A 122,315-nucleotide genomic window follows, 5' to 3' on the forward strand; every position below is an offset into this window, starting at 1 on the left:
AGCATAGAAAGAGAGGCTGCCAACTTCAAAATAGATGGGAACAGATTCATTGCTAAGTTGATCTTGGAGAAAAATGGGTATGAAGTTGACTATTGTGATGATAACTTGGTATTGAAACAATTTCCTTTGTGGAGAAGAATGATAGGCTTTCAGATTTTACATAGCCATTTTCAGGGAGTGCATGCCAATCCTTATGTAGCCAAAATGGCACCACCCAGGCACAAGAAGGAAGTATCAACATGCTTGTGGGAACTGCAAGGTTTGGAAAAGTAGGAGGCGGGGGGGGGGAACCAAAATAGCCCAATGAGAACTCAGCATGTGCAGCGGCTACAGAATGTAGTGTGTCTAGGGGGTTGCTACGAGTAGAAAAGGTGAATGGGATGGAACATCCTTGAAAAGGGCATCTCTGGCTGGCTGGCTGGCTGGGAACCCTGAAGAAGAACGCTTCATGCTGCAAAATTTTGTTGCAGGTTTGACTTGTTGTATGTAATGCCCAAGACTTTAGACTCTGAGTGTGCTTGTGGGGGAGGGGAGATGCTTTAGAGTAACAGCGGCATTCCAGGCAGTTAAGAGAGCAACCCTGTGGTCCCTAGACAGTGTCCCAGGGGAAACATGTCAGGCAATCTCAAGAACCAAACCCGTGTTTAAAAAAACAGTGAACTCCTTTATTACAACATAATCCTAACAGGAGTCAGAGACAGGGGCCATAGCTAGACCTAAGGTTTATTCCTGGATCGTCCAGGGGTCAAACCTGTTCACCTAGGTGACACACAGGGGAACCAGTGCTCAGGCAGGGGTGAACCCTGGATGATCCCAGGATAAATCTTAGGTCTAGCTGTGGCCAGGGACTTAAAGTCCAGCAGTATCATCCAAAGCAGGGTCCCAAAGCACAGGATTCAAGGCGTGCAATAAATCACGGTTCAAGGGTAGTCCAAGCAAAGAAATGTCCAGGTAAAGAAATATTGGTGGCGTTGCCTAGGAGGCAATCTTCGGCATTCCCTTTGCTGGTCGCTTATCAAAGAATGTTCCTCGAGTTGGGATGACTTGGGCAGTTTTGTCATGGCTAACTCTAGCTGTAGTTGAGAAGCTGCAATTACCTCTCCCTCGCTACAATCTACTATGGCCTTAGCTAGACATAAGGTTTATCCCAGGATCGTCCCGAGGTCGTCCCTGCCTGCTCCCGGGATCCCCTGTGTGTCATTTACATGAACAGGTATGACAGCAGGATGATTCTGGGATAAACCTTAGGTCTAGCTAAGGCCTATGAAACAAGGTAGAAATGGATTCCCAGTGCTCTGACAAACCATATCTTAGCTAGGCCCTAAATCAGATCCTTCTATCTTGGAATGAAACTCTTCCTCTGAGACCGCAGCATCAGGGGAAGGCATGGCACCATATGAGTATTCAGAAAAAACCCTCTGAAGTCTTAGACTGGCCTCTAACCTTTCTGTTGTCAGAAATCCCCTCTTGGCTCCTCCCAGCTACCACAGAAGTTTCTGCACTGACTCCCTCTGCTTGGTTGGAGTCCAACCTTGTAGAGGGGAGGAAATAGGCATGTTGTGGGGAGAGTAGCAGAGGAAGAAAGGGATACTAAGCCCTCCCAGCCCCCAGATACCCCCACCAGCATAGAAGGAAAGTTAGATGAGCTCCGAGGTTCATCTAACTGATTTCCCTTTTTTGATGGAACAAGAGGCAAAGTACGCCTCTAACATTCCTTCTGTCCTGCCAGCAGGAGCCCAGCAGGGCTTAAAATTATTTATTTATTTATTTAAAATATTTATATCCCACCCTATATCACTAAGATCTCAGGGTGGCGTACAGATAAAAACATACAGTATAAAACAATAAATATACACAGTTAAAAACAAATTAAACCATGATCCAAGTTAAAACAATATATAATTTAAAAGCAATAGATACAGTTTAAAAAGTTATAACAGTTAAAAAATGCATAGAGCTACCAAGATTGGAGCATTCCATCATTTTGGCTCCCTGCCTGGGGGATGGTTCTCTGAGGAATTCAGTTTGGGGAGAGTCATGGAAGGCAGAAAGGGAGCAAGCTGGAGAAGTTAAATGGAGTGAGTGAAGAGGTTTAGGGCATAGCTAGACGGGGCGATATCCCGGGGATCACCCTGGGATCGTCCCTGTGCATCCACATGATCATAGAATCATAGAATAGCGGAGTTGGAAGGGGCCTACAAGGCCATTGAGTCCAACCCCCTGCTCAATGCAGGAATCCACCCTAAAGCATCCCTAACAGATGGTTGTCCAGCTGCCTCTTGAAGGCCTCTAGTGTGGGAGAGGGGAGAGTGTGGGAGAGTGTGCACAGGGGACCCGGGATCAGGGAGAGATGATCCCTCCCTTTCCCCAGGATATCACCCTAACTTCTAGCCTGCTTTTTCTGTGGTCTCGGGATGATCCCAAGACTGCGGAACGTGTGGGCAGGCGTCGTGGTTTGTCCCAGCTTCTCGCAAATAACCGCGAGGACCTGGGACCCATCGTGGGTGGAATGGGGGAGGGGGGCTGTTGTTTTTGTTTAAAAAAAACCTTACATTTTTCAGACAAATGCTCCTGCACTCATTTTCCTTTCAAAATCCAAACACAAAATGGCGGCCACAATGTCGTCCACCGTGTGTAGACAAGGGCAACGATCTCGTGATCATAAAATCGTGGGATGGTCACCCTCCTAACCCCTCATCTAGCTGAGAGCATAGATTCCAGGAGGGAGGATGCTAGTCAGTGTAGGAAGGAATAAGAATTCCATCAGATAATATTTGTTGATGTTTATTTTTTTCCAATAGTAATTCATTCCATTCCTTGAACATGGCTATCTATGGCCTTAGCTAGACCAGGCTATATCCCTTGCCCTGGGATACAGCTCTACCCTTTGGCCCTGCTTTTTCCGCGGTCTCAGGCTGAGCCTGGGACCGTGGATCGTGTGGCCCATTTCTGCGGGTATACCCGGCTCTGCGCGATTACTCGTGTAGAGCCGGGAGCTGCGCCCATCGGGGATAGGGTGGGGGAGCGGGAAAAGTAGGTGGTTTTTTTTTTAAAAAAAACATACCTTACTTTTGCACACAAGCGTTCATGCACTCCATCCCCTTTAAGAAAAGAATGGTGGGCGCAACGCCTCTCTTCCTGAGGTCATCACGCCTTACCTGTAAACAAGGGCGAAATCTTGTGTTAATCTCAACGTGAGGTCTCCCCTCCTCTCCCCCAGAACAAAAGGTAGGTCTTGCTAAGGCCTCTACCTCTTCTATGCATGAGAAGTAAATCTCTGCCAATGCTTTTGCCTGTACAGGAGCATGAAAACTACTTCAGATGGAATAATTTAGTTACATCTCAGAAATGTACAGTGCAAGAGCACTTGCAGATATATAAAGGTTCTTGCCATTTAAACTAGGTGGATATTACTACATTTTAAACCATCCTTCCTGCAGCAAACTCTGGGCAACATACATGGCTCTTCCCTTCTTTTATCCTCTCAGTACCCCATAAGGTAGTTAGTTTAGGCTGAGATAAAGCGAGTGGTCCAACATTACCCAGTGAGCTCTTTTTGGTAGGAGGTACTGAGCTGGGATTTGAACCTGTGTCCGCTTAATCATTGTCCCAGCGCTCTAGCCACTACACCATACTAAGTAGGTTTTCACTACATGAAAAGTATGTAGGAAACAGTGAATCAGAATTAAACAAAGAAAAAAAAGATAACCATGCTAGTCCATGAGGGGAAAAAAAATCAAAATCCACAGTTATGCAGTATTTTGATTAGTTTCAACCAAAATGCCACAAAAATATGTACAAGCTTTCGAGTTCTCCAGAACTCTTCATCAGGCTAGATAAGAGAAAAAGCAGGGGTGGGGTGGGAGAACAAAGAACTGCAAAGATGTGGATAGTTGTTGTGACCATGAGGTCTGTGAAGCTTCAAGACGGACTGCACAGAATTTCCACCAGTAGTCAAGGGAAGGACTACTTGTTGTTACAAACCTTGATCCAATCAGAGAGGCGGGTAAGAAATTTATTGTTGTTGTTGTTGTTGTTGTTGTTGTTGTTGTTGACTTCAGCACCCTGGATAGCTCTCACTCTGTAAAATTACTATTTTATTATGTATAATATGGCCTTTTTACAGAATGGTATAACTATTTTTTTAAAAAATATGGTCTTTGTCCCAAAGAGAGTACAATCTAAGAGGGAAGTAAGAGATGCACAGTTGGTAGCAGCACAGAGTAAAGCAACTGCATGTATTGAGTCCTCGTCCCCAAGCAAAGCAAAGCCTAAAGCGTAAGAAGAGTCGTGCTGGATCAGACCAAAGGCCTATCCAGTCTAGCATTACGTTCACACAGTGGCCAACCAGCTGCCTATGGGAAATTCACAAGCAGGACATGAGTGCAACGGCATCCTTCCGCTCGTGGGCCTAAACTACAACGAGCAGGATATTGCACAATGAAAGCGGTATAGAAAAGGCAGGAGCCACACTACTGCTTTATAGTGGTATTGAAGTGCACTGACAACTGTTGGGGCCCATTGACACATACCATATACCACTTTCATAGTGCTGTATCCTGCATGGTGTGGCTCCTGCCTTTTAAATACCACTTTCATACCACTTTCATAGTGCAATATCCTGCTTGGTGTAGATTAGGCCATGGTCTCCAGCCACCATTATTGAGAGACATTCTGCCTCTGATAGCAGAGATAGCATATAATCATGACTGATAGTCATAGATAGCATTTTTATATGCCTTGTTTCCCAGGAGAAGTGCTGGGATTTTAGCAGTGACAATGACCGGTGGTACCTAGGGAGGTTGTGGGCTCTCCCACACTAGAGGCCTTCAAGATGCAGCTGGACAACCATCTGTCAGGGTTGCTTTAGGGTGGATTCCTGCAATGAGCAGGGGGTTGGACTCGATGGCCTTGTAGGCCCCTTCCAACTCTGCTATTCTATGATTCTATGGGAGGGCTGTGTAATGTAGCCCCCCCATCCCCCAGAAGTTTCACACCTCAAACTTAATTCAAGTTTCCCATTGATGCTACTTCACATTTTTCCTAAACTATGATGCAATTCGGACCATCAAGGCAGCAATCCTATACACGCTCATGTGGCAGTAAGGTCCCTTGAACTCAATGGGACTTACTTCTGAGCAGACATGTCCAGGATTGCACTGTATACCACGTTAATTTACAATTGACAGTGCAGTCCTATATCTGTCTACATGGAAGAAAGCCCCATTGTGAAGAAAAGTGCTATTTATACTATACAGGAAGAAATGCTGTGTTTAAAAATGCTGACAACTTCATTTCTACTCATTTAGAACATTATCCAAACAATGGATAATTTTGCTGATTAACTGTATCAAACCGTTGAAGTTCATTAGGAATACTAATCACGCAAGAAAAAAAAATGTAAATTGCAGATAGAGAATACTATATTTTATTAAAACGTAAATGCTAGAAATGAAACTTAATTCAGGTAACTCTTAGTATTTACTTAGTAAATACTTAGTATTTACATTTAAAAAGAAAAGAAAAAAGAATCAAATTTAATTTTTTTAAATTCACTTTAAATATATATATATATATATATATATATATATATATATATATATTCCATCCCATATGCAATTAATACCATGCAAACAGTGCCACTGTCTTCAGTAGGAGGTACATCTGCAAAAGTACATCCCCACACTCCCTGAATCCCATGTTCTGTTGTGCTGTTGTGTGCACTAACAATTAAACAAGATAGGGTAGCTTGCCATGTTAGCATAATGAGTCATGATCCACACAAACTGGAGCACTTTTAATTCCTGTTGGTTCTAATGAGCTGAGTTCGTCCTTCATGCCTTCTTGCTGAAATCAAAAGGATGTAACTTTGGCAGGGTCATGGCTTTTCGAAATGCAATCATCTGTGATTTGCCCTGCGGTGCAGATTAATGGACTCCAGGCAATTGGCAGCTAAGGCCTTAGCTAGACCCAAGGATTATCCCAGGCAAATAGAGGGGTCGTCCCTGCCTGCTCCCGGGATCCCCTGTGTGTCATTTGGATGCACAGGGATGATCCCGGGATGATCCTGGGATATAGGCCTGGGCTAGCCATGGCCTAAGAGTACTGTAGTGTTTCTGGGGGAGTCCTTGCTCTTCCTTTCATGAAAGATGGCTCTGTCAATGACTACATAGAAAGATACAAATTCTGTTGATTTTGGTTTCTCTCCATTATTTGTCTTCCTAATCCTGAACTTTTGGTTTGTTTGTTTTTAAGTCCGCATTACAATTTGTATGCATTTTTATGCACATTTCTCCTAATCCATGCATTTTGTAGGCCATTTTGCCAAATATGTACATTTCGTGCAAGCAATTTTCCTCATGTAATGCATCATTGAGCATTAATTTCACGAATAAATGGATTTTGGTGTGCACTTTTATCTAACAAACTCACTTAGTACGCATTATTTGATTGGAGAGCTCTGTGGCAAAATTTGGAGAAGTCCAGATTGAGAAGGATAACTGAATTTCAGTTTGCTTATTGGTTCAAGTGTGCAAAAATGCAAACAGAACAAATTGCTCCCCCATCACTATGGCTACATGAACCCTCCAAGACCAGAGGCAGTAGATAATACAGCACCATGTACATTGATGGTGCTATATAAATAAATAAATAATAATAACAGTAATTGCTGGGAAGCTGATGCTTTCATCTCCTGTCTGTGAGCTTCCCAAATACTTGTGAAATATCAAGTATTGAGAAGCAGGATGCTAGATTAGATGGACGTTTGAACATAAGAACTTGAGAAGAGCCCTGCTGGATCAAACCTAGGGTCCATCTAGTCCAGCACTCTGTTCACACAGTGGCCAACCAGCTGCAGGACATGAATGCAACAGCACCCTCCTGCCCATGTTCCCTAACAACTGGTGTACATAGGCATGCCGCCTCTGATACTGGAGATAGGACACAACCATCAGAGCTAGTAGCCATGGATGGCCTTCTCTTCCATGAATTTGTCTAATTCCCTTTTAAAGCCGTCCAAATTGGTGGCCATCACTATGTCTTCTGCTAGCGAATTGTGTAGTTTGACGATGTGATGTGTGGAAGTCTGATCTAAAAGGGATCGTCTTGTGTTCATATGGCCACAAATACCTTGCCTCATTCTGCTACCTGGAAAGTACAATTTGATTATGATGATGATGATTTTCCTTTACGAAGAAAGTTTCTTTCCTCCAGCTTCAGTCCTCCTGGTAGATTTGCCAACGTGGCAAATTTGAAATGGCCCCAGAAGTGTCCAGTGCCAGCAAGGTGTTAGGCCCCTCTAGTGGAAAGTGCGGATTCCCAGGTGACTTGCTGCCCTGAACACCTGAGTGTTCTTTAAAAAGCACCTGCAGAATTGATAATGAGCAGGAAGGCAGCAGAGCCGGGTGCCAAGAGACCCAATTAGTTTCCAAAGCAGCTGAAGAAAGGGAAAGGACAAGAGGTAACCTTGGGAGGGAAAAAATGTGAAAGCAGTGGTCTGACACTTTAAAAATATATCTCTGTTACAGTTCCATGGTGAACTTTAATCCCTCTTAGTCTGTACCAAGAAATTTGCTAATATGCCATCCACAAAGCTTCTAGAATGTAGGGTACTGTGGACAACCCTGTAGTTGGGTTAAGATGTGGATATTTCTGTCTAGTTTTGAATAAGATCGCTTCTTTACAAAAGTAATGAAAGCTGATGGAGGACCTGATATCAGTGGAGGCTGGTGGCTCCTATGTCAGTGTGGAGGTTAATCCCCTCCAGGTTTCAGTCAAAACTAAAGCAGTGGTCTTCAACTGGTAGGTCATGCCTCCATTCGCAGGGGCACACAAGCTTCTTCTGAGGCTTGGCTTGGCCTGGCAAATGCTCAGCAGCTGCCCACCTGCATGCCGAAATCATGCACTTCGCCCTTCCTGCGTCAATGGTGGCTGCCACTGACACAACAAGGGACGTGCACATTTTCAGGAACCTTTGTAAATGGTGCATTCGCCCTGCACATCAATGGTGGTCGTAAAGGCCCCATTGACAGAAGGGTAAAGGTGTGAATACTCCGATGGCTGCTATTGACACAGGAAGGGGGAAGTGCACAATTTGGGGGGCAGGGGGGCTGTTGAGCACTTGCTGGGGCCTTGAGGGCACTAGAGAGGCAGCCATGGTCATGCCAGGAGTGCCTGACTGGGTCTGGGGGCAGGATGAAGTGGGGGGGGGGTCTGTTGTATTCCCATTTCCAGTCCGGCGTTCATGACAACCCTAAGTGTATGATCCATGACCTGTTGTCCCACTATATTCTAGCTTAGGAGTGGGCATATGAGCAATTTTTGTGATCACCAGACTTCTCTGAATGTCACCTTGCCATTCTTCTCATGCCTGATCCCTGTTCGCATTTGCAATCATTGTTCACTCCATGCAAAACGGAGAAATTGCACAAATCGAACAGCGATTGAACATGAAATTCAAACCATTACCCCCAAATTTGCAGAAATTTCTTCCAATGACTGAAGGGGGGCTGATTCAGTCTATGGAGGAAATGTGTGCATTTTAGGAAATTTGCACAAGTTGAACAGGGGAATTTGCGTTAATCGAATATCAGCGCATGTTCAGCAATTTACTAACATTTTCAGCAGACATGTGATTGCACTCATAATCATGTTTGGAATTGTGAACAGGGCATGCTGACATATTTTGGAAGCAAAATGAAATTCTCATACATCCCTATTCTAGATCTCCAAGTCCTTCTATGTTTCCACCAGTGACAGCAAAAGCAACACATAATTAAGAGCTGGCTGGGGGGGAGGTGGGGGTGGGTAGCTTTCCCACCAGGATTTCAGAATCAGTTGTTAACATTTCACACTGGATTCTGTATAGTTGACTTTATTCTGCCCTGTTGAATAAAGCAAGGCCATTTCTGCTGTTTAAAAGCAAAAGCGGCTGTTTACTCCTGTTTTTGTATGATGGTAGACAATGCCTGGGCACTACAAAATGTAATCAATACTCCTGTTTTTGTATGATGGTAGACAATGCCTGGGCACTACAAAATGTAATCACAGTTGCAGCACAACTGGGAGCATTAAACAGCAGCAAAAAGCTTCTGGTGGGGTGGGTGAGATTCTCAACCTTGTGCGGATATTTTGGGAAAGCTAAAACAAACAAAAATTAGGAAAATCAAAATGGTCTAAGCTGATTAGGAAAAGAGAACATGTGTAAGCTATGGTAATATTATAATGCAGAGAAGTTATTAAAAGTGCCAGTTTCATGCAATGTGAGTGTGTGTTCTGGTTTTCCTCCTGTTATTTGTTCTCTCTGTGTGTGTTTTTAAAAAATAAGCAGGAGGATTAAGCAGTTAAAACAGAGCTGTGTTACTGAAGATAGAACATTGATTTGTTAAAATGATGACGCTTTAGGATAATGATTCTTAAGCTGTACAGAGATGGAATGTGCACAGGATGGGGAGGGGGGAACTCTGCAGATGGCAATGTGAGAATATTATGTACTAGCAACAACAGCTGGAGGAAATGATGCCTTACCTGCTATAGTTTAAAGCTCCCCTCTGTTTTGAAGAAAGCAAAGGGCAGCAGAGTGGATGGTTAAGATCCTTTAAACTAAGGTGACCATATGAAAAGGAGGACAGGGCTCCTGTATCTTTAACAGTAATGTAGAAAAAGGAATTTCAGCAGGTGTCAATTGAAGAGGGTGAAATTCCCTCTTCATCACAACAGTTAAAGCTACACTAGCTATAGTAGAGTGGCCAGATAAAAAGAGGGCAGGGCTTCTGCAGCTTTAACTGTTGTGATGAAAAGGGATTTTCACCCTCTTCAATTGACACCTGCTGAAATTCCCTTTTCTACATTACTGTTAAAGATACAGGAGCCCTGTCCTCCTTTTCATATGGTAACCCTATTTAAACCCGCTTTCTTCATTCACTAGAGTTAAGGGAAATCTGTCACAGAGTTTAACATGTGGCATTGGGCTCCCGTCCCCTCCTCTGACATTCTCAGCTCCGAGAAATGCAAAGAACACAACCTTTGCTGGATCAGGGTCAATGCAAGGCCATTTAGTGTTGGCAGCAGGGTTGTTGTTGTTGTTGGTGGTAGCCAAGTTCCTCTGGAAACTCACAAGTAGAGCATGAAGGTGCCACCCATTGGCTGTTTGTTCCCAGCATCTTGAATGCATAGGCATACGTGGAGTTTCAGATTTGGCTACCTGTTTCAGGCAAAGCAGTAAGGCTGATTCTTCACAAAGGTGCCATTTAACAGTAACATGCAAGCTTCAACCCAGGAGGGAATGAAATATACCTCCATCTTAGCTTATACCTGTATTCAGCTTCACTGAACTCCATGGGACTTTCTTCTGAGTAAACTCACATAGATTGCATGCATCAGCAAATTGTGGGTAGTATGCTACTACTGTTGTAGATCAGTGGTGTCAGGATGCCATGTGCTCTATAGATAGGGTGACCATATGAAAAGGAGGACAACAGGGCTCCTGAATCTTTAACAGTTGTATTGAAAAGGAAATTTCAGCAGGTGTCCTTTGTATAGATGGAGAACCTGGTGAAATTTCCTCTTCATCACAACAGTTAAAGCTGCAGGTGCCCTGCCCTCTTTTAAATCTGGTCACTCTAGTAAAGCTCCTGCACCTTTAACTGTTGTGATGAAGCCGGAATTTCATTAGGTTCCCCATATATACAAGTGACACCTGCTGAAATTCCCTTTTCTATGCAACTGTTAAAGATACAGGAGCCCTGTCCTCCTTTTCATATGGTCGCCCTATCTATAGAACTCAGAATGGATGCCACCTTTGCCTGGAAGGCTTATATGGGGGAAGACAGACATACAAAGACAGCTCAGTGAGTTCTTCAGATGCCATGAAAACCCATCTTCTTTCTGACTTTGCAATTGAAATGATAGATGTGCATACAAGACATGGATCCACCATTCCCCTCCCCCAAGCTTTAGGTGGACTGTTCCCTTTTTAAAAAATAAAATAAAATAAAAAGTCACTTTGATGTGCATATATTTATCCATTTATCTCCTTATTGATTTTTTAAAAATGAATTCTTAAAGGTACAAAACTGCTCTGAGGATTGGTGGGGGAGGTTTCTTAGTGACATCACACGGGAAGCCAATCAGTACTGTGCAAAGCTGATTTCTGCTTCAAACTGGGGATAAGACATTTTTCTCCCAGAAGTTGACCCTGGAGAGGAAAGATAAACACACCAGCTGGGTTAGGGAGTAACACTAAATGCTAAGCACAATGCTCGCAAGCCTCAGATTCCTGTGACCACCCCGCTCTTCCATAGCTACGAGGAAGAGATCAGAATTTCTCACTTCTGTTTTCAACTAACTGTGGTTTGTTGTTATCTGTGAACTTAACTGTGGTTTATGGAAACAAGCAGTATTTGAGATCCTAGTGATATAGGGCGGGATACAAATGTTTTAAATAAATGAATAGTTTGAAATTATTCCCCCTAAATCATAGTTAACACTAACCATGGTTTGTCGTTATATCTGAACCAGACAAACCACAGTTTATTGAAGACACAAGCAAAAGCGTCTGATCTCCTCACAGCCGCATCAGAGAGGGAGTGGAGCTCACTAGCCAGAGACTCATTCATATAAAACTACAACTGTAGTTCAGTGTTTTGTCTGAACACAGTCATTAATGAACCTTCTAATACAGCCTCAGTGTTCTAAAATTCTTACATTTATCTCTTAGTTAAATAGACAGGTGAAGACAGAAACAAGCTTGATAAAGAAGCAATGAAGGAGGATTAGGAGAACCAGTAGGGTAAAATGCAGGAACCATGAAGTTATGTTGATTTAATGAATGCTTTGTAGGAAGAACATGATTTGTGGAGGGATTTAGATGTGGTTTAATGCATAAGTAATTTAACGGCTGCATGTGTAACAATATGAAAGAATCACTGGATTCAGCCAGAGTGAGTTGTGCTTCCTAGGAGGAACCAAATCATAGTTAAGGGAAACACCCACTGGTTTTGGCCTGAGGAGAGAGAGACCTCAGTACCTCTTCTTAGAATCATGGAATAGTAGAATTGGAAGGGGCCTATAAGGCCATTGAGTCCAACTCCCTGCTCAATGCAGTAATCCACCCTAAAGCATACCTGACAGATGGTTGTCCAGTTGCCTGTTGAATGCCTCTAGCGTAGAAGAGCCCACCACCTCCCTAGGTAACTGGTTCCATTGTCATACTGCTCTAACAGTCAGGAAGTTTTTCCTGATGTCCATCCAGAATCTGGTTTCCTGTAACTTGAGCCTATTATTCTGTGCCCTGCACTCTGGGATGATCGAAAAGAGATCCTGGCCCTCCTCTGTATGACAATCTTTCAAGTATTTGAAAGGTCTTGCTTGAAGATCATCTGGTGAGACCTTTGTCTGGGTTGCCTGGCCTGTTGAGGTCAGTCAGGTTGTTACTAGAGACTGGGCCTTTTGCAATGATGCCCTCCCTAGCTCTGTATACCATGTTGCTACACTTCACAACTATTCTGCACACAGTATGATTTTTTTGCTTAACCACTGCTCTTAGGATTTTCCTTTGTTTTAGTCTTTGTGTAACTTATATTATATTTTTACCTTTAACTTGAAAGTTGCCTTGAAAAGGGGTTAGGGGAGGTTACAGAGAAAAGAGGCAGGGTAGACATTTATTAAATAAATTAGATATGGAATGTCTGCCCGAGGCATTGGTAACTACTGTGACAATTATTAGGTTTATTCCAGTCCTACAATTCTATGTTTGATTGCTGTGGTGGAATAGTACAGATGGGTGAATCAGTAAGTTTGACTTTCTACCACATTTGATTTTTTTTTCAACCTCAATTTCTTTCTCTCCCGAATATGAAGAACTTTGCGAATTTTGGTGAATTCTTCTCAAAAACGAACTGAAACAAAATTCTCACCTTTCTTCACTGGCCAAATTCAATAGGTACAACTATTCCCAGCATGGGGAGGACCATCATATAGCGGCCTGTCATATTGCTGTTAAAGATGAGCCTGAGAGAAGAAAGAGGTGGCAAACCTAATTCAGTACCACAAACGCAGGAATTCAAACCTAGCTTTTTAAGGTCAAAGCATGCAAAGCCCTCTGCCTTGGTGGATGGATCTGTCAATTCTGATTTCTCCCACATTTAGTTTTTTTAAAATCTCAAATTCATTTCATATGGGGAACTTTGTGAATTTTGGCCCATGAGCTTCCAGCTCCCAATCCCTAGTCTATAGTATGTCATACGTTTAAAACTTCTGAAAGTTTTCTTCCTATTGTCAAAATTTAACGTTCTATTACAGACACCAACATTATGTTAAATTATGTGCCATTTCTAGTACAATAAAGATCAATAGCATCATTGTTCTTTCCTCCAGCCCAAATAAAACCAAAACCTGCTTTGCTAATAATGTTTGCTACTGTGGTTGTTTTCCCCTCAAGTCTATCAGAGCTGAGGTAATTCAGTATCCGGAAAGGCCTTAACGCCTGGGTAAACCATATAAACTGCAGGTTAAGAACAGATTAACACAGACTGTCACACAGAATGTGCTGTCCACAAATAGAACATTAGATTTGGTTCTTAGGATTTAGATCCTGGACAGACTAAAGAAGCAAAGCATAATTGCCTCTCCAGACATGCTAGATTTAGATTTAAAGAGTTACATAAGGTGAATTCTAGACTATAAGGTGTAGGTCTTATTTTTGTGTTTACAACACACAGGCCTAATCTACACCAAGCAGGATATTTCACTATGAAAGCGGTATATAAGAGGCAGGAGACACACTCCTGCTTTATAGTGGTATTTAAGTGCACTGACAACTGTTGGGGCCCATTGACACATTCATACCACTATATCCTGCTTGGTGTGGCTCCTGCCTTTTATATACCGCTTTCATAGTGCAATATCCTGCTTGGTGTAGATGAGCCCATTTCCTTCTCCTTCTTCACCCTCTCCCTCTTCTCCCTTTTTCCCTCTCTTTACACACACACACACACACACACACACACACGAATGTGAATTAGATCAGATTTGCACAAAGAATGAAGAATCTATTATTACTAACATTTCCTTTACATGTTACAGAAAGGAAGGGCGAGAATGTGGTACAAGGATGCCATTTTTAGTGGCAGCCCTGTGTCTCCCATAAAATGCAATGACATCCTTGAACCAGTTTCATAGACATTCCCTTTCTTGAGGAAATCTTGGGAACTATAGTTTTATGAGGAAGGGTAATTATTTGTAACAGAGAATCCTTAGTACGTTTCTTAAACTACAACAACCAGAATTCTTTGGTGAAGCCATAACTGTTAAACTGGCATAAAAAAAACTGCTATAAGGTTATAAACCGTACATATATCTTCTTTGCTTCACAGTATTTTCTTCCTCATTGCTTGGAAGCAAAGTTAATTGTGTATCACCATGTATTTCCCCAAGATTGCTTTATCTGCTTGCTTTTGTTTTCTGGGTTTTTCTCTTTGTTTTCTCAGTATTTGTGGTCCCACAAACCTCAATGCTGTGATGCCAAAGCCTTTGCGGTAGGTCATCATCTTGAGCAAACTAAAGGTAACAAGGTGTAAAGTTTTGTGCAAAAAACTTTCCCTGGCTCCAGTCATCTGACCATGCCGTACTAGAGGGAGATGCCATCAACTCAGCATAGCAGAGATTCCCTGCCTTCTCCTAATCATTCAAAAAATCCTTTAACTCCCTGTGGCCCTACTGTTTTTCACTGCTCTTACAACCAGCTTGGAGAATTCTGGCGAAGATGAGCAATGAGAAAAGAAATCAGCTTTGAATGCTCCTTTCCACAGACGACGTCCCCCTGGTAACCATCCTTTCAAGATAAACGTATTTCTGATGTGGGAAACTCTGAAGCAAGGCAAAGCAGGAAAGTAGACAGGGGCGGGGGGCAAACATGCCAGTAAAACTCTATCACTGAATACAAGTGAGTTGTTTAAATTCCAGTTTGTTTTCATTGGATGGATGGCTCTGGTGCGCCTCTCACATTGCAAGACATTCCCAGCAGTATCACAGCGGTATGGAGCTTATCTCTTTTGCTGGGCAAAGCTGTCTAAGAATGACATCTACTGTTTGAAAGGCAGACACCTACTGGTCTCTGAATTCCTACAGCTGCTCTGTTTGCATAAAATAGCCCCATGTCACGACATGCACTGCTGAACTGACACCCCGGACATGATGCGTTACTGTTTGGATGTTTCCATAATTCCATGCCCTATTCAAGAGGTTCGTGGATCCTTTGTTTTCAACTACAAGCAACAACAAAAAAGGCAATGTGGACTTTGATAGAGGGGTGGCAAGATAAGAAACAATTATGCTGATTTGCCTCTGGTCAAGTTTGAAAACCACAGATTCTTGTCATTTTGGACCACATTCTCACAACGGACTGAAGGTGTGGAGGTAATGGGAACATTGGCAAATCAACGTCGACATGGCCCACGTGGCTGGGCAACACTTACAACCAGCACCCCACATGGATTCATGAACGCCATACTAAGTTTAATAAGGTCGCCATGTAGGAAGTGGTGGTTTGCAGCCCCCCAAAGAAACTTAGGATAATGCAGAGTGAGACCCATTGAGCTCAGTGGGATGTAATTAGATATAGGATTGTGCTGTTTGTCTGTGGTGCTAAGCATTTAAACAGCCTGAACCAGTGTGTATTTTTCTTGGAAGTAAGTCCTATTGCATTCAGTGTACTTACTATTTAAGGTTGATGGAATGAAGAAATAAACAAAAATTGATTCCTTATCTTGGAAAATATAAAACTCAGCTGTTACCCAGATTCATCTCCATCCTTAGGTGAAACACACAGGTTCCTAGGTAGGCAAAAACAAAGCTGGAGATAATTTTAGTTGGTGTATTAGGTTAAAAGAAAAAGTTGGTAGAAGCTAAATTGGGCAGTTTTACCAGGTAGTTGTTTTATTAATAGTCATTTATGGCTATCTTGCTTATGACGTAGCATCAGTTTTTAAGCAAATCTCCTTTTGAAATTGCTTAGGAGTCCTTTAGGAGTCCCAGATGAGCTTTCAGATAAGATTTTACTGTGCCCTACTTTCAAGTCTCATCTAAGAAGATACTGAAATCAGTGTCATTATAAATATTCTTGGAGCAGTTCAGGTCCTGCAAGTTGATTCTACTGAAGGAAAGTGAGTGCATACATTGAACAAGCAATGCAAGCACACAGACATATGTTGCATTGGTATCCTGTGACAATCCTCCTTGCACCATGCCCTGCTTGTGGTTCCCTAGTTGACAGCTGGTCGGCCACGGTGTGAACAGAGTGCTGGACTAGATGGACCCTTGGTGTGATCCAGCATGGATGGCCCTTCTTATGTTCTCCTTTCAGTACAGCTGTTGCACTTGCCCATATGGAATTGTCTATGCCAGCTTTACCTAAGTTGGCACTTGCCAAATGTGTTATACTATAACTCCCATCATCCCCACCCATACTAGCCCATCATATTTGGAACTGTAGAGCAAGTGGAACACATCTAGAACTGTAGAGCAAGTGGAACACATATTTGGAACACATCTGGAGAGCTCCAGCTAGGACAGCCTTTCTCAACCTGGGGCGCTCCAGATGTGTTGGACTACAACTCCCAGAATGCCCCAGCCAGCTCTGCTGGCTGGGGCATTCTGGGAGATGCAGTCCAACACATCTGGAGTGCCCCAGGTTGAGAACCACTGAGCTAGGAGGAGGCTCTCTTAGGCCCTGTATCAATGTAAACTCCTTTTGATGTATAGCAGCTCCCTGTAGTGCAAGTCAGATATGTGCATGGGAATGTACTTCTATTCCTGTGGCAATCTTGCTCCTTTCCTGCCTTGTATCTTAATGAATCTCTTCTTCCTAGCTGTTGTCTCTGGCCAAAGAGATTCATAGTCAGCTGAAGCAAGACAAAGTATATAAAATTAATGAAAATATGCAAATCTGTTTAATTTGCATGATTTGAACAGGTGACAGGATTAATTTTTTTCTTCAGGCAGAATTTGTCTTGTCTTGGCACAAATGTTTTAAAAGACGTTGACATAGGAGATACTCAGGTTTATGAATGTGAATCAGAGCAATAGTTGTGCAGAATTCCCATAATTCTAGCCTCTGAAACTGTATTTCAGTAGTTTTTGTTGATCTGTAACCCATCAGCATGACCTCCTCGGGCAAATGGAACTGGTGCTTTGCTGAGAACCTCAACCAGTGTTAAGGCAAAGAAAAAGAAGAGCAACTACCAATAAACAATTGGAAATCAGCAACGGTTTCATTAGGCACGTATCAAGACACTCTTCTGTTATTGGTAAAATGAGAACGTCAAAGAGCTGTTCTGCAGCACTTTCAGGCTGGTAAGAACACAATCTTGAAAAGAACATTCTGTGATGCACAAGAAAATGAGAACAAGCACCAAAACAGCCTCAAATAAATTCCTTTATATCAGGCAGGATTAGTAACTGGCTCTGGAAAGGAACAATTTATTTTTATGATATTTTTTATGTGTGGATCTTTGAAGTACTAGCCTTGCTAGGAATAACTTAACGCATCAGTTTTCAAAAGTGTGTTCCAAGGAACCCTGGAGTTCCTTGGAGGATTACCACGGGTGCATCAGCGAGAGGATTAGTAATGGTGGACAAGCCATTTCCATAAGAAATACATAAAATATAACATAAGTGCCAGTATTAAAAATTGTAAAATAATAGATACATTAAAATGTGACAGAAACAGTCAAACAGAGCGGCACAATTATACTTCAGAGACCGCCTGAATAAGATGCCACATCTTCAAGTGGCATCTAACGTTTTCCACAGTTTCCGCCTGTTGGACCACACATGGAAGACCATTCGAAAGTGTGAGTGCCAAGGCCCCCTTGCAACTTAGAATCATAGAATCATAGAACAGTAGAATTGGAAGGGACCACTAAGGCCATCAAGTCCAACCCACTGCTCAACGGGAAAGAGGCATAGAAATGGTTCAAACCAACTGTCCCAACCCACCGCTCCAGCTCAAGCACTGAGCAGACACTTATGACATAACTTCAAAGATGATAACAGCCTTATGAAAGCTGAATGAGCACTTGCATTGGAAAAATGTTATGTGGCTTATTCTTGCATTCTGCAAAATTATAAGGAAAAAAGAAACAATTACAGGCTTCTCTAAATGAGTGGTTTATTGCATGCCCATGGTTCATGGGTATTTGTGGGTCGATTTCATGACATCATCAATAGCCAAAACTTCTCCCGCGGTTCCCCCCAGTAATCCTGTGTTTGTATTATACAGAGGTAATCCAGCATCTATTTGACAGGATTTATTCCGCGTTGTTTCATTGCAGCTAATTCTTTTCAACGGCATTCCTTTTTCAATTCAAAATCATTTGGTCACTGTTGGTTGCTCTCTGAAGGAGCCCATTTTGAACAAGAAAAGATCTGAGACCTGGTAAGGATACAGGTGTTTTTTTTTTCTTATCTAGGTAACTTCTACAACAGAAATGGTTCTGTTGGAGGCCTCACAGTTGTTGATATGAAGAACAGAAAGGGATGGAGTTACAATGCATGCCCAGATTCTAATGAGCAGCTTGTGGAAAGCACCATCAATGCTGAGACTGAGAATATTTCTATGTGACACCTGTTGATTGAGAACCTCTAACAACAGTATGGGCAATGTTTGGAAGAGGCAGAAAATGGCTTTACTCATAATGTGACCTACCAGTGGCAATTGTGTCAACAAGAGACACAAGTGAGGAAGCTATAGAGAAAACCCCAAATTAGTAATTATGGGAGTTTCAAAGGATGCCAACAGGGATTGTCCCAGAAGACATTCCCAAATACATGAGGATAAAATATGAGGGTAGCAGGGAGAGGTGGACACCTCACTTCACCAGCATGGCCACCACTTCAAGCCACCACAAGGGGTGGCTTGAACCCAATTGGCTAGGTTCTGAAACAAAAGAGGATGAAATTCACATCCTTCTGCTCAACTGTTTGCACCAATCAACTGAATAACATGGGGTGGGGGACGTTTAAGCCTCATCTCTCCATGATCTACCCCCCACCCCCACTGCTGAACTGATTGGTAGGAAACAACTGCACTGTGGAGAAAAGACAACCAAGGAAGGGAAAGCCCCAGACTCTGGCTCAAAACTGCAAGCCCTTACGGAGGAGCGCCTTTCCCAACCTGAACCTACCCAGATACTATGATCAACATCAGAGGCCTTCCTCTGAGTGACAGAGGCTCAGAAGGTGGGAACAAGGAAGAGGGCATTCTCAGTGTCCCGTCCCCCTCCCCCCTCCCCGATTACAGAATGCTCTCCCCACTGAGGTCCTGGCGACAACACTGTCATCTTTTTGGACCAGCTTAACACTGTCCCCTACTCACAGGCATTTAACGACATTTGACGGCATACAACAGGCCATTTATATCCATTGTTTTTACCAGGCCCAGTATCTTCTTGTAACTGCTTTAGCTGTTTTAAATTTTGTATGTTGGAGTTTTTATATAATGTTTTTTATGATCTTGTATTGTGTTGCATATTTATGTGAGCCTTCTAGAGAACTTTAGCTGTTGGGCAGTATAGAAAAGATGATGGTGATGATGATGATGATAATAATACCAGCAATGCAAAATATACCTCAATGTTTATTGACTATGATGGTCGAGAGGGACTGAAATGGGATTATGTCAGAAGTGGCTGTAAGTCGCCCCCAAACCAATTTTGCCAGCCACACTGCTACACCACCAAATTTGTCACTGAAATTTGGTGGTGTGGTGTGATAACCGGGGGAGGGGGGAGATGTCAATTTCCCTTTAAACAAGGGATGTGGGGAATAAGCACCTTATTTTAAAGGAAGAATTTGCTCCCGGAAGTGTTTTACATGGAAATTCACACACACACACACACACACACACACACACTGCCATGCCACTGAATTTCAGCGGCAATCTCAGTGGCACAGCAGCAGTGGTGCGGTGTGCCACCCAGTGGTTTCCAAGTGGTATTGGCCCCTAGACCCCCCAGATGTGGCACACCCCTGGATTATATATTCCAATGTCCACAAGATTGTCCCGAACTATCAGATTCTGCTGTCTGGAACAGAATGGAAATAACTCATTTTGGGTGAAGAATGTGGGTTCCTTGAATGCAAAACTCAGAATATATGTGCAGGATTTTCAAAAACATGTTAGCAAGTTCAAACATGATATCTGTGACTATACAATCACAAAGTAAAAAACAAAAACAAAAAACCCTAGCCGTGCTGGATTATTGTGAAACGGCAGTGTTTCGTTAAGCAGAAACAGTGCTTGTTTCTTTTATTAGTTCCTGCTTGTGGGGTGGATAATTTTGGTGGGAGGTTATTGGTGAAGAGCATTTGTTTGTACCCTGCTGAGTCATTAGAAAAGATTGTGTTTTGTTATCGCTCTGCCAATTGTAGACGGAGCCTTGTTATACTTCTTTCGTGGCTCGAGGAAAGCTAATTCTGTTTCAAGGGTAAGGTTAGGAGGCCCTATTTGTACCCTGGCTTAAAACGTATGCAGCCAGCCTTAATGTGTCTGCTACTTGCCTTTGGGCAAAATGTTGGGACTCCAACTCATTAGTTAGCCAGTTTTGTTTCCTAACAAGGAAGAAAATTGTTATTGCCCACATAAAGTACTTCAGCTACAACCACCCGCTCTCCCTTGACCAAAATTGATTTTGATGGATGAGAACAATGTCTTCGGAACAAACTTGCTCTTGCAGAAAGGCTCACAACCAGAGTGTGTGGGACACAGCTACCAGGATGCATTAATAGCGAATGTTTTTGATGTTCCACGAGTGCTTGAAGAGAAGATGGTCTGACAATGACTGCCATTCAGCTAAACCTCCTACACTATAGATGATTATGCCGTGGACTCTAGAGAAGAGTTTTTTATTTTATTTTTCTCTTAACTACATACGACAAGTCATTGCCGGATTTGTCATCCTGGCTGTAGGCTCCCATAATTAGAGCTATGGTTCGTCGGAAGGATTTTCCATGTACTGTAATCCAATTTGGAAATAGAAGCAGTATCGCTTACATTCCAAGAAAGCAAAGCTCTAAAGGAGCTCTCTGGCAGGTTTAATTGCTGATATAACAGGGAGCAGGAGATAAATGTAGTCAGGAATAAAAGGCACTTCCGATATTATGCGTGTAGAGTGGAAAACTATATTTCTATTACATGGATTTCTACCCAATCTCTTCCATTCATTCAGGGGTTCTTAGTATGTATCCTATACATACTTAGGCAGTAAGCCTCATTGTAGATAGTGGGACTGACTCCCATGTAAACACGCATACAATTGTGTTGTTAATATCCTAGAACAGCCTTCCCCAACCTGGTGCCCCCCAATTATTTTAGACTAGCTCCTGGCAGTCCTGCCATTGGCCAGGCTGGCCGGGGCTGATGAGGCTTGAAGTCCAAAACATCTGGAGGGCACCGAGTTGGGACAGGCTGTCCTAGGCTATTGGGCTGACCCAATAGTTACCTCCATGAATACACATCATTAGTAATTGATGTGACTGTTGTGTTTCCCAAGAACTCCCGCCTTATTGGGAGACAAGAGGTCTGCCAAGTAATCCACAAAGCTTTATTCAAGCAATAAACATCTCTTCCCACCTGAAGCGAGTCTAATCTCTAGGAACATTCCTCTAGGCAAAACTATGCAGACTCAGAGCTCCATCCGACATGTGTTTTATTGCACTCTCATTACTGGGCACTCACAGATTTCTCAGAGGTCCCTCACATGACGTCGTCTGCCTCTCGCATGCCTTCCACCCCTTCTGACCTTCCTTGCGCCACAAGAAAAACCAGAAAAAGTTTGGTTGCTGTTCTTCCCTGCTGTGTGTGGGAGAAGCAGCATGACAATGCCCGACTGAATGGGCCACGTGTTCCTTGTTTACTTCCTGTTTTCAAACAGGAAGTAACTGAGCGATGATGGAGAAGCGATGGTAGGCAGCATTTCTTCCTAGGTGTGATGGAGCTCTAAGTCAGACAATTGCCCTTTCAAGAAGAAGAACGGAAAGCCTTTTCCCAGAATGCTTTAACTTCAGGGAGACTGTTTCTGATGCAGCTTCTGGCAAGATGGTAGCCAGGTTGACTTTCTCTCACCTTCCTTTAGCTCCTCCCATTTTAGTCTGTGGCGTACTCTAGGATCGGCTAGCCTCTCCGTGCCCTCGCCCTCGGAAGAATACTGATTTCCCAGTGACTGTGTGTTTAGCCTTGAGGAGATAAGCTCTGGAGAAGGTTCATTCCCAGCTGGTGAAGAGCCTGTGAGAGCTGCTTCCCCCACTGGTATAGCCTAGCATGTTTCTGGTGCCACCTCCTCTGCTTCAGAGTCTGATTCTGATTGATCGCCTGAAACTCCTTCCCCCAACCTAAGGGGAGCAGGGCTAGACATGACAGTGACTGAGCACCTCTTCCTCCCAGGACGTCACGTGTGGACTGAGGGGGAGGATCTCGCAATCACCATATCGTGAGATCCTCTCCTTCCCCTCCCTAGGGCTACACATACCCACAGTGGCCAACCAGCTGTCGACCAAGGATCAACAAAGCAGGACATGGTGCAACAGCACCCTCTGACCCATGTTCCCGAGCAACTAGTCCACACACAGGCTTACTGCCTCAGATACTGGATCTTGTCAGTGGGCCCCTGTTAGAGTGTGGGCCCTTAGCAAGTGGTGCAAGGCAGGCTTTTCATCAATAAAATAGTTTACAGCATACAATCATAGAATAGCAGAGTTGGAAGGGCCCTACAAGGCCATTGAGTCCTGAAGCTATTCTCTCCCTTTGTGTTCCCCTTAGAAGGTGCCCAACCAATCCTAGCAATAACTTCAACTCTGGCCGAGCTCATAATGAAAAACAAAAGAATGATTGTTGAAACTGCAGCTTTTATGGCACTTGGAAAAGTTGTGGAAATGGCAGCAAATCAATAACGAAAAGTGGTGGGGGAGGCCCAGTTTAAAGAGATGATTTTGCCAGTCTCCCCCACCCCCCCTAAAGTCCCAAATTTTGAATTCAGAGAAAATATATCTCAGCACCATTGTATGTAAAGTAAGCGGGAAAATAAATCTATTACAGCTGAGAGAGGATTCATAGAATCATAGAATAGTAGAGTTGGAAGGGGCCTATAAAGCCATTGAGTCCAACCCCCTGCTCAATGCAGGAATCCACTCTAAAGCATCCCTGACAGATGGTTGTGTAGCTGCCTCTTGAATGCCTCTAGTGTGGGAGAGCCCACGACCTCCCTAGGAAACTGATTCCATTGTCGTACTGCTCTAACAGTCAGGAAGTTTTTCCTGATGTCCAGCCGGAATCTGGCTTCCGGTAACTTGAGCCCAATTATTCCGTGTCCTGCACTCTGGGAGGATTGAGAAGAGATCCTGGCCCTCCTCTTTCAAGTACTTGAAGAATGCTATCATGTCTCCCCTCAATCTTCTCTTCTCCAGGCGAAACATGCACAGTTCTTTCAGAGCTTCATCCTACATACCTGTTTCCCTTGAATTTCCCCATAGCATAAAGCTGTGGTTGTTGTTGTTAGCTAAATGACATCCCAGGCGTTGTCGTTCTTAATTGCATACCAGGAAAAGGGTTTCAGGGGGGAAATGTAAAAAATCATTAAAAAAATCAACGGATGACCCAATCCAATTCAAATTTGGTGTCCTGAAAGCCCTCCTTAATATCTATTACTGTGCCAATTTTGATGTCTTTGTCTTTAAAACTTACGCAGTTGTAAGTATTTGTTTAATTTGCAGTTTAAAAATATCAAATCATCCTCGTGCGCCCCCAGTGGCCGCTCGGAGAACAACAAAAGATTTGTTTTTAAAGGAGTCCAAAATACTCTGGTCCTTTTGGCTAAGAAGCACAATTAAAGCAGGATACATGGGAGTGCTTCACAGTAAAAGCAGATTATAAGCTGGAAAACTTCTGAGTCCTTTGCGCACAATTCGCATTGATTACACAGTATAATGCTGGTGTGATGAAGCTATCAATCTCTCCTCATAGGGCTTTGTTTCCAGATCCCTGATCATCCCTGTTGCCCTCTTCTGAACATGCTCCATCTTGTCTCCCTGCTGTCTGAGGGGAGCTTACCCTTTTCCAGATTATGAAGTGTTTCCTATAAAGCAGATTGAAAGAGCCTAGTTGCCCTTATAATCATCCAGTCACTCAGAATGATGAGTGTGTGTGTGCTGGAAGGTAGGCTGCTTTCAGAGAAGGTTCTGCAATTTTAACAAAGGCACTGAGAATTGCCAACTTGCTCACCATAGATACGTGACTGAAGAAAAAAAAAATCCTTTCAGAGTGTGTGTGTGTGGTGTATTAAGGGGTGGGGTGGGGGAATTGGTTGTCATAAGGTATTCAGCTTTCTCTGTCAGCTTAAGGTGTAACATAGCTACAGAACCTTGAACACTATTTCTCGCTAATGCGAGTGTTTAGGTTACATGTAAGCTAAATTGGTTTTTGCAGTATTAAGTGGTTTACTTATCTTTCTGGATTACTGTCCTGGGTGTTTGTACGGAATTTAATTTTAACTTGTGGTTTTTTAAAAAATGACCAAAAAACCCAAAAGTTATATCTCTATTTAATGGACACTTTTTAAAAAAAAAACAACAACTAGGAGGAGAGCCTACTGCTGGTTGCAGAAGACCATATTTAATATCACTTACCACCAATTCTTACTATATGTAAAGCCCAGCTCCTTTGTTCAGTGCAAAGTTTGTCATCAGACATGTAGAGGAATACTCTGCAAAAACCCAGGGCCCAAATCTGCAAAATGCCACCACCTGGTCAGGGCAAAAGTCAGAAACTCTAGGAGGTCAGGATTGTTACCTAAAAGCAGGCTCTCTGGACCAGTTCCTACATTGAGTGATGGAGAGACGAGGCAATAGCTGTACAAGGAAATCAATCCCTTGTATTTGCATTGTATAGTAGAAGTAAACAGAAGTTATTAATCATTACTATCATTAAGTGCCTAATAGCTAGTTGCTGTAGAAAGATAAGATTAACAAGACTTTGCCCACAGGTTTATGATAAAATATTAATTGGGTGCCAATATCCTAAGACAATGCAATCCTAAGGCAATGACAACCTTGCCTAAGGGCATGGCATCCTAACGTCTAGGGATCATAGGACTGCCCTCTTCGAGGGTAATCCTCCTATGGATTGCTCTGGCAATAGACTTGAGCTACACAGGCCTCTGAGCCTGTCTAGTTGGCCTACCTTGGTGGAGGAAGGGATGGTGATGGAGAGACCATAGGACCCTGAGGATCCTGGCCTCTCCCCTCCTGAACAACCAGAGCACTTCTTTTGTGACCGCTACAAGGTCATCCAAGGTCACTGTTGGAAAGCAGCCTCCATGGTGCCTTCCATGGAGGTTCTGGGTGGGGGGAGATCTTGGATTCCTCTTCCTGAGGTCGTAGGAGTGTTGACAGCCTCAGGAGAGGGAATCTGACATATCCTGTATTCAAACCATTGGATTGCTTTCTTAGGAAGCCTTATCCAAAGAAAGAAATTAGAGCATCCTATTACTTATTAATAACCACCATGACCTGCCTCTTGGCATTTTTTAAAGAGATGAGGAATATTAAATATGTAATAGTAAGGGAGCATTAGGAACAGACTGGTGTTGAAAGGGGGGAAAAAACTGGCAAAAGTTAATAGAAAGATGTATTTGATAAGAGATCACATTAGCAAAATGAATGTGACTGTTAATTTCCACTTAAAATTAATTAAATTGATTTAACCCTTTGAAAATGTGAGCGTCTTGCTTTAATGGTGTCCCACGAAGAAGCAACATTCCAACAGTTGTAAAAGCACATAGCCAGCTGTATGAGTAGGCGGGAGAAAAGAGGGGAGAGGCCACCATAAGAAATATCCTATGGCCTCTTCAATCCCCCACCCCCATTGAAAGGTAAGTAAGCTAAACAGGCTGAGAGATCATTATCATCATCATCATCATCATCATCATCATCCCCATAGCCGAGGCTCTCTGGGCGGTTTATGATGATTAAAACATTTTTTTAAAGTATACAAAGTTTAAAGCTCATTTACATAAAACACAAACAAACAGTATACATGGAGACAACATATGTCTAAAAACAACTTTGAACAATCAGCCATGACCAAATTCAGGAGTGATTAAAAACTTAACATTTGCTGTCAAAGGCCCGAGAGAGAAATAGGTCTTAACCTGGTTACAAAAAGATAGTAATCTTGGTGCCAGGTGGGCCTCTTCAATGAGATCATTGAAGAATTGGGGGCTGCCACTGAGAAGGCCCTCTCCCTTGTTGCTGCCTTCAAAGCCTCCCTAGGAGAAGGCTCCCAAAGGAGGACCTTAAATGCTAAGTGTAGAGTATGGGTAGGTTCATGTTAGAAGAGGCATTCCATCAGGTAGCGGTCCTGAGCTGTGTAAGGCTGTATAGGTTAAAAGCAGCACCTTGAATCGGAAACATACAGGCAGCCAATGCAAGTGGGCAAGAGTTGCTCTTATATGTTCAGACCTTCTAGTCCCTATTATCAATCTGTTTGCTGCATTTTGCATAAGCTGCAGCTTCTGAACCATCACCAAAAGTAGCCCAATGTGGAGCGCATTGCAATAATGTAATGGGAAGTTACCAGAGCATAGACAAGTGAAGCCGGGTTATCCCTGCCCAGATAGGGGCATAGGTGGGCCACCAACTGAAGTTGGGAGAAGGCACTCCATGCAGCTGAGGCAACCAGAGCCTCAGTGACAAAGGTGGCTGCAGAAGAACCCCCAAGCTACGAACCTGCTCCTTCAGGGGAGTGCAACCTCATCCAGAACAAGTTGAGAACTCTCCATTCAATCAGAAGAACCACCCTCTAACAGCATCTGTCTTGTCTGGATTGAGCTTCAGTTTATTAGCCCTCATGCAGTTCCATTGTCGCAGCCAGGCACTGGTTCAGCACATCCAGAGCCTCACCTAATGAAGATGAACAGGAGAAGTAAAGTTCCATGTCATCAGCATACTGATAGCAGTGCACTCCAAAACTCCAGATGACCCCACTCAATGGTTTCACGTAGATGTTCCCCAAGTGCCACTTTCTGGAGTTGACCCTCTAAGTAGGAGCGAAACCACTGCAGTGCGATCCCTCCTGCTCCCAGCCCAGTCATCCCAGAAGGATACCATAGTTTATGGTATCGAAAGCCACCGAGAAATCAAGGAGAATCAACAAGGTCACACTGTATTTCATTTTAAACCAAGGAATGGAGGTGAAATCATCTCCGTCTTCCTCTCGTCCCACCTGGCTCTTTGCTGGCAAGGCACAAGATAGGCTGAGGACTCCGAACACCAAGCCCTCTGTCTATTGGGAGGGCATCCCATAGGATTGCACCCTTCATTTTGTTATTATTATATTAACTGTAAGCTGCCTTGAGAAAAATCTTTGTTTTGAAAGGCAACAAATACATTCCTAAATATATATTTAAACCTTCCGAGTAGGAATTCCTTCCAGGAATGGCAAGTAAAGCATTTCCCATTGTAATAATAAAAGAAACAATTTAGAACCTCAGGAATTGGGAGAGGGGGACTTCTGAAGAACTCAGTGTTCACTTCAGCTCCCTAGAAAAGAACATTGAGCCCAGAAGGTCAGAGTATAGCAAGAGTCTGTGGATTGTGCAAGTTTTTCTAATGGGAAATCCAGGGAGGGGAGAATCCAGTATTAGAATAAGAGAAAGAGAGAGAGATGACTAGATCACAGGATGGAGAGAAGAGGTGGTTGTATGAAGTAGGGCTGTTCAAGCCTTGAGCCTCGGATTTGGAAGTCCAAATCACAGAGGCCCTTTTAAGACGGATCCGCCATTTCCTTCCACAGTCCTAGGCCCCCATACAGTAGTGCCTGGGAGGGCTGTACTTACCAAGATCCAGGAGGAGGCTATACATGTCCTCACCGCCGCCACTGCCCAGCACGATAGCCTCCTCCTTGGCGCAAATGACACCTTCCCACCGCCATCGCCAGCTTCTCTGCTGCCGTTGCCAGCTTCTACGCTGGCATTACTGGCATCCCCGTGAGATCGCTACTGCAATCTCGTGGGGCTGGCAGCATAGAAGCTGGCAATGGTGGCGGGGAAGCCAGGGATGATGGAGGGAAGGTGGCGATCGTGCTGAGGAGGAGGAAGCAATAGCGCCGAGGAGCAGGCGATGGCAGCAAGAGTCCCGTCAAATCAGCGATTTCCCCACCTGCACTCTGATCAGGTCTACTGATTCAGCAAGCGCAACAAGCAAGGAATCCCATTTTTTAAAAAAAGTTTATAGCTCCTTTAGAGTTCTGACTGGTTCTGACTGAAACCCAGAGTGGATTAACCACCCCACTGACATCAGAACCAGCACCCTACACTGGTCTGATCCAGCATGTTCTTAAACCCCTGAGCATGCCCAGAGAACCTCTGCCCAGCCACTGAGGCGAAGCTTCTCTCTCCTTTCATTGGGCAGAACGTCCTTGTGGTCTGCCGAAAGAGCCAATCGGGGTTGAGAATCCCCGAGCAGTGGGGCACTAGGGGCATCTTCAAGTGCTCCCAGCAACCCCTTCCAGGATCAGCTTCAACGGGACCTTGGTTTCTCTGCCCTTAATTGAAAAGGGCAGGCGGGATTGTGCAGGCCGTGCTCTGCGGGGACCCGAAGCCCTGGGAGAGAGGGATGTACTCTCCTGGGCTGCCGGTGAATGAAGTGAAAATGCCGGGCAGATTCTCTTTGCTTTGTTAGCCACAACAGCAGCAGCCTCAGCAGGGACTCCGCTGTGGAATCAGCCGCCAGAAAATCATTCCCCCTTTTCAAACGTCGTAATAATGATAAATAAGTGCAAGCGAGTGGAGTTGGTCGGGGTCCTCCCTCTTGGCAGGGGATCCTTAGGCGTTGCCTAGTGATTAGGAATCGTTGCAGTAATTCAGTCAAAAACAGGCATAGCAATACTGACAAAGTGCATTTGGGGTTATGCTAGCAGAAAAAGAGGCTCGTTGTGGGGGGGGGAACCCCACCTCCCCGATATTAAACTATTAAGAGGTTAGGTTGATGTTATTCATGCATTCCCAAGGTTGGATCTAGGAGAGACTGAAAGAACTGGGCATGTTTAGCCTGGAGAAGAGGAGATTGAGGGGAGACGTGATAGCACTCTTGAAATACTTGAAAGGTTGTCACACAGAGGAGGGCCAGGATCTCTTCTCGACCCTCCCAGAGTGCAGGACACGGAATAATGGGCTCGAGTTACAGGAAGCCAGATTCCAGCTGGACATCAGGAAAAACTTCCTGACTGTTAGAGCAGTACGACAATGGAACCAGTTACCTAGGGATGTCATGGGCTCTCCCACATTAGAGACATTCAAGAGGCATCTGTCAGGTATGCTTTTCCTGCATTGAGTAGGGGGTTCGATGGCCTTCTAGGACCCTTCCAACTCTACTATTCTATGATTCTATGTTTTATACTGGATCATCTGCACTGTCAGAAGTGGACTTCCTTGCCCCCCTCCTTCCCATTGCAGTTCCTCCAGCCTCCTGAAACTGCTACACAGACAGTCAGGAGAACCTTCTGAAAGGTAAAAAATGTAATAAATAAATAAAAGGGGTGAGCTCAGGGCCAGATTAAGTCACACCGAGGCTATAAGCCATGTCAAGATTCAGAGGCCCCGTACCATAAAAAAATAAAGAAGGGGAAAGTATATTACATTAAAACAGAAAGGCTAATGAAAGCACTAGGGGTGCCTGTAATTAAACAGGTAATTACAAGTGTTAGGTAGCCTTCTCCGAAGATGTGTATAAAAGCACTAATAAAGGAAGTTGATGTTAACACCTTTTAAACTGGGGTCTAGTCTGCGCTTATTGCCTCCATACTAAATGCTTTGTTGCCACACTTTCTCTATATAAGACAACTCTGCTCAAAGTCACACCAGACTTCCCAACATATTTAAGCCAAAGCGGTTCAAAATATAATTCAACTTAGATATTTCGAATATATTTAGAGCCCTAAGCCAGGGCTTACTTGACTTGTTCCTAAATTCAGCACTAGCTGAGTTGTTATGTGGGGGGGGGGCTGCAAAAACCAGGCAAAGGGGCCTTTAACAACTTGAGCCCTTCCTCTTGATGATGGTAGATCCTGGATCTGACCCCTTACTTTTGCGGTAGGGGAGTTTCAAGTCTTAGAGTGGGGCATCCAGTCCAAAAAGACATAGTATTTTAAAAACATAGTCATGTAATATAATACATGAATAAAAATAATACACAGTAATAATCTCTAGTAATGAATATTTCTTGACTATGTCCTGAAATTTCCAAATAATAGGCATTCAAGTGGCAAACACGCTTTCACAATTGTTAACTATTTGGAGGTGGGGAGTTTTGCCATGAATACTCATTTGCCTTCTGAGTAACTAAATTCAAGATCTGCCTTGCCATCTTCTGTCTGCACAATTCTCTGGGTCTGTCAAATGAACTAGCAAGAATAACAGCAGAAATCAACACAGTTGCCATGTAACAACTGGTGTATTGATCAATTCGGTCCCTACTCTATCTCTTCTGTTATCTTTGCATCCCGGCTGTATTCTACAAAGCATAAATTCAAGAATTACCTCTGCAGTTTTCAAGCTTTGTTATTTTATTTATTACATTTCTATACTACCCAATACATGAAGCTCTGTGGGTGGTTAACAACAATTGAAACTATAAAAAAGAGCACACTAAAGCATTATATAAAACATTGAGAAGCTTAAAACTACAACATAAAACCCCCGGTGATTCCATTCTAAAAAAAAAAAAACTGGATATTCCGATTCTTCTGAAAAATCATGGGATTTGTACAGCCAAAGTTGTGCTACAAAGCTCCCACTAGAGGGCACTGTTCTGTTCAAGGCTGGAGGTGGAGAAGTTTTCAATTATAGACCACGTGGTCACCCCTCTCCACCCGTGTAATGCAGCCCATTACAATTGCTCAAGAGCAACAAGAAGCAAAGCCCTGGTAAGGCAATGCAATTTCCCCTTAATCTAAAAAAGCCCTATGAGAAGATCCGTAATAATACACAAGTGCCCATGAGAGACCGTTTGGCCACCAGAAAAGACCCAACACTTCCTTGCAGCAGTTGTCTTGTTTATTCATTTGTTTGTTATATATTTCATCTTCCCAATAACAAGCATTCTCTGGGCCGCTTACAAACAGTTAAAAGAATAAAATACAATGCAAATATTTAAAAGAAAAAGATAAATACATATGACAAACTGCACAAAATGACAAAATGACCCATAAAAAAACCCTACATCTTAGAGCTTCGGCTATTGGACGGTATAAAAATGTAATAAATAAATAAACTGCCTGGCAGGAAAGGGATTCCCTGAAAGTGGAATATTTGAATCCACTATTCTTCCCTCTTTGCACTGAGTTTTCAACAGTTTCCCAATGTATAAAGAAAGAAACAGCTTCCAATGCCAGAAAACCCATTAAAGCAGGAGAGGCAAATATGTCTGAGAACCCAGAGAATCCTGATAAAAGACAAAAGCATTAAAAAACCCCTCCCCCAAAACAAGTCAAGAGTATGAAATTTCTCAGTTTGAAACTTGTGCTGTATTAAGTAGCCCTAAAGATTAAAGGCATTCTGAGATCAAAGAAAGGGAACCTGATACAGATCTGACTTTTTTTTTTTTAAATGACAGACCGACATTGATTTGTTGACTACCAGGGTCTCACAGCTAATAAAGAGTTTTTCTTCTATTCATTATAACTCTCAGGAACTGGTATCAATTTAAGCCTATCTGGTAGAGTTTCAGTATCATGTTGTTGCCTGTATCTTAGCAGTTAAAAGGACACAATACATTATTGAATAAGCTTAAAGGAGTGGAAGCCAAGTTCCTTTTTAAATGTTAATGTGATCCATACCAATGCATTTGTGAAGGTTATTTTTTAAAAATGGATGCATGTGGGGTTTAATGTTGGATGTATTTCTCATGTTTTTTGTGAACCGCCCAGAGAACTCCGGCTATTGGGCGGTATAGAAATGTAATAAATAAATAAATAAATAAATAAATGTTGCTATTCTGGGAGTTCAGTTTTAACGGGATTGCTTCGTTTTGTTTTGTTTCTCCAAATTCTAGCTATTCGTTATTTGGACTACATACACACCAGTAACAATCCAGACAGTAGGGGAATATGGATATTTCATTTCACTTTCCTTAATTGTTTCATTAAAAAAAAATTAAGGGTGCAATTCTATGCATGGTTAGAGAAAATGAAAAGTCTACAACTCCCAGCATGTGCCAGCCAGTATATGGCAGGAGAGAAGGTAGAGCATGTCTGTCTGGCGCATGCTGGGAATTGTAGGACTTCTTTTCTGTCTAAACATACATAGGAACAGGAGCCCTAATTGACTGATTGTCAGATATCCAGAACAAAAATAAAATAACATGGAATAAAAAAATATTTTATCCTTTGTAGCTTTACTAACAGCCTTTCAGATTTCCTTTTTTTAAAAAAACCAACAACAAAAGTTTCCTAGAGGAGGGGTTGCCCAAGCTTATGCACATTACTGAATTTGTGTAACAGCACCATTAAAGGGCAGATGTATTTGGATAATTAGGAGTACAATGCTATGCAGATAATTGGAGGCCTCCAAACTTAGAGGCTGCGGAGAATGTAATGCAAGATGGTTGTAGCACAGAGGCGATCTTTGTCTCTGCTCTCCAGTCACCCTGAAATTTTCTAGATGGGTGATTTCACCCATCTAGCAGCAATTTTGCCCATCTAGCAGTGGTGCTTTGGAGCAGGAGGGAAGGAGGCTGGGGCGGCCATAGGAAAAGTCATATGGCTGATGTCCCACTCTCCTCCTCTGCCTGTTGGGGGAGCTCCCCCTTTCCCCTGTCTCTGCTCTTCGTTTATCAAGCATGGAGAAGTGGCCAGCATAGTTCTCTCCATGCCAACTACGAGAGGGAGTGGGAGAGGTGGGGAGCATAGTTTCCTGTCTCCATTGGAGCCAGGAAAGCATACAAACCTATGGCCTCCCAGACACTGCCTAGGGGCCATAGGATTGCTCTCTAAGTCTTTGTTAGTAAGTATACCTTGTGAAATAAATATTGCCAAAATCTGTTTCTCACTTAAAGGCAGCTGCCAATGCAAATTGACTAAATGTGCTAGGTCAGTGGTTCTCTCAGTGTGAAGATCTAGAATGGTGGACAAGCTTTCCTGAAAGACAGCGTGCCCACCTGGTACCAATCGTACCTTGCAATGGGCAGCCACAGGAAAGAGATGGGTGTGTTGTAACGGCAACAGCAAGGTCAAGCAAGAAGTGTGTAATTTGAGCTTTGTTTTCTACCTCCTCATTGGAGGGTTGAATGCTGGACTTGATGTCCCAGCAACATTCTTAGCTGGGTCTGCATGTCATGGTGACCCAATAAACCAAATGCAGCCCACGGAGTCCCAAGACCATAATAACCCTCCTGTTCTCTGCTGCCTGCCTTTGGTTGTAAACACAAGGGTAGGGTGTCTACTAGGGATGAGGGGAGAGATGCACTCAGTTTGTACCTTAATGCAAACTGACTTAATTTCGAACTATCAAAGCAATACATAAACTGAAAATCCTTTAAAATTAGCATTGCTCTGAATTTTTCAATGGGGTTCTTCAATAAAATAACATGTACAAAAATGCATATATTAAGGGAAAGGGCACACAAAATGTGCATATTAGTGAAAGAAATATTAAAATGTGTTACATTACGGAAAATGCTTGCCAACAATGTGTACATTAGGAAAAATCCAACAGAAAAATGCACATAGTAGCAGAATTGGGCACAAAATACATAGGAATGTTCATATAAATTTATGAACACTTTCATATTCAAAGTTTGGGATTCACTGAATTTTAGACTGGAAATGATTTCTCAAAGTTCTGAATGAAGCAATTGAAAGATTGGAAAAATGAGAAACTGAAAGAAACCAACACTGACAGATTTTCCCTTGCCTAGTGTTAACCGCTTGGGCAAGTCACACCTGCATTGGCTTGTAAGGTCAATTGCTGTGCAGATCCCCTTAAACAAAGTATCTTCCTTACGGCCACAGCTAGACCTAAGGTTTATCCTGGGATCATCCAGGGTTCGCCCCTGCCTGAGCACTGGATCCCCTGTGTGTCACCTAGATGAACAGGTTTGACCCCTGGAAGATCTAGGGATAAACCTTAGGTCTAGCTATGGCCTATGTCTCTCAGGATTCTTTCCAGTCCAGGAGCAACAAGCTTTGAGAGGTTTGAGATGCTTCCTCTAATGACATCCCTTCCTAAGAAGGAAAGGTCCATAGGCCATTCACTGTTTTCCATATAAAGTGATTTAGCTGCCCAACCTGGTTCCTTTTCCATGTGGCTCAGTCCAAGGTTAACCTATGAGCGGCTCACATTCCACCAATATTAGGTCAATTCAAAAGCAAATGCCAGTTTGACCATGTTCACATTCCTCTCGGGGTTGCTTCCTGTTGACATTGAAAGAACTCAAGACTGAATTGCATGAATATTCATGGAAATGGAAAGCTTTAAAGTCAAATACTTGAATATTCATGTTCACCAAAAGCAAATTTGGAATCACAGGATGGATGACAGGATATTCGTCCCACCAAGTTCTTGAATAGAAATGACACCTGCAGAGCTTATGAAGGCTAAATGTTGAAGTTAACTTGTGACGTATTTGGAACTAAATGATTTGCAGTTAAACTCTTTTAAAAAAAAAACTACAGATGAAATTACTTCAACTAAATCAAAGGTTTTTGTTATATTCTCCTGAACTTGTCAAGGGCAGTAAAGATGATAGAACATGGATTTAAGTTTGAAGGATCAGAACTGTGAGGCCATCCCAGGAAGCTGTCTCAGTTGGGGAAAAACATTTGTTACCATTGTAAATAGGAGAGATTTTGGCATTGATCCACGCTGCATACCTGCTCCAGTGTTTATGCTGAGCTATAGTGTGGCTGGGATTCCCTGTTAGCTTCAAAGTCAGAGAATGATTGATGCATGAATTGGAAATGAGTGCACACAAATGCCAGTGATGTCAAAAGTAAAAGGCAAGTCCTTGCTCACCTTGGAACTCCATGTATGCATCTAAGTAAGCCACATGTCCAAGCTACTTGCCTCCTCAGCCACAGCAGGGTACAGAACGTTCTGCTAGAACCCAGGGTCATCCCAAGAAGCTGATAGGAGATTCGGGACAGATTTTTAAAAAAGGACTTCTTCACACAGCACATAGTGGAATTTGCTACCACAAGATGCAGTGGTATCCACCAATTTGGATGACTTTAAAAGGGGGTTAGACAAATTTCTGGAAGATGAGGCTATCAATGGCTACTAGTCACAATGGCTATATAACACCGCCAGTATCAGAGGCAGTATGCCTAGGTACACCAGTTGCTGGGAAACATGTGTGGGAGGGTGCTGCTGCACTCATATCCTGCTTGTGGGTTTTCCATGGGTAGCTGGTTGGCCACTGTGTGAACAGAATGCTGAACAAGATGGACCCTGGGTCTACTCCAATATTGTTGTTCTTATGTTATATTCTTAGGGGACCTGATGCTATAAGAAGGCAAAGAGAACAAAGCGAGTAAGATAGGCTAGTGCACAGCAGCAGCATGCTAGGTCCTGTGGGCAAGGTTCCCTGAGGACTAGAGAGGTGCCATAGCTCAGGGGTAGAAGGTGAACTTTGCACGCCAGGTTCAATTCCTGACATCTCCACTTAAAGAATCCCAGATACCAAGGCTGGGGAAGTCCCGTGCCTGAGGCCTCATGGAGCTACTGTCATTCTGTGAAAAAGCAAGACTAGGCTTAACAGGCCAATGGTCTGACATGAGACAGTGCAGCTTCACATTTTCAAATCTGAAGGGGAGCAGGATGAGTTCTCTTGTCGAACAGTTGGAATTGGGAGGTGCGAAGGCGGCTTCTCCAAGGAGTCTCAAGCCACAGGTCCCTTTGATTTGTGGAATCCAGAGTGGAGTGAGGGGCAGGGACCAGAAGCAAACATCCTCCGTTCTTCTAAGACAGGCTTTCCTGTCCTGGTGCCTTCCTGGTGTATTGGACTACAGCTCACCACATGTTGTTGGGAAGGCTGCCATAAGAGCATGGAATAGCAGTATTGTGGTTGGGACAGCAGGCACCATAGACGCAGAAATCTAAGGTGGAGGGAGGGAAGGAGTAAGATGTTTTGAATGTTTTACAAGCTTGCGGAAATGTTTGTGTCCTTTGAGGCAGTTGGGCTCAATGGTCTCGAAAACATGTGAAAGCAAGCAAGCTCAGGTGCTTGAGTGCTCAATGAGGGATTCCAATTTTATGGTCTGTGATTGAAGTTTGCATGGAATGAATTCCTTTTGCTTGGCAAGGAGAGCTCTCGCATTGTCTCGAAACTTCCTATTAATATTCAGTTGCAGTAGCTTAATTAAATTCTCATTAAGTAGTACTATATTTCTTGCAAGTACTGACTTGGGCTGAATTTAATTGCGAGCTGTTATATAGAAACAACAGCTGCTAGAAATATGGTGTGTCCTTCCCCTGCCGCCAGTCGAATCTGGCAGGGATGGTTTAGATCACGGGCAAGAAGACAGTAGATAGCCATCCAGTGTTCAGCCACTACCCAAATGCTGGTGATCCACCTAGTGTTTGCTAGGTTCTGGGATTCTTGTGAAGAATGCTGGACCATAAACAGAACAAGAAAGGCACAAGTTATTTTCTTAATTGAGAAAATGCAATCTTGGGAGTGCTAAACGCAGATTAGTTGCATTCTTGCTGTAACTGCTAAGAAATCTTAAGTATGCGCTCTTGCTTTATAAATTTAAAATACATTTGTGGGCTATAAAGATCCTAGTAAAAATAAAATGGAACAAAATAAAATAGACTGTGTAAGAATGAAATCGAAACCACTTGTAGGTTACATGGTTTGTGAATCTCTCTGAAACGCTTATTAGGAAGAAAAGAGGCTTCTAATAATGGCAATATCCTCGTTTCAGTCTTGAAAATCTAGTCTTTCTGTTTTCAATCAGTTAAATACAAAGATTTTTTAAAAAAAAAGAAGGGAAAAGATGGAAGAAGCAGTTTGTGGGTTCGTTTTTATGTGGCCACTGTGCAGAGACCCAGGTTAGCAGGTCACAACGATTGCTCCAGAAAGGCATCCCAACATCCCTGTAGTGTTGATCGGGATATTAAGCAACATTTGTGAACACTGTAGCAAGTGGTTTAATATGTGAACCGCCCAGAGAGCTTCGGCTATGGGGCAGTATATAAATGCAAATAATAATAATAATAATAATAATAATAATAATAATAATAATAATAATAATAATAATAGAATTCATTGTCCTTCTGTTGAGCTTTTAGTTAAAATGTAACTTCTGAATAAGCCCATACTCCCAATATTCTGGTTTTGGAGCTATGTATCAGACAGCAACGATTTTTAAAGCATTCTTTATCTTAGTACCAGATTGCACATCATTTTAGTTCAAAGCAGTTAACCCTAAAGTCACTTGCATAACATAAAACGTACCATTAGAATGCATCTACTTGTAAATCCAGCAGTTGGTATGCCGTGATGTTTCTAAAGTTTTTCCGGCATTACAATTTAGTCACAGGAATGACCTTCTTGGTGCACTCCAGTGAATGAAAACTGGAACATAAGAAATGGCTCTCGGTGTGAAAACGTATTCTCTGAAAGCAGAGTTTACCTTTGCCCTACCTCAGTGAAAAAGAAACCTTGCCCAATTTTCTTTATGCATTACTTTGCGTGAACTGCATGTTGATTTTAAGATTTGCATATTGCAGATCAAATTTGTATTTCTCATACACTGGGTCTCATACACTGGGTTCTCCAAGGTGCCGCATTTATGAAAAAAGAAAATAATAATTTCCCTTGCTTCTCCAAGCAGTGACGAGCTATTCATTATGGGAAACTGGCAAGTGTAAAATTAGCCTTTCCAGAAGGAAACACATCCTTCTCAAGTGTTAAGCTGCTAGAACAGGTAATAGGAAGCTAAACTTCAGATACACATTTAACACTGGAGGCATCCAGAGCAAAGAATAAACATAGTCAACACCATTCTCCCATGACTATTGATATGGTAATCATTGTCTTAAATCCAACATAAACCCAGCTTAGAATAGAGCCGTTGAAATGAATGGAATTTGTTAGTCATGACTAACTTAAGTCCCATTCATTTCAATTGGTCTATTCGAAGTAGGGCTTATGTTGGATTTTGTCCCATTAGTTTTTAACAACATCATAAATCCCCCTGTGCAGTTTATCAATTGTCTTACATTTTCAAAACACTGGTAGACTCACTAATCCTTTATCTTTAGTACTCATGTTAGAAAGACTGACATAACAACTAAACCACTAGTGAAGAAACTCAGGCCTGCGGTCTTAATCCACTGTGAATCCCAAGACGGACATGCCCTCTTTCCCTTTTCCCCAAACAATCATTGTTTCGTGGTTTCCCAGTTTTTGTGCAGTTTTCCCCCATTCTTAAAGGATGTCTCTCCTAAGGCTTAGTTACTGGCAGTAAGAGCATTAAGCTAAAATATGCTGGTATTTGCGGGGGGGGGGGGGATTTTTGCCCCATCCCTTTTGCCTTTGCCCTTACTTCTGTTTGCCTTCGGCCCCACCTACCACTGGAATGCGGACTCCCAAAGCTCCTCTGAAATAGAAATTGAATCCTCAGGCTCAAATACCTTCTGCATCCCTTAGCTAAACCCTGGTTTACATGCTCCTTCCTTCCTCTCACACTCTGATTTCCCATAATTTTTGGGTTGAGCAAACCATAGGTTGCCATTACCATCTAAATTTGGTCAGCCCATCCCTGATGTTTTGACCTCAGCTTCTGCTGCTGCCTCTGAACACAGAACTTTTCTCTTGCCATGGCTGATAGCCATTGATAGGACATGTCTTCTGTGAAATTGTCTTATTACATTCTCTGGTCTAGTGGCCATCTCTTGTGAATTCCCTAACAGCACAATTCTATGCAGGTTTAGACGGGGTGTGTGTGGGGGGACTCCAACTCCAACAAAACCCCAGCCACCAAAGCTGGCTTGGGAATGCTGGTAGTTGTAGGACTTTTATCTGTCTAAATATGCATAGGATTGCGCCCTGTGATAATTATGCAAACAAATGCTTCCTTTTGTCTATCCTGCACCTACTGCCAACCAATTTTGTTGGGTCACAGTGGGCCTGTTCAGACAACAAGCTAAGTCATGGTTAGTCCACTTTTTCAAGAAATTGTTAGTGAGTGTGTTTAAACCATGCTTATATAGCCACCATGGTTAGGAATGTGTCACACAACACACTAAGTCATGATGTTTAGCTCAAAATGCTTAACCACCGTGGCTTAGCATGTCATCTGAACAGGGTCTGTGAGTTCTAGTATTATGAAAAAGGAAGAAGGATTTCTCTCTATTAACTTACTCTATTATTTTTGCTGCCATTTTTTTTTTAAACCTCTATCACGGTGTTCCCTTTGACATCTTTTTGCTAAAATAAGCCTTTGGGAAGGTGCTTCAACTCTTGTTGGCTAACCTCCATACCTTTTCTAGCACTGTGACATAGTTCCTCTTCTAAGCAGGTATTAGTCCAATTACTGATCCAGGGAAAAAGCGAAGAAGCACCATTATTAAAGCAAGAATTATTAAACATATGGCAGAATAGGCCCTGAGAGAGCAACTCATTTGAAATTTATCTTGCGTTAGCCTGATTTATAGGACTGATTCGGTCAGCTTTTCTGTTCTAGCTACTTTGTCCTACAACCCCTTCAAATTCAGATCTGCTCTGAATGATACAGAGGAACATGTGGGCAAAGTTGTAGGTTGCCATTGTGGCAAAGGTAGGGCAATTCAGATCCAAGTATCTGAATCTAAGGAACACTTCACGTCCTAAAGTTAAGGGACAACGAGCACCTAAATTATGGTAAATTAAAGGCACAATCCTATGCATGTTTAGATTAAAAAAAAGGCTTACAATTCCCAGCAGGGATGGCTGGGGCATGCTCAGAGTTGTAGGGCTTTTTTTTTTTTTTGGTCTAAACATGCATTGTGTAAATATCGTCTTGGGTTTCCGAATTAAAATTTATTGGCACAAATGTTGAGTGGTTTTGGATTCTTTCTGATCAAAGCTGTTGGACACAGATTAACAGACAGTGGTTCTTGTATGTCGGGTGTGTCATACAGCCTGTTAATGTTTTGACACCACTGCACAATGTTTGGAGATTCCAACAAAGACAACCACAAGCTCTGTAATGTACTAGATGGGTGACAGTTGCATGGAATTCTCTTCACCCTATAAAGATTGGTGGACCTGTGCTTGCTAGTAACAGCACCTTTCAAGTAAGTTGCTCATAAAAGGGAAAGCAAAGGGTTAAGGAAGTCACTAATACTTCCTGTCAGATCCTCAAATTCCACTTATGGCTGAATTAGGGTGACCATATTTGGGAAACCAAAAAAGAGGACACCGTGTGTGTGTGTGTGGAAGCAGCTTTCTGAGTCCTGCAGAAAGTACGTTATTCCCCCGCCACCTTAAAGAACCTGATTGGAGTGGAGGAGGGGAAAGGATTTCATTCTGCACCACCACCATCCACTCCAATTGGGGCCTTTTCTATAATGTCCACGAATGACCCACTTTCCCCTTTAAGACCTCAATGGGAGTTCGGGGTGGGGGAATGATGTGCCTCAAGAAAGCATGTCATTCCCTCCTGCCATGCTAATGGCAGCCTTAAAGGGGAAGGTGTGTCATTCCAGGACATTATTGAAAATTATAGAAAATCCCCCCTGACACCATAGAAAGAACAAAAACCAGGACAAATCCGGGGAAATCCTGACAGTTGGTCACCCTAGGCTGAATTGTGGAGATGTGTTTGCAAGTTGTTTAAGCCCATTCTTACCCCCTCTCCCCCTTACCCTGATGCTTCTGCACACTGCTGGGAACCTGTCTGAATTGTTGGGGTGTGTTGCACAAAAGCTCTCATGCAGTTTGGAGGGTCCCACAATTCTCCATCACTAGGAGTGAATTGGATGCAGCAACTAAAGAGTGGACTTGCAGCCATTTTTACCTTTCTAGAGAGACTACTGGAGCTACAAACAAAGACAGGATGGAGTTTTACTACAGCTTTGTGTTGCAGTATGGCCTCTTCTCCAACCCCTCCAGAGTAAACCTTCTTGGTGATTTATGGATCACTACTTGAGATGCACTGTTATGAGTTTCAGTTTTCCAAACTTGGTTTGTCCTGAATGTTTTTGCGCACATTTTTTTCTTAGTGCATGCATTTTGTATGCAATTTTCCTAATGTAAAGTATTTTAAAATTATTTTCACTAACATATGCATTTCTGAATACACTTTCCCCAAATCTACTCATTTTTGTACACATTGTTTCATTGGAGAACTCCGTTGCAAAATTCAGAGAAGTTTGAGTTCTGAAAGATAACTGGGTTTCAGTTTGCATATTCAGAGGTGAAAAAGTAGGTGTAAAATGAAAAGCTATCTCCTCAATCCCTGACTGCTACAACTTATCTCCCAGCCTGCCTTTGTAAAACTAAAGCAAATCCATCCTGCAGTAGCAATTATTGGAGATTTGTATCTTATGCTTGAGAAAGCAATGGAGTTTTGTGGTGTCATGATCACAACCATCCAATGGATGTATTATTTGAGAACTTGATATCAAGCACTAATGCAAGTATCATGACTCTTTTCAGGCAATAGGTGAGACCTTGAAGAAAAAGTGGCTCTGGCTTCAAAAATGTGAGCTGATCTTTGCCTTGGTGGGTTTTTTTCCTCCCGTGCAAGAAGTTTTAAAAGCACACTGCATGCTTCCCAATGCATCCTTTCTAGCTGACAGAATGTGCTTCATTCCAACATTCAGCACAAAAGGACCTTTGCCAAAGCCGCATGCTGTTTAATGCTAGCGCAACGGTTGCCCCACAAATCACGTCGGACGATGTTGCCACAGATGTATTGGCCGAATCATAAATGGAATAAGTGCATAGATGGCCGGAGATCTTTTGTTATGCTTAGCAACCAGAATGTGCTTCTCATCTGATAGAACACCACATCCTAATTGTAATACTGTTCACTACAATGCATTTTGCAGTTCTTCAGATCTCAAAGGGGTGTAAAAGGACCAGCATGCTTACGTTTGATGACACTTGGGACAAGCATGCACTGTAGCGTGACTGCAGGACACTGAACGAATCTATCGAAATGTTGCTTTCATTGCTAATGTTTAATTTTTTTAATAAAAAAAAGATAGTTCTGTGGATGCATTTTATGTATTTTATGCATTTTATGTATGAGAAATGAAATGCCATATTCGTGTCAACAGACTCATCTTGCTCTCACTGGAGTGAAAGAAGAATGCATTATACACTTGATATGTAGGCGTCTGCATGAAAGTTTCAGGAGCTGCAGGCTAACGTCTAGCCACACTGTTGAGTCTGTTTCTTTTTTTCCAGTTCGGATTAAATCATTTATTTTCTTATGCCATAACGACAAGGGGCGTAAATCTATTAAGAAGATACTTTCCTATTGAAATAATTGAAAATAGTGCCTAAACTCTGCTCATGTGAAGTCAGAACCTGCAGGTGTTATGTATATATAACTACAATGCCCGTAGGGGAACCTTCAACTCTTTCACAGCACAGTAGAAGCACAGTATGTGAATACATGTTTTACCCCATGAGGGAGAGCTGCCTTGCCCCATCATGCAATCCCCGCATGAGCAGGATCTAATCTGAGATTCCAATTTTGGGGGTTCTTGGTTGTCACCGCCTGTCTGCACCCACAATCTTGCAACAAGGTTCCCTGCATTTCGGGAGCATCAGTCAGTTGTAATATTCTCGTATTCATGGTGTCCCTTTTGCCAGACCACTCTTTTGCCCACTAAGAAACGCTGCTGTGCAGTCAAGTTGAATTCCAGTTCTGATGTATCATTTGATGTTCTGTCCCAAAAGAAAATGGTAGCCTGAGCAGTGTGTGGTTTTGCTGCTTTCCGTATATGTATGTATATATAGCTCATACTTTGCTATTGTGTCTGATCAGGAAAGTTGTTTTGATACTTTCTGTGCCTACAGTCCTTAAGGTGAAGACAAATGCAATATTTTAAATGTGGCAGTTATGGTTTGAAGTTGCATAACACAGTTCACACCATGGTTTAGGAACCTGTTGTGACTGCTATTAAGAGTGTTCAATCTGCCTTAATTCTAAGATCACATGAGCAGGATTTGATGGAACTTTGAATCATTGGGTGATAGCCCAGAATACCTTGAGCTGGAACACATGTACCACAATGCAATGGATGGCTCAAGAGTTGTAGGCTGTTGGAAGACACCATTTGGTTCATGAATCATTTGCCCCAGAGGACAAGGTTAATGCAGAACCATTGATCAGGAATACATTGATCAGGAAAACACCAAATTGCATCACAAGGGGAGCAATCCTATCACACACACACCCCCCAAACGATGGCTGGAGGATATAGGATTGTTCAGTTTCTGGGCTCCAAGCTCAGAAAGAGGGCTGACCTTGGAGCCCAGAAATGATGCTCCCACCCCCTCCTACTCATAGCCAGGGCAGTTCTGGCTACATCTCTGCACTCAGAAACAGAGTGTGGAGATGGGAAAAGGGAGCATTCCCAAGGTGGGGAGGAGAGGAGGCTGGAGCAATGGCCATATGAAGTTTCCTATGGCTGCTCCAGCCTCCTTCCCTTCCCCTCTGAAGTGCCAGTGCTAGATGGTCGAAATTGCTCATCTAGCAGAAATGCAGGGCAGCTGGAGAGTGGAGGTGAAGATCATCTCTGTGATTCAGCCACCCTGCATTGGATATTTGCTAGCCTCCAAATTTGGAAACTGCTGGCTATCTTCACAGGATTGCACCTTAAATTATTTTGAAGGCGCTACATCACCAAATGATTTTGGAGGCACATATGCAAAAACTTGCACTTGATGAGTGCTATAGATATACATTTGAAGATATACACACCAAAAAGACAAAACTCCCTACAATGTTACATCAGAACTGACTCAGAATTGACAATACTGGTCTATTTATATGTTTCAGATACTTCTCTGTGTATGTGTGTTTAGCAGAATGACAGAGTTTAAACTATGCTGTGTTTAGATCAATAAATTTTCCATATCCCTTTTGGGCCTTTTAAAGAAAAATTATACAGTCTTTAAAAAAAATTGCTTTAACCCCCCCCCCCCACTATATTCTTGCTGTGTTTGGGGCTGGTTCTCATGAGCATTGGGATGTTAAATCCAGTGAGAGTTTAAGAATATGGGATCCAGTCTTCCCAAAGCAATGCTACAGCTCGTGCCATCCCTAAGTTTAGAATTCTATATAATTGCTTTTTTCTTTGGAGACAGTGCATACTGTTACTGTGTCTTACTTATTTGTCTAAGGAAGAACTCATTAACTTCTCCAAAGAGAAGAGGCTTCTTCGCAAACAAATATAATTTTATTTCACTTGGTTCTCAGCAAAAGATATTTTTCTTTAAATTCTATTTTGTCGCTCTTACTTTTTCATAAAAAATCTTGCTTCCTTTTAATAATTCAGGTTCAGAGGAAATGTTTGAAGCATGGCAGAGTCCCAATGGACTGCTTCTGCCTCAGTGGGAAATTAGCAGCGCAATTCTATACTGTCTACTTAGAAGTAAGCCCTATTGAGTTCAGGATGGCTTACTCCCAGGTAAATGGGTAAAGGCTTGCAGCCTAAGGAATTTTTTAGCTCCCCATGACATTCACTTGGTGGTTTCAATTATCACGTAATAGCCTGGCTGTTTGACGCTTTCCTTGTGAGAATGACGTTTTGTCTCCCACAAACATGGGACAATGAGAATAAAGCAGCTATCTGATGAGATTATGGCCAGATCTACACCAAGCAGTATATAACACTATGAAAGTGGTTTGAAAATGGTATAAGGAATATGTCATGGGCCCCAACAGTTGTCAGTGCACTTCAATACCGTTATAAAGCAGTAGTGTAGATCCTGCCTATGTTAAAGTGTTATTACAGACTGTCTGAATTTACACTAGGACTGTAGTTTGCCATGATGTCTTTTGCAAACCAAAGCTAAAAAAAACCGGTTTATGCCAGTTGCTTTAACTTCTATTGTAATTAATATCACATGTGGTGCCCAATCCTACAGCTTTAGCTTCAATGTAAAGTCTTGTCATATTCGATTTATAATACAACTTTGCATTTATGCAGTGTTTCAGCATGCTCAAAGAATTTCAAAAATGTTATATTGTATTCCTTACAACAACCTTGAAAGGTAGGTCAGTATTAGGGTGACCATATGAAAAGGAGGATCGGGCTCCTGTATCTTTAACAGTTGTATTGAAAAGGAAATTTCAGCAGGTGTCCTTTGTATATATGGAGAACCTGGTGAAATTTCCTCTTCATCATAACAGTTAAAGCTGCAGGTGCCCTGCCCTCTTTTAAATCTGGTCACTCTAGTATAGCTCCTACACCTTTAATGTTTGTGATGAAGAGGGAATTTCACCAGGTTCTCCATATATACAAATGACACCTACTGAAATTCCCTTTTCTATGCAACTATTAAAGATACAGTAGCCCTGTCCTCCTTTTCATATGGTCACCCTAGTCAGTATTATCAATAGCGTTGTGCCGAAAATGTCCATTTTTCTATTTTGGACATTTCGTCAGGGGTGGGCGGAAATGGAAAATCTGGCGGAAGAGGCTAGAAGAGGTGAGAATTTTATCCTTGGGGAGGAAGACAGGTTTAAGTATAGGCAGTTGTTGAGGGGGTCTTCTTCCTAACTTTTTTTTTAAAAAAACAACCCCTGGCACTTGCAGGAGCCTAGGAGTTCTTTCCTGAATGCTTATTGGAGAGGGAGAGGTCACGCGGTCTCCAACAGGCATTTAGGAAGAGCTGCCAGACTCCTCCAAGTGCAGGGTGTTGTTCTTTTTAAAAAAAAAAATAGAAAGAAGCTCCCTCAACCAGCAGCCACATTTAAAAAATGTTCCTGAAAACAGGGAGCAGGATTAGGCATGGCACCAATTATCACCATCTTGCAGAAGGGGTAGAGGTTTAAAGAGAGTGGCCTGCCATACCTAAGACCAATAGGAGAGTCCATGGCTCAGGCAAAATACAAACCAGGAACTTCCTGATTTGTAATTTTGTTTGCTAGCCATTGCCTGCACTGGGTAGTCCAACAACTAATCCTGAGAAACAGAGCATTGTGCAATTCTAAAATTGTAGCCTACTACAATGCATTCTATGTAAATAAATCTGTCAGAACCCACAAATCCCTCAGGAAAGCAAAACTGTGTGACTAGTGATATGATCTTGAACGGCCATCATGAAGTAAGGGCGTAGTATTGGGCATCATATATATATATTCACTTTCAGTCTTATTAACAACTGTTGATATGTGTTTGTTGCCAGGGGAGGCGGGATTTGAAATTACAAAATTTGTGGCTTTTGTTTTCAGCGGCAAAAATGGACTACCTCCACAACAGTTTATTTTTTAATTTCTGGACTGTTTTTGGTGGGGGAGGGAGAGTGGGATTGATGATAAGAATAATAAGAAAACTAATAATAAGCTACTTCTATATCTGTCGCAGGTATGCTAAGTTTCCTCCTGACACAAGTCATTGTTGATTTCACTGTTATAGGGGAAAGGCTCTAGGGCGGCAGATAAGGCTGTCGCCATGGTGATGAAGGAGATACCGAGGGAGGAGTCGGCTGAGGAAAAACCCCTCCTTACTATCAAATCACAGGTGGGCAGAATGGTAGGATTCGAAGGAGGAAGCTGACATATGTCGAATTCCATGGAGGCCCACAATTAGCATAGAATGGTTTCCATTCATGGACTCAAATGTTTAGTAAGATATTTTTTGTCTATAACATTGTCCCCCTCCCTTAAAGAGGGCAGGGAAACACTATTTTAAGTATGGCCACTCTTCATCCCAAATTCTATTGGGAGTGTATTGACAATATATATATATATTCAACACTACCACAGCTGTTGCATTTCTAGCTTTAGCAACTGTCTTCAACTTGGTCCCTTAGAAATTATTTATTAAAATATATCCCCTCCCTCATGCAAAAAAAAAGTATATGTATGTATTTGTTAACGAATTTATATGCCACTTTCAGGGGCATAACCCAGACAATGTGGTTTACAACATTTTACTAATAATATATAAAATACATTACAACAAAAGAATCCAAACAACTTTAGAATGCAGAAAAAGTATCATTTGTATTTTGTTATCTCACGTCTCACACATTAGTTTGGGAAGCAAAACAAACCAACAAACCAATAATGATAGATGTTCTAAGTAAAATGATTTACGGAACTACGGTGTACATATGTCAGTTACCAGCAGAGTATCAAAAACTGATTGAAACTGTCAACTGTGATTCATGCTGTCCATGCAGTATATATAAATGCACATTCATTTAAAAGGTTGTGTTGATAAACCGTACGTAATAGACCCTTGGTGGAAGAGTGCGTCATGTAATGCCTTTAAAATACTTGAGCTCTCGCATTTTGTTTCAGTCCCTTGCTCTTGTAGCCAGAGTGGTATCTCATCTGCTGCCTGGTGACATGATACCATGTGGCCGTGGTCTGTCTTTGAATGACACATCCACATAGGTGGGGCAGATGCCTACCAATCAGCACTCAGCTGGGGTGACCACCCCATGCTCCAAATGATACAACTGTGGAATTTCTCATCTTTTTGACTTGGTTAATGTCAAGTTACGTAGCCCTAGTTTGAAATATAGGCAAAACATAGACAGATATGGATGTTTTTTGTGGTTTTAATTTTTGTGAACCGCCCAGAGAGCTTCGGCTATTGGGCGGTATAAAAATGTAATAAATAAATAAATAAAATAAATAAAATAAAGATAAAAAAGCAGATAATCCAAATTCAGATTATGTTCCTTTGTCCTATCGGTGGCTGATTCATGAGGTTTCAGCGTCATTCAGACATAACACCAAATTGGTTTAGCATTACATGGATGAGCGTCAGACTAATCTTTTTTTTGGGGGGGGGTCCTTTTCTGCTGTAGCCACAAGAGATCGGAGGCTAACTAACTGCATTTTAGGGCTACATCTAAATCCAGAAAACAGTAGTTAGTTTTAACTTTGGTTTAGTGAAACAAGGCAACTTGGTTATGAAGACGTGGCAAATGGAGTTGGCTTGTTTCAATAAACCTTAGTTAAGATCAACTACAGTTTGGGGTTTAGACATAATGCTAAACTGCGGTTAACTGGAAATGGAAGCTAGTGGATCCTTAAACAAATGATTTCCTCCCAGCTGTGCCAGAGAAGGAGAAGAGAGGCCCATACAAGCTAGACTAAGCCATAGTTTAGCATTATGTCCAAACCAGCCCTGTAGAAGTGATACACCATGAATAGTGTAAATTACACTATTAAACATTACTTTGATAAAGCTGCAATCCTATGCATGTTTAGACAGAAAGAAAGTCCTACAATTCCAAGTATGGCTGACTGGAGGGATGCTGGGATTTGTTGGACATTTTTCCTGTCTAAACACGTATAGGATTGTGCCTTAAGACAGTTCCCAAGCACAGAGAAGGAGCCATTGTGGAGAGAACCATTCTGGCTATGAGGTGGCAGGGAGAGGAGGGGGCAACCAGTTTCTGGGAACTGAGGTCAGAGCACTGGTTCGGACCTCAGTTCCCAGAATCCTTTGGCCATCGAGACAGTGTCTGGTGGCCACAGGATTGCTCCCTCTGTATATTAGTCACATTGGGCAGTATCCAATGGTGCCCATGACCTATTGGGACCTACCCCTAGTGCAATGAAAAGCTAGTGGATCTTTAAGCAAATGGAAATGAGGAGAAATACTCATTTCTGGAAAGAGGCGGGACTGCAGAGCTTACAGAAGAGAGTTCTGCTGACCAGTCCCATTCTGGAAAATAGTGTTTCTGCTTGTTTCTGCAGTTGCTTTAGGAATTTCTGGCTTCCTGTAGTGCTAGCGGTGGGTCCAAAAAAAAACCAATGGAGGTGTAGTGGCTGTATATGATACTGCCCCTAGTGGTCAGGATGACTGATGCCCTTTGTTTATCAACTGTTTAAAAATCTGCCTTTGTTAAAATTCCAAACCAATTTCCTTCTTATTTTCACAGTTCTCACTGTTCTGTAAAGATTGATTGATTTCAGATCAGTCAATGAGAATCACAAAAGGCCAGCTCAAACTTTCCCATGAGTTAAAATCTTTAATAACTGCTGATGTTAAGCTACACCTTGAAAGTACTTCCTTTAAATTACTCTGTACAGGTTTGCAATGCTGCATTATATATACAAAACATCAAAATGTCCTGTGTTTTGGTAGCGTCACACATGACGGTTTTCCTACATGGGTTAGGATGAAAAGTGTATATTTGTATGCATCATCATGTGTGAAGATCCTGATCATGTCTGGATTTTGTGGGGGTGGGGGGAGTATACATGCTTTGGGAATCCATTGCAAAATGCAACTCCTCAATGCATATATATCTGACAAAGCAGACACAGTTGTGGTCTTCTTACATGAAGTTATGCACAGATGTATCCATGTAGGAAAAACAGCACTATACTGAGATATGATTGGATGGTGGAATAGGATGCTTTCCTTTGGTACATCCTATTTGGATTTTACATAGACCAAATTATGAATCGCACATGTTGTGAACCTGATTCATAATGTGCTTTGTGCCCCATTCATATTGGTTGTCTGTGACAATTCACCAGTAATCATTTGTGAAACTGCTTTACAAAGTAAAATGTTGTGTGTATGTCAGTACATGTACACTTTTTTCTCACTGTGTATGAGTTGGCTTCATTCTTGTTATGCACCAGTTGGCTACACAAAGCCAAGAGGAGACAAAAGCAATTGGATGAGTGAGTATTTTTGATAATCGTCTCTCATTGTGTGCGCCTGTTTTGCAGTATCTGATCAAGCTATCTTTCTCACTTGCATACCTGTTGTATAAATGTCTTCCTGTTTTATGATGCCTTTGTCTGTCTGCACTTTCCATTGAGAACATTTGTCTGGCATAATGTAAGACCACAGGGAAAACTGAAACAGCTGGGCCAAATTTATGCATTTCCTCTGCTACATGGAAGCCACCCAAAAATGCTCTCCTGTGTCGGGCTCCCATATTGCATCGGTAATGTGCACAAGCATTGATCGTGGGGCTACTTCTTGTGCCAGCATGCTTTTCTTTGGAGTTGTTGCTGACATTGGAAATAACTAAGCAATCTGGCATGGCCTGCATCTTTCAGTGTTTACCTTGCTACAGAGTTATTGACTTGGTTTGCACAAGCACCACAGCCCAACATGGTTTATTTAAATCACTGTGGTTTGTGGCGCTCACAGGCTCCAGGTTATCAATTCACACCCCCACCCCCACCACGGCTTCTCATGTCATCTGAACCCAGTGCAGGTTGCTTGTTGGTTTGGTTAACAAACCACCCCCAAACCCTACAAAAGCCATAGGTTCTGGGGTGGTTTGTTCACCACCACAATAAGCCACACTCACTGGGTTCGCATGTCATAACAACCCATACCAAGCAAGGGTTATTAGGGAAATAAGCCAACGTGCAATCGGCACACAACTGGCATACATGGGAGTGGTAAACAAGGCTTGTTAACCACCTTTGTGTTGTGTGAATCTGGGCATTGTTAAATTGAGCCTTAGAATGATAGAAATGGGAGGGATATTGTTTAGTACAATTCTATACTCAAGCCAAGATAATCTGCCAAGTAGTTTAGTGTGTTGATGATTGTGATTTGTGCACAGGATAACACTGGTAAACACTTGTGTGACTAGATGACAGAACCTGAAAAGCAAGCAAATACTGAGAACATAGTAAGCAATAGAATTTCAAATGGATATTTCCACCAGTTGCATTTCCACTATTCCTGACAAATTTTATAAGTCAGATCAGATCACAAATATTTGGCTAGATCCAGACTTTAGTCATACTTAGAGTAGACCCACTGAAATCATGTACCTACTTATTTTAAATGATTTTAGTCCACCTTTAAGGGTAGAACCCTCTCAACGTGGCAATCAAGATAAAAACAATACAGAATTATAATAACCTTGACTAACTTAAGCCCCACTGAGTTAAATAGATCTACTCTAAGTATGACTAAGTCTGGATCAGGCCCATTTGTAGTAGTGTGTGCCCAGTTGCTTGGGGGGTGGGGGTGAGTGAAGTACCATATGATCAAGAATTTCCTTGTTTTGGAGACATTGGGTTGGATTCAGATTTAGGCATGTAAAACTGGGCTGGCCCCTCCCCCTCTTCATGGCAGCCCAACCAGGCCCTGAAAGTGTGATGCAGAAGGTTGGGGTGCTCTGCTGAATGAAGTGAGCTGTGACGTGCGGAGAGGATCAATCCCTAAAATTCAGGCGGTGGCACTTTCTGTGAGCAAAGGCCATCCTGGATCAAACCCTTTGTAATAGTTACAAGTGCCACTTGTGTTATATTGTTGTGAACCACACTGCTAGTTTCAGCTATTGGGCAGAGTAGAAATGTAATTAATTAATTAATTAATTAATTAATTAATGTGTGTTACAGCAGCTGTTTATATTGGACAAAAACAAGGTACTATTAGGAAGTGATAACCTCGGTGAGCTAAGCTGGGTTTAGTTTGTAAATTTATGTTGATAACTCATTTTAATTATTTATTTATTTATTTATTTAAGACGTGTCTATCCTACTCTTCAGGTAAGACCTATCAGGCTGTAATGTTATACACACGTATCTGAGAGTAAGTCCCATTGAACACAGTGGGGCTTACTTCTGAGTAGACATGCATAGAATTGCACTTTAGCTGCCATAATAAAGACTAAAACACTTAATCTTTTGCAAACCTCCCAGAGAGCTTTGGCTATTGGGCAGTCGAGAATTGTAAATTAGCATCAGCATCAACCAATGTATGTCCAGACATAATAAAAGAAAGATGAGCCAGACTAAAATATTATCAAACAAATATTGTATAATAATTTTGGTATAATTTTGGGTTGTCGTATCAATTGGTCCTCCCTCTTTAAATGGTATTGTGTATTACTTCACTCATTTTGTGACGTAGGGGATGACTAGATGAAGGGGGTGGAGGGGGATGATCTCGCGATATGATGGTCGTGAGATTGTCCCCGTCATCTACACATGGTGCACGATGTCCCAGGAGGAAGAGGATGTCATGCCTGCCATTTTTTTTTAAAGAAACAGGAGCTGGAGCACACCAGCGCAAAGGTAAGTCTTTTTTTAAAAAAAAAAAGCCCCGACCCTGCTCCCCATCCCACCCCCGATGGGCACAGAGTGCTTGCAGAACTCCATGACCCATGCCCAGTTCCTCGCGTTTACTCGCAAGGAGCCAGGATGAAAACGGGATACCAGGCCACATGTCCCACAGTCTCGGGATCAGCCCGGGACCGCGGGGAAAGTCAGGATAGACGGGTAGGGTGATATCCCAGGGAAAGGGAGGGATCATCCTTCCCTGCTCCCGGGATCGCCTGTGCGTCATGTGGACGCACAGGAATGATCCTTGGGCAATCCTCGGGATATTGAACCATCTAGCCATGCCCGTAGTAATAAACCAACACTGCTGGGTTTGAGGGGTTTTTTCCCCCTTCCTGCTGAATGGGTTTCTGGACATCTGCTAGGGACGTGCATGCAAGCAAAACCCCGGCTCATTAGAGTTCTCCAAATTCCACTTTGAAGTTCATTCTGTCTTGTGCCCATATCAGGTTGCCATTTTCTTTTCACATGAAAATTTGTGCTCGTATTTTCATGCATATTTCCCCCCAAATGTACCGATCAGTTGTGTGTATCTTTGAAATATATGCATTCTTCTCCCATTAGTAGCAGTGCTTTTGTGCATATTTTCCAAAAGTGTGCATTTTCATGTAGATTTTTCAAACGCATGCATGCTATCGAATGCATTCTTTTGGGTCCATGAATCACACTGCAAGATCAGGACTGTAGGGACTTCAAACGCAGGTTGCCTTTGGGTCTGTGTTCAGTTTGGTCTGTGCGAATCGGATAAATCCCAATTAAAAAATAAGCTGCAACGAATTCGTCCTATACTTCTAGGGTGACCATATGAAAAGGAGGACAGGGCTTCTGTATCTTTAAAGTTGTATAGAAAAGGGAATTTCAGCAAGTGTCATTTGAATGCATATAGCACCTGGTGAAATTTTGTCTTCATCATAACAGTTAAAGCTGCAGGAGTCCTGCCCTCTTAAATTGAGGAGGGCACCTGCAGCTTTAACTATTGCAATGAAGAGGGAATTTCACCAGAAGCTGTATGCTTACAAATGACACCGGCTGAAATTCCCTTTTCTCTACAACTGTTAAAGATACAGGAGCCCTGACCTCCTTTTCATATGGTCACCCTATATACCTCTAACATCTGCCCCAAAGTCCTATCCTGATGGCACGATTAATCCTTGCTACATTCTTTGTACACCTAAGCAACCTAGATCCATAAATAGCTCGCAAATTCATTTATGAGCAACTGCCAGTAGACATTTATTAGTCTGTGAGAACGATTAAACCATAACTGTTATTAGATAATCAGAGACAATTTGTATGTAAAGTATTGTTAAATCTTTTACTTATTTTTAGCAGGATGCATATAATTTCAGCCAGAGGATCCCCACGAGAATGGGCTATTTTTAATTGCCTTGAAGAAACAGACCTAAAAAAATTGGCCGCTTGCCTAAAAGTTTAACTGTCTTCCCTTGATATAAGTGAAACAGAATTTTCTACTGAGTAACTGATTTTATCATGTTACTGTGAAAATAATGAGTTTTATATCTTTTTTTTTAAGTGTGAGTCTTGGTAAATTTAAATGTAGGCTTATGCTGCATTTTAAAATTATCGTTATCATGTGAGATACAAATATTTTAGCATTTCCACAAACAACCCAAAACACAGCTAAAATACGTATATAAAACACAATTAGAGCTAAAATATAAAACAAATCAAGTAAAATCATGTGATGATAAGATGAACTAACAGCTAATTGGGGGCCAAACAACCCCTGCCATTAAATAGATCTTTGCATTTAACATACAGGTTTTTAAAAATGCAAGTAGCATCGGTTGGAGTTGCTGATATTTATCAGCACTAGGTGCAGCCAAGGAGTGGGACTTTAACCCTTTCCTCCCCTGCTGCAGTGCTGATAAAAATCCCCCCTCTGAAGGCAGTATTTGTATTGGGTGGTGATCCCTGATTGATGCCCATGGGCAATTTCCTTCTGAAAGCAAAGCCAGCAGACATAACCTCAAATTCTCTGGATTTTGTAGCAAATGCTGGCTTTTGCATTAAGGTCATAGCTGTGGTTGACATATCTCTAGACTCACTGTACACAATCTACTGGGAGATTCTCTAGCACAAGCCCCATTGAAATGAATGGGTGGTGGTGAATAAAGCACCACTGAGTACTATGGGTAGTCAAGGGTAGGCATGGTTAGGCACCGGGTCAAGGGCCCACAGCCTAGCAGGAGCTCAATGATAGTCAACAGTCGGGTTCGGATGACACTTTAGGCAATGGAGGGGGGAATAGACAACTCACAGTACATTATGCTGCCGGTACTCCTCAGAGGACATGTTGCCCCACCCCCTGTTGAGCAGCTGAATCTCCCATCGTCCTTTCAGCTGGCCGTTGCTCCTCCCTCCCTCCTCCCAGGGCTATCCCATCCGCCATTGCAACTTCTGCCAGCTGTAAAGGAGTAGCCGGGAGACTTCCGACTGCTCCTGCCAGAGGACTCTTTGAGCCTCTGAAATAGCGCACTCAACGCATGAAATGAAGCAACGGAGCCCGCCGCACGACACAATAGGCAACAGGTCTGCGGATAAGCAATAGAGCAGCCCGTTGTTTTTCTCCATTGCTTAATTTGAGAAAATCGTGTACCGTCAGTTGTCCGCTTCCCGCCAGATGACACAATAAGCAACACAATGGACAATTGCCTAATTAATCAACCATTGCGTATCGTGTCATCCGATTCCAGCCACCTTTAACAACCTTGAGTTGCTTCTCCTCTTCACCACTGGAACCTGCTTGATCACCAGGCCCAGACAATGGTGACAATGAGAAGGAAGATCAGGAAATGCTCCTGCTGACTTGTTCACTGTCTCCCTGCCTGTCAAGCAAGTGATGATGATGAGAGAGAGAGAGAGAGAGAGAGAGAGAGAGAGAGAGAGCAGTAGCAGCTGATGACAATGTTGGTGAGATGATAGAATTACTGACAGTGAGAGCCTGAGGGCTCTCAAAGCCCTGGAGCCAGTGCTGACTATGGTACTCTTGCAAATCTTCCTTTCATTCCCATGGGACTTGCAAGGAACATCTTCCCAGTTGGATTGTATCAATCAACTGCATGTATCTGCTATAAAGCCTGAAAAGAACAAACATAATGCTGTTGTTGTTTTTAGAAAGAGAATGAAATATAGAGCCAAACACTTAAAAGCTCATTAAGGAATTAGGACCATAATAGGTGCCCAAGATTGCTTTCAGATGTGATGTAGATCTAATTTTGGGAAGAGCAAATAAGATATCAGTAACGCTGGACTAGAAGCCAGTTATGTGGATTCAGCACCTGTTTTCATCACCAGCTTCTTGACTGCTGCTAAGAAACTAATATGAATCCTCATGGGCTGTAGTTCAAATAAGGTGTTGCGTGTGTTTTTCTTTTCAGAATCCATCTATCCCAAAGTTGCCAAACAGGCTCTAATCTCAATATAAGAACCTTTTAGTAACATGTTTTCCTTCTGTGTGTTTTTCTTGCCCAGTGGGCTTTTAAGTGGCTTTTATAAAAGTACACCTGCTAAAGAACTGCACTTCTGGTGACATAAATGCTAAGCAGACCTCAATTGTCTTTATGCATAAATACGATTCTGGCCTTTACAACTCTTTTAAGGCTTGGGGAAAGACAGAACTGCCTTTGCCACCAGGTATGTGAGAAGATTCGATTATCAAAGCAAAAGGCAAAGGCAGTGTAAGTAGAAATGGATTTACAAGAATGGAACGGAGCACCTTCCAGCTGAATGGGCACTCTGATCCTGCAAGCTGCAGGATTGCTTTTCATTGCAAGTGAATATTCCCCCAAGGATGGAGAGGAAAGAGAGTACACTTGGGGACCAACCAGAGCCTACTCTCAGTTTTATGGGACTCTTGGCAAAATGCCCTCTTTATGCCCCCTTCTATATCAATTGGCCCTTCAGTTGGAAGCTTACCTGGTGGCAGGGGGCAGCTGGCTATCAGCCTCCATTTCCAATTATGGTCAAACTACACATTACATTAATTGTGTAGCATGAAACTGAGCCTGTTTTGTTTTTGACTTGGAAGTAAGTGTGACCCCTATTCGGTTCAAAACCAGTGTGCACCAGGAGGGGAGGATTAAACTCCCCAACTATTCCTGAAATTCTGTGCCCTCTTCTGCATGGGGATTTTTAAATTCTTTTTAACCCCCATATTAGGCAGGTGGAAGTAAATACGTCGGGGGTGGAGGAGTTTAATCCACTCCTCCCTGTACACACTGGTCACATTCTCAAGTTAAAAAGTAAAAAAGAATAGGCTCAGCCACATGCTATGTAATTAATGTAATGCGCACGTTGATTCTTACTCATAATAATGACCTGGAGCATCTGAAATAGCATCACACCAGGGCATTGTGGGAAATTTTAAATGGCAGCTCACAGTTGGCTGCCATACAGCACAGGAGAGCCAGAAGGATGGAGTCCCCAGCAGCTCTCTGATGGTGCTGGGTACTGGCACTAGGCCTAGGACAGATAATTTGTTTGTTTTTCAAAGAGCTGGATAGAGTCCCATGTTGTGCACGCTTATCCAATTTTGTTTCAGGTCAAACAGCTTTGCATGTTTTTGCAGTGGTTTAAAAACTGGAGAGACACCAGTGGGGTGAAAGAAATCAGGCTGCGTATGTCATTGGCAACAAGGCCTTTTTCTGTACCACCACTTCTAAAAACCTGAAAAGCCTGCTGCCTGTCTTCAAGACAGGATTCTGATGGGAAGTAAGGAGAAGCTGGGAACAAGAAAAAATAGATTTCAAAAACAGGGAGTTTGCGGAGGGCACAATTCACATGAACTTTGTCCCTTTTATTCTCCTCCCAGACAGCACCTCATTTGTGGTGAGTAGAGTAGCCACTTACGCAATGTCCAAAAAAGAGGGTGCAAATTTGCATGACATTTGCATATGGTAATTTAAATATATAGAAGCACATTTAGAAATAACTATAATTTAAATAGAAATACAGAACATCTCACCTTAGGCCCTTTCTACACCTATGGATTATCCCAGGAAAATGGAGGGATCGTCCCTGCCTGTGTGTCATTTGGATGCACTGGGATGATCCTGGGATGATCCCTGGAAAAAAGGCAGGTGTAGAAATGGCTTTAGTGGGGAGGACTAATTAGGTGACTTCTGTGCATGCTCAGTACTAAGTGTTGATGGGCTGTTCTCCCTTCTTATCTTTAAAGCAGACATGGACTGGGCAATCTTTCAGATACAGAATACCTTCAAATAGAGAACTGTCCTCTATAAAGAACACATAGCAATCTGAATTGTTTATCAGAAACAAACTAAAATTTCACCCAACAAACTAGGAAAGAGATTGGAATGCCGGTCTCATAATAATAAGCTCAAGACTCTAAGACAGGGGGGCAGTTTGGAGGGTCCAGGGGCCAATTTCCACCCCAGGGACCTTCTGGGCAACGCACCCCCCCCCCCCCCGCTTTTAAAATGTCACCAGCAATTCAACATGTTTCTCCCTCTCTCATAATGTTAGAACCCGGGTCATCCAATGAAGCAGATTGGTGGGAGATTCAGGACACATAAAAAGAAGTACTTCTTCACACAGCACATAGTTAAACAATGGAATTTGCTACCGCAAGATGTAGTCATGGCCACCAATTTGGATGGCTTTAAAGGGGGGTTGGGCAAATTCCTGGAGGAGAAGGCTATCAATGGCTACTAGTCCTGAAGGCTCTATGCTACCTCCAGGATCAGAGGCAGTATGCCTATGTACCCTAATTTCTGGGGAGCATGGGCAGGAGGTTGCTGTTACACTCATGTCCTGCTTGTGTGTTTCCCGTGGGCGGCTAGTTGGCCACTGTGTGAACAGTATGCCGGATTAGATGGGCCCTTGATCTGATCCCACATGGCCCTTCTTCTTATGTTCTTAATTCAGCAGTGAGAAGTGGGGGAAGAGGTGTGATGTGTGAGGAGCACACGCCTTGTTTTAATGCAAAACCAATCCAGATTCTCGCTGGACATCAGGAAAAACAACCTGACTATTAGAGCAGTATGACAATGGAACCAGTGTCCCAGGTTGGTCGTGGGTTCTCCCACACTAGAGGCCTTCAAGAGGCAGCTGGACAACCATCTGTCAGGTATGCTTTGAGGTGGATGCCTGCATTGAGCGGGGGGTTGGACTCGATGGCCTTGTAGGTCCCTTCCAACTCTACTATTCTATGATTCTGGAAGTCCCAGAGTGCATGATATTGTATTAAAACATTGTTTTCAATCAAAAATGCAGCTTTTTTGTTGACATTGCTGTGTCCCACCCAAATTCGTTGGCAATTCAGCACCATGGTTGTAGCCATTTGAGCGTGGCAGAGGCAGGGGGGAAAGGACGAGGTGCATGCAGCTCTCGTGTTGTCCACCCCTGCACAATGACATTCCATCTTAGAAAAGGACACAGTGTATGTAGGCTTCTCCATTGCCTCATTGCATGCTTATTGCGCACACTTGGCTGGGCACAGGGCTGCCCCTGCATGAAAGGGAATGGGGGAAGCCCCTTCGGATGCAAGTGCGCCCTGCATCGTGTGTATTCACAGATGCTCTGGATCTGGGTGATAATGTTCAAGCCCTCCTGAGTTGCCCTCGAGCAACTGAGGGTGACGGATTCCCAGCAGCTGCATCCACTTGGACCTGATCCATTCTTTACTCATGCATGGTGTGTTTGTTTCTGCTCTGCTGATATTTGAAGAGCAGGATGGGGAGATCTCATAGGAACTTCTTTCCAGTGTCACAGCATTTCTCCTCTCTGAAGCTTATTAGTATTAGTATTTATTGCATTTATATACCACCCCATAGCCGAAGCTCTCTGGGTGGTTCACATAAGATAAAACATTTAAAAACAATATATAAAAATTAAAAACTACAAAAGCATGCAAAATTTCACATACTTTTTAAACCACTATATCGACTTCATAAACGATGAGCCAAAAAACCAGACCCAGGCTCATTACATATTGCTAAATGGCTGGGCGAAGAGAAAAGTCTTGACCTGGCGCTGAAAAGATGACAATGTCGATGCCAGGCGGGCCTCGTCAGGGAGATTGTTTCACAGTTGTGGGGGCACCACAGAGAAGGCCCTCTCTCTTCAATATCGGAAGAAATACAGACTTGCCTATGCAAGTTCCTACTTCTTGATGCCTATTCAATAGGAGAGGGAAGGCAGAGGAGAGGGGAGCAGGTGGGGCTGCCTTGAGCTCCACAATGACCTCTTAACCACAGTGTTGCTTGGGCCGATGTAGAGGCTGCCCGTGCAAGTGCTGAACAACCATTGCAGGATGGTTGTAGCTTCCCCCTAGCTAGATCCCACATCATTCCAGTAGGGTCTGGATAATGTCTAAATGCCAGAAGCTTAGCTGTATTAGTCTGCTGTAACAAAAACAATAAATGTAATCTCAGGTCTTAGCTAGACCGGGCGAAATCCCGGGGCGAACCCTGGGATTGTCCCTGTGTGTCCACATGACGCACAGGGGATCCTGGGATCCCTTGCCCCGGGATCTCGCCCTCCCCTTTGGGCCTGCTTTTTCCGTGGTCCTGGGCTGAGCCTGAGACCGCAGAACGTGTGGCCTATTGCCGCGGCTTGACCCGGCTCTGCGCGATTCCTCACGCGGAGCTGGGAGCCGCGCATGGAGTGCAGCGCTCCTCAGGAGCGCTGCGCCCATTGGGGGTAGGGTGGGGGGAGCGGGGAAATTAAATTATTTTTTTAAAAAAGCACCTACCTTTGCGCATGACCGTTCGTGTGCTCCTCTTTCTTTAAAAATAAAAAATGGCGGGCGCGATACCTCTCTTCCTGAGGTCGTCGCGCCTTACGTGTAAACGGAGGAGGGACCTCGCGTTAATCACAACGTGAGATCTTCCCGCCTCCGTTGCGGACTATGAGGTAGGTCAAGCTAAGGCCTCAGTCTACTTAATGATGTCTGCCTCACTGATGTGGAAGACTGAGGATATGGAAAGAGTTACGAATCTGGGGGGCGGGGACGGAAACACCCTTCCATATTTTGATCAGAACCTGCATTACGGGTTGGTCATTTTGAGAACCGCAGGCCAGAGAATTTTGAGAACTCCTCCAGCTTTTCCCCTGCTGTTTGTACTTGTTTAAATGCCGTTGGGGCTTGGAAACAGAGAGGATGCAATGAATTGGCCTGTCTGATGGCATGTTTGGAGGTAGGAGTGGGCTTGCACCACCATGGCTTAGGTCAGCGAAATACATTGCAGATTTTCTACCAAAAGCCACCAACAAACTGCTACTGAATGCTACAATGGCTGAAATTGTTGTCACACCATTAGCATGATCAATTAATTCATTAATTGCAGGTTTGTTTTTTAAAGGTGCATTTAAAAAATAACAAGGAGCTGCCCCATGATTACATACAGGTCAGCAAATGTGTTAAATGTGGTCTTGCCAAACAATACATTATCTGGCTCTATTATTTCATTAAAAGAAACAGTTATCTTAATTATACAGTCTCAACAGCCATTCATTGATTTTGGTCAGTTAATGGGTTGAATAATAAATTGAAAATGAAGTCAACAAATCAATGAAAACATTTAAATAGGCTGAGAGGCCTCATTAAACCTTGCGACCACGTTAGGAAGCCTGATAGAGGGATGTCGCTTCATGCGCATACAGGGCTGCAATGTTCATTTCAGTGTAATTGCAGACATAACCATCATTACATGTGCAGAGCATTTCCTGATACTAAAGTGAAAGATGCAGCCACTGCTTGTATGGAGCATTGCATGCATCCAGACTTTTCCACATGCTGTTCGTTCAGCACAAAGGTGTACAATCCAGCCCTTGAGAACAATCACTACCCTATTCTTCAAAAGTAGACCCTTGAACTGATCCAGCAAACTTTCCCTACTCATTCTTGAAGCTTCCCTTCTCCCAGAACTTGGCTTCTCTGGTTGGTGACCCATCTAAGTGACAGACATGTCCTCTACCCAAGCACCCTCGCTCCTCTGTCCAAGGAAGTGTGTGTCCAAGAAGTAAAAGTTTGATTTTGAAAGACTGGCTGAAGACGCTTGCCTTCCTCCGCTTCCACCAGCAAAGATCAACCAAAAAAGAAGCACTACGTTTCAGTGGCTTCAAACATTTTGGAAATGTTATGTTGTTGCACTTGTATGTTTGTGCTTGCATTGGCATTCCAGGCTCTCTCCTGAAGAGCCGTTCATCATCTTAAACTGTGCTCTATATTAAGGCTGGACAGAAGGTAACCTGATTGGAATCTACACTGGTGTTATTCTAACGTTTTGAATGGGTTACTGTGACGCATAGCATCACGTGACCCTGGGTCTCCAACGTTGTAAATGAGTCGTACTTACAGGTTCTGTTTCTTAGTTCCAGCGTGGCTACAGAGTCATGTTCTACCGGTAATTTTCCTCTCCCAACCCAGAGCTGCTGGGTTTGCTCCGCCCACTTCCTGTTCTCCTTCCTTCGCCCCGTTTGCTATCTTATCTGCTACAGCAGATAAATCACACCAGCCTTATACTGTGCAATCACTGACAATTGCATGCAAAGGACTCAGAAATTTTCCACCTTAGAATCTGCTTTTATTGTGAAGTACTCCCATGCATCCTGCCTTAAAATTTGAATCAAATTGGGTCATCGGTTGATTTTTTATGTGTGTTTTTTTAACATTTCCCCCCTCTTTGCAAAGGAGCTGAGGAGCGCTCAAAGGATCACTGTAGCTCCATGCAGGAAAATTAACAAGGGTCCAAAGTCCAAAACTCATGAGCAGCGGGGCTTAAATGTGGATGCTGCTAAAAAATTTCAATTTGGTCTCCCATCCCATCCCAACCCAACCCTGACCAGACCCAACCCTGCTTAGCTTCAGCAAAGTGGCAGGCTCCTATGCGTTCAGGCAATTCCCTGGGACTTGCGTTAAAATGTTTCGGGAGTGAGTGAGTTTGTGTGTGCTTATGACTATTGCCCTGCACTGCTGGCTAGGAATGAGGCAGGCAGTGGGCGGAGCAAACCCAGCAGCTCTCAGAGAAGAGGGAGGGAGAACAACGAAAGGATTTAACAGTGTGCCCTGCAGTAACGTTACAGCTACAGAGAACCGATACAGAGAACCACGTTAGAAAGGGACACTAGCAACGTTATAAGACTAATGTAGATCCGGCCCTGTTGGTTGTTTTATTATGGTTTTAATTTTTGTGAACCGCCCAGAGAGCTTTGGCTATTGGGCGATATAAAAATGTAATAAATAAATAAGGTATATCAGGATTAATTAGTAGATCTCTGGGTGATTTGCAGCGGATCTGCAGGAGCCTCTGAGTCCCAGTTGTTCAGCAACAACAGCAGCAAAACCAGTCTTTCCTCCCTGCACTAAATTAGGCAGATGAAATGAAGAAAGCTGGGCAGAGGTGGGCGAGTGGAACCAGAAGTGGGTTTGGGTGTGAAAGGGCTGTGAGTTCAGTTCTGATACCAAAATCAAATTCTTGATCTGAGCCACGTGCTCAGAGATGCCCTAATCCATATTTGCCATGATCTATACTTGCCACACAGTTTTTCTGTCTGTGTCTGATAGACCATTTCTGCACTATGAACATGTATGGTCTTATGCCAGATTGAACTGTTGTGGCTTTTCCCAAAGGATCTTGGTAACTGTAGTTTGGCGAGGGCGCTGAGAATTCTCTAATAGACATCTGTAGCCATCCTCACAGATCTACAGTTCCCAGAATTCCTTCTGAAGGAGCATGAACGATTCTTCAACCTGTTTCATACTGTGGCATAGATACAGAACACTCTTCTATTGGATCAAATATATCTTTCCCACAACTTGAATACTGTCTTTGTTTAAAAAGCCAAAAGCTGTAAATAAATTTACATAAATTTAAGAAGATCGTCCAGGTGTATATTTCTAGTGAACTGGTTACATCTATTTGTGGATCACCTTTTCAAGATGGATGGATAGACATGACATGTTTTTATATATTTATTAGATTATGCAATCATTTAAGGGCTCAGTACATACAGTAGATGGGGGAGAGAAGGGAAGAGAAAAATAGGATGAAAGAAAAGCGATAGCAAGAAAAAGCTGAAAAAGGAGCATTTTGCAATGGAACCATGCAGTTGCCAGCTGGATATAGGATGTAAAAGGCCTCAGGCCAGGGGGAACTCCACCATTACCCTCAGAACCTTTACTGTTAATGACAGCATGTGTGCATAATTCCTGTGCAAGAAACTGTGCAAGTCTTACACATGCTGTCCATAACCTTGGGAAATGATTTCTGAAAACTGGTCCTCAATAGGTTGGGGGGAGGGGGATAAGGATATCTGGAATCAGCCTCCGCCTACCAAATTGAGCAACCTTTCCCAGTCTTGAGTCCATAGATGTTTGGGGCCCAAAGCTCCCATTATCCCTGACCATTAGCCAAGCTGGCTGGGTATGATGGGAGTTGTCATCCAATAATATTTAGGGACCCAAGATGGGGAACGGCTGAAGCAGAAGATGGGCTGTCAACTGTCAAAGCTGACAGCAAAGATCATCTGTTTGTCAGGGTACGCATGTTGTTGTTGTTTTCCTATGCAGGATTATTGGGTGCATGTGGATTGCGTCCAGAGCCTTTTGCTGGGTTGTTGTGTTAAGGTTTGCTTCCTTGTCCATGGGGGTTGGTTTGCCCTCCACGGTCCCTCCAGCTATTAGTCAGATTAGTCTCTACCCATCTGCATTGCTGGCTCATTGCCCATTCATTGATCTCTTGGACTTTTCCAAATGTTCTCAAGATCCAAATTGGATTGCTTCAATTTAGGCATTTGTACAGCCAAATTGTACCAGTATGAGGAAACACCGCAGGAATATCTCTTGCCCAGTATCTCCTCTTGCCTTTTTCAAATTCATGGAGAATTTGCTGAAGCTTCTCTCTCCGTCTCTAGACTAGCCTTCCCCAACAGGGTGCTGTCCAGATGTTGGACTGCAAATCCCATCATATCTGGAAGTGACAGGCACTGCAGTCCAACATATCTGGAGGGCACCAAGTTAGGGAATCATAGAATCATAGAAGAGTAGAGGTGGAAGGGGCCTATGAGGCCATTGTGTCCCACCCCCTGCTCAATGCAGTAATCCACCTTAAAGCATCCCTGACAGGTGGTTGTCCAGCTGCCTCTTGAATGCTTGTAGTGCAATGGAACAATTGGTTCCATTGTTGAACTGCTCTAACAATCAGGAAGTTTTTCCTGATGTCCAGCCAGAATCTAGGAAGGCCCATCTGGCTCCATGGGCATGTTACAACCCTGACTGAACAGTCACCAGGCAGGAAACAGTGACCATATGCGAAGAGGCAAAGGTATCAGCTAGCTTCCAAAACATTGCACTAAACATGGATTCATTCAATCCCCAACTCATGTTAGGCATGCCTTTTAAAATCTGAATCTAATTTTATCCCAAAGGAGGAAAATATTGTGCAACTCTGAAATCTAAAGCCGAGCATAGATATTGCTTTATAGCATCTTATTTTTATTTGCTATTTCCATTTTGTTCTCTGTTTTTAAAAATGTTCCAATGCATATTTAAGCCATTTGACTCACACACATGCACACACATTTCGTTTTGCTTTTCTGTCACTAGCTGGTGAATGAGCAACAAGAAAGCAGACCTCTCCTGAGTCCCTCTATCGACGACTTCCTTTGTGAAACCAAATCAGAAGCTATTGTGCGACCTGTGACATCAAATACAGCAGGTAATGGGATCTTCTGCTGCTTTCATCTCCCTGCAAAATCATCTTTGAATGTTGTCCATCGTTCCGCTGTTTCCCTGACCCGCCGTCCTTCAGGAGGCCCCGTGGGGTAGTATCCCATGCTGCCCACGCTAGTGGGACCCACTTAGCTTCATCTGATGAGCGTGTTAATGCACGCTCGTTATTGGGCACTAACGAAATACTTACATGACATCGTCCGCCTGTCGCATGTCTTGCGCCCCTTCTGGCGGAAGACGCGCTGCAAAAAGAACCAGTAAAAGTCCGGTTAGAGCTCTCCCCAACCTGACTCTATGGTGCTAATTACTTCCTGTTTTCAGGAAGCGATGTTGCAGCAGCAACAGAAGAAACGACGGGAGCCACTCGTTGACACTCGTCGGATGAAGCTAACTGCCAGCACAACAGAAACTAGCGCTTCCTACAGCCAACCTGGAAATGAACAGAAATAATTGGAAAGCAGAGTCACCGAAGGGAGTTCTGCTGACCCATCCCATTCTGTAAATAAGCATTTCTGCTCATTTCTAGGGTTGCTGTAGGAAGCACTACTTTCAGTTGTACTTGAGGTGGATCCCATGGGTGCAATGAAACGAAGAAAAGGCACAGCACAGCAGTATTGAATATTTTATTTGTTTGTATTATTTATTCTTTTATATCCTGCCTATCTACAACATACTCTAGGCACCATACAGAGTTAAAAACAATTTAAGCAAGATAAATCAATCGATAAAATAATATGACATAAAGCAATATATAACAGTCAGCAATTGGATTCTAAAAAGGGAAGAGTCTTTTATGCTTAAAGACATTCAAAAAGTTCAGCAGGCGCATTTCATCCAGCACGGGGAGCAAAAGAAAAGGTCCACTGGCATGTGGCTGCCAATCTCACTTTAGGCAGCTGCAGTAGATGACTCTTAGGCCCTTTCTACACCTAAGGGCCTTCAGGGAGGGAGGGGGGTGATCCCAGACTTACCTGCTTCCGGGATCATCCCTGGGCATCTAAACGGAAGCGCAATGGCCCAGAAGGGAAGAGGGATGTTGCACCCATCACGCACACCTTCCAAAAAAAGAAAAGAAAAAGACAGCCCCCCCCCAAAAAAAGTAAGTTAAAAAAAAAAACCCAAGCCCCAACCCTGCTCCCTGCCCTTGATGTCCCTGGACTCCCTCTGGCCCGGCTCCATCCCTCTGCTGACCCCTGCTACTTGCGGGGAGGAGGGAAGAATCCGGAATGGGCACCCACGCTGCCCGCGGTCCTCGGGATCATCCCAGGAACACAGGTAAAACTGGGATAACGAAGGTCTCGGTAATCACGGGGAAATGGAGGGCTCGTCCCTGCCTGCTCCCGGGATCCCCTGTGCATCACAGGGACTATCCAGGGATGATCCCAGGAAAAACGCAGGTGTAGAAAGGGCCTCAGAGGACCTTAAGTGGCAGGCAGGAACATAGGGGAGAAGGCGCTCCCTAAGACACTTTGGACCTAGATCATGTTGCCCTTGCTATATAGTTATGACTATTCAGTAAAATCCTAATAAAAAGGAATGCAGTTGTTGTTTTTATAGGAAAACATAGGAATGTGGTGTCATGGCTTAACTGCTCATTAAACTGCCTCTGCAGAGAGGAAAAGGTACAAATGTATTCTTTGGACCTCTTTTGAGCTCCCTTTCTTCTCTGCCTTTATCCTGGCTTCCAACCTTCCTCCGTTGTTCCCTTTCACCTGTGTCTTCCTCACTTCCCGTGTGTGTGTGTTGATCTAATCTTTTCATTTATTTGCTATGTCTGCGGTGGCCCAACATCTTGTTCTGCCAGCTTCCTAACCCCAATGGCCCATCTTTCCAAAGCCACCGATCAGCTGCCATCTCTCCCTCCAGTGTCATAATGTCTCTGCAATAAAAAAATGTTGTGTGATTTCCAGAGATTCTGAAAACCCACTCGCATGCAATTCAACTGGCCTAACAAAAGGAAAAAGGACTGGAGATAAATGTGCAATAGATAGGAATTTCAATGGCTTTTAGCTAAGTGGTTGAGGCTTGTCAATTGAGGGGGCGAGTTATCGTCCTTAAGATGCCTTTAAGTATTAGAAATGTATGCCATGGAACGTTTCCAGCTCCTGGAAGAGCTTTTATTGGGGACTCTTCGAGCCAGGATTCTGGGCTGAATGCATCATCCATCCAACGTAGGAAGGCAGTTCTTATGCTAAGTTTATGAAACAACGCTGCTGCTTTCAAGAATTCAAAGTAGCCACTGGGGAAGGATGATATTTGAGCAGCACAACCTTGAGGACTGCACCATCAGCACACTGACATAGGGTTGCTTGGCTCAGTCTCCCATAAAGTAAGTCGGACCCAGGCTGGGGAAGGCTACTTTAATCTTGGCCAGCACAGTCACTTCAAGAAGAGGGCAGGACAGGGCTGCCCAAGACATTTTGTTTTCTGAAGCCAAGAACAATTCCATATACAATGTACATTGATGGTGCTATATAAATAAATAATAATAATAATAATAATAATAATAATAATAATAATAATAATACAAAAGCTGACTGGACTGGCAGATGAATCTGGAAGACAGATTCATCTGCTAGCCCAGTCAGCTTTTGTACATGGAACGGGACAGCATCCTTCTGAAGGTAGCAGGCTAAGAGGGAGTCACAGGGCGATCTGCATGCCACACAGGTCTTTCCTCCAACACCTTGCCATCACCTCCCAGCTTCTGATGCCTGTGGTGACTGCCTCACTCTGCCTAATTTATTTATTTATTTAATTAAAATATTTATATCCCGCCCTATATCACTAAGATCTCAGGGCGGTGTACAGATAAAAACATACAGTATAAAACAATAAATATACACAGTTAAAAACAAATTAAACCGTGATCCAAGTTAAAACAATCTATAATTTAGAAGCAATAGATACAGTGGTAGGGCTGGTCCCGGGAAAGGGCTGCAGCTTTGTTGCAGAGTGCTTGCCTTGTATGCAGAAAAACCTAGGTTCAATTTATGTATTTAGATTGGCACCCCACATTTCTACCATGAAAAATGGCACTCAAGGGAGTTAATCACACTCAAAGCCATCACTCAGGCCATAGCTAGACGGGGCGAAATCCCGGGGCGATCCCCAGGATCATCCCTGTGCGTTCACATGATGCGCAGAGGATCCCGGGATCAGGGGGATGATCTCTCACTTGCCCCGGGATCTCGCCCTACCCTTTGAGACCAGTTTTTCCATGGTCCCGGGCTGATCCCAAGACAGTGGAACATGTGGCTGGGCATCATGGTTTGTCCCAGCTCCTTGCGATTACTTGCGAGGAGCCGAGACCCGCACATGGGCCACAGAGCTCCTCAAGAGCTCTGCGCCCATCGGGGGGGGGGGATTTTATTTTATTTCTTTTAAAAAAACTACCTGTGAGTGCACAAGCACTTGTGTGCATCTTGTTTTCTTTTTTAAAAATGGCGGGCGCGACATCCTCTCCCTCCGAGGTCATAGCGCACCACGTGTAAACAGAGGGGGAGATCTCGTGATAAAAATATCGTGAGATCTTCACCCCTCTGTTGTGCTAGACTCGTAGGTCTGGCTGAGGCCTCAGTTTCCCTATCCAATTCCCAGCATTTCCATGTAAGGATGGGAAAGACTCCTGCTTGAAACCCTGGAGAACCATTGTTAGTCACTGGGCCTCCTCAGACAACATGGTTAAGCCATGATTACGCCGCTAACCCTTCTGCAGGAAATGGTTAGTGGGCATGTTTAAACTGTGGTCATGTAGCCACCACAGTTAGGAATGATTCACACGATACACTAAAGCCATAATGTTTAGCTCAAAATGCTTAACCATCATGACTTAGTGTGTCATCTGAACAGACATAGTAAACAATACTCACTAGTGTCGTGTTTCTCAGAACCTCCCGCCTTCTTGGGAGACAATAACAAGGCCTGCTAAGTAATCCACAAAGCTTTATTCAAGCAATAAACATCTGTTCCCACCTGAAGAGAGTCTAATCTCTAGGAACTTTTCCCTAGGCAAAACTATGCAAACTAAGCGAGACAATTGTCCTTTCAAGACGAATGGAAAGCCCTTTCTCGAGACACATTAACTTCAGAGAGACTAGTTGAGATGCAGCTTCTGACAGGACACCAGCCAGGCCAACTTTCTCTCACCTTCCTTTAGCTCTGCCCATTTTAGTCTGCGGCGTACTCTAGGATAAACTAACCTCTCCATGCTCTTCCCTTCGGAAGAATATTGGCTTCCCACTGACTGTGTATTGTTTGTCCTTGAGGGGATAAGCTCTGGAGAGGGTTCACTCCCAGCTGGTGAAGAGCTCGTGAGATCTTTCTCCCCCACTGGTACCGGCTGGCCTGTTTCTGGCGCCGACTCCTCTACTTCAGAGTCTGATTCTGATTGATCACCTGGAACACCTTCTTCCAACCTAGGGGGAGCAGGGCTAGACATGACACCTAGATGGACCAACTGTCTGACTTGGTTTAAGGCAAGCTTCCCATGTTCCTAAGACAGACCCCAGCAAATCGTTTAATTCTCATTTAGTTCAGTCTAGTAGAAACTTTTATAAGCAGGCCGCCTCATCAAAAGCCAGACTGTTCATTCATTGAGCCAAGTAATTGTCTGCTCTGTCTGGCAGTGTCCCTCCCCTCCCCCTAGTCTTCCTGGCAGAGGTCTTTTATGTCACCCAGAACTACAGATGCCAGGGACTGAACCTGGGACCTTCTGCATGCAAACCAGGTGCGCTGAGCTATGGCCCCCTCCCCCTTTGATCAGGTGAGACTGAGGTGTATAAAATGACACATTGTGTGGAGAAAGTGGATAGTACTAGAGCCCAGTGTGGTCAGCCTTTGCAGCTGAATGGTGGGAGATACCGGACAGATAAAAGGAAGGGCCATCACACAGCACATACAGTAGTTCAACTATGGAATTGGCTACCACAAGATGTAACAATGGCCACCCACTTGGATAGCTTCAAAAAGGAATTAGTCAAATTCATAGAGGATAAGGCTATCAATGGCTACTAGTCGTCATGGTTATATATTACCTCCAGTATCGAGGCAGTATGCCTCTGTATGCCAGTTACTGGAAACATGAGTGGGAGGTGCTGCTTGTGGGGGGTCATGTCCCACTTGTGGGCTTTCCATGGGTGTCCAATTGGCCATTGTGTGAACAGAATGCTGGACTAGAGAGACCTTTGCTCTCTCTCTAGTCCAACATGGCTCTTCTTCTGGTCTTAGCTATTTATTCAATTGAACAAATACGGATGTTTTGGCAGCATCAGTAATAGAAGCATGTTTGCATGTTGTTAGGGCATGGCTAATTAACATGCCCTCATGGCAATCACTAGAGAAAGAGACACTTGTATTTTTGATACATAGCCAATATAAAAATTACCATGAAATCTAGGATTCCCTTTGTCACAGCTTTAGCTGCCGCACCACTGACTCATCCATCCCTGTATGTAGTTTTTGACAAAAAGAAAGGAAATGCCATAAAGCTTGATAGCTTCCTCCATCCTCTGTCAGTCACTCCCAGTTTTGTTTTTTGTTTTTTTTTCTGGCAGGACCAGAGGTTTTGGGACGTCTTGGAGACGACCTTTATATCCTCTTTTCTACTTAATAATTGTCAGTGCCTTTCATGAGCTTGTCGAAATCTTCTTGTGAGCCATGTATATGCCAAGTTGGCTAAGCCACACTGACACAGATGTTTCAAACGCTTTAAAGTTGAGTGGGATGGAAATAAACTTGTAGCATCAGCAAAGCCGTTAGGGCAGCAGTCTCCAAATGTCACCCTAAAGAATACCATGCCACCTCATTTATCTGAATGAGACTGGGGGCCAAGGAGCGGTGAAATCACATGAATGTGTTTTATCAACACAGATCTTAAATCCTGTGTCATTGTCACTACTAGAGTGCAATCTGAAGCATGTCTACTCGGAAGTTAACATGCATTGGAACCACTGAGAGATTTTATTATATTCAGCAGTATATAAATGTTACAAATAAATAAATAGGCTTAGTCTCCAGTAATTGTGCATGGGACTGAGCCCCCACAGGAAGGAGAACCCACTGAGGATGCTTTGCCCTGGGTTCCAGAAATTCTCAGGCCAACACTGTTGATAATCTCAATTCCTGGGTGATGTAATTTATAATATAAATCCCTGGAGAGAAGGCTATTGATGGCTACTAGTCCTGATGGCTACAAGCTGCCTCCAGTATCAGAGGGAATAATCCTATATACACCAGTTGCTAGGGAACATGGGCGGGAGGGTGCTGTTGCACTCATGTCCAGCTTGTGGGTTCCTGGTTGACAGCTGGTTGGCCACTGTGTGAACAGAATGCTGGACTAGATGGACCCTTGGCTAATCTGCCATGGTCCTTCTTATGTTCTTATGAAGAACTGATATTGATGGTGGCTGCACATGTACCCCGTCCACCATCACAGACCCTGATTCTTCTGCCTATTATCCAGATAATAAGCATATGGTAGAGTCTGCATGGATTGTACCTCTTTAGACTGCAAATAGGTGATTACATGTTTGAATGTTTCTGCCATGTAAACAACAACTCCTCTCCCTGCAACCCCTTCCCACTGCACTGGGACAGTCTCAGGATGTCTATACCACATGGTCCCCCCTTTCTGTTTTTAGCTAAAACCACCCAGATTTGGATCAATGGATGAGAGAGGTCATTTAACAACCTGTTGATTCCCTGATGCAAATCATCCCCCTGGAGCTGCTATTAGCTGTGGAGGGAAAATATAAACACAGCCGTATTGTGATTGCATGTTTTCTCCTCTGTAATGAATATAAGCTATTTCAGGTGGGGGTGCAATTTGGATCAGGGCCTCAGTTTGGAGGAAAGGGTTAAACTGTTTTCCCTCACACACCACATCCCCAGTACAAATATTACCAAAGTTGGAGATTATTTATTTGGGTTTTTTGTTTATTATGGTCTTTTTAAAAAGCACTTAACATCAAGACATATCAGAGCAGTGTACAATAAATTAAAACACAAACTACAAAAAAGTTTCACAAACCATGCCTCTCTCACCGCCCTGTGTCACCTCTAGTTGGGCTCTCATTTTGACAAAGTTTGAGACTTTGATTTGCACTCAAGTGCAAGTGGAATTCCACCAGTTTCTTCTTAAAACATTGGAAGTGCTGCAGAACAATGTCAAAAGTTATGTGAGTTATTAAAACGTGTTTGTTGTTGTTGTAGTTTTATCATGTTGGGTCTGTGATAGTTTTGTCAACAGGGTTGGATCTCTTGGACCTGAGTGAACCTGTTTCCCAAACCCAAAGCAAAGTGAAAAAGCAGGAGAACTCCTCAAGAGGAGAAGGCTTAAAGGCTTCGATCCACAGAAAGAAGGCTGACAATCCGGACCTTATCAGTGTGGACGCTGAACAGAAAATCCAGCCCATCAGAGGACCTGAGAAGTCACCACTGGATTTAGGTATTTACTGTCTCTGATCGCTGACTAAAAACCAACAAGCAATCTCGCTCGCTTTGCTCTTCTGACTCCCTTATTTTTTATCAGGACTTGGAGGTCTTGCTTGACTACCAGGCCTTGAACCAGGGGTTGAGCCTGGGGAGTGCCTGAATATTGAGGATGCTTACACCTTGGAACACAACAATAGGTGTTTTCTAACACCTATTATCATGCCAAGAGCCATGGTTAATGTATTTTCCTTCTAACACTAATGTGGAGACATGGGAGGGGGGTGGCATTTAAGATCGTCTGAGGAAGTCCTACTCCAGGTTCCATTTCCTGTGGATTAGTCATGCAGAGCCTTTTCTACAGTAGCCCCTGAAATCTGGAAGTCTCTCCTGAGAGAGGCTTGTTCAGCCTCCTCCCTTCATGCCAATGCATGGCTGATTCTCCAATGCTGACCCTGGGGTCAGCTGTAACACCGCACTATAACAACAATGCTGCACAGTTTGCACCGGTTGAGGGTTATATCTAAACACTACAAGTGTTTCCTGCCCACCTTCGCTTGGTTCTAGAGGGAAAGGAATATATTTCTGAGCTGCAGTTTCCTTGCAAAGTCTCATTTTCCTCTCCTCCTTCTCAGTCAATATTCAGGGCCAGCTAGAGAAATGGGATGAAGTGAAGTTTCGTGGAGACAGAACCAGCAAAGGCTTTCCGGCACCAGAGAGGAAACCGTCATCTTCTAGAGCTCCATCAAAAGAATTTTTATGGTAAAGCATATAGTGCTACTCAAGTTGTGCTAGTGGAAGTCCAGCAAATCTTTCTGTCATGCAAGTGGTTGTGCATGCAACCGGTTGTGCAAGTAGTTGTGCAAGCCACGTAAGCAAAATGCACAACAGGCTACGCAACTGTTTGCACAAGAGTTATGTGCAATGGGTTGCACAATCGGTTGCACAAGCATAATATACAACTGCATGAGCAACTGAACTTGTGCAAATGTAACTTTGGTTGGATTCTCCTCTTCCACATAGTTCGGAACCTACTTTCCACTAACGGAATGACACAGTTGGACACCGCCCCAAGTTCCCTCCCCCTGCAATAGGGTAAGGTGGGATTAGGGTAACTGTGTGCAGCTTTCATACTTTATAACATCCTTCCCCAACCTGGTGCTCTCCTGATGTGCTGAACTGCAGCTCCCATAATTCCCAGTCAGCAAAACCAATGGCCAAGCTGGGTAGGGGGTAGAGTCCAACACGTCAGAAGGGCACCAGGTTGGGGAAGGCTATTTTACAGCCCGCCCCCAACCCACCCCCGGAAAGAGGTGTAAGTCAAGAGATCCCCAGGAAAACCATCTCAGAGGCCAACTCTGTGATAGGAGTAATGTCAAAGACTAAAATTTCTTTATACTTCTACACTATAAAGTAAGGATGTAAACACTTCCCTTGCATGTGTTTGGAGGCTTGCTATTTCAGGAGTGATACAGAAGAAATATCATGTATGAAATGAATCGGCAGAAGTCCTATGAACAGATAGATTTGTGCTTCCACTTACCACGACCTCTTGGAGGATATGGTGGGTGGACTTGGCACCTTCCGTATGGGGTGAAGCATGAACTCCACAGATACCTGGAGCCCACATATCCGGTCTCAGGAGATGCACGAGCTCACCTTTTGTACATCGCCTTTTGTAGCAGTGGAAATCAGAGGTGTCGGGACAGGCATGCATCTGCTATCCGCCACTTCCTGGAACACGCAAAGCAGTTCTGTGTGGATGTGTGTAGGATCAGGATGCAAGCGCCTTTGGATGTGGATGAGACTCCAGGTGCTTATACCATGATGAGCATTTGTTTCACTGCCTTCTGCTGTGCTGCATTCTCCATAGGTCTTCGGAGAACAGGTCCCCGTCAGAGGTGGGCGGCGTCAAAACTGCATTGGAATCCAATTCAGCTTCAGATTTGGAATTAGCCCCTGCACCAAAGGTAAGAGATCACAGTCTTTTGTGTGTTAAAGGCAACTAAGAATTGTTTCCATACTGTTCAGCCAAAAAATAGAAATGTATCATTTAAAGAGCGTAAGAAAAAATCCACGCAGGGTTCCCTAATTCTCCTAATATACCAAAAGAAGGCTGGTGGGAGATAGCCCTCGTCTATACAACAGTGGGATTGCTCCTCATTAAATATAAACCCGATTTTTCATTGATCTGAATGTAGGTAAAGAGCGTCACACTGTAGCAGCAACAGCAATTTATCTCCTGTATTTTTTTTGTAGTGCAGTTATAAATGCGCACGTGCGCATTGACGCATTATACGTTGGGGTAAACAAGCCATATAGACAAGCCCATATTGTCTTTACAGGCAGCATCCTGGTGGGAGGAGGGGGCCCTGAACTCATCTACATTCCCATTGCACCACTGCCCTTTCCTAGTCCCCAGTGTGGTTGGGATGCAACCATGCCATAGTGGTGACCATCCCACTCAGGTCACCAAAAGAACCAGCCCTGAAACCAACTAGAGAAAGCCCAGTGCAATGTTACTGGAGGTTCTTCCACCACCAGCCCTTGCCGTTTTCTGGTCATGCGGTTCACATGTCTTTCCTTGGGTCAGGAGTTAGAGGAAGGAGAGCTTGGAGCAATCCCCTGCCAAATGGATCTGGGAAATGACCAGAATTTGCCAGGCTCCTGTCACTTTCATGATTTGTGTGCTTCTGGAAGATTGTTCAGGGAAATCGCTAGCCTGTCAAGGGGAAAATAAACAAACAAAAAAACCAGTGGCTGTTGGGAAAAAACACAAGATATTTCAACACTTTCTTGCCATAAATACTGTTCCGGACATTATTAAATCAGAGCAAGTCTTACTAAGCGTTTGCAGACATTGCCAGGAGATCAATAAAGGCAATAAAAAGTGTGGTGCTAAAAAAAACACCCACCAACACAGACAGATATCCCAAGCTATATTTTTTTTAACTTGTGGTATTCTTAAATAAATCATCAGTGACTCCATGGGAGTTGGTTGCTATGAATAGCTTTAAATTCAACCAGCTTAGCTCTCATGTGTCTAGGAAGCTTTCATTGGTCACAGCATAGCATGACAAACAACAGTGCAGAGAAATATGGGTGGACACTGTCAGCTGGCCAGTTGCGTCCTCACGTAGTATGACCACCCCATGACATCAGCATAAGAGTTACTGCAAGGGGATTGGAAAGAGTCTTCCCCTGTCATACATGACAGCTCTGAGCAGACCAGTTCTAGAAACATTTCTATGTAATGTATGTTAAAGTTAACTTTGCTGTAATATCGACCTCTCTTTCCTTTCCAGCCATACACCTCAGTGGTAGAACACATGCTTTGCATCAATGGGGACTGGTGGCTCCGATTTCAGTGGGGCTGTGAATCTATTCTAGGCTTCCAATTATAACCAGCCAGAACTCTAAAGGAGCTTTTCAAGATGCTGAATCCAAAATTGGAGCCACCAGCCTCTGCTGCTTTGCATGCTTAAGATCTCGATCCTTAGCATCTCCAATTAAAAGGAGCAGAAGACCTCTGCCAGATACTCTGAACTGCTGCTACCACCCAAAGTAGGCAGTACTAGGGTAGATGGACAAATAGTCTGACTGTGTATAAGGCACTTCTTAGGAACATAAGAAGAGCCCTATCGGTGAACCTTTGGAGGTGGGACCCATAGATCAGTGCTAGATCAATTGCTTGGCCTGCAGAAGGTCCCAGGATCAACCCCTGACATCTCCAGTTAAAAGGGGCTGGTAGCTGGTGATGGGAAAGAATTCTGCCAGTGGCCCTGGAGTGTTGCTGCCAACCAGAATAGGCAATACTGGGATTAGATGGACATTCTGGCCTGGTCGAAGGCAATTTCCTATGGTTCTATCTAACACGTCCTTGTTTTGAGATCCTCAGAAGACCCATGTTTTGAAACTTTGTTGATATATTAAAAAGTACTTTAATCTAAATAAATGATGGATTAAAAGCCTATGATCTAAACATTGTTTATTAGTTGGCAGCCCTAATTGTGACTCATTAAGGCTAAAATCCTCTACGTGAATATTTGGAAGTAAGCTCTAATTAGGGTGACCATATTGAAAGGAGGACAGGGCTCCTGCATCTTTAACACTTGTATTGAAAAGGGAAATTCAGCAGGTGTCATTTGTATGCCTGTAGCACCTGGTGAAATTCCCTCTTCATCACAACCGTTCAAGCTGCAGGAGCTATACAAAAGAGGGCAGGGCTCCTGCAGCTTTAACAGTTGGGATGAAGAGGGAATTTCATCAGGTGCTGCATGCATAACAATGACACCTGCTGAATTTCCTTTTTCTATGCAACTGCTAAAGATACAGGAGCCCTGTCCTCCTTTCCATATGGTCACCCTAGCTTTATTGAACTCACAGGAACTTACTTCTAAGGATAAATATATAGGATCACACTATATGGCTGCAATCCTGCACACTTCTTTGGGAGCAACTCCAATGAACTGGCATTCATTGCGGAGTAAACACTTATAGGATCATGTTGTTAGGCTGTAATTATGTGCATATTGAGACTGGTTAAATACCATTGATCCCAGTGAGATTAAGCTACAGAACTGTGCACAGGAAAGTAGTCTTTGGTTTGGAGTAAGACAGGATCTACTACTTCTGAAATGCACAATACAATGTTGCTGGGCATTGGGGAATTGTTGCATTTTTCTTACACCATTGAGCTGAGTTCTGATCTCTTTAATTACTTACAAGGTTTATATAGCACTCTACATCCAATAAAATATCCAAACAGCAAACAATTAAAAGGAAATCATCATCATCATTATCAAATGCAGAATTAAAACCTTTTAAATAGAAAGAAGACCCCTTAACAACTTTTACACTTAAACTTTTAAAAGGCGTGTAGAAATGCTGTTCCCCCTCCCTGTGAAAGTGGCCAAAACAAAAATGCCTCTTTCGCAGTGAGAGGAAAGGTTCTCAAAAATAGTGGGCAGGATTCAGCACAGCACTAGAATTAGAATTAGAGGGATATATAAAATCCCTCTAATTCTAAGCAACAGAGAACTGTGAGAGAGCGTGGAAAGTATTCTGTTGGCTGGGATTTATCATTTTCCTTTCCAAAGAGAAGACATGATCTGACATCCCACATTCATGGCATTACATGGCTATTATATGTTGTGGGTGGACAGTGACCCTCTCTCATAGGTAATCACAACATTTGTATCGTGCTTTTAAGTGTTAAAAGGAGCTGGGAGTTGCAATTCCACTCATCTGCACTGAGCCTTATAGGCCCCTTCATGATTCTGTGAGGACACCAGTTTGAGGAACGCTGACCTAGTGAGTGTATGGCAGAATCAAGACCCAAGCTGGGGACCTTCTCATTCAGAGCCAGATCTTCAAGACCATGTATGCAGGCTACCCAAACTCAAAAGTAGCTTTTTGAGCCTGGGACTAACAAGTAGTCATATTTAGATAGCCTTGCCCCACCTAAAGGCAACAACCTATATACTTAGTTATGCTTCTGCCACAAAACCATCTCATATGTACAATTCAACATTGGAAGTTAGTTGGTCATTCCTTTTTGGACTGCCTTCCTGTTGACCGATCCGCATGAAACATACTACATTGGGAAGCTCTTGACATGCAGACAAATAACCATGGCTTCCACTATAATTCAAAGTCGGGAGTTTATTTTATGCCCACAAAGCTTTTTTTCTTTTAAGAATTGGTCTATCTTCTATAACAATGTACTATAAGGTTTTGCTTTTAATATCAAAAATGTCAACTATAATTAAACAAACACATTGGACCAAAATGAAATATGAACACAAAAGAGTCTCTGTAAACTATTATAAACACAGGTGCAGGCCAAAGTACAATGATATGCTAGTAACATATGGCATGTAAACAAATCATGAAGGGATTAAGAGATACCTACAGTTAAAAGTAACCCAGTCAATGTTTAGTTATTGCTCAGAAAGGAAGTCTCCAGCTGTTAAATTTAACAAAATAACATTTAAAAGTCTCAGTAACACTTTTAGTTAAGTTAAATCTTTTATTAGATTTGATTTTTCTCTGTAAAATGTGTTCAAGGGGAGTCAACTGGTTTTACTCAGAATGTCTCCTGGTCTAGTCCTGTTTGGTTCAATGGAGCTGCAGTGTAAATGCAGCCTTCTCATTCCCTGACCACTTCCCCTTCCACCAATGCTCAACACAAGATCAGTCAATATCACACACCACAACCAGAAGCAACAGAAGTCATATCTAGCATGAAGATGGCTCATTATAAGTGAATAACCCCAAGGATAATAATAATCAGAAATGTAATAGTGTAAGTAGATGCGGCTGCCACCCGCCGTTGGGCAGACATCTGGCTAATGAGTTTAACCTCAGACAAGTGTGAGGTCAAGAGCTTAGCAGAAGCAGAAGCAATGTTTTTTGGTCACTGTGCTGCTTTTCCTTGCATTGAAAGGGGACATCTCTTTTCACTGTGTTTGGTGCTTACAAACTTGAATCCTACTTCCTCATGGGGAGAATACCAGGAAGGGGGCTGGACAAAGGAAGGAGCTGAAAATAGCAGAGAATTACTGATAGGCTGTTACCAATTAGGATGAACCTCCTGACACATCTTAGTCCTGGGGTCCCTTACATGGCGCCCATGGTCCCCAATGTGCCTTCAGTCAGTCTCTCTGCCCCTCCTGGTTTTTATTTTATTTCTTAAGTTTTTTAAACATTAAACAGCGCTTTTTAACTGGGAGGCTGGCATTCTGCAAAGTGAGGGGCTGCCCTCCGGCACCATCTTTACTTGGGTTTGTAAGAGTGGTCTTGTGTTTCAGAGTTCAGCCCCCACCTCTGCCTTGTCCTTCGATTTTTACACGAATGACTTTTCTTGTAGTCTCACTAGTTTGCCTTCTGGGGAATGAGTGTTTTGTGACTGGCCGCACCCACCATGGCAGCCATTTTATGAATGGGCAACCCTCCCCCATGTGTTTAGGGGACATGCTGGCTGGGGAATGCTGGGAGTTGTAGGGTTTATTTCTGTCTAAACTTCCCTACAATTGCACCCTAACTCTGTATTTTGATTCTTTCTTTTCCCTTCCTTTTGGTTGTTCTCCACTCGGGAATTTTATTGCATGAAGTGTGGTATATAAATCATACAAATTAATAAACAAACAAACAATAATTCAGTAATGTGTTTTTCAAGTCAACACAGTTCTTGTTGAAAGCACTTGATTAACCTATGCATTTTGTAATGTTGTTAATCCTATGAAATCTATCTTCATTAATGACAATGATCAGTTTGGTGTGTGTGTGTATTCTGGTCATTGGATTTTTGTTGCATTTTGTTTGGTTTATTTATATTATTTATTAAAAACACACACACATTTATTAAAAACACACACAAAAAAACCCTCTCTTTTTTGCAAGGAATCTCATGTTACTCAAGCAATACCAAACAGGAAGAGGAAATCCTCTTATACTCTTTCCTGTCCAGGGCTATCCAGTGGCTTGCCTGGGTGGGCAGAATCAGTCTTACTTCACTAAGTCCATATAAGGCCATTGAGTCCAACCCCCTGCTCATTGCAGGAATCCACCTTAAAGCATACCTGACAGATGGCTTTCCAGTTGTCTCTTTAAGGCCTCCAGTGTGGGGGAGCCCACGACCTCTGTAGGTCATTGGTCCCATTGTCGTAGTGCTCTAATGGTCAGGAAGTTTCTCCTGATGTCCAGCCAGAATCTGGCTTCCTCTAACGTAGAGGCCCACTGACTAGATTCCCCTAAAGTTGCTCCTCCACTTCAACATTGCAACCCACTTGTTCACTTGACCCAGTCAATGGTGCTAGGGAAAAGGAGGGGCAGTAGATGCTTGCTTGCTCACTGATTCTCTGCCTGTTAAGCAAGCAAGCAAGAGAAAGCAATGAAGAGGAGGAAGAGGAGCAATAGCAGCTGGTGACAATGGTGGTGAGAAGGTTGACTCATGGAGAGAGGCAGCCATTCATTTATTTATTTATTTATTTATTTTATTACATTTATATACCGCCCCCCAGCCGAAGCTCTTTGGGCAGTTTACAACAATTAAAAATAGTAAACATTAAAAGTACACAAAAATTTTAAAAAACATAAAAACAGTATAAAAACAACAACAGTATCCATTTAAAACAACAATTCTGGGGTCCATTAAAAACAAACTTAACGTTATTAAATGCTGCTTAAAATGCCTGGGAGAAGAGAAAGGTCTTGACCTGGCACCGAAAAGATAACAACGTTGGCGCCAGGTGAGCCTCATCGGGGAGATCATTCCACAGTCGGGGGGCAACCACTGAGAAGGCCCTCTCCCTTGTTGCCATCCTCCGAGCTTCCCTCGGAGTAGGCACTCGGAGGAGGACCTTAGAAGTTGAGTGCAGTGCACAGGTAGGTTCATGTCGGGAGAGGCGTTCCATCAGGTATTGTGGTCCCAAGCCATGTAGGGCTTTAAAGGTTAAAACCAGCACCTTGAATTGGGCTCGGAAACATATAGGCAGCCAATGCAAGCGGGCCAGAATCGGTGTTATATGCTCAAATCTTCCTGTTCCAGCTATCAATCTGGCCGCCACGTTTTGCACAAGCTGCAGTTTCCGGACCGTCTTCAAAGGCTGCCCCATGTAGAGGGTGTTGCAGTAATCTAATTTGGAAGTTACCAAAGTATGGACAACTGAAGCTAGGTTATCCCTGTCCAGATAGGGGCGTAGCTGGGCCACCAACCGAAGTTGGTAGAAGCCATTGAGGGTGTCTTGCCCAAGGGGCTTGAAAAACCTGGAGCCATCACTGACTAGTGCTCTCCCTCTACCTCCATATAATTGACATCCTGCCTGATGGACTATTTGGGAGAACTCGAAAGCTCGCTCACGATTTTGGGGACATTTTTGCGACTACATCTCTGCATGTCAAGAAATACTTTTGTAAGCCGCCGTGAGAGCCTTTTTTGGCTGAATGGCGGCATAAAAATCCTTAAATAAATAAATAAATGAGTCACTGCTATGGGCTCTTGAACAGAGACACATCAGCTGGACCCCTCTAAGGGCAGGTGGTGTTCACCCTTACATAATCTAAAACCAACCTTAGGGGAGGGGGTGAGAGTGAAGTGCGCTTCCAAGTCTACCTTAGAAAAAGTGAGCTATGCAACCCAATCTAAAGCCATAACTAGATGGGGTGATATCCTGGGGATTGTCCCGGGATCGTACTCGGTGCAACCACATGATGTACAGGGGATCCCGGGAGCAGGGAGGGATGATCCCTCCCTTTCCCCGGTATATCACCCTATGCTTTGTTCGTGGTTTTTCCAGTCTCGGGATGATCCCGAGATCATGGAAAGTGTGGCCCACCATCGCGGTTTGTCCCTGCTCCTCGCAAGTAACTGCAAGGAGCTGGGAGCCGGGCATGGGGGGTGGGGTCCGGGGAGCAGGGAAATTAATTTTTTTTTTAAAAAAAACTCACCTTCTGCACACGAGTGCTTGTGCGTCCCTCTCCAATAAGAACAAAAACAAAATGGCGTCCAAGGGGGACAATCTTGTGATCATAAAATCGTGAGATCTTCGCCCTTTTACCCCCCTCATCTCACCATGGCCTAAGGCATGTTTTTATTCAGAAATGAGTCCCATTGACCCTGTTTAGATGACACTCTAAGCCATGGCGGTTAAACATTTTGAGCTCAACGTTATGGCTTAGTGTATCATGTAAACCAGGACTTATTATGTCCTGTGAACCATTCCTAGCCATAGTGGCTACATAACTATTATTTAAACATGCTCACTAAGCATTTGCTGCAAAAGGGTTAGCGACCTAACCATGACTGAACAGGCCCACTGAGTACAATGAAGCTTCCTCCCAAATATGTGTGCATAAGATTGCACAGTGTTCCACACTGAGTCTGTCAATGAACATCATCCCCAACTTAATGTATTTTATTCTATTTTAGGCACGATCTACCAAAGAGCAACGCTGGGGAGGTGCCCTCCTCACACGAAATCATTCCTTGGAGGAGGAATTTGAAAGAGCCAAAGCCGCTGTTGAGGTAATGTTTTGACGCTTTAGTAAATGTCCGTCCAAACCCTCATCTAGCTAAGCAATCTTCTAATGGAGCGGCCTGATGATTTTCAGATTAACTCAGCAGATCAATTAAAAACATAACCTTGCATTAAGCGATCTGAGATAAAGACGTCGTAGGGAACCCACTATAAGATCAGCGTGTGCATGTTTTAGTGGAGACATCTCAATGGGGATTTAGTTCCAGGTAAGCGTGCATAGAAGCACTGCCAAAGGGGCGCTCCTAATGCAAGCATTTTAAGGACACAGGAGCACTCTTGCTGCTCATTCATCCATGCTTAAAAAATGTTTTCTGAACTATATTATGTGCAGGATCCAACACTGCTGCTCCACTTACACTATTGAGATATGACTAATATAAGTGCGCTCCAGTACACTGCCAATAGCACAAGCTGTCACCATGGGTTTTCCAGGGGAAACCATTGCACCAACATACACTATTGGCATAGCACTGAAGGTCACTTATGCTAGCAGTACATCAATGTAATAATTGGAGCGGCAGTGTTGGATATTGCCCGTATATCTGTGCTGATATCTATATTATCTTTATATAGGAAAGATATTTCGAGTAATTTAAAAATATATTTAGTGCTAAACGTTTCGGCTTCCGGCTTCATCAGCAGCTGAGGTGTTAAATGGATACTAAGAGTGGCAGTTTGGAACACTGGAAGATTAAAACTCCTAAGAGTTAATTGACTAGAACTCCTATGATGAAGTGACTACAGTTTCTTTAATCCGGTGATAGCCCTATTGCACATTTTTAAATGATATAATACGGCTTATAAACGATTAACAAATATCAATAAAGAGAAAACAGAGCCCATGAATACTGCTCACTGATTGGGTGGGGACACTCTCTGTTCAGGCATGCAAAACGTGCAACTGAGCACCCACTTCTATCAGGGTTCTCAATCGTACAGAGCTTTGCAACTGCGTTTACCCAAATGCAATCACATTTCTGCTGCTGAGCTTCCCAGCAGGGAGGTTGCGAGAGGAGGGAGTGGAGCGTCAGCAGGCATCCCTGCTGCCCTCCGTGTTTCCAAGCTTGGAAAACCTGAACATAGCTTCAGTCACAGAAAACGGCTTTTTGGCTGCTAGTTTCTATTCTTCAAAGTCAGCTCATCCTCTTCTTTCTGACGTCCAGTCCATCTGCTTTCTTCATTTCAGTTTTTTACTTCCTCTTCCTGGTCATCTCTTTTTCCTCCAACTGACTTGCCATTTAAAAACATTCTACACCATCTGCCTGATTTTGTGGGATCAGTTCCAGTTATTGTGGCCTGATGATAAAATAAATAAATAAATGATATGGACAAGGTGCTTGCAACAATTCAACCAACCACTTGCCCTCTCGATCCCTGTTCCTCCTGGCTTATAAAAGCGAGCCGAGGGGGGTTTGACTGGGTGGCTCCTGGGGGTGATAAATGCTTCCCTTTGGGAAGGAGTGGTCCCTGCTGTCCTTAAGGAGGCAGTAGTGTGACCACTACTGAAGAAGCCCACCCTGGACCCAATGGTACTAGAAAACTACTTCCCAGTCGCAAACACCCCCATTTTAGGGAAGGTACTTGAGAGGGTTGTGGCAGAGCAACTGGAGGCACTCTTGGAGAATACTGATTATCTAGACCCATTCCAGTCTGGGTTCCAATCTAGTTACGAGACTGAATCAGCCTTGGTCACCCTGATGGATGATCTTTATCGAGAGAGGGACAGGGGGAATGCAACCCTGTTAATTCTGCTCAATCTCTCATCAGTTTTTGATGGGCATTGGAGGCACTGTGCTACAGTGGTTCCAGTCCTAACTACGGGGTCATTTTCAGAGAGTAACATTGGGTGACCATTCCTCGGCCCCTTGGCTATTGAACTATGGGGTGTCGCAGGAAGTGGTCATTAGGAGATATGGAGCTAAATGCCATCAATATGCTGATGACACACAGCTCTATCTCCCTGTGACAAATGAATCAGGCGAGGCTGTGCAGGTCCTGGACTGGTGCCTAGACTCAGTAATGGGCTGGATAAAGGCCAATAAACTGAAACTGAATGCTGGCAAGACAAAAGCCCTGTGGGTGAGTGGTTCCCAAGTCTGGGAGATAGGCTCGTTGCCTGTTATGGATGGGGTTGCACAAACTGAAAGATCAGGTTCATCATTTGGGGGTACTCTTAGATCCATCTCTGTCACTGGAGGCTCAAGTGGCCATGGCAGCTCAGAGTGCCTTTTACCAGCTTCAGCTAGTTTGCCAGCTACGGCCTCTCCTGGACAGGGATAGCTCAAGATTGGAATACTGCAATGTGCTCTATGTTGGGCTGCCCTTAAAGCTGCTCTAAAAGCTGGAGCTAGTGCAGAATGCTGTAGCTTGGCTGTTGTCCAGAGCTGCCCCTTTCCAGCATGTAATCCCTTTGCTACCGGGCCATGTTTAAGTTTCTTGTACCAGTGTACAAAGCTCTAAACAACATGGGACCAGGATACCTGAGAGAGCACCTTCTCCCCTATCAACGTGCCTGGTCACTGAGGTCATCCGAGGGCATGTTCCTGGTGGTTCCACATAGACCCATCCTCTGGTTGGAGTCCACCAGGAGAAGAGCCTTCAGCGTGGTGGCCTCCCTTGTATGGAATTCCCTGCCTCTGGAGGTCAGGCAGGTGCCCACTTTGTATTCTTTCTGTTGCCTCCTGAAAAAGTTGTTGTTCCAGGAAGCCTTCCCTTAATGACCACCTATGGTTTATCTTGCACTTTGTTTCTTTTTAAAATGTATTTTAATGTGTTCTTATTCTGCTTTTATTCTATTTTATTTTGTCCACCGCTCCAAAACTCTGAGTTGGGAGCAGTATACAAATAAATACACACTTCCTTCCACTTGCCCTACATTCTGTAACCTCATAACATTGCAAGAGTAATAGCGGTGAAGAAGTCAGAGTATCTCTACACAAGCGATTTATTGCACACTCGTGATTGGTCATTCACAGAAGTTTGTAGGTCCTTTACTTAATGTTGTTAACCTTCAGGACATCTCCCACACATTTCCCCCTTTATCCCGCTTTCAAAAAGATCAGAGATAACCTCAATTCAAACCACATGTCTGCCATGTAAATGCTTGAGCACATTTCTTGATCACAGGCCAATCAGAGGGAGAAGAGGATAAAATGCAGGCTGATCGGGGGGAGAACAGGGTTACAGCACAATTTTACGTCTGTTTAGAAGAAAGTCCTGGGGGCTGCGAAGAAATAGTACAGCACAAGTTAAATGGGAAAAACAAGACTCCCACACGCACCCCTCTCCTTTGTGCACATACCAGGGAGGGAGGGAGGCATTCCTTTCATTCAAACCATGCATCTGCCTTGTAAACGAGCCTCTCTTAATCTGGCAAAGAAACCAAAAGCAGAAAGCTCCTGTAAGGAGGCGGTGTGTGTGTGCTGTTGTTGTTGTTAATGTAGAGACATCCTTTAATTGCATTTATCTGCCTGAAAAGATGCATCCAGTCAGTTCAGTAGGTCCCAGGCAAGCATCACAAGGTGGATGCAAATACAGGAGCCATGCGCACATTTCCCTAGCCAAGTCAGGATGCTCAGATTTAGATTTTTGTTGTCTTGCCCTTCTCTGTGTACCCTCAGCCCCCTCTCTCCTGCCCCCGCAATGTCTGGCTACAGTCCCTCTCCAAATCAAAATCCCCCTGAGAAACTGAATTTGGGGATGTGCTTTACAGAGGGGAAGCTTGTTTGGGATCACCTGTGTGTGTCAGAATGCAGTGCCAGAAGCTCAGTCAGAAGTAGCTTGTCTTAGCAACGAGCAGGAAAGCAATGCATTCAAATCAAGGCTTGCAAAACAAGGTGGGGACGATTTGTTTTCTTTCCATTTTGATGCCGTTGTCTTTGCTTACGTATGCCTGGCTTCCGTCCAAAAGAGCGGAGGCTGACACTGGCTTGCGTTTTCCTTTTTCCACTGCCAGTCTATTCCATGCCTTTCTTCTGACTTCTTTGCCATCCGATTCACATTCCTCTCGAGCGGCTACATCCCCGATACTGGGTTTCTTCACCACAGCTTTCCACAAACTGGCACCCTCCAGATGTTTTGGATCACAGCACCCATCATTATGGGAATTGTGATCCAGCACATTTGGAGGGCACCAGGTTGGGGAAGGCTGCTTTAGCACAATGGCAAATGATTTAGCAGCTTCAGTGTGGCTTGGGAGGAATTTACCCAACCTGTCTTCAGGAGGCCTCAGTGGGAACCTTCCAACGCAGGAAGGTTCCAGGACATCTAGACCATTTCTGGAAAAGCAAACAGCAAAATCTAAATAGCTTACTGGGAGTCTAAACTCTCAGCAATTAGCACAGCTCTAGGGTGTTGATCTCCGCTTCAAGGAGAATTGTGTGAGACAGCCTTTTTACTCCTGTACCACTTCAGGACGTGTGTGTGTGTGTGTGTGTGTGTGTGTGTGTGTACGTACCTGGCATTCTCTCTGCCATGCTAGTTTTCTATGTGAAGGGATGTTTGATACTCTTAACAGATTACATGGAACCTTAGCTGTACATGTAGTACTGGACTACTGTAATACACTCTTCGTGGGGCTCCCTCTATGTTGAAACATCAGCTGGTGCAAAATGCAAAACGATTGAGGGGCTGGAAGAAAGGCTACAACTTCTGGGATTGTTTACCTCAGAGGAGAAACGAGTGAGGAGAGACATGACAGAGGTGTACAAAATTAGGCATGGTGGAGACTTTTCTCTCTCTCTCTCTCTCTCTCTCTCTCTCATATTAAAACCCTGGGTGATCTCATGAAGCAGATTGGCAAGAGATTCAAGAGAGATAAAAAGAACGACTTCTTCACGCCGCGCATAGTTAAACTATGGAATTCACTTCCACAGGATTTAATGATGCCACCGGTTTGGATGGCTTTCAAAGGGGGTTGGGCAAATTCCTGGCGGAGAAGGCCATCTGTGGCTACTAGTCCTGATGGCTATATGCTACCTCCAGTATCAGAAACAATATGCCTATAAACACCAGTTGCTGGGGAGGGTATTCTGAGAAGCAGTGGTAAGTGGAAGCATAAATTTATCTGTACAAATGGTTGCCACCAATTCTTGTCAGGGGAAAAGTGGTGAATAGAGAAAGGCGAGTTCATATACTTTTTCCACAACTGGTTTTAATTACCAGGCTTGAAGTGACTGCAAAATGGTTCTGACTTTCTATATGGATAGTTGTTGCTGTTGATGTTGTAGTGGTCGCCTGAATACAGCGTTAACCAGGGGCAGATCCACACGTCGGCCCCAGAGCGCATTTATGCGACTCTAGGGCACCCCGGAAACGATAGTCTGTACTTGCCTGTAAAAAGAAACTAGGAAGAGACGGAGACGACGCCGCTGCCACCCAGCTCTCCCCGGCCGGCTCGGAGAGCTCTTTTTGAAGAAGGCGGGAGTAGAGAGCTTCTTCCGCTGTCCACCCAACCTTCTTCCACCGAGCTCTCCGTCCCGGTCGAGGAGCCGGCCGGGGAGAGCTGGGCGGCGGCAGCGGCGGCGGCATCTCCATCTCTTCCTAGTTTCTTTTTACAGGCAAGTACAGACTATCGTTTCTGGGGTGCCCTAGAGTCGCATAAATGCGCTCTGGGGCCGACGTGCGGATCCGCCCCAGCTCATAAGATTCATGGATGATAAAGCTACCAATGGCTACTAGTGTTGATGGCTATATGCTATTGCTTGCTTGCTTGTTTAGAATTCAGACTGGTTCTGACAGAAACCTGGAGCAGATTCACTATACCACTATTTTTCTAGGGCGGGGAAAATGCAGCATTTTTTATCCACACTGGATAGAACTGCCCTTCTGTCCCTGTTATTGCTGTCTTCACACTATGTCGCAGAACCTCCCTTCTTGGGGGTGTCTTCGTTGAAGGGCAGTCTTGCTGACGAAAGAGGAGGGCGTGCTGAGTTGTTTGAACGACCAGGCTTGTGCTGAGTCACTCGAACATAGTTCTGCTGCTCTAACCCCTCTGTTATTGCTATTTCTCCCCATCGAAAGGCAGAAACAGCACCCAATCGATCAAATGCTAAATCGTTAAAACAGTAGACAACAAAACCAGTGTGAGGGGGGGAAAGGTGTTCACATCCATCACAATGTCCATCAACCCCAAAAACCAATGAACCGGAGGGGGAAGGAAAGGGGGCGGGGTGGGGTGAGCACAGTGGCGATACCAGGAAGTGCGAGCTGGTGCAGGTGAAAAGGTAAACAAGGTGGAATAGCGCAAAAATGCACGCATGTGAAAGTGATCAGACAGTGCTTGACGCGCTAATGAAATGGAGGTGGAAATCGCGGATGCGTACCAGGAAAAAAAAGGTGTGATGGAGCTTCTAGAACAGCCTTCCTCAACGTGGGGCGCTCCAGATGTGTTGGACTACAACTCCCAGAATGCCCCAGCCAGCTGGCTGGGGCATTCTGGGAGGTGCAGTCCAACACATCTGGAGCACTCCAGTTTGAGGAAGGCAATTCTAGACCTAGTCCAGATCAACCTCATATCTAGGCATAATTATGCACAGTCTTCTCTTCAAAACTACGGTAATGATTACTTAGAGAGCGATCTCCTTGTAGTTTAATGTATCGTAGACTAATGGTACTGTATGAATCATAAATAAAGTATTACAGTGTTATTGAGATAATTAATGTGAAGTGCTTTGAATGCTTGAAATGTGCTATATAAATGCTAAGTACTTTTTATTATTCCATAAACCCACAATTTGTTTTCTACTCCAGATTTTATGATATTGTGTATTTTAACCCCCCATCCCAACCTGGCTATTTCTTCCTGTACGTGTGTGTTATGGGGAGGGTTTGTCCTTTGAATAAAATGCAGGTTCCAAATATGCATAAAATGCTTGGGGCTGTGCTATTCGATTATGAGCTATAGAGCCAGAAATAAAGAGACTCTTTTTAATAACATCCTTTCTCCAAAATACTTTACCTAGAGAGATAATTAAAACAACCAAATCATAGTGGGCCAGGGCAAGGGAAAAGAAGCAGCTATTAGCAAGGAATGTAATTAAAAGACTGCTTAGGTGAAATTTTGATTGAGGATAATAAGTGAAAGGAAAACACGCTGCATGGAACTGATGGTATTTTTTAAAGTACATTTTTAACCTACCTGGAAGGGGAAAATATTCCATAAAATTGTCACTGCAGGCAAAGAGGGTGTTGTTGTTATTGAGAATATAAGGAGAGCAAGGCAGGAAGATGATTTCAGTAATGACAAGGAGACATTTGGTGCTTTCAAGATGAGGTTTATATTGTCCAATTGTCCAATCACAGAATTTTACATGGGGTCCAGATGTTTTCCCACCACTGCTTCCATCTTTCTTCTTTCCATAAACAATTCTTTCAAGGAAGAAATGTCAGAATAGCTGCACGATGCCTTTTGATCTGGAAGCAGAAACACCTGATAGTTAAGAATTCTTATGTTCTTATGACTGGTTCTGACTGAAACCTGGAGCGGATTCACCACCTCACTGATATTGGAGCTCCACAGAATCATGGGTCTGGATGCAGTAAGGTCCAAAGGCTCATCCTGCTTCCACCAATGTTAATGATGTCATTGGGAGCTTTAAAAGGGGTTGGATAAATTCCTGGAGGAAAAGGCTGTCAATGGCTACTACTGCTGATGGCTATGTGCTATCACTGATATCAAAGGCAGTAAGCCTATATAACCCATTTGCTGAGGACATGGATGGGACGGGTTGTTGTTTTTTAGAATACGGGGGAAATGCAAAAGCTCTAAATACACCAAATGATCAGTAGTCAGGCAAAGGAGGGGATGGCTGTCTAAAGAACTCCAGAGGGCCAAATTGGGACCCTAGCTAGACTGGATTTGGCCCATGGGCCTAAGGTTCCCGACCCCTGGCATGCATTTTTAAATTATCTGAAATACATCTCTGGATCTATGCAGTCCCAGAGTTCATATTCATAAGTGCTTTCTTCAGCCCAATCGTTAGTAACATTGCTAGGTTTATTCCCCACTTACATAGATGGATAGTCAACATTAACTTCTCCATTTTGGCTACTGTGGATCGGAATAGCATAAAGATGTGTACAATTCATGAACTATCCTATCTTAATACAAACAGCAAAGAATCTCGTTGGCACCTTAAAGACAAACACATTTAGCAAAAGCCCACACCATACCATAGTAAATGTGTTAATCTTTAAGATTCCACCAGACTCTTAGTTGTTTTTGCTGCAATAGATTAACACAACTCCATCGCTTAACATATAATCAAGGTGGTTGAAGTATGCTAAGGAGTACATTCTTTGCATTGCATTTCAAGAATGCTGTCTTTCCTTTCTCTAAAGCAGAAGCAAGGCACAGAGCTCAACTCCTCGCCCTGCCCTGAACGTAGCAGCAGTGTGAATCTTTAAGGACAGCCAGACTTTAGCTGAAACAGCAAAGCATTTCTTTTGAAAAATGCTCATGATTGTGAATACCAAACTTTAATTAGTTAGCAGCTCATTTGAAGTAGCCACAATGTTGATGGATTAGTCCTGTAGCTCCAGCTGAAGAATTAGAACAGCCGTGTTTAAGAATCGGCGTTTCCATTTGGCATCCAGGAAAAGCAGGACTCTGTAGACAAGACACAATAACCTAGCATTGTTCCCAAAAGTGCACACATAAAACTATATTGCTTGGCCATTATTAGGGGGAAAGTGCAGAGAACAGCTACCAGTTTTATTTAAACAGGCACTTTGACAAGCCCCGGGGAGAGTTGCTATCACACTGTAGATTCAAACTGAATAATATCTGTGCACAGCTGTCTCTAGGCAGGGATTAGGGAGCTGCCTTTGGCTTAGGTTATGTTAATCCATCACATACACTGAGGCTGCTACAGTATCTGTATTGGATTTGTTATTGTTGTAATCCTATACTTAAGAAATGAAACATTCCAAGGTTTTCTTCAAATTTTTGTGAACTGTCCCGAGAGCTTGGCTATTGGCGGTGTAGAAAAGTAATTTTTTAGAAAATGTATTTATTTTATTATTATTTAAACTACCTATATAACACTTGATAACATAACAGCACTCTGCAGTTTATATAAGAAATACATAATAGGCGGTATACAAAGCAATTTTAAAAGAATATAAACAAATACATTTAAAACATGTAAAACATGTAAAAATACATGTAAAACAGAGCAATGCAATTATATATCAGGGAAAACCTGAGTAAAGAAGTGTGTTGCTAAAAGGCATCTAAAGTTTGCCACTGTTTCCACCTCTCAGACCACACGTGGGAGAGCATTCCGGAGGGTGGGTGCCACTACCGAGAAGGCCTGCTTATGCTCCATTACTTGACGACACGCTGTTGGTGGTAGGATGAACAATGAGGCCTCCTTGGAAGTTCTCAGGTTGATTTGGTGTATATATGGGAAGATGGTTTTCTAGATATCCTGGTCCTGAGTTGTTTAGGGCTTGGAATGTCAGCAACAAAACCTTGAACATGGCTCAGTAGCTAATAGGCAGAAAAACTTGTCCAGAAGCATCCCTGGAGTGAATATGTACAGAGATCAGTTGGAGTTATTTGATGCTCAAGATATGTTGTTTTGGAAACAGAAAAAGTAGTCAGAAGAGGCCATAAAGCTGAGGGAAGTTTCTCTCTTTCACTGTTTTAATTATTCTGTTTCTACCCTGTCCCTTCCTTTCTTTCTTTTGCTTTATCTTCTCCCTAGTCAGACACAGAGTTTTGGGATAAGATGCAAGCAGAGTGGGAAGAAATGGCTCGGAGAAACTGGATTTCTGAAAGCCAAGAAGCACAAGGCCAAGCAGCTGTCTCCATTAATGAGAAGGTAACACCGATGCTGTGGAGAAGGAAGCCCCCTGGGGTGGCAAAGGATAACAGTGGAAGCTTGGCTAGACTGTTGCCATTCCGAATAACTAGCGGAAGGAAAAAGAATGTTGCAGACGCCTTTCCAATTTGTTCTAATTTGCATAGCTGATTCAATCCGCAACATTTAGCATCTCTTGGCAGAATTTCAGCACATTCTTAGAAGTAACGGCCACTGCTTGGCTGCCACTGAATACAGTGATCTCGTGGTGCCTCTGCCTCTCTCCTCCCATAATGTTTAGTAAGTCAAAACACATGATGTGCCACTGCTTTGATGTGAGGATCCATTCCACGCCCCCTGCATTGTAGTGCCTGCTTCTTGCAAGACTGGAGAAACTCACAAGATGAAGAGCAAGAGGAGGAGGAGGAGGAGGAGATGCAGGGCTTTCCCTTTTGTGATATGCATATCCACCCAATGGGGTTGTTCACACAACACGCTAACCCACATTTGGGCCAGATCTACACCAGGCAGGATATAACACTTTGAAAACGGTTTGAAACGGTTTGTATATAGAGTGTGTCCTGGGCCCCAGCATTTGTCACTACCATTATAAACTGTTTGAAAGCAGTGGTGTAGACCCTGCCTGGGTGGGTTGTTTTGAACCGTGGATTGTTGGTGAACCATGGTTTAGCTTGTTGTCTGAACACAGCCATTGTAGCTTGTTAACCATGCAGTGTGGCGTATTTTCTCATCACCTTGAGAACCCATGGTTTGTTGTTGGGTTATTCAGGGTGGTTAACAAGCCACCCTGCATGGTTAACAAGCCACACTGTCTCGTTCAGACAACACGATAGCCCACTCTGCAGAAAATGTGCTGTGTTCAACAACATGATAACCCACAGTTCAAAATAACTCATACTCAACCACGGAGTGTGTGTTGCTGTGCTGTGTGAACATTCCCAATGTATTGTGAGCATATTCAAAGCACAAAACATTTTTAATAAGAACAAAGCCAGTCTGTCCATCAGTACTCAACTCTGCCGTTGAAAGGAAGCCTTTTCCTTTTAAGAAAAAGCATCGATCTTATGAGGCCCCTCATACACAGGGCTGGTAGATATGGTCAGGCACCTGCTAAGAGCCCACACCCCAATAGGGGCCCACTGACCAGAACCCCCTGGATTGGCTCCTCCTCTTCACCATGGCAACCTGCTTGCTCACCTGCCTCTCTCACTCTGGCTCAGGCAACGGTAGTGAAGAGGAGTAGTAGTAAATGCCATCGCCTAGTTGCTCACTGGGCTTCTGCCTGTCAAGCAAGCAAGTAGTAGCAGTGAGGGGGAGCGGGAGCAGCAGCAGCTAGAGACGAGGGTGGTGAGAAGGTAGAGTCATCAAGGAGTGGGCATTGAGGGACTCTTGACCAAAGGCCTTCAAAAACCTGGAACCGGCATGGCTCATACATATGGCCCCAAAAGTATTACATGTGAATAGGAGATAATGAGCAATCTAATTTTAGGTACCTTAAGCGGCAATGCTGTACACTGTTTCCTGGGATTAAGCCTCAGGACGTCCTTCTGAGTAGACATGAATATGATCACACCATTAAACTCCATGGGTTCTGTGTCTCATTATCACCACATTAATTCTCTGTTTCAGGGCTATTATTTTCACACCGAAAACCCTTTCAAAGACTGGCCTGGAGCTTTTGAGGAAGGACTGAAAAAGCTGAGGGAGGGGAATTTGCCCCTCACCATCTTATTCCTGGAGGCTGCTATTCTCCAAGATCCTCATGACGCTGAGGTATTCACCTTGCTTATTATTCTGGAATGAGGAAGAGTTCACTCAGTGCTTATGTGTGAATGACAGACAGAGAACCTTTAGTAATCTTGCTTAATATGCTGCATGGGAATGACATCTCTGATATAATCAAGGTGAGGGGAATGTACCATCACACTGGCAGGAAGAGGTTCGCCATTCAGGATAAATGTACATTTTGTATTCAGAACAAAGCCTGTGATATTGATATATAATACCGATAGTAAGACGACATCGATCGTAAGACACACACTAATTTCAGTATCACCAACAGGAAAAAAAACACCTAAGACTCACCTGCGATTCTAAGACACACCCCGTTTTTAGAGATGTTTATATGGGGGGGAAAGTGTGTCTTAGAACTGAAGAAATATGGTATATATGCTGTTGCATCAGATGTTTACATTTGAGATGTTCACATAACAGGATTCGGGAATTGTAGAATTTGGTGACTTCTCAAGTTGGCTTGTTTCAGACAAACCATGGTTAACATTAACCAAGGTTTGTCAGTTTGGACAACAACCGAAGACGTGGTTAAGCAAAAACAGGAAGTAAACATTTCTGAATTTCTTCTTGCAACCACACTGAGGGGCAGGGTGGGGGAGAGGAGCATGCAAGCCCAAGGCTTGTTGTGGTTCATTCTTGTCACACTAATTGTGCAATCCAATCTGTGTATAGGAAGAAAAAAGTCCTACAGCTCCCAGCATGCTTCAGCCAGCATGGCTGGCGGGGACATATTGGGAGTTGTAGACCTTTTTTTCTGTCCAAACACAAATAGGATGGAGCCCTAAGTTAGCCTTCCCTAACCTGGTGCCTTCCATATGTGTTGGGCTACAGCTGCCATCATGGTATGGGCCAGCCTTAATTGGGGGTTGCACTCCAACACATCTAAGGGGCACCAAATTGCAGAAGGCTGCAGTAAGCTACAATTTTGCATGATACTAGACCTGGGCCAACGAAGACCAAATTACATGTGATGCATGTATTTTGTTTTCCTCAATGGGATTTTTTTAAAATCAAAGTAGCAGTCAAATCAAAGTGGAAGGCAAAAGGAAGAGGGGCCAACCAAGGGCAAGATGGATGGATGATATTCTGGAGGTGACGGACTTGACCTTGGGGGAGCTAGGGGTGGCGACAGCCGACAGAAAGCTCTGGCGTGGGCTGGTCCATGAAGTCATGAAGAGTCGGAAGCGACTGAACGAATAAACAACAACAAGCAGTCAAGGCTGCAATCTTAGCTTGAGGATCAGGGCCTCTGGCTATTTTTCTACTCGAAATGGCCCTCAAACTGCTTTTCTCTCTGCAGGGGAAAAGGAACTGGTTAACAATGGGTTTGTTGCAGAATGACACAAAGTGTCATTCTGCAAACCCAAAGAGCGCGAGCAGAACCGCGCCGAATCATTTCATTGCACAGGTGTTTGCCCGTTATGCTTGCGCAATTGGTTGTGGAAGCAGTTGTACAACCAGTATCACAATGGGTTGCACAAGCGTTATGCGCAACCGCTTGTGCAATTGTGCTTGCGGAAGCGTAAGTTTAGCTGGATTCTCCTCTTGCGCATAGTTTCCACTAGCGCAACATCCTTTGCATTGACGGAATGTCACAGTTGGATATTGCCCTGTATCTATTCCTTTGCAGTGGAAATGCAGTTGAGGGTTAGTTGGCCTCTACTCAATGTTGCAATTTCCAAGGCTGCTTTGGGGTTTAAAGTCTGGGGTTGGGGAATACACAGAACTAAGCGCCACATGTAGTTTAGGCCTGAGCATGGCCCAGATTTGCACTGGCTGGAAGTAAGAGTAGTGAGGGTTATGTGACTCCTCAGATATTGGAGGACATTTCAGCTTGGACCTCTCAAGCTACTCTTTGCACTGTTGTTTCATCTAGGGTCTCATCTGTGGGATCAGGTTGCTCCAAGTGGATGGGACACTGTGGATTACAAGGATCAATGCTGTCTTGAGCCAGTGTGTAATAACAGCAGCATCAATGCAGGAGCCCTACATCACATTAAGCTCTCCACCCACTAACACTGTACATATGGCAGGCCCATAGCTCAGGAGCAGAGCAGCTGCTTTGCATCCAGAAGGTTGCAGGTTTGATCCCTGGCATTTCCAGGTAGGGCTGGAAAAATTGCAGCCTGAACTGCTGCCAGTCAGTATAAGGCAGCTTCTTGTGATATCTGTAAGGTGCAAACCACAAACTGTATTTTCTGCTCTTTCTTGCTTTTCCGTTGTTTGTTTGTTTTGGTTCGAGGTTTTTTTTCTTCCAGACTTCGCTTTTGTAAAATGACCGACATGGCAACTTTAACTTTTAACAAAAATGCAGGATTTGTTCCACCAATACACAGCGGTGCAATCATCCTACCACTGTCTATGTTGCAGGCCTGGCAGTTTCTGGGAATAACGCAAGCAGAGAACGAAAACGAGCAGGGAGCTATCGTCGCCCTCCAAAGGTAGACAGCATGAACTGCAGTGGACTATCTGTTCAGGCCTGCGCAAGGGACAACTGCGTGGTTGCAATGTTGTTCTCAAGGGAATTATTCATATTTCTTGTTTGTACTACTTGGGGCTGCTTCCAAGTTCCCATTTCGGAACAGGAACCCAGATTTGTTCTAAAGCAGGAGTGGGTAACTTGTAGCCCTCCATATGTTTTGGCCTACAATTCCTATCAGCCCTAGCCAGCACAGGCAATTGTTAGGAATGATGGGAGTTGTAGGCTAAAACATTTGCCCACCCCAGTACTACAAGAAGAGTTCTGTACTGTACAACTTGGAAACTATCAATGGCTACTAGCCCTGATGGTTGTGTGCTATCTCCAGTATTCAAGGCAGTAAGCCTGTGTGCACCAGTTGCTGGGGAACATGGGTGGGAGGGTGCTATTGCACCATGTTCTGCTTGTTGGTCCCTGGCCGATGGCTGGTTGGCCACTGTGTGAACAGAGTGCTGGACTAGATGGACCCTTGGTCTGATCCAGCAGGGCTCTTCTTAGGTTCTTAACTTGCTACCACACTATCAGTGGATTCAACCAAAACTAGCCATACCATGAAGCAATATATGAAGCAATCGCTGCAGGCAGAAAGTTTGAAAGGAATGTCAGTTCCTAATCTGTATGTCATTAAAAAAAAGGGGGGGGGAAGAAACTCCAGTCCCAAAACAGCAGCAGTGATACTGAATTTTTGCTTTCGGTTCAGAAATGCCTCATGCCAACCCAAGGCATGATCCAAATCATTTTGGATCGTGATGAACACCTGTTGTTATTTAACATTATGCTTGTGCATTGACTTTCAGCTCAATGGAACATAATGGGGTTTTGCGGGGGAGAGGGTGGAGGTTCATCTCTTGGGGTAGATATTATAGAAGGATAGTGTTGTTGTAGCTGCGTCTCTAACCCTATTCAGATTTTATTGATCTTGTGTAGAGAACAGGTATGGAGCAACATTGACTAGCCCTGCCGTCGACGTTACATGAGCTTAGTAGCCCCTCACCCTGGCATCTACATGTACAGCACAAACGTCTATGGGAAGGGGGGCCCTGGGGGCAGAACTGCATGGGTGAAGGTTTTCATGTAACCTGGAACCTTCTATGTTTGCAAAATCCTCCTCCCTGTAAATGTCTGTGCTATACATGCACACACCTTGGGGAAGGGGTATCACATTCAGCATTAGAGATGAGGCTTTTGGGTGTGGCTCCACCCCCTTCTCTGGTGTGGCTCTATGCGGGAGCAATAGCACCTGAATAGGGGCTTTTGTGATGGGTCCCACCAATGATGGGTGAAATCTCAGAAGCTGAGTGGTGGGTAGGAATCAGTAGGGTCTCCAGTAGTCAGAGAACATGGCTTGTTGCTCGCCTCTCTCCTTGCCCCCTTCTCATCCTTAACGCAAGCAGAATAAATTATGCAAAGCGTATGCAGGTTTGCATTGATTTGCATAATTGGTACATGGCAGCATTTTGTGCAGAATTTGAATGCCTAGAATACATTTTTTTAAAAGCTCTAGCAACCCTGAGGCTAATGTATCCTTAAAATTCCCCACAAAATCTAATCTACTCTGTTACTGAATTGAGCAAATAGAAACACAGGAGGAAAAGCCAATGTCATCCAGCAAACACTAAAAAAGGAACTCTGCAAACAAGGGAACTCTTTGGTATTCCTGGCACTTGCACAGTTTCTAAAGGTTTATCTCTTCATTAGAATTGCTCCTTAATTGAGCTGAACTCGTTCTGACAGATGCATGTTAAATATATGGCGATCTTTGCTTCACCGGTTGTCGTTCCAGGGCCAGGCAGATAACAATCATACTATGCTTTCTTGCAATCCAAAAAGCTAGTTATTATTTTCTTTTTATGCCCAGAGTGTTAGCTGCATCACATTGACTTATTTACCCATATTTATGAATCACACACATTAAAGGATACCAGCGTGGTGTTGTGGTTCGAGTGTTGGGCTGGGAGTCAGGAGATCGGGGTTCTAGTCTCCACTCAGCCATGGAAGCTCATTGGGTGACCTCAGGCTGGTCACAGACTCTCAGCCCAACCTACCTCACCGGGTTGTTGTTGTGAGGATAAAATGGAGAAGAGGAGGAGGATTGTTTAAGCCATCTTGGGTTCCTTGAAGGAAAAAAGGCAGGATATAAATGCAGTAAATAATAAATAAATGCTTCTGAAGGGGCAGGGTCTTACTTTACAGGAGCTGATATTAACAGCCCCCAGACCACCTTAAGAAGTTACACTGGATGGGGTGAAGGCTGGTGGCTCAAATATCAGTGGGGTGATCAGCCCTGGATTAACCTTTAAGCAATATAAGCACGTGCTTAGGGCACCAAGGGAAGGGGGCACCAGTATGATAGCTGTAGCCATCTAATTTTAAGGAATTCCAGATTCATAGAAATGGTCTAGCGGCATATTCTAAGAGCAGCAATTTTTTATTATTATTTGTGCTTTATTTTATTACAACCAATCAACTAGGCGTTGATTTTTTGTTTATCATTTCAACCTGGCGTGGGGGGTGGCCTTGTAGAAAACTGAGTTTTTAACGTCTTATTTCACCTTCAGCGCTTACTGAGTCTCAATGTCTTGCCGGCTGAGCAATGGAAGGGCCAGGGGGGCACCATTACTGGGCTGTGCTGAGGGCATCAGCTGGCCTTAATCCGGCCCTGGGGGCGATGAATCTATTCTGCTCAGAACTCTAACAGAAGCAGTCAGAACTCTAAACTCCTTTAGAGTTCTGACTGGTTCCAACTGAAACCCAAAGCAGATTCACCACTCCACTGACTGGTTGCCTACTCAAGACATCATGAAGACAGTGAAATAAGCCCTTTCCGTTCCCCTCATCCCACCCAGTCAGCTTGATTATGCGCTCTTACTCATGTTGGGTTGGGCTTTACAACCAGACTTCCTGTGCTCTAGCCCTGGCCCAGCCTTTTTTAGCACTTCCAGTGAACACGGACAACACTGGCAATACTGGACTGTATGGACAAATAGTTTGACCTAGTATAATGCAGCTTCCTATGTTCAGGGGAAAGTTCCTGATGCTCATGTGGGGCCCCAATACATCTTCTAATGACCACATCTGAGGTCAACAGTCTATACTTAAAGCTGAACATATATATGTGGGTTTGATGTCCAAAAATGTTTACCCACTTCTAGATGAGCTACAAACTTGAAATTTGGGATGCTGGTAGGTCTTCCTGTACAACGTACCCCCTCCCCCCCCAAAAAAAAACACAATCCAAAACCCCATTATTATTTTTTGCAGTTTAACTATTTTTTTTATATTTAAAACAAATCCTACCCTGTCGCCTACAACTCCCAGCAACCATCAAGGAAGTGCCTCTCAGAGAATGGGACCACCTGCAGACCACCAAAGGCATGCTGGGAGGTGTAAGCATTTCAGAGATCTCAGGGGATCATGCGTGGCCACGTGGGCGATCACCAGATAACTCCGAAATAGCTACACCTCCCAGCATGCCTTGCCCAGAGCTGCCTGCATCCACTGAGAGCCACTTCCCCTCCACTCTTCAGCAATGCTACTCCTTGAGAGAGAGCAGTGAAGAGCAGCACCAGCGATGAATGGAGGGAAGTGGATTAATGTTATTCGGGGACCTGAGCAATGCCAGGAATATCTGCTAGTTGTTATATAAAGCTCACCACGTGTAGCTAGAGCTGGATGTCTTCGGAAACAAGAATGACTCATTAAACTGCTCCTATTGGTTGGAAACGAAGGCTGAATTACTCCTATACACATTTATTGGAGACTAGGTCTCATTGAACTCGGCCACACTTACTGCCAAGTAAATCTGCATGGAATTGCACTGGTAATTAAAAACTAAAATAATATTAAAAGTAAATTCCTCGGTAGGCTTAGCTCAGATCTCAAAGCATTACATTCCAATCCATCAGCTTCATGCCAGCATGTTGAGAGGAATTGCGTGAATACAGTTTCCCTTGATTCCGTTCAGGTGCTTAGAGCTTCAGCCAAACAACTTGAAAGCTTTGATGGCCTTGGCCGTCAGCTTCACAAACACCAGCCATCAGCAGGAGGCCTATGAAGCACTGAGAAGCTGGATCAAGCAGAATCCAAAGTACAAGTACATCGTGCGGAGCAAGAAAGGATCCCCCGCCCTCGCCAGGAGAATGTCCAAGACGACAGACGAGAGGTGACAGGAAGGGTCTGATTAACTGGGGTGGTGGACTAGACTTGGGATATTGAAATACCAGCCATCTGGTCTTGTATCTGACTCATTTGTTCTTGGTGGGTCTGTATGTGGGGAGGGGATACAAGTTTGCAACATTGTGATTTCTAATTCTGACAAACTATTAAGGCTTGAAGCAGGATGCAAGGGCTATGGGTCCTTAGAATCATAGAATAGCAGAGTTGGAAGGGACCTACAAGGCCATCGAGTCCAACCCCCTGCTCAATGCAGGAATCCACCCTAAAGCATCCCTGACAGATGGTTGTCCAGCTGCCTCTTGAAGGCCCCTAGTGTGGGAGAGCCCACAACCTCCCTAGGTAACTGATTCCATTGTCGTACTGCTCTAACAGTCAGGACGTTTTTCCTGATGTCCAGGTGGAAACTGGCTTCCTTTAACTTGAGCCCGTTATTCCGTGTCCTGCACTCTGGGAGGATCGAGAAGACATCCTGGCCCTTCTCTGTGTGACACAACCTTTTAAGTATTTGAAGAGTGCTATCATGTCTCCCCTCAATCTTCTCTTCTCCAGGCTAAACATGCCCAGTTCTTTCAGTCTCTCTTCATAGGGCTTTGTTTCCAGACCCCTGATCATCCTGGTTGCCCTCCTCTGAACACGCTCCAGCTTGTCTGCGTCCTTCTTGAATTGTGGAGCCCAGAACTGGATGCAATACTCTCGATGAGGCCTAACCAGGGCCGAATAGAGAGGAACCAGTACCTCACGTGATTTGGAAGCTATGCTTCTATTAATGCAGCCCAAAATAGCATTTTCCTTTGTTGCAGCCATATCGCACTGTTGGCTCATATTCAGCTTGCGATCTACAACAATTCCAAGATCCTGGAAGCGTTGGCACGTTCTTGTAGGGACTTCTCAAGTTTTCCCTTCTAACTGTGGTTCTGTTTTGTACCTGGTCACTTGCCACAGGGAGGGTCTCCTGACTTTTGTGGGGGCACAAGAAGAAGTGGAGTCCTTGAAAAGACCCAGCACACACTGCCTGCATGTGGCAGCCAGCTTGGATCTTGCCCTTTTTATTGCAATGTGGTACAGTGCAGCTGTTTTCTGTGGATCATGAGCTAGAATCTTCTCCAAACCCTTTTCTCTCATGTCAGGACTTCCAGAGCCTGTAGTGCAGATGACAAAAGTTACAGTTTTCTGGAGAAGAGAATAGTGATAGAATTCTTTGGAGTGCTCACAGTAGGTTGCTCCTGTACAGTGTGGGTTTGGCTTCACAAGTTGTCTTACACACATACATATCAGCCACTTTCAACACTAGAGCAGCCCTCAGTCTTGTCCTCCCTGTGCTTGTCAGGTGAGCTACCCCCCCTTTTTTAAGGGGGTATGTGGTCAGGGTGAGATGTATTGGTGATGTCATAGATGCTAGCCAATAGGTGCCCACCCAAAGGCAGCGTTTCATTGGTTCTAGCTGAAATACTAAAATCCCAGAGAACTGGGTTTGGCAGAGTTTGGACAGAAAAACATACCATATGGTTTGAGAACAGAAGTGGCTCTACCGATCTCAAATTGTTACATCGGTCTCTACATTGTGCTTCTGTCTTCTTCTAGTTCACTGCTGGAAGAGGTGAAGGAACTGTATCTGGAAGGAGCTCATCAGAACGGTGAGATGATAGACCCGGACTTACAAACAGGACTTGGTGTGCTCTTCCATCTGAGTGGGGAATTTAACAGAGCAATAGATGCATTTAGTGCTGCCCTCACCGTAAGGCCAGAGGTAAGTTTGACACTTTTGCACTAAGGTTTTACACCTTGCTCTCCTGCCCTTTTTTGTTTCTTTTAAAGCTGCCCTGCCTGAACAAGTTGTCACTCCTGCAGCAGCCATTAATACTTTAAGGCCAGAAATAGAAACGTTAATTGCTATAAGAGAGTCCCATTTTCAAACAGTTTTATTCCTGACCCGTTTCTGTCCTGCCTGCAAATGAATCAAAGTAGTTTTAGAGGAAGTTATCCATAACTCTGAGTCATATTCTCGAGTTCTGTGTCAGTTAACTGAGAAGACAATTACTTTATTTCTGCACCAATCATTAATTTGAAGCGGTGGGCAAAAAATAGAACGTTATCTGCACAAGGATTGCACCAACACTGGGAAACTGTCATTGTGTTGTCAGGATTATTCATTGTGGAACCGTCTAGGTGCAACCTTAGCAAATGGTGATCGAAGCGAAGAAGCGGTAGAAGCCTACACAAGAGCTTTGGAAATTCAGCCGGGCTTCATCAGGTCCAGGTACAACCTAGGAATAAGCTGCATCAACCTAGGAGCATACAGGTGAGACTGACGGATTCAGCATCACTGTATATAGAAAAGCCAATTCTTCCCATTCCCTGAAATTGAATTTGGCTGCACTCTGTTACGTGATGTGCTATTAGACCCGTGTACAAACTTGCACACGTTCTAATGAGACTTACACCCGCTTATAAGGAATCTTTTGACATTGGCAATAGAGCGTCTGTGGCTAAGTAAGGCGATTCTTACTCAAGAAACTTACAGCACTGAAGGGGATAACGCCACAATGGCACATTTATTGAGGTTGAAACAAATACAAAGGCACAAGCTAGTTTTGGGGAAATTAGCTGAGGAAGTAGAGGCTTAGAAGCAGTTTCAAGACTGAAAAATAGACTTTTTGAGATTTAAGAGCATACACACAGAGAGACAACAGGGGAAAGAGTAGAGGGAATCTTTAAAGGCAGTATACCTTTCCTTGGGCTGCAGCCCTTTCCTGTAGACCAGAACTAGGGAGCGTTGCAACTCTTGGTCTTAGGTGAAGAGGAAAAGAATACAGCCAGGCAAAGCACTCACTCATGGCAGCTTGCTCTCGCAAGCTGGAATCTGTAGTATGCTCTGTGTTTCTGGTTCAAGAGACAGAGAGAGCTAGCTTGCTTCTTCCCTCCCACTTGTATGATCTTATTTAAAGATCTACTTGCTATGGGAACAAAAGAGGATGATTTGGGATGATGGCTGTACTTGATGCAGCTTGGAGATCAGCAACAGGGCTACATTAGCATGTGTATGACCAGGTATGACTCTTGCCATCCAGCATTCATATTCTGCTTAGTTTTACCCCTACCTTTGTCTCTGGGGAATGCATTTGAAGAAGTCTATTAGGAAATGGTTACTTGACCCAGGCCTTTTGTGAATGCTCTCAGTCTGTAGGTGGGATGTGGGGTTGTTTCAAAATGGAGTCAGTACTGCTCACAGAAGCTACCTTGCAATGACTCTATAGGGCTATGTGAATAGGAACACAATTAGTTTCCATTCACTGGGGTTGTCAGATGTGTGCCTTCCAGAGTGCAACTCCAGTTCCCCCCTCCACTGTGTGAAAATGGGAGTTGTAGTCCAATACATTTGGAGGGCACCAGTTTGGGTAAGGCTGGGCTAGCCCCAACAAAATTGTGGCCCCCATGTCAACATTTGCCACTTAAGGGCAACATTTACCCCTCCACCTATTCCAAATTTTCAGAACCTCTTTCATTCTGAGCGCTGAATTCAATTTCAGAGCAGCTTGGGGGGTCCGCGCTCCAGTGGTGGATGGGGCCAAAAAAATTATTATTATTATTATTATTTATTGTTGTTATTATTAAGCACTATAAATGTACATGGCTCTGTACAAAGAGCAAAACAATAAAACGACTCTCTGCCCAAATGGCTTACAATCTAGAAATGTAAAATAAAATTTAATAAAAAATTAAAAGTTAAAATTGAGAAAGAAAGAGAAGAGGGATAAGGAAGGGACAAAATTGGAACCCGGTTTTCAAGGAGAGACAGCAAAGGCTTTAGGGAAAAGAAAAGTTTTCAACTGAGCTTCAAAAAACTGAGATTGCATATTAATAACAACAAACAACAACAGTGTAATGTAGTTGAAAGCTCTTAGTGCTGGTAACTGTCCATAAGGAGAAGCATTTCAACCTTTAAGAATGCGGGGGAAACGCACAAAAGCCCAGAAACCATCAGATGATTTGTGTTCAGAGGAGAGGGGCTGGGGCCATCTGAGGCATTCTATAGGGATGGATTTGGCCCCGGGGCCTCAGGCTTTGCACCCCCAACCTATACCCCAACTGCCATAATGCTGGCCATTTTGCTAGTTTCGAAATCTTTTTCTGGATACTTGTAAAGATGGGTTCAGGTGAGTCTCACAGGTCAGTAGGATCCAGAGGTTCTGAAGCGAAGGCCCTGCTTCTCTCTCCCACCAGGTTAGTGTCTCCTATAGGTGGGATTACAAGTAGATCCTCTCCAGAAGATCTCCAGTTTATGCTGAGAGGGGATATCCATGAGATAAACAAGGTATGGGCAACTTGTGGTCCCCCAGATGTTTTGGCCTACAACTCCCATCAGCCCTAGCTAGCAGAGATGGTGGTGGGAGATGATGGGAGTTGTAGGCAAAAAGATCTGGAGGGCCACAACTTGCCCATCCCTTGGTCCCTGGTCAATGGCTGGTTGGCCACTGTGTGAACAGAGTGCTGGACTAGATGGACCCTTGGTCTGATCCAGCAGGGCTCTTCTTATGTTCTTATGAGATGGATGAAGGAGCAGAACTGTAGCTCTTGGTCCTGGCACTACCCAATGAAGCTATGGGAAGTGGAGATCAAACATCCCTGAGAAGAATGAACCCATCCCCTAAGCAGCTTCCAGGGGGAGCTCATTTTAGCACCCGCCATTGCCCTACAAAGTCAGTAGGCCAATCAATGACTCCAGCTTGCTCAACCTGTTGGTGTCCAGCCAACCATGGTTGAGAGTTGTTAACTAAACAGCTTCCCTTTGATGCAGTAGCACACACTACATATTCTCAATAAACACAATCTCCATGTACACACTTTCATGGAAGTTTGGTGTCAGAAATGTCCCCAATATAGGAACCTGCTCCTAAAGCCCTTTTTGCATGGTGCCAGTGGGTGCCCTTGCTTGCTGTGGTCTGCCTTATTATGCGGACCCGGCATCATGGGTTGTTTGGAGGGTTAGACAACTCTCAAATAACCCTAAAACAAGCTATGGGTTATTGATGGCTGTCTACCCCCTCAAACAACCCACGACACTAGATTCGGCAAGCTACAAGCGCGCTGCCTCCTCCACTTGTATACTCAAAATGGCGGCCAGCACACTCCGCTAAGCCCCATGGCAAAATTAACCCACAGTGGCTTAATATTACATGCGAACATCTTCGCACTGCCATTGTCACCAGCTGCTATTGCTCTCCATCCTCTTTCGCATCATTTGCTACCACTTCCTTGCTTGACAGGCAATGGGCCGGTGAGCAAGTAGGCTGTGGCAGGTGAAGAAGCAGGTTGCCATGGTGAAGAGGAGCAACTCCAGGGGGCTCTTCACAGTGGGCCCCTGCTGGGATGTGAGCCCTTAGCAGGTGCCTGACCATGCTTTCACTATGCCCCAGGTACACATACAGATTGCAGCTGTCTAGTTACATGTTATTACGGCCCTCGCTCTGACCTGTCTAAGGTACTTTTGGAGCAGGGGAAAAACCTTCCAGAATTGATCAGAGACTAAGGCAGTAAACAAACGAAGAATATGTGTATTGTGGGCACCGATGGCTCTTTTACTGCCTCTCAGTCTCTCTGAAAAGATGTTTCTGGTCTCTGGGGAGCTCACCGTGTTAATCCAGGCTTGACATCCTTAACTCTGCTATACTTATGCTACCTGTATTACTCCAAGCAACAAAAAAAAGGGTGTGTGTGTGGGGGGAGCAACAACCTACGTAACAAATGCTTTGATAATGCATATTCCCCCCCCCACATAAGTCTCTCTCAGTTCTTGCCATATAAGATCAATCTATTCAGAATATCAACCATTCTCCCATAGAGATCCAGATTTTAAAATACTCATTAAAATACAATTCAGAGCGTTTTGAGTTGAGGACAATTAGTTTACTGATATGATTTCCCAACAAAACCGAACAAGATAAACCGACTGGAGGCAGACAGCAGGGTTTTATTTTCACAGAGCAAAATGTGCCATCGCTTTCAGAAGTGCCATTGTCCGTCGGTTGCACAATCCTCCTCTTGTCATCTCTAATCAGATTAGAGAATTTTATTTGTTCAGAGCCAGGTCGTAATGAAAACAATAATTTGATACACGGTCTAAGAAATGTCTTGATCTAAAGAGTCATTGATCATTAAAACAATCGATCACTTGCACAGGGAACGTTTTTTTTAAAAAAAATAATGTGGACACTGCATTGCAAAGGCATATAAAAAACTCTTTTTAGTTAGAATCATAGAATTTGAGCGTTGGAAGGCACTTTAGTGATCATCCAGTCCAGACCTTGCTCAATGCAGTAATCTTGCAACTACATCAACCCTGACATATAGACGTCCAGCCTTTGTTTAGATACCTGCAGTGAAGCACAGCCCACCACCTCCTGAGGCAGACTGCTGTACCCTCAAAAAGCTTGTACCATTAGGAAGTTCATCCTAATGTTTAGCTGAAATCTGCTTCCCTGCAATTTCCACCCATTGGTTCCAGTGCTGCCCTCTGCTGCAGCAGCAGAGAACAGGTCTGCTCCATCTTGTATGTGACAGGCCTTCAAATCTTTCAAGGCAACTATCAGGCCTCTCCCATATCTTCTCTTCTCCAGGCTGGACTCTTTCAGTTGTCCCTCATAGGACTTTATGTATAATCTATCACTGTTGGCAATAGTTGAAATCATCCCTGATCAAGTAGCTATGTAGGTTTTAGGTCATGCTTAAAAACCTGCTAAACCTGTTTGACCCAATCTTGGAAGACAGCAAGAGAAAATGAATGATTGTCTTCACCACAGTGGTTCTAGTTATCAGCCTCTCTCCAAAACCATTTTTGACCTCCCAAATAAGAAATAATTTAACAGTCAACCTCTAAGCATGAGCTCCTCTGTCCACCAAAGTCAGAAGGGATTTATGTCCTAGTATTATTCTATTTTATTTATTACATTTATATAACACCCCATAGCCAAAGCTCTCTGGGCAGTTTACAAAGATGTAAATGTGTTTAAGATTGTAGCTTGGGATGCATGGATTTTATTAAGTCTTTTCTGTCTGTGTTTTGCAGATTGTCCGGTGTCTTTTATTCTGTTCATCCGCTCATTGACATAATCGGATTTTTTAACCATAATTTCATTCTACTTGTGTAATTCACAGTAGCAAATGCGCTAATCTGCATTAGTTAACTAATTAACTAATGTGGATTAGCACATTTGCACAAGTGCCATTAGCATCAATATCTATTAGTACTGATGTGAATTAGTGCAAATCCCCCCAAAAGTGATGGGGGGAACCAATCTGCAAGTCCACAGAATCAGGGTGACTCAGAAAAAGTCAGTTCACTGCGGAATCCACAAGTTGTGTACACAGAAATTCGAATTCATGTCCCCAACGTTCCTAATGGTAACCTATGCCTTTGGGAGGGAAAAAGTTGCCCTCAACTCAAAATGTACTGGGTTGTATTCCATGGAGCATAGGGCTGCGGGAGGGCTTGGAATATTTCCAAGCAATTGGGTGATGCTCTCAATGGATTGCTTTACATGACACGACAGCAGGGAATATGTAAACATAACAATTTATCAGTTATTTATTATTAACATTTATGTACCACTTTATCTGCTCAAAGGCCATCAAGGTTGTGCATAACTATTTAAAATAACAAAAACTTAACATAATAACATATTCATTCACTAAATTAAAAATATGTGTCTTCACATCCTTTCTAAAGGCCAGGAGAGTGGGGGACAGAGAGCATTCCTTAGTTTGGGGGCAATGTTCATTCATTAGATATTTCCGCTTGGAATTCTGTGGTCGCAGAAGTGTTGGCTCCAATTTTTACATGTTTTATTCTCTTCTACATCTCAGAGAGGCGGTCAGCAATTTCCTCACAGCTCTCAATTTGCAAAGAAAGAGCCGGAATCAACAGCATGTTCCTCACCCTGCAATTTCAGGTAATATCTGGGCAGCTCTCCGGATCGCTTTGTCTATGATGGACCAGCCGGAACTTTTTCAGGCTGCTAACGTAGGTGACTTAGATGTTCTATTAAAAGCTTTCAGCATCGAGCCCTAACACATGCACACACACACACACACACTCATTCCCATACACACACACACTCATTCACAAACACACACACACACAAGCCCTCCAAACCAACTAATTCTATACAGGAATAGAACTATCTCGAAATCCCCAATTTGAACAAAGACAACTTGGAAGCTTTCCAGCAGAAAGGGTTCTGCGGGATTCTACTCGATCTCCAGAAAAGAAGTTTAAAAGCACAAAACTCTGTAAATATCAGTTTGCTCCGACGTTCATGATGGATTCCAGTGAACAACAGCTACCAACACACACGTGGGAGTTGGATGAAGTAACATCACCTGAATATTCCTTGGGACATGCACCTGTATAAAGAAAATGTGTTTTAAAAATTATGCTACAAATACCCAAACATTGTTGGGCAATGTTTCCTAAGGCAGTCTCCTCTCCAACATGGTGTCCTCCAGATGCCTTGGACTGCAACACCCATGCTGGCTCGGAATGATGGCTGTTGAAGCCCAATGCATGTGGAGAACACCAGGTTGGAGAAGGCTGCTATGGAGTCTACAGGTCTATTGAATCTTTTGCCCTTGAAACATTGCATCTGTGGGGAGCATGAAAGTCCACTTCCCACAAATATGACCATCAATATGTGCATGTCAGAGTAGCTGTAGAGTAGCTGTGCTTTCCCCATCGATAGATTTAGTTGGCAACCATCTGGGGCTTAATATTAAGTGAGCTGGGTTTTTATTCTGGAGTCTGATCCCATGAAGCCTTCCACGGCAGGGATCTCATGAGATTCAACAAGAATTCTGCACATGGAAAATGTGCCAGTCAAATCATACACATAGGGCTGTGTTGTGCAAACATAAGTTGCAATTTGCACTAGAGGTTGGGGTAGGTATGAGTAGGGCAGGCCCTAACTGGGTGCACCTCCACCCCTTTCCCCTTTTCCAGGTTCACCCCACGTCTCGCAAAACCCCACACCCACTTAATGCCTGAGAGCTAGCCTGTGGGCAATGCTTTAGCTTTCAGCCATCTCTTTTCAGCGATTCTGTAGAGTTGTGGTGGTGGAACCTATTTGTCATTACCTAGCAATGCTGGAATGTACTTGAAAGCACTTCCGAGATGACCCCGTCCCCCAAAGAGGTCAGGGAGTGTTTTATGCAGTTGCTAGGCAACTACAACATACTTCCTTCCCCTCCATCACAACAAGTGAACAGATCTGCTATAGAGGCCACAGGGGTGTCCAGCAGCTGGCTGCCCAGTGCCCTGGACGGGTGTCCACCGCACTGACCAAACATTCTTCTGAGCAGAGCTCACACTAGAATCTATGAACGTATATGCACTTTAATCAACCTTTTTTTCTTTTTGCTTTTATTTCTAAGGGGAATTATGCCGCACTTTTAACCCCTTTTTTTACTCAAATAGCAAAAGATACGGTTTCAGCTTTGTGGGCAATAAAGGGCCGGATAAATGAAACAAGGCAGAGCTTTCTTCTAGGCAACTGTTTAAAAATGCAAATGGACGGAATACTTTACAGTCGGGGATGGAGAGGACATTGCATGGCTGTTAACGAGAGGCCAACGTCAGCATGGAAAGAACATACATCGGTCCTGGCACCCTTCCATAAGAGAATGAGCAGAGGGGTGCACCTCCTAGTTTCAACAGATGTTTGAAGATTTGGGGAACTGGTTAGAAAATCCACTTCTGTCCTAGATGGGGATGAGATTGAACCTGAAATCTTCAGTTGGGGCTTAAAGGTGTGAAAAATGGTCACAATCCACCAGGAAGTGAGTAACTAAGCCTCATTTAAAAGCTCAGCCTTCAGCACAGGGAGCTCTCAGGAATGAGACTAGAACTCTGTTGGTTCAGTGGAGCTCACACAGAAGGTTTCCTGATCCATTGAGCACCAAGGCAATAATATGCCCAAGCAACCATCCCCTTAATTCCTATTTCTATCAGAAATAGAAGACTAGACAGTGGAGGCTGATGGTTCTGGTGTCAGCAGGGCAGCGAATCTGCTCCAGGTTTTAGTCAGAACTCTAAAGGAGCTATCCAATCACAGTCCCACCAAAATTGGAGCCACATACAAGGTCACCCATCCTCTGCTATCCCAGAAAGAGAGTGACAAGACAGGTGTATTCTGTGTGTGTGGGGGGAAGCAAACTATTCAGTAGTAATAAGCAGAGATGTTACACAGACAGCAATAAAACGTAGATGTAAATGCTCCAATCCATCTTGCCGTTTTATTTCTCTCTACATGCAATGATGTTATGCTATCAATGCATGTCTGGTGGGAAAAAAGCCATTTATTTTTATGGCTTGCAGACAAACACCTCCGCTGCCACTGTTATCGCTCACAAAGTTAAGAGGCAACAATTTGTTGGCAAGATTGAAAACTGCTTGGAATAGCTTCCTAAAGAATACCAGATTGGTAGGGAAGTGGAGTAAAAACAGAACGCCCTGCATTCACGGGCAGTGCTTGGATCTGATGGGCATCATCCAGTGGGACGTTCTCCTATGGCACCCCCTTTTGAAACGGACAGGCATTGTGCAAGAGCTCAGCCACCTGGATCAACATAGCACTTCAAGTAGCAAGTATCTTTTAAAAAGTATAAAAAGCCACCGGAAGGAGGGGGTGATTTTCATCAGGACTGTAGAAAGGTTAACCCTTCCCCCACCATGGTCCCAATGAAAATTGCTCCCCATGGGGGCTCCCAATTTTAGTTTTTAAGAGATACACACTATTTGAACTGACGTGCTCAGCATCAGGTATGGGTAAGCCTGATTTGGGATTATGGGAGGTGGAGAGGAATTAGGCACAGGGCCGCAGTTTTTGGCAGCAGCATCACATGTAGATTCACCACTGTGCATCACACTAATTGTCGCTTCCTGTTGTTCTGCCAGACTAGTTAAAAAGTAGTCTCACTATTTGAACAGAGCCTTCTGGTTGTATAATTTCAAATGCTCCGATTATTATTATCATCATCACATCATCATCATCATCATTATTATTATTATTATTATTATTATTATTATTATTATTATTATTATTGAAACAACCCAATTGCCTAAGCTTCGGGTTTCTTCTTTCCCACTGAAGACACTATTTTTATGGCTAGCTGAAATATATAAATTGATGTTTATGTATCTCTCTCTCTATATATATTAAGGATTTTTTTTCCTAATAGTAGTAAATGTTTGTAAAACAGAAACAAGAACAAATATTTTGAAGAAACATATAGCCTCAGGTATCAGCGTATTGCATGCAGCCATATTTAACACCTAAAGGCCGCTACTGGTATAATGCATGTAACAAGGCAACAACCTTTTAAATGCAAATGGCCGTTGTGCATGACTAAATGGTTTAACTAGGCATTAAGAGAACAAAATCAATATGCCAAGCAGCAGTTTGGGCTGGAAAGTTATGCGAAGTTGGTTAAAAAGTCTTAAAACAAGGGAACCGAGTTAAGTTACTTCAGTTGGTGTATAAGAGCCACACAGATGACAAGAAACAGTCTACTTGGGCCACCTCAGGTAGCACCTTTTGGAAGCCATTAAAGGATTGGAAACCACCAGTTATTACATGTTAGTTGCCAGATTGGATTTTCCACTCAAGCACCAAATGGTCTTGGTTCCGACTCTGATCTGTTTCTTGCAGACTCCTTGCTCTTCTGCATGGATCAGGAACCAGTGATTAAGATGGGCAGTGATTAAGACCGCAGACTTTACAAACGTTGATGTCAAGGCCACCAAGAACACAAGAACCAAAAGTGCGATACATCAGACATTGCCAGTACTGAGGGTGTAGGGTTAGGGTTAGCTGCGGGTATGATTCACTGAACTTATAAGTCTTTGGTTGACACAGAAAGCAGTAGTTGATGAGAATGCAAAAGGCCCAGCGACAGACTAAAGTTAGCCAGTTCTGAACTGACCTCTTAGCTGCGTCTTTAACAGCTGCTTTCTTGCAGCAGTTTGCAGATTGAATTGTGTTTATGACCATAGGAACTGCTTTATACAGAGTCCGGCCACTGGTTCATCTATCCCAGTCTCGTCAGCACGGACTGGCAGTGACTCTCCAAGGTTTCAGGCCGCAGTTTTCCCCAGCCCTACCTGGAGATGGCAGGAATTGAACCTACAACCTTCTGCATGCAAACCAGGGCCTTTACTCCTGAGCCCTCCCAGGCCATGAAAACAAAAGAAGCTACCTTATACCAGGCAGAACTATTTGGCCATCCATCCAGTATTGTTTATTCCGGTTAGCAAAGGTGCTCCAAAGTCTCCGGCAGAATCTGTCTTTCACATCACTGGCCGTTTATGTCCTCTTCCACACTGAACTTCATGGTCTCCCTTTAGCTTCACCAGCTAGTCCCTATATTTCAAAGAGCTGCTAAAGGCACAAGACAAGAGCAGGCCCGGATTGTTATTTTCTAGCCAGTCGGCAACTCTAATACAGATCCCATTGCCGGGCCAAATGGTACCATCCATCTCATGATTCAGATCTTTGCATTTTGCCCTTCACTTCACCTACCTCTTTACACAGTATCGATTCATAATCCAGAGAGGCCCCATAAACGCCATACACAAAACTAGCTCCATGAGCCAGGAGGGAAGGGGAGCTACCATTCATTCTGCTGGCGTGTAATCCTCTGTGAGAGCAAATACCTTCACATGTGCCCTCTGCTTCCCTCCTTTAAAGCAGGGGTAGGCAGAAGGTAAACTGAGATCTACTGGTAGTTCTCTGGGCGATTGGCATTAGATCAGCCAGGTTATTGATTAAAGGCACGATCCTATGCATGTTTAGCTAGCATGCCTGGCTGGGGGATTCTGGGAGATGTAGGACTTATTTCTGTCTAAATATGCACAGGATTGCACCCTAAGAATAGCAAGAAAATTACAAGTAATACCCTTCATCTCTGCCACAGCTAGCCCCGTGCTAATTGCTTATTTTGAAGTAACTCAGATACCCATTAGCCCTTTACATATGCAGGGCACCCCAGTGTATGACTCGTGGGGTGGAGACGGAAAACTGGCTCTGCCTTTGGAGCCACCATTTTGCATCCGGCAGCTGTTGTTTCGCACCTGACTCCAGTTGGTGGATTTCAGCAGTCTACTAATTTATTTATTTTTAAAAGAGAGCGATTTCACAAGGCTAAAGTTTGCCCGTGTCTTCTTTAAAGCATTCCGTTCAGCTATTCCTTCTTGACAATGTCCACCTTTCCAAGCACAGAAAAAAGTAATGGACTAGTAGCTTGTACAGGCTGAAGAATACCAGTTGCCACGCAAGCCATGCCACATTGTGCAGGGATACAGAACCTTAGGCCAAGGGGACACATCCCTCTGCCTGGGGGTTCCCCTACAGTTTTTCCCCCATTCTAAAAGATTGAAATGTTTCTAAGGCTTAGTTACTGATAGTAAGAGCTTTAAACTAAAATACACTTATATTTTGCATTTTTGTGGCCAGTCCTTTTTGCCTTGGGGCCCATTCACCACTGCAATGCAGCCCCGATGTGCTTCTCTGCAATGGAATTTGGTCCTTAGGCAAAAAAAGAATCTGCACTCCTGACATGGCAGGACTCATGTTAGGAACATAAACCACTCATGCATTTAAGACGACCTCCTTGAATACAGGGAGAAGAAGAAGTGCAACATGTAGGTCAGAGCAGCGTTCCCCAACCTGATTCCCTCCAGATGTTTTCGACCACAACTCCTAGGATTCCCAACCATTGGCCATGCTGGCTGGGGCTGATAGGAGTCAAAGTCCAAAACATCTGGAGTGCACCAGTTTGGGAAACTTGGGGTCAGAGGATCTCCCTGAATACAGCAGAGCATCCAGATTCCACATCCATCAATCCAGCACTACAAAACAAAGTTAGCTTGCACATTGTTTACACCACAAATTGGCCACCATTTCCTCCAGAGAATGGTTTGGTTTGCAAGTTTGGCAACAATAAGATATCGAGATCCTCCACTGTTCTACAGCTCTGCTGGATTATTTTGTGGGACCATGAAGGTTAAGGGAGGGAACCATGAAGGTTAACCTAGATATTGTGTAGAGATGCCCATCCTCTCTGGCACTGATACGTCAAGAACTGTAGACACCCATGTACAATCCGCCACCTTGACAGATAATAGCAGAATCAGCATGTCCATGTGTTGAACAAGGCCAGGCCAGATGCAAGGTTGTTGCCTTGTGGAGACATCCAGACAGGGAAACTAGAGCAGCTTCTGCCAATTTGGTGCCCTTCAGATGTTTTAGGCTACAGTTCCCATTGGCTCCAGGCAGCAATAATCAGGGGTGGTGGGAGTTGTAGTCCAAAATATTGAAGGGTGGCAGGTTGGAGAAGGCTGTTCCAGAAGCTATGCAAGTCTCCAAGTCTGTTGCAAGAGGTGTGAATGACTGCGACAAAGGCATTTAAATAAGGAGAGGGAGAAAGTGTGTGTGAATGTGATTGTGAGAAATTGAGCATTTCAATTGAGCATTTCCTACAGACACCTTCCTACAGGCTTGAGCATTTCCTACAGACACCTACTGCAGAGATGGGATTGAGGTCATGGTGCTCTAGGCTGTTCCCTGTCCCCCGCTTCTCTGCTATGAAAATATTGAGTAAAGGCAGGTTCATACATTCAAGTTCATCACTGGAGCATCAAGCAATAGCTTGCACATGGGAAGAAACGATCACAAATCCAACACCAGAAATAGAGTTTTGGTTTTATCTCAAGCAAAATATTATTTTTGTACCACTACCAGTGGAGGCAGTGCACATGTTCAACTGCAAGTCATGGACTGATGAGGCAACTGGGCGATACCCACACGTGTGAACCAGCCCCAAGTCCTAGCTCTGAAAACACAAATCCGTGGCTCAAATGCTTTTGGAAGACCTTGGCCTTAATATGCTTTCCCTTCCTCTGTTTGCACAATTTCCTGGCAGCATCATGGGTAGACTGAAGGTTGCATTTTATGTTAGCAGCTTTTTAATATACCTGTACTCTTTATCAATTGTAAATTTAGGGGAAATGTTTATAAATATACATATATATTTTATATATAAAATATAAGTATCTAGATAAAACTAAGAGTATATAGTTTTGAACAGATTCTTGTGCTGCCTCTGCTACATGTTGAAAATATGCAGTTCTATATATTATCAAGTTTGGAGCTTTCTTTAAAGCTCAATTGCATCAAGAAGAGGAAAGCCTTTGAGCAGCCTTAGCCAACCAGTTGCCCTCAAGATGTTTTGGACCACAAATTCTAGCATGCCTGATCACTGGCCAGGCTGGCTAGGGCTGCTGGGACTTGAAGTCCAAAACATCCGGAAAGCATCAGGTTGAGGAAGGCAACCTTAAGGTCTGTCCTTGTTTACATCTCAGTGGAAAATTCACCATGTGTAGGTACCAATCCTGCAAATACTTAAAAATTACTTGGCACAAGGTATTGCACCAAACTGGGGGTGGCTGAGATAATCAGTGAGCCCCAAATGATCTTATTCTCATGCAGTAGGGTGGCCACATGTCCTGATTTAATTCAAAGGGCTGTCAGAGGACAGTCCTCTCTTTCAAAGCATCTTGTATTTGAAGGGTTGCCCAGTCCAAGTCTGGAATAAAGATAAAAAAGATGGGAGAGCTGACGCTTGACAATGGTCATCCACAGTGGGCGTGTTCAGAAGACACCTTAAACCATGTCTTTAACCATGGTGGTTAAGCCAGAAAGCCAGGCTGTGTTCAGAAGACACCTTAAACCATGGCTTTAACCATTGTGAATAAGGCATGGTTTAAGGTGTCTTCTGAACACAGCCCAGCTTTCTGGCTTAACCACCGTGGTTAAAGCCATGGTTTAAGGTGTCTTCTGAACGGGGACAACGAGTACCTAGACAACAGACAGAGCAGGCACACAGCTCATCTGGCCAGTCTTTCCCGTTATGGTGCAATATATTGTCCATTTAAGGGCATAAGGTTCCGGACTGCACCCTTGCTGCTTGGATTCTCCTGAACTTGGAGGCTTCGAAGATGCCTATGTTCTGCCTGGATGAAGCCAGCAGGGTGTGAAGAGTGGTGGAGATGCCTCCCTGTCAGCCGATCTCCTTTATTTTCACTAGACAGGCTTTTCAGCCCATTTACAAGGGCACTTCAGATGGGGAGTGAAGGAGAGTGAGGGCGACTCAGGATAAATCATATCCTGGCCTCTTCGGTTTCCTCTGCTTCCCGCCCACTGGAATGCTCCCTTTTACAACATTGGAGAGGCAGATGGCACAGTTCTCTCTGGCTGCAAGGGGTCAAGGTTGGGGGCTGGATCACAAACTCCCCCTTCCAAGGTCACAGCACAGTCTCTGACTTTCCAAGCCATTATATGGGCCCTGGGATGCACACCCAGAGACCATAGGAATTTATTTCTCTAACTCTGCATCTGTATACGTCAATTAGCAAACAAAAATTTTAGGCAATTGTGTGTCCTCTTTTCTCCTATTTTTTGGGAGATGTGTAGGTGGCCACCCTATCATGAAACCTTATATAATGATCATGAACTCATTCTCAAAATGCAGAGCTTATGAGGCCAAAAGCAGCGCCATCCCTACACAAGAAGAAAAGGCACAAAAAAAGGCTGGAGGGAAGCCCAAGGTTTGCAGAAATACAAAAAAAAATCTTTAGGGAAAAAAGAACATATGGGGGGGACCCCAAAACAGCCCAGACAGTGAGGACTGAGCATGTGTAGTAGGCATGGAATGGGGGGAATAGAATGGAGTCTCCTAGAAGACTGCACCCTCAAAAGAAGGACTCCACACCCCAACATGGTTTTGCAGCTCTGTTTTCCTGTAATCCTAAACTGTTGCCACTCCCTGACATTAGTTGCCAGAGTGGAACCCAATAGTTAGGGTTTCTCCTCCTTGGACAGGTCACTTCTTGCCCCACGTTGCTAGTGAATACAGCTTTTCAAAATGGCCCCATTTGTCTTTTCCCAGATGGGAGGGATCATGGCCAATTCATATGATAAGCTTCGCAATTCCAAATGATAAGGTATTTGTAGATAGAGATGGGGTATAACCCTGACTTCCACAGGCTCTATTAGGCTGAGGTCCAAAATTTTGAAGATGGAGACAAATATGAGTATGTCTTTGCAGGATTGGAACCTTACAGTACAAAAGATGCAAGTGTGAGTGGAATGAAGCCCTATGTCTGAATGTTTACATTCGCTTTCAAATCACAGAATCATGGAATAGTAGAGTTGGAAGGGGCCTATAAGGCCATCAAGTCCAACCCCCTGCTCAATGCAGGAATCCACCTTAAATGTTCAAAACTAAGCCCCACTGGGATAATCTCTAAGCGAATAAGGGGTTTAAGGTTAGTCTCCAAACAACAAACTTTGCCTCTATATATTTTCTGCATTATAAGCTGAATATGATAAAGAAACACAGTTCTATAGTTTACTGAAGCTTTAAAGTGACGTTTTTATGCTCCGCTCTTTAACGTAACTTACACTTTTAACTTGGAACTGTATGGATATTTAGTGGGTTTAATTTACAAGGCTGAGAAATTTTGCAGAGCACCATAGTAAATGTATTTTTGTATGGTAATGGAAGCATGCCTTCCTTTGATTCTTTTTCCACTTATTAAATTGTATTTATTTTCCTGTATTTATATACAACTGTGCAATTTTTAAATATGTCTTAAAAATAAACTTTCGTCTGTGGCTCCAAGTTTGTTGCCTGTTGGAGATTTATCTGACCTATTTCTGCTGCAGTGAAGGAGAGGGAGTTTCCTTAGTAGCCAAAGTTAATTTGCTTTTTTTTTATTTAGTTAATTGTTTTGATGAAGTATTTGAGATTTGCTCTTGTACTAAGCCCTTCCCCAAGAAATGCCCAGGATTTTATGGAAAACTCAACCATGTCAAAACGCTTGGAAATAGTGACCACACAAAAAAGGGGGGGAAAGACACTCTGAACCAATCGGTGAGTTTGTTTGTTTTTAATTTAAAACAGTTGCAACAATCTCTCATTCATATCCCTTCTTGTGGCAGGCAAATCCTTTCCAAAACTTGAACAGTGTTTCAAGCAAACAATTCTGAGCAGTGCAAAACTCATCGAAATTGCAAACACTTCCAGGATACAGTAGTTGACCTCAAGGGGTGGGAAAGGACTCCTATAATGATCCAATCCAATTTGAGGAGCAGGGAAGGGAAGATGTGGGGTAAAGATGAAATTAAAAGGCACATCCATTTCTGCCATAATTTTGCATAGTCATTCAATGCCTCAGAATTCAGGGGGAACACCCACCCACCCCAGCAAAACTGCCAGAAAGATGGAAAACTAAAAGTATAACCTGGAGATCCAAATTAAAATATTGCAATTGGCATCTAATACATTTGCCTTGCAAGTCTGTACCACAGCAGGGCAGTTCCGATGCTTTGAAACACTCCCACATTCTTAGTTACAAGTGTTGTTTCTGAGCGGGGAATGGCATAAATATAGCGGCACAGTTTTTGTTTGGCGGCCATGTTGAATAAGATGTGACTTTTTCCATGAGGCCACTTTGTGTAGAGAATTTGAAAGCATCTGCATCTGCCCAGTGCTAACTTCAGAAACTCATGCCATGAGCTAGTAATCTTGTCAGTGCATTAACTGTGTAAATGTTCTCCTATAGTGGGTTATCTGTGGAAATTTCCTGTGGAGAGCCCCAAATGTGATAGAACACAAATGAAGGATTTGACTCATAGGATTGTCCTTCAGAACAGATGCTCTTCACCTATTGAGATGTAGATTTTATGCCTGCTCTTTGGATCACTCCAAGAAATTGCCATGCGTGTACCAAATATTAAACCATCATTAATGGAATTGAACGTATCACTGATTATCACCACATGGCTGGCAAGTAAGAGTAACTCCACTAAACTCGACGCAATTAATAACAACAAGGAACAAACCAGAGGGAAGAGCTGAGTTTGGGTGTCAAATAAGCTTTGGTTCTTTGTCATTCAGATTTTATCCACACTTTGGACTCCAACTTGGTATCAGCCATTAGGACGAGAATGGTGAAAACAAATGGGAAATAATATTTTGAAAATTTGGGCGGGTTTACCTCCTTAGTTTGCACATGTAAAATAATTTCCTCTTTTGCTGAAATAAAATAACTTCGTAGTAAAATTTAGAAACGAAAAACAACAACAACCATTTTAACCCATTATCAAACCTAATAAAAAAGTCTCAAATGGGATCTTATTTCCATCACGCACTAGACTCCACACATAATCCACTGGGGCATTTCTCTACAGAAGCGTCATGGAAATGCTCTTGCACTTTTCCCATTCATGCCAATGGCATGTGTGTAGAATAGCCCAGCAGACGGAGTCCAGCACTAAAACGGTTTTGGTAGTGGCTGTAACAAGCTTACAATAGTCTTTTCATTACAATATAATGTCCAACCGCATACTCCAAAACTATGAAACAGGGTAACAGAATTATTTCTATGATATTCTAAGAGAGAGAGCATTTTCAGTCAACATTTGTCAGAAAAGTGGTTATTAAGCCTAGATCATTTAGGCACTCATGAGCCAAAGGTTCCTCTACTTTTGCACAAGTAGTCTAGAACAAGGGTGTGAAATGAAGGGAGGAACACATTTGCCAAACAGTACATGCTTCAAGTGCACATGTATTCCTCAAAAACGTAATTAACCATAGATAAGACGCTCCAGTGACCATAATGGGCAAGGGGTAAAAAGTCACTGTTACTAACTGCACAGAGGGGGATAGGACTAAATATCCTCCACTTTGGCTGTTGCTAAATTTTTTACAGTGGCGGCCAGGATTAGAGCTCTCTGTGTATTAGACGAAAGTTGACAATAGCTCTAACTGTCTGATGTTTCATGTTTGATTCTTGTTTTTTCATGGATCTATGGATCGCAATAAAGATGTATGGTGTGGTAAATATCCTCCATGAGTAATGGGCTAGAGGGAACCACCACTGGGAGAAATAAGACAACCAAATTTCACATAATAAGCAAAGATCTCAAACCTGAAATTGACATTCCCCCAACACCTCAATTCTCCACATTCCCAGAGGGAAAGGACATTCTCAAGTGTTGACACTTAGCTGGAAGCCCCTAGGCCAGCCTTCCTCCCAACCCAGATGAGTTGGACCACAACTCCCAGCATTTCCCAAGAGGATACAACTGGAAGGCACCAGGTTGGGGCAAGGCTGCCCTAGGGTGGACCCCCAGGTGCGTATAAGGGGCAGCACTCTCAGATCTCCCTGCCCTGTTTTTAGCAGGCATGGACATACATTTGCCTTACTGGAGCCACTGCCCTTCCACCACACCCACAGTGCCAATGCAGTGGGGGGAAATGGTATTTTAAATGACGTTTGCCTTCAACCTCAGAAGCCATGCAGGAATTATTAGTCATATTCATTATAAAGCAATAGGCCAAACAGGGACTCAATTTCAGGTCACAGGCCTTGTCCTAAGACAACAGAACAATCTACCCAAATTCCCCTCTGAAAGCTGTTACAAAAAAGGGGAAGTTGATCATGGGAGTAACCTGCACTCTTGTAGAGATCCCATTTGATTTCCACGGGGTTTACTCAGAAGATACTGTCAGCGGATTGTGACCAAGCTTTGTCTGCACCCATGACTGAGAGATTTCAGGCTCCACCATGATATGCGAGGCCATTAATTCCACCCAATGTTAAGAACAGGGAGGTGATATAAACATTAACCATGTGGTGGAGAAGTTGGGGGATTTGGAGAAAATGCACCCATCTTGACAGCCACTGTACATTGTCCTGTTCATTTTTCCACCCTGCGTTCTTTTGGCACCGTAATCCAAAACCCTTCTTAGGCAAAATTGCACACGTGCATGGTGTAGGGAGTAAAAGAATTCAAAAGTTGATGCAATGAGCACAGCTCTGACAGATAAGAGGCAGTGCCTGATCTTCTTAGCTACTAGGACTGGGTTGTTGTTTTTAATGTGCTGGATATTAAGCTTTATAAACATTCATATCCGCCACTGTCCCTCTAGCTCACACTCTCACACACGGCTATTTTAGATAGAAGCATCTTATTTCAGCTTGCAAGAGTTCCCATTATTTTCATCGAAATGCAGCTCTCACCTGCTTCAGTCCAGCCCTTTAGGTCACAAGGTGGAGGGAAAAGGCCACTTTGCTTCATTTTCTGAGGCAGAAGAGATCTTATTTAAATAAAATGGAATAGGAACACAGCAAGACAAACCCAGGCTCTGTGGTAAACCATCAGAAACAGATTAATTTTCCTGCAAGTGATACACGCTAGATAACAGCAAGAAGCAAAATATCAGCTGGCAGGTTTTGTATTGCATTCATAAAGACTGGGAAGACGTAATTGAAGAAAGTCCTGGCTAGGCTTTGAGACAGATCAGCAATCTAATATGCCAATATGCCTGTAGCAGTGCTGTGAGGCTTGAAATGATGGGGGGGGGGGGGGGCAGGCAGAGGGGCTGAAGAGAAACAGGCCCTAAAATACAGGCTCTGGATTCACCACTGGCAATATTTTTGTAC

At 43.6% G+C, this 122,315-nt stretch overlaps 1 protein-coding gene across 2 annotated transcripts; it reads left to right on the forward strand.

Moving 5' to 3' along the window:
- The first annotated feature begins 46,658 nt into the window (after positions 1–46,658).
- PEX5L (peroxisomal biogenesis factor 5 like) lies at positions 46,659–108,821 on the forward strand. 2 transcript variants are annotated; one of them, XM_063131440.1, is made up of 13 exons: positions 46,659–46,742; positions 64,884–64,995; positions 72,247–72,456; positions 73,076–73,202; positions 74,314–74,410; positions 82,372–82,467; positions 92,191–92,307; positions 93,937–94,080; positions 96,472–96,542; positions 100,545–100,742; positions 102,338–102,503; positions 102,898–103,055; positions 108,617–108,821. In XM_063131440.1, the coding sequence occupies exons 1-13, from the start codon at positions 46,674–46,676 to the stop codon at positions 108,819–108,821; spliced, it is 1,770 nt and encodes a 589-aa protein (XP_062987510.1). In that variant the 5' UTR covers positions 46,659–46,673. The 2 variants fall into 2 exon arrangements, with proteins under 2 accessions (XP_062987510.1, XP_062987511.1); XM_063131441.1 differs by lacking the exon at positions 72,247–72,456.
- Positions 108,822–122,315: the final 13,494 nt, after the last annotated feature.

The sequence above is a fragment of the Elgaria multicarinata genome, chromosome 8 (assembly GCF_023053635.1).
Source record: "Elgaria multicarinata webbii isolate HBS135686 ecotype San Diego chromosome 8, rElgMul1.1.pri, whole genome shotgun sequence".
Classification (NCBI taxonomy): Eukaryota; Metazoa; Chordata; class Lepidosauria; order Squamata; family Anguidae; genus Elgaria; species Elgaria multicarinata.

Excerpts from the sequence above, each read along its gene's own strand:
- PEX5L (XM_063131440.1), top strand. The coding sequence starts at position 46,674 with ATGGTGATGAAGGAGATACCGAGGGAGGAGTCGGCTGAGGAAAAACCC. Across the intron at positions 74,411-82,371 it reads AATTAGCCCCTGCACCAAAG|GCACGATCTACCAAAGAGCA; the intron begins GTAAGAGATCAC and ends ATTCTATTTTAG. Across the intron at positions 103,056-108,616 it reads ATCAACCTAGGAGCATACAG|AGAGGCGGTCAGCAATTTCC; the intron begins GTGAGACTGACG and ends TCTACATCTCAG.